Source organism: Malania oleifera, chromosome 12 (assembly GCF_029873635.1).
Source record: "Malania oleifera isolate guangnan ecotype guangnan chromosome 12, ASM2987363v1, whole genome shotgun sequence".
In the NCBI taxonomy this organism is placed as follows: domain Eukaryota; kingdom Viridiplantae; phylum Streptophyta; class Magnoliopsida; order Santalales; family Ximeniaceae; genus Malania; species Malania oleifera.
In genome coordinates this window covers 76,403,841-76,548,019 of record NC_080428.1, presented here as the reverse complement: position 1 = coordinate 76,548,019, position 144,179 = coordinate 76,403,841, and the positions used below count along the sequence as shown (strand labels likewise).

The 144,179-nt window shown below is 36.1% G+C and overlaps 5 protein-coding genes across 20 annotated transcripts; 1 reads left to right on the top strand and 4 right to left on the bottom strand.

Annotated features, from left to right (window-relative positions):
* Positions 1 to 43,338: 43,338 nt before the first annotated feature.
* LOC131144953 (AMSH-like ubiquitin thioesterase 2) lies at positions 43,339 to 58,658 on the bottom strand. Of its 11 annotated transcripts, none has more exons than XM_058093940.1 (12): positions 58,459 to 58,656; positions 58,258 to 58,299; positions 57,314 to 57,386; positions 56,346 to 56,383; positions 55,983 to 56,247; positions 55,671 to 55,760; positions 53,870 to 53,932; positions 53,683 to 53,757; positions 51,957 to 52,019; positions 44,017 to 44,069; positions 43,648 to 43,847; positions 43,339 to 43,528 (listed from the first exon to the last, which is right to left on the bottom strand). In XM_058093940.1, the coding sequence occupies exons 1-11, from the start codon at positions 58,554 to 58,556 to the stop codon at positions 43,673 to 43,675; spliced, it is 1,035 nt and encodes a 344-aa protein (XP_057949923.1). In that variant the 5' UTR covers positions 58,557 to 58,656; the 3' UTR covers positions 43,339 to 43,528; positions 43,648 to 43,672. The 11 variants fall into 11 exon arrangements, 9 of the variants coding, with proteins under 9 accessions (XP_057949923.1, XP_057949924.1, XP_057949922.1 ...); XR_009133935.1 differs by lacking the exon at positions 43,339 to 43,528 and adding an exon at positions 47,209 to 47,359 and having other exon boundaries at positions 43,772 to 43,847; XR_009133936.1 differs by lacking the exon at positions 43,339 to 43,528 and adding an exon at positions 47,209 to 47,359 and having other exon boundaries at positions 43,772 to 43,847; positions 53,683 to 53,751.
* Positions 58,659 to 75,498: 16,840 nt separating this feature from the next.
* Positions 75,499 to 76,308, bottom strand: LOC131144016 (uncharacterized). The gene has a single exon (XM_058092359.1). The coding sequence runs from the start codon at positions 76,306 to 76,308 to the stop codon at positions 75,499 to 75,501; it is 810 nt and encodes a 269-aa protein (XP_057948342.1).
* A 1,703-nt stretch (positions 76,309 to 78,011) lies between these two features.
* Positions 78,012 to 78,715, bottom strand: LOC131145157 (histone H3.2-like). Its single transcript, XM_058094260.1, has one exon. It carries the CDS (start codon positions 78,649 to 78,651, stop codon positions 78,241 to 78,243), a length of 411 nt encoding a protein of 136 aa, XP_057950243.1. The 5' UTR covers positions 78,652 to 78,715; the 3' UTR covers positions 78,012 to 78,240.
* A 5,159-nt stretch (positions 78,716 to 83,874) lies between these two features.
* LOC131144896 (carbonic anhydrase 2-like) lies at positions 83,875 to 125,784 on the top strand. Of its 6 annotated transcripts, XM_058093835.1 has the most exons (12): positions 84,019 to 84,243; positions 85,362 to 85,436; positions 96,719 to 96,780; positions 97,137 to 97,283; positions 98,919 to 98,967; positions 100,330 to 100,446; positions 100,755 to 100,808; positions 101,435 to 101,520; positions 103,075 to 103,180; positions 103,285 to 103,443; positions 108,291 to 108,356; positions 113,058 to 113,081. In XM_058093835.1, exons 2-12 carry the CDS (start codon positions 85,380 to 85,382, stop codon positions 113,064 to 113,066), a joined length of 912 nt encoding a protein of 303 aa, XP_057949818.1. In that variant the 5' UTR covers positions 84,019 to 84,243; positions 85,362 to 85,379; the 3' UTR covers positions 113,067 to 113,081. The 6 variants fall into 6 exon arrangements, with proteins under 6 accessions (XP_057949816.1, XP_057949817.1, XP_057949818.1 ...); XM_058093833.1 differs by lacking the exon at positions 113,058 to 113,081 and having other exon boundaries at positions 83,875 to 84,243; positions 108,291 to 108,511; XM_058093834.1 differs by lacking the exon at positions 113,058 to 113,081 and having other exon boundaries at positions 83,952 to 84,243; positions 85,346 to 85,436; positions 108,291 to 108,511.
* A 2,097-nt stretch (positions 125,785 to 127,881) lies between these two features.
* LOC131144015 (transcription factor WER-like) lies at positions 127,882 to 129,431 on the bottom strand. Its single transcript, XM_058092358.1, has 3 exons — positions 129,287 to 129,431; positions 129,040 to 129,169; positions 127,882 to 128,371 (listed from the first exon to the last, which is right to left on the bottom strand). The coding sequence occupies exons 1-3, from the start codon at positions 129,429 to 129,431 to the stop codon at positions 127,882 to 127,884; spliced, it is 765 nt and encodes a 254-aa protein (XP_057948341.1).
* Positions 129,432 to 144,179: the final 14,748 nt, after the last annotated feature.

Sequence of the window (144,179 nt, the reverse complement as noted above, 5' to 3'; positions counted from 1 at the left end):
CATACTTAACACATGTCTAACCCATCCCATTCTTTAATTTTAAAAAAATTATAATTTCACCCCTCTCCTCACACTTTTACAAATTCCATTTTCTTCCCTAAAATTTTCCTATAAATAGGAAGTTCTCAACTTTCATTTTTCACAAAAAAAAAAAAAAAATTTAAAAGAAAAGAAGGATTAGTGAGTGAAAGAATTAGTGGTGGAGTGAGAATTTTTATTATAATTAAATTCTCACTCACCCACTTTTTCCGATCTCATTTTTTAAAAATATTCGTTGTGTTCGTAGCAAAAAGTAAAGGAAGAAGTAAGTAAATTTAATTAAGTTAGACTTTTATTAAAATTCATACCCGAATTTATTTGTAAGTGAATTCGATTATTTTAGATTTTTATATAAAATTTTTACCCGAATTTATTTGTATGTAAATTTTGATTATGCTAGTTATTTTTATAAAATTCTCCCAAATTTTTGTTTACGTATGTTTAATTATACAAATTTTATTTTTAATATACTTACGTTTAGTTTTTGAGTGAATAAATGTTCTAAATTTTTTGGGTATTTTATAGCATTAATTCTTATTCAAGAAAATATTTTTAACACCAAAATTATGTGGCATGAGTTTATTTATACATTGCATATTTTACGAAAATATAAGTAAAGATTACATGAGTTAATTTTTTTTTATGTTACGTATTTCACGAAAATATATGTAAAAATGAGATTTTCATGATTTTTTTTAATTATAAAAATTATATAATAAAAATATTTTTAAACCCCTTATAGCTCAGACGATATAGAAAATTACGAATATTCGGTGTCTCAACTTAAAATTTAAAAGGATCAAAGTGTACTCACACTGTTTATAGAGTGATTTTATATGATAGTGGATTTCTCCTGAGTGCATATTTGAGTCGGACCAGGGTTTAATAGGGAAAATCTCACTTAATGATGATGTACGTTGATTTAATTTGACCGACCAACCGGCTAAGTCCAGTTTTCGGACCGCACAATCCAGTCATGAGGGTAAATATGACTTACGATTAACAAACATAAGAGTATTTTTACAGTATATGTCTATACATATTTAATTACGTGTACATAATTATTGATGATTTGAAGGTAAAGTATAAGTTTATATGAACATTACCATTATTATGCATAAAAGATGATCTAAAGAAAACGTATAAGGAAAAGTATATATATGTATATAATAAAATATTATACTTACAATTTTAAAGCTAAAAGTTTAATTTAACAGTTATAGTATATGATTATAAAATTTTACTGTTGTAGTCGATGACAAAAGTTTTTATACAGAAATTTTAAATTTATATTTATTTTAAAAGTATTTTTGAAGTTATAATATTAAATATTATTTTACGAAATTATAAAAGCTCATTTTGACCACACAATGATAATAATCTTATTTACTTACTGAACGTTGTCTCACCCCAATCATTATTTTACATTTCAGATTATTTTGAGAAACGTACCAGATATCTGAAGTAACAAGTACATAAGTGGAAGTAGAAAGAGTAGAGTAGAATAAAAATTTAGTAAAATACAATTTAGAATATGTTTGTGTATTTTAAAATTTTAGAAATTTATATTTTAATAATTGAGACATATATTTGTAATAAAGTTAATTAATACTTTGATAATAAAAATAATTTAAATTTGTTTGGGTCTTTTAAAAAATTTATATGTAAGAACCCACTCGAATTCGGGTTCTTACAATTGGTATCAGAGAATAGGATATAGGTTTTGCATACTCTAACATATAGATTTTACCAGAGTTTGGGCATAAAATATGATTTGGGTAGGATTGGGTAATTTAGATATTTATTTTAGTTTATTCTACGTTAATAATAGATTTGTGATTTTAAAATAACATTTGATCATTATTTAATAATGAATCCTAGAGATAGTAACATTGGAGGAAATGAAATTAACGTGAAAGCTCCCAAGGACAGGTAACAATCTTATATTCTCTAATAAAAGTGGTAGTATTATTGAAGACACGTTAATTAAGTTAAATATATTATTTATGTTTGTAGAAACACGTACACATATTGATGACTCATAATTAATTGTTAGATCATATGTAATAATTTAAATTTTACACATATATAAATATAATAATATAATAATATCTGAGATTTATTTATTTTCGCTATTATTATTTTCATTAAAAATATAAGAAGTAGCACATTAGACCCTACTAGATTTGGAGGTACTACACATACAAATAGATATGAATAAACAGTTTATTCTGAAATATGAATTTACCCAAAATTTCTTTGTATGTGCAAGTTAGATATAAATATGTATTTTTACATTGTATATTCAATTCTTATCAAAACAATCAAGCTTAATTTAGGAATATATATTTTGATGGAATTTTAATTTTGTATAAATTTATAAAAGTTAATACAACTTGTGCTCGGCAATCTATGCTGGCAAAATTGGCCGCTAGCCAATCTATGCCAAATATAACATCAAATCCGTGCATGTCCAGCACTATCAAATCGGCAGACACAATATTTCCTTGAATATCAACTGGACAATCCCGAAACACCCTACTACATCTCACTACCGACCCAGTCAGTGTAAATACCAACAATTCAACTTCTAATGACTGTGTTTCAGCCCCACATAGTTTAACACGTCCCGAAGACACGAACGAGTGTGTAGCTCTTGAATCAAATAATGCAATAACTTTAAAAGAAAGCATAATCACCATACCTGTCACCACGTCACTTGCCGTCTCAACGTCGCCCGGCGTCATAGTGAACACCCTAACTGGAGCCGTATTCCTCTGCTGGCCCCCACGTGGCACCTGATAACCTCCTCGATATGGTCTAGGAGCTGGAACTGCATCTGGTGGGGTAGGGTAGGGCAGTCTCGCACCATATGTCCCGATCTACCGCAGCGATAGCACACCAGAGCTGCATCTGGTGGGGTACGACAATCTCGCACTATATGCCCCGATATACCGCAGCGATAGCACACTACACCCCCAGCTTGACACTCTCCCCAGTGCCTCCTACCACAAGTCTGACAGACTGGAGGACCCTGCCCTGCCTGCACCTTGCGTCCTCCCTTCTCCTGCCTCCGTCCTCCGCCATGATTACCTCTCCTCCACTGGTCCGGTCTATGACCTTGCTGGTAGCCGGTAGATGCAGATCTCTTCCTATGTCCCTACTCCTCTGCATCAAAACGCTCACCAATATCTGCCAAGGCCACCCTGTTGACTAACTCAGCAAATTCCTGGATCCGCAGCACCACCACCTATTTGAATATGCTTCACCTCAAGTCTCTTTCAAACTGTCTTGCCTTCTTCACCTCATCAGGAACAATATACAGGGCGAAACGAGAGAGCTCGATAAAACGTGCTACATACTACTGGACGGATAGCTATCCCTGCTTCAGAGTCAGGAACTCTTTTACTTTAGCCTCCCTGACAGTAGCTGGAAAATACGTATCAAAGAATAAATCTTTAAAACGGTCCCATGTCATGGCTATCGGAGTCACCCTCTGCTGCTCCAATAGTCTCACCGCAGTCCACCACCTCTCGGCCTCTCCTGTCAGTCTATAGGTGGCAAAGAGGACCCTTTATTCCCCAGTACACTGTAGTACAGTCAAGATTTTCTCAGTCTTCTGCATCCAGTTCTCAGCGGCTACAGGATTAACTCCGCCTGAGAACGCTGGAGGATTCATCTTCGTGAAATTTTCTATGGTGCACCCATGGCCTGCAGATGGACCACTTTGTTCCCTCGAACTCCTAGCAATCTCAGCTATAACCTGCTGAGCTACGCTACGTAATACCGCGTCAGAGTCGGTCCCAACTGCACCTGATGGTCCTGCTCCATCACTGCCACTCGCATGGGCACTATTTCCTTCTGGATCCATCCTGGAAAATAACAGTTGCAATTCAGTAATCCCATCCTCATAATTTACCCACCTATCCTCACCACTTATCTCAACATTTCTAACTCATTTCTAATCCCCAGTCCTACATTCTAGGAACACAACCCGACAATAGCTTACTATGGTTTTCCTGAAATCGTCACCCCAGGAAAAACACAAAAACTATCACGGAAGTTCTGCCTCTAGACTATAGAACAAAACCTCAAATCTTTTCCTAAACTCTAGTATTGTTCCTGCTATACTTTAAAGTCTACATAACCTAGCAACCTAGGCTCTGATACCAAGCTGTCACGACCTACTTATTTTTCACACATTTTTTTTAATAATAATATCATCATAAAATTAATACTACACGTCTCACATTCCAGCTCAGCAGGTCACAATCCACCTGGACCTGTGGGTACCAGGGATACATCAGAGCATACAGCAGAAGCCTACACAGCAGAAAACATATAATTATATACATCTCATCATAACATGCATTATAACATACTAGAGTACTACAATCACTATTTCTCAATATATACATCTCAAAAATAAAATTTAGGGACCCTTCTCACAAAAACCTAACCGTCCCTACAAAAAACTTACCCTTCCAAAGAGGGCAAACACTGCTCTAGATTAGCGAGGCTTTTCCTGCTTTCCTATCAGAGGCTCCTGAAAAATGTATAAGATTTAGGAGTGAGACACCTCTCAGTAAGGGAAATAAACTAATACTAGTGTGTGGCAACATGAGTATACCGTGTTCTGCATATACCATACATAACATATTCAATACTGTTTATCAAATTTGGGAAAACATATGTATATCAAAACACGGCAAAACATACTGCATTTTCATAAACATTTCTCATCTCATATCATAATAATAATAACATAACAACCATCCTGGTAGGTTAGCTGGCTGTTGTCATGTATTACCCCCACATGACTAGGTTGTGTGGCCCGAAGGCGGGACCTGACAATGGTTGGCCGACCACTGCCAAGTCAAATAGTAGTCTGTAGGTCCGATGAGTCTACCCAGACTGGTCTGTACACCAGGGGCGATAACAGCACACTTCTTGAAAATAACCACATCGACCATCCAATCTCACACCACTCTGTACAGCGACGTTAACACAGATATCATGATCACGAAGACCATGGACACATAGTAACGGTACCGTGCAAGTGTTAGCCTAAACCAAGTCAACCAGGTTCTAATATTATATAACATATACTAAAACCGTGATACATAGATGTCTCATATCATTCATTTTAACATTAATCATATTGTTGGCCTTACAAGGCTTAAAATCTTGTTATCTTGTTTTAATGTTAACAAACAAGTGAAATTTAATGTATTTGTGTAAGTAATGATATTTCAGGGTTCATATATGTGAAAGTAAGGTCAAAGTACCCACAAGGATCAAATATGATGGAAGCAAGGTCAAAGTGTTCACAAGGATCAAATGAAGCTTAAATGAGCCAAGACATGAATTACTTGTTGAAGAACATGAGGACATGAATAAGTTGTTGAAAGCCAAAACATACTAAAGTAAAAAGATCTAAGTAAAGGCAAAGTAAGAAAGCTTAAAAAATATAGAAGCTTGAAGAAAAGATGGATTCAATCCAAGGATAAAGCATGAAGACTCAAGAACTTAGAATATTAATATTTTAGAAGTCTCATGTAAGTGCTTTAATGTTTAAAATATCGTTTGAAATATTTTGAAACTCTTAGGTTAACTTTTTAGACCTAGATACTTTTTAAAATACTTGAATAATATTTTTATAAGGTCAAAAATTATTTTAAAAAGGTTAGAATCATTTTTGGAATAAAGAGCACCAAAAAGAGTTTTTTCCCAAATGCTGTCAGTTTTTATACAGCCGCATTGAGGTAAATTTTTATCTATCAAAAACTCATTATTTTAAAGAGTGGTAAACATGAAAGTTGTAGTATTTTCTCTTAGATTTCTTTTGACACCAAGAACATTTAATTTGAAGTTAAAAAAAAAAATTTATGGCCAAAACACTGAAACGGGGTCACTGCTATCAGACATTTAAAAACCGTTCAACGGGAAAATTTTTAAAATTCTAATGTTTTAAATTATAGCTGTTTGAACCTTAAATATTCTAATAAATAGGGAAATTCTTTAAGGAAACTTTTGCAAGTTTGAAAGCCTATAAATACATGGTTTTGCAAAACAAAAATAAATGCTAAGAATTGAAAAATCTGTTTTGAGGAGCTGAAAGTACTCTTATTCTTCCTAAGTTCTCGTGCTCACTCATTGAAAAATTCTTTTGCTGAGAATTCTGATGTGCTGATCCTTCTTTCTTTGAATTCCTACTGCTAATCCTCTTCTAAGAAGGATATTGGTGAATTCTACACTTGAGCTTCATTCTATTTCCTATTGATATTTTACATTTAAGTATATAGTGCTGAAATTGTACTAACTTGCCCTTTAAGAGAGTATACTTGTACGCAGATTTTATCTTATGTTTCTTGTAGTTCATTGACGTTCCAAGGTGTTTGGATTGTTGGCTAAGCAAGGGGATATTGCTTAGAGAGGCGGACTCTAGCCTATGTAAGGAGTGATCGAATAAGGGAATATCGTTTGGAGAAGGCAGGCTCTAGCCTTAACCAAGGAATGTTGTAATCGGTTTTGTTCCACCCGTCAATGGAACAGGTTTAGTGAATCCTTTGGTGGTTTGCCAAAGGCGAGGACGTAGGCTGGGTATAATCCGAACCCCGTAAAAATCTCCGTCTCATTCTCTCTTTCCCTATTCTTTATTTTCAGTACATATTTAAATTACGTGGATGATTTAAATTGAAAATCAAATATATTACGCATATTTGGAAATCAAGTAAACTTACAGATTAATTTTGATTTGGGTTTAGGAAACCGAAAGGGAGTACGTTGGTGAAACCATATATTGAGGAAACCATACGGGAGTACGTTTCTTGGTTAAACACTCAAAGATAAATTAACTGAAAGTTTATTTGAGTTTTGAATATTTGGAAAGAGTGATTGAATATTGTATTGAACATCATATTAAGCAAATCCATATATACGGGGCTTGATTAAAATTTATATCTAGGGCTGACTACAAAAGCTTTATTATGTTTGTGAAAGGATTGTTGAATATTAAATTACATTCTTCACAAGGTTTTCAAATTCATAATCACGGGGCTTATATAAACAAACAAACAATCTCAAGATCTTATATTACCAAAGTGTTGAATACCTTATATCTTGGTTTGGTTGTTTGATGTTTAACTTGTACTTGGCAAATAAATTGATTGTTTGGTTTGAAGATTGTGTTTAATTGATTGATTGTTTAATTGTGTTATTGATTGGATAAAAGAACTAAGTTCTTGTGTGATTGGTGAAATTAAACAAACAAGTTAAAGAATTGGTTAAGTGTTTAAAGAAGTTAAGGAATCTTAAAAGAAGTCAAAAGAAATTTTTAAAAGCCAATTCACCCCCCTCTTGGGAAAGTATTCCTAATTTCACATATCATTTGCATATACGTGTATCATGAAAATCATCGGCCCATACGCCGGTATTACACATTTTATCATAGCTCGGCCCATGCGCCAGCTACACATAGCACAGCCCGTACGCTGAAAAATTATAATCGTATAGCGCAGCCCGTACACCGGCAAATCACATCACATAGCACAGCCCATACGCCGGCAAATCACATCACATAGCACGGCCCATATGCCGGCAAATCACAATCACATAGCATGGTCTGTACGCCGACCAATCACATAAAAATCTCAGCCCGTACTCTGATTTCCCATAATAAAAATCCGTATCATCCACATTCCCATAAAAACAATATTTCACAAAATTTTTACTCATGCCACACAATAGATTTTCACTTATTAAATCATACGATCATTTTCATAGTATTTTGCAATTATAGAACATATATATAAACATATACATTTTCCATAAATCAAATGCTAAGTATATATATAAGCATTTTCTCAAAACAGAACTAGCTTAGTTTATCCTCTTACCTGATTCCTAAACAGCTCCTAAGAAAATCTTCCTCGCACCCGCAAGGTTCCTAACTCAACACCCTGAAAATGAAAATTCACAGAATTAAACTCTAGTATTTCAACATGTATAAAACTTCTTATAACTACCCTTAAGTCAAATTCGGCTTAAAAGCCTTATCTCAACTCAGGGATGATTTCCTACGTTCCCAATCAATACCCTTGGAAACGAAAACTCCCAATATTAAACTTTAATATTTTAACGCGTGTAACATTTTTCTCAACTGTCACAAATCCAAAAATTGAGTATTAAGCCTTACCCTGGATTTGGGATGGTTTCCACCTTACTTTCACCGATGATCCGCTCTAGGAGATTCGGAGAAAACTCACCCAGGAGCGTCGTGATGACTTCAGATCATCGATCCGGCTTAAAAATTGCCCAAAAAAGAAGAGAGAGAGAAAGAGAGTGAGCCGAAGGGGGGGGGGAGAGAGAGTGTGTTAGCTTCTTTAAGAAGCTTAAATATCCGGATTTCCCCATATTTATAGAACCTCAGATTTCGTCGACAAGCTCGACCTTCGTCGACGAGTCCTTCACAAATTCCGTTGATGAAATCCACTCCTTGTCGACGAAATTCAGTCAGCTCAAAAACCCCCTCGGTATTTTCTCATCGACGAGGCCTTGTGTTTGTCGACGAAATTCTTAAAGCCTTCTTTGACGAAACCTTGTGTTCGTCGACGAAGCTCGGCAGCTTCCTTCTGTTCCTTTTTCCAATTTCCCATTCTTTATTATTTAAATTCCACTTAAAATTTGGGTCGTTACAAAACCACTTGGGCATAGTGGGGACTCGAACCCGCGCTCATTTAGTGTAACGACCCGAATTTAAAATGGAATTTAAATGATAAAGAAAGGGGAATGGGAAAAAGAAACAGAAGGAAGGTGCCAAGCTTCATCGACGAACACAGGGTTTCATCGACGAAGGCTTTAAGAATTTCATCGACGAACACAGGGTTTTGTCAACGAGAAAATCCCGAGAAGGGGAAATGAATTGACTGAATTTCATCGACAAATGACTGAATTTTGTCGACGAAATTAACGAGAATTCGTCGACGAAGGTCGGGCTTGTTGATGAATCCTGCTATTCTATAAATATGGGAAATCCAAAATTTAAGCTTCTTAAGGAAGCTAACACTCTCTCTCTCTCTTCCCTTCGGTCCTCTCTCCTTCTTTCGTCAATTTTAGGTCAGATCTTCGCCGGTCGATAATCCAAAGTCACAATGACGCTCCTGGCGGAGTTCTCTCCGAATCTATTGGAGCGGATCATCGGTGAAAGCAAGGTGAAAACCATCCCAAATCCAGGGTAAGGTTTTATACTCAATTTTTGGATTTGTGATAGTTGAGAAAAGTGTTTTATGCATTAAAATATTAAAGTTTAATACTGGGAGTTTCGTTTCCAGAGGTGTTGATTAAAAAACGTTGGGAATCATCCCTAAGTTGAGGTGAGGCTTTTAAGCCGAATTTGACTAAATGATAGTTAAAAGAAATGTTATATACGTTGAAATACTAAAGTTTAATTCTGAGTTTTCATTTTCAGGGTGTTGAGTTAGGAACCCTACGGGTGCGGGGAAGACTTTCTTAGGGACTGTTTAGGAACCAAGTAAGGGGAAAACTAAGCTAGTTTCTGTTTTTGAGAAGATGCTTATATATATATATATATACTTATCATTTGATTTATGAAAAATGTATATGTTTGTATATATATATATATATATATATATATGTTTTATATTTGCAAAATACTGTAAAAATGATCATATGTTGAATATGTGGAAAATCTGTTGTGTGGTGTTGGAAGTCTCAACCCGGAGTATATAGTCTAGAGGGGGGGTGAATAGACTCTTTTTTCGGAATACGTATTTTTCTTTGAAATAAAAATTTTTGGCAAGATACAAGAAATTATATCGCAATATAAATATAAATCATGCACAAGATATAAAATAAAGAGTGTAAGGGAGAGAAAGAACAACACCGGTATTTTTACGTGGTTCAGCGCCAAGCCTACGTCCACGCCTTAGCACCAAGCCAAGAATTCCACAATCCACTAAAGATACTCCTTCACCTGCGGAGAAGCCTTACAACTCGATAAAATATCCCTACACTTGGGAACAAATCCCTACCGCGCTCACCAAGAGCCTTCGCTTCGGTTCACAAAGAACCTTACAACAATGGTTCACAAAGAACCTTACAAGAGATTGGAAATACAATTTAATGCTCCTTAAATGAGCCAATATGAAACACAACCAAATCCACACTCTATTCTCTCAAGGAATGAATCTTACAAGATAAGTGAGCAAGAGAGGATTGAGCACTTGTGAAAAATAACTAAAATGCAAAGTGCAAAGTGCTTAGGTTTTGGATAAAATGATATTTTTCACAAATATGATCAACAATGCTCAAAACCATCTTAATACAAGTCTAAAAGCTTGTATTTATAGCTCAAGAACCTTAGGAGCCGTTAACTAGCCATTGGGGGGAAGAAAAAATATTTTATTTGGCCAACTAGCCATTTTCCGCCCGTTGGGCCGCTTCTGCCTAGAATTTGTCGACGAAATCTGAATTTTGTCGACGAGGTCCCCGAATCAGAAAAAGTCACCAAAATGAAAGTTGTGGAATTTTGTCTTAGCTTTCCAAGGACACTAAGATCGTCCCATTTGGACTTTTCTAGAAAATTTTATACCCAAAATACCGGAAGGTATTCAGGACTCAAGATTGCACTACGGTAGTGACGATTGCTTTGTTTTTTCTTGTCAAAAAGCATTTTAATGACTTAAAATATTCTTGAACAAAAGTATATGAAATATATTGAGTCTAATGAAGATTAAAACTTGTCCAAGTGGGTTTCCCCATAAATATAAGATATCTTGTTTTATGAAAACATATTTGAAAACTTGTTTCGATATCTTATATGCTTAGTATGTCCTTTATTGAATATACTTGACTTTCTTTGAACCTTTAGGACATTAAACTTGTTTTAACACAATCGGGACTAAGTATAAAAATGTTCTTAAAATTAGGATGTTAAAAACTTGTCCCTTTGAAAACATATTTGATTTTTAGGATTCATTTGACAAACTCTTGTTTTAACTTAGAAAGCCATGAAAGGTGAGTTTGTGTTTATGTCTTTAGTGCGATCCTTTAAACTCATGTGTCCTAGTATGCATGTGCTTTGCTAAACTCTTGCTCAGAAATCATGCAAGAAACACACTCAAAAGAATTACAAAACGTACTACCTCACACAACCCTTATTACAAATAATTCTCCAATTAAGCTTCCTTTGGTTGTGCTTGGGTCATTCCGAGTACGTGTCCATTTGATCTTTCCTTCTTAACGTCTACTCGGTCCGATCTTTGCCTTCAATCCAATAATTCATGTACGAGTACCTATAGTAAACATGATATGCAAAGATAGGAAAACACTAGGAACAACATATAGGTTAATATCATCAAAACACATTAAACAATGATAGTGTAGCCACTAAGACTAACATTCTCCCCATTTTTGATGATGCCTAACCTATTACTAATTTACTTAATTTTTGCATTTATATTTATACTAATCATGACTTGATATGTAAAGATAAGCATACCTAAAACCACTAATGGGTTGTTATCATCAAAACAATGCAATTAAACTCACATAGCATCTAAAGCTAACATGTGGCATAAGTAAAAATGTTGTGAAATACTGTTTTCTGGGAATGTGGATGATACGGATTTTTATGATGGAAAATTGGCGTACAAGCCGAGATTTTTATGTGATTTGCCGGCGTACGGGCCGTACTATGTGATGTGATTTGCCGGCGTACGGGCCGTGCTATGTGATGTGATTTGCCGGCGTACGGGCTGTGCTATATGATGTGATTTGCTGGCGTACGGGCCATGCTATGAGATGTGATTTGCCAGCGTACGGGCCGTGCTATGTGATTATAGTTTGCTAGCGTACGGGCTGTGCTATGTGTAGCTGGCGTACGGGCCGAGCTATGATAAAATGTGTAATATTGGCGTATGGGCCGATGATTTTCATGATACACGTATATATGTGAAAGGATATGATTGATGTGAAAATAAATGATATGAGGTATTTATGTATCTCGGTTTCAGTATATGTATATGATATCAGAAACTGGTTGGCTTGGTTTAGGCTAGCACTTGCACGGTACCGTTGCTATGTGTCCATGGTCTTCGTGATCATGATATCTGTGTTAACGCCGCTGTACGGAGTGGTGTGAGATTGGATGGTCGATGTGGTTATTTTCAAGAAGTGTGCTATTATCGCCCCTGGTGTACGGACCAGTCTAGGTAGACCCATCGGACCTACAGACTAGACTATTAACTTGGCAATGGTCGGCCAACCATTGTTAGGTCCCCCCTTCGGGCCACACAACCCAGTCATGTGGGGGTAATACATGACAACAGTTAGCTAACCTACCAGGGATTGTTTTATATTATTATTATGATATGAGATGAGATATGGTTATGAAATGTAGTATGTTCTGCCATGATTTGATATATACATGTTTTTCCCAAATTTGATAAACAGTACTGAATGTGTTATATATGATATATGTTGAACATGAAATACTCATGTTGCCACACACTAGCATTAGTTTATTTCCCTTACTGAGAGGTGTCTCACCCCTAAATTTCATTAACTTTTCAGAAGCCCCAGATAGGAGAGCGGGAAAAGCCCCTCTGATATAGAGCAGTTATCTGCCCTTATTGGAAAGGTAAGTCTTGGTTGGGACAGTTAGATTTTTGTGGGAATTGTCCATAGATTTATTTTTGGGATGTATATACTCAAAGATGGTGTTTGTAGTACTCTGGTATATGTTATGCACATTATGATGAGATGTATATGATTTTATACTTTCTGTTGCGTAGACTTCTGCTGTATGTTCTGATGTATCCTTGGTAACCACGGGTTCAGGTGGATTGTGACCTGCTGAGCTGGAATGCGAGATGTGTGATGCTGATTTTATTCATAGAAAAAAATATATATGTGAAAGTGAGCAGGTCGTGACATTTAGAGTCTGTTTGGATCAGAAAGGAAAATAAGAAGGAAACTTATTTTTACTTATTATTTGATTTTCTAAATCCTATAAAAAATGAAAATTATTTTAATATGACTCAAAATTAAGAAAAACTAAATATTAATGATGTATGAAATCAAAATTTTGTTCATAAATTTGGTATATATTTTTTATTTTCTTTCTCATTTTTTTTTCTTTTTTTAAAAAAGAAGGGTGATACCTCCATTTATTTATTAATATATCCTCACTTTTGGTAGGGGAATAGCGTGATTACAAGACAAGCAATGAGAGATAACATATAGAAAAAAAATTTAAAAGTCTCCCAAAAATAACACCAACAAGCAACCAAAACAGGACTATAAATCCAAATAAATCAAAATAAGGACCTACTAACCAATAAAACATATCACGCATCAAACCAAACAAAAGAAAAAACAAAAACAAAACATATATCAAAACAAAAAAAGAAAACCAACTAAACCTACCTCATATAAGTCGTGTCCATCTTATCTAGTTTATACAAACCATTGATAATTCTAAGAAATTGACTATTATTTGTAAATAAACTATTCCTCCCTATAACACATTGTCGAGTCAATGCATCTGCCACTTTATTCCATTCTCTATGCAAATGATTTATAGAAAATCTACTCCCTCCAATTTTCTCCCTTTCCTTGATAACCAACATTAAAATAAAGATTCCTTTATATTTTTCTTTCTTTTGCTTAAGTGTATTCTTGACCCGTCCAAATCTTATTGTGCCTTATTTTTGTTCAAGGGTCTGTATCAAAATAATATAAAATAAAATAATAATTTTAGGGAAGGTTTTATTCAAAATTTCAAATATGGAAAAAGAGTAAAAGAGAAATATGAAAACAGGAATCACTTTTTTTTCCCTTTTTATTTTTTTGTAACTTATGTCAATAGGCTTCCCGCTTCCCAATTGACCCCAAATAATAATAATAATAATAATAATGCAGTGATCTCTTGACTCATGAGTTATGACCATAAGAAAGAACCTACAAGTAATGCAAAAAATGCTTTTTTTTTTTTTTTGCCCTATTGACAAGCCGCTCCATTGATGAGAAAATTTTGTAATAAAATTTTTTTCCCAAGTAAAATATTAAAACACTTAAACTCACACAATTGACAAGTATTATTTGGCGCAAATCTTGTTAATAACTTGGGGATTTACATCATTTGAATGGATCCGAATATTAATCTCATATCTTGTAATTGATTGACTTTAAATTTTATGAGAGGAAGAACTATCCCTTGTTAGTTTTTTGAGTCCGATTTCTATTTTGATGTTGGCAAACACAAGTGTCTCATGTGTATGTCTAGTATTTTGAACATATTTACAATTCAAAATGTACACACAGAAGAGAAAAATGGAAGCGAGAAAGGACTTCAAGCTCACATCATACTAGCATATCCCATAAAGAGAAGAGTAAAGAAGAAAGAATACATTTGTTTATTTCAATTGTAATTGCATTTGGTTTTCATATTTTGGTTTGTAATAAATGTATATATCCTGCATGATATGACTTAATACTCGATAGGCCTTAGACTGATTTTAGGTCTCCATAAACACTTCATGGAAAATCTCCTATAATCTAAAAGTATACCATTTATAACAAGGGGTGAATTCTAATAAAAATTAGGGCCTAAATTGAGCTTTGAAAGGGCTTCGGCCGACTAAATATAGGGTGTTAAAAATGTCTCGATCAATCGAACTGATAAAAAGTCAATTCCTTGACTTGGCTCAGGTGACCGACCTATATGTTGCAACATCCCGGTGCGCGCGCGGGTGCCCTGAGGTGGCAACATAAAAATCATGGTTTAAATTTTTGGGAAAAATGGTGTAATGGAGTCGTCACTAACCTTTTAGTGTGGTTAGAATACTAGATTACTATCCAATTAAGGGTAGATTCGGTCTACGTTACCAAAACTGGGGTCGAGAGTTTGATTACGCGAGAGGAATGTACGAGCACCCCCTACGTGCCCGTTCTTACGAACGGTATCTAATTAATTTAAAATTATCCCTAATTTAATTTAATAGATCTTTAAAATTACTCACTTTTAGTGAATTTTTGAAATACACAAAAATATATATATGATATATTATATTCCCTCAGAATCGGGGTACGTGAAGTTTAAAAAGCTCGTACCTTTTTTAATTGCAATCATAGGGATAAAAGAAAAAAAAATCAAGAAAATATTTTAGAAAAATACACTCCCAAATTTTGAAATCGTATAGAATTTTTAGTAGAAAAATACTAGTATGGGAGGTTTCAATACATGATAATAGGATAATAAACTAAGCTATTAAGCTACCATAATACACATAATAATAATAAGAATACATATCTACTAAAATATTACAAATACCAAAATAAGTAATAAAATATCATATACCATATATATTAAGATACTAAAAAAAGGTAATACCATAAATATTAGAATACTTAAAAAAAATACACTAAATAAGCAATACTAAATATAATCATAATAATAATATATAATATAGAATGAAGTACTAAAAATGACATAATACTAAAATATGACCATATTCTTAATATAACCATATAATCTAATAATACTAAATATAACAATGTACTTAATAAGACAGTATACTCATATACAACATGTAACTATATAACAAGATACACTATAAGAATATTCGCTATAATAATAATAATAATAATAATATAACAATATGACAATATAATAATATAATAATATATCAATATATATGAACATATACAATAATGATAATAATAACTTGCTTCTAACAATAATAATGATAATAAGGGTAAGATACATAACGTAATAGTTACCTTTATATTAACACGCGATTCACATATGGAAGTCATTACCAAGACTAAGGGAACAATTCAAACTTATGATCAAAACATAGAAACTAACTAACTCTAAATTTAGTGGGTCATTATACAAAGGTAAGCGAACAGTGAAATTATGGAAATAATTTAAAGTTAATACTAATATGTAAATATTCAATGGGAAATTATGGAAATAAATCAAATCAAGGATTGATGTACAACCCTAAAAATTACCATGCTACATATGAAATAAATACTAAATATGAATAATAATAACCCTACATGTAAACATTAATTATGACAAAAACCCTAAATTCTAATATTGGATATAACCATAATGTGAACATTACGTATAACATACCATAAAAAGCCCTAAATATATAAATATCAAACACTAATGCCCTTAAGTAAATAAGTACAATAATAACAATTATTCTAAATACATAGATATTAAACATGCAATAATAACAAAAACGACCCTAAATATAACATTAAAATAGCTATAACAATAATAAAAACCTAAAATATGAATATTAAACATATAACCACATATTATAACATTAAGGATCCCACAATAATATTAATTCAACGAATACAAAAGGTTAAACTTTAAATATCAAAACAAATTCCAACTATAAAAATTTTACAACAATAATAATAAAACAATTAACCTATATACCAAATATACAAAAAAAAAAATTTACCATGAATATTAAATATAAAAACCCTGCAAGATGAGTGGTAATCATTTAATATATGTATATATATATATATATATAAATACTATATACAACCTAAGCTGGGGTATCCTACCTGCATATACAATAAAAACCCTGACTTTAGATTAAATCAAAACAAGAATATAATCAAAATAGAAAAGAGAAAGAAAGGAACAAAAAAAAACTATACGTGCACGTGTGTGTGTGCGCAGGCGCGCTTGTGGTCATGAATATAAGGAACTCATGAAACTCACCAGAACACTGTGATGGTGCCGCGTGTGGCTAGAAAGGTAAGAGCTGTGGCGGCTGGCCGTGAACGGTGGTTAACCTCGGACGTGGGCGACGGAGGAGGACGGTTGAGTGTTTGTCGATTAGGATGACTGGAGAAGGTGGTGACGGTGATGGAGCAGGAGAATTGAGAGAGAGAGAGAGAGAGAGTCGTGGTTTGCTGCAGAGGAGCAGAGGGTGATCTGATGTTGCTGTTGCTGGCCGTGGAGCTTAGGCTGCGGTTGTGTTGCAGAGGGAGGTTTGGAGTTGCTGTGGAATAGCAGCTTTTGCAAGTTGGCAGTTCGAGTGGTCTGCTGGTGCCGTCGGACGTTGCTGAAGATGGCCGTGGAGGACTGTCGTGGATCGGGTTGATGTAGATAGCAGCTTGTTGGGGTTTTGCAGATCAAGTAATTGATGGATAAAATAAATAAACAAACACATACCAATATTGACATCGGAGTTACGTGGTTCGGCCAAATTCCGGCCTACGTCCACGGGAGCGAGAGGTTACTATTTACTCGGAAAGATACAGAGGAGGAGGAGGATACAATCACTCAACTCTCACTCAACTCTCTCATGCACGCTGCACCACACTCACAGCTCTCTTATTTCTTATTTCTTATCTCACATATACAACTCCACACACAGCACATATATATACACACAACGGGAGCAAAAAACTTCAACGGGCGGTGGCAAATGTCAACATGTCCGGCAGAGCAGGTGGAGCAGCAAAGGTTGACGGAGAAGCAGCCGGCGCCGTAGATGTTGAAGGAGCAGCAGCCGTCTGCTTTGACTGGGTATGGATCCATCAATTCTCCCCCTCCATACACATAGGAGGAGAATAATATGTTAATCTTCAATTGACGTCCATCCCAGCTATATCCCTACATAGCTGGAGCTTCTCATAAGTTACCCCTTTTGTTAACATGTCTGCCGGATTCTCTTTAGCATGAATTTTGACTAGCTTCAACAGTTGTTGTTCCATCACTTCGCGTATCCAATGATAGCGAATGTCAATATGTTTTGTTCGGGAATGGTACATTGAATTCTTGCTCAAGTCCAGTGCACTCTGACTATCACAATGTACCTTGTATTCTTCCTATTTGACTCCTAACTCTTGAAGAAACCGTTTTAACCACAACATCTCCTTCCCAGCTTCTGCTGCGGCAATATATTCTGCTTCTGTTGTGGATAGGGCAACACACTTTTGCAATTTTGATTGCCATGATACAGCTCCCCCTGCAAAGGTGAACAAAAAACCTGATGTGGACTTTCTTCCATCAAGATCACCAGCCATGTCTGCATCAGTGTAACCCTCCAAGATTGGTTCAGCTTCCCCGAAACATAAGCATAATCCCGATGTACCTTTCAAGTACTTGAGAATCCATTTCATAGCTTCCCAATGGTCTTTCCCTGGATTTGAAAGAAACCTGCTCACAACACCTACAGCGTGGGCAATGTTTGGTCTTGTACATACCATTGCGTACATCAAGCTTCCAACTGCTGATGAATATGGGACTATTGACATTTCTTCCCTAGATGAGTGAGCCAACTTCTTGCTTAGCTTGAAATGATTGGCCAGTGGAGTACTTACTGGCTTGGCACTTTCCATGTTGAACTTTTTGATTACCCGTTCAATATACTTCTCCTGTGATAACCATAACTTTCTGGCTTTCCTGTCACGACTGATCCTGATGCCTAGGATCTGCTGAGCTGGGCCTAATTCCTTCATTTCAAAAGACTTAGACAACTCCATCTTTAGCTTGTTGATCTTGCTTGCATCCTGACCAATGATCAACATGTCATCAACATAGAGTAGTAGCATGACAAGACTACCATCCGGAAATATCTGAACATATGCACACTGATCTGCTGCAGTTCTTTTGTATCCGTGACTCACCATGAAAGAGTCAAATTTTCTATACCACTGTCTCGGTGCTTGCTTAAGACCGTAGAGACTTTTCTTCAACCTGCAGACTAGATGTTCTTTCCCTGGAACTTCAAATCCTTCTGGTTGCTCCATGTAGATGTCTTCTTCCAAGTCTCCATGTAAGAAGGCTGTCTTTACATCCATTTGTTCAAGCTCTAGATTTAACTTGGCTACTAATCCGAGTATGACTCGAATTGTTGTCATTTTCACTACTGGCGAAAATATCTCGTCAAAGTCAACACCTTTCTTCTGTTCGAAACCTTTGACGACTAATCTGGCTTTGTGCGTCACAATTTGTCCACTGCCATCTTTCTTAAGCTTGAACACCCATTTGTTCCTTAGTGCTCTCTTCCCTTTGGGAAGTCTTACCAGCTCATACGTTTGATTTTTATGTAAAGAATTTACCTCTGCTTTCATAGCTTCTATCCATTTGGCTTTGTCGGTATGAGACTGGACCTCTTAGAAACTTTCTGGCTCCCCCTCATCAGTGAGTAAAAGATATTCTGATTCTGGATATCTTCTCGACGGAATCAGAATACGACCTCTTTCAGATCTTCTGGGCTCAGCTTCTTCCGGAGGAGGATATACCTCATCATCTGACTGATGTGATGATTCTACAATTTCTGGTGAAGGGGGTTGTTGCCCCCCCTGCTCAACACCTTCTACATTTGTTTTCAAAGGATCATCCTGCAATTCTCCATGGTTTGTGGGAGAATATGATGGTGTAGGATCTGTTACAATGACAGGAGCACCGGAACTAGGCTGGTTAGACTTTGTTTGTGGTTCAAAGTCCTCAAACACCTGGTTTTCATGGAAAACCACATCTCTCGATCTGATGACCTGCTTCCTCTCTGGATCCCATAATCTGTAGCCGAATTCATCATCTCCATAGCCAATAAAGATACATGGAATGGACTTCACGTCGAGCTTTTGCCTCTGCTCATTAGATATATATGCAAAAGCTTTGCACCCAAACACTCTTAGATGAGTGTAAGAAACTTTTCTTCTGGTCCATTCTTTCTCTGGAATTTCAAAGTTAAGTGGTGCTGACGGTGATCTGTTAATAAGGTAACATGCGGCACGAATAGCTTTCCCCCAGAATGGCTTAGGTAATTTAGCCATACTGAGCATGCTTCTAACTCTCTCCATAATGGTCCGATTCATTCTCTCAGCTACACCATTATGTTGTGGGGTACGTGGGACCGTCTTTTCATGCCTAATACCACGTTCAGTACAGTATGCTTTGAACTCGTTGGAAGTATATTCGCCTCCATTGTCTGTCCGGAGGCACTTCAATTTCTTCCCTGTTTGCCTTTCCACCATAGCATGAAATTCCTTGAAATATTTAAAAACCTGGTCCTTTGTTTTCAGAAAATATACCCACACCTTCCTTGAAGCGTCATCAATAAAGGTAACAAAATACCTGTTGCCGCCGATTGATTCTACTTCAATGGGTCCGCATACATCAGAATGTACCAAACTCAATGGCTTTGACCTTCTCTTCATAGAGGAACTAAATGAAACTCTATGCTGTTTCCCAAATAAGCAGTGATCACATGGGTTTAAGGCAATACCTTTTGTGATTTTTATAAATGCCTTCTTCGCCAGTGTAAGGAGTCCTTTTTCTCCCACGTGTCCGAGTCTCTTGTGCCATAGGTTTGGTGATGCTTCATCTTCCACTGCATTGATGGCATCAGTACAAATCTTTACCTGCGTTTTGTACAATGTGCAGCAAATGCGTCCTCGTGCTATTGTCAAATTACCTTTTGATAATTTCCAAGCACCTTTCCCAAAGTAGCTTTCGTAGCCCTGTTTATCAAAGGCTGCCCCAGAAATAAGGTTTAGCCGAAGGTCTGGGACATGTCGCACATCCTTTAGTGTTATGGTGCAACCAATATTGGTCACAATCTGCATATCTCCGATTCCCACGATCTGAGAAGAACTAGTGTTCCCCATATTTACTGTACCAAAATCTCCAGATTTATACATCGTGAAGAATTCTTTGTGGGGAGTGGCATGGTAGGAGGCTGCTGTGTCTACCACCCATTCAGTGTCGTGGTTCCCAATATGACAGCATGCATCTTCATCAATTGAGAAAACTGATATATCTTGAGTTAAGGTGACCGAGTTCTCACCTTCCTCCTTCTTTTGTTGCTGGCGGCTTTGACCATGATCCCGTCGAAATTTTCGACAATCTTTCTTCATGTGGCCTTCAATGCCATAATAGTAGCAAGAGATTTTCCCTCTCTGCCAATTTTTACCATCACTGAATCTGCTGCGATCCTGGGATCTTCCTCTAGATTTGCTTCTACCTCTGCCTCTACCTCGACTTCTGGTACTGGTACTTTCTTGAGGTCGGCCTCTGGTTTCAGTAACAAAGGCTTGTGACTGATCTGCACCTGTTTCTTTTCTCCTGGCCTCTTCATTGAATAAGGCATCTTTTACCATCGCCATGGTAAGTTTGCCGTCAGGAGCTGAATTGCTGAGAGTAATAACCAATGTCTCCCAGCTGTCTGGTAAGGAGCTAAGAAGCAGCAATGCTTCTGCTTCATCGCCAAGATCCATCTTCACAGATGAAAGCTGATTTACTAGATTTTGGAACTCACTAGTATGCTCAGCTATAGAGGTCCCCCTTTTTAACTTCAGATTAACAAGCCGTCTCATTAACATAGCTTTGTTGCGAGCGGTCTTGGCCTGGTACATGTTTTCCAGCTTCTCCCAAAGACTATAAGCATCAGTCTCTTGTGCGACGTGATGATATACCTTGTGGTCAATCCATTGTCTGATTTGACCAATGGTCTTCCTATTCATTCTTCTCCAATCGTCATCTTTGATGGAATCTGGTTTCATACCTTTATAATCCAAAGGGTCTGCCAAATCCTTACAATTAAGGAGATCCTCCATCCGAGACCTCCACAGAGTGTAATTGGAGGCTGTGAGCTTGATCATAGTACCCGAGTCTGATTCCTCCATTGATTTTAAGCACTAACTTGCTTGTACAAAAAAATCGGGGCAGAATCTCAAGAAACCGAATATACGGTTGCATCCGGAACGGTCAAAAACCCTGGAAATGGCTTAAGTTGTTTGAAAAACGGACTTGAAATGGCCTTTAAAGGCCTGGTCAAACTTCGGTCAAAATTGGTCAACGTGTGCTGACGTGGCGTTGACCGGTTTGCTGACTGGGCGCCACGTGAAACTGACGCGGAGCGGGTCCCGGTGACGTGGCCGCTGACGTGGTCGGCGACGTGGCGCTGACGCGTCAGGCTGACTGGACGCTGATGCGGCGCGGGTCCCGGCAACGTGGCGCTGACGTGGCGTCGTCTTCAACCTTCCGCCGTCCGGCCGTGCTCTCACCGGCGCGTGGAGGCGCGTGGATTGTTCTGCCGAGGTGTCGCCGGCGCGTGGAGGCGCGTGAGACCACTCCCGAGCTTCTGCCGGCGCGTGGAAGCGCGTGTGGGCGCGTGGAAACGTCCCCTGGACGTTGGAGGCGCGTGCGGCCTACTCTGATGCTCTTTGGAGCTCCGGTTGACACTGTTGGTTTCGTCTTGATGAGAGGACTTCGGTGGTAGCCTCAAAATTAAATTTTGAGCTACTGGACAGAGGCTCAAAATCTGGGAATTTTCTCCGATCTGGAATTCTACTCCAACAACCGCTCTGATACCACTTTGTTGGGGTTTTGCAGATCAAGTAATTGATGGATAAAATAAATAAACAAACACATACCAATATTGACACCGGAGTTACGTGGTTCGGCCAAATTCCGGCCTACGTCCACGAGAGCGAGAGGTTACTATTTACTCGGAAAGATACAGAGGAGGAGGAGGATACAATCACTCAACTCTCACTCAACTCTCTCATGCACGCTGCACCACACTCATAGCTCTCTTATTTCTTATTTCTTATCTCACATATACAACTCCACACACAGCACATATATATACACACAGCGGGAGCAAAAAACTTCAATGGGCGGTGGCAAACGTCAACATGTCCGGCAGAGCAGGTGGAGCAGCAAAGGTTGACGGAGAAGCAGCCGGCGCCGTAGATGTTGAAGGAGCAGCAGCCGTCTGCTTTGACTGGGTATGGATCCATCACAGCTGTGCTGGCCTTCGGTGGTGCTGGTTTGTGGAGGATGGTGGTGGATGGGAGAACAATAAAACGAGAGAATGGTGGCTATGGGAGAGTTGAAGGAGATGGGAGAGGGATGGCTGCCGTGAAGGGGGGCTGCGCAGCCGTCGTTGCCGAGAATGGTCGTGGAGGGCTGCGGCTAGGCGTGGTTGCAGGCAAGGTCGGAGAGGCTATGGAGACAGTGAGGTCTGCTGTGTAAAGAGATAGGGAGCATGAGAAGATAAGGCTAGGTTTTTTTTTTTTTGTTGAATGGTTCCCCCCGCCCCGGCTGTCTGCTGCCCTGTGAGCCCTTTCCCTTTATAAAAATTTTGAAAAAGACCTCTACGTGCCGCCCCCTTCTTTTCTTTTTTTCTTTTTTCTTTTTCTTTATTTTTTTTTATTTTATATTTTTACGGTAATAATAATAATAATAATGATAATAAAAAATACTAAAAATAATAATAATAATAATAATAATAATATTTGGTCCGGGCAAAAATAGGGTGTTTACACCATATTTGAACTAAAATTCCACGGTTGACCGAACCTTGAATGCCGACACTTTTTACCAGCGCTAGCCGCCCAAACTTATAGTTCAAAATCATTTCAGGCGACCGAATTGTGAGGCACAACAAACCAAACCAATGAACCGGGCGCCCGAACCAACAAAGCTTGGGAAATCGCCTTAACTTCAACCAACCGATTTCACCCATAGTCACCCGAACTCAATACAGACTTTGTGTCTATTCGGGCGACTGCCCCTAAGGATCGGGCGACCGAACCTCTCAGGCTGGATTATTTTTTCAGCCCTAAACACCCTTATTTTTTAATTAAATATTTTTAAAAATACCGAGCATGTCCTTAATGGTCACTTTTTCATAAAAACTATAAATACCCCTTCATTTGCTTAGATTAGCAACTTTGACTAGCCTAAATTTTCTCTCAAATTCTTTGTTAATCAAAGTTCTCCCAAATCATTTTTATTGCTAAAATTATTATTTTAGGATAAAATATTTTAAGCAAAACTCTCCAACTCTCTTTCACTCTTTTATTTCAAAATTATTCTTAAAGAGTATATTTATTTTGGACATTTATGTTAACTTGATAGGTCGTACCCAATTTTGATTATGACAAATACTCTTGATACTGATGGTTGTACTAAGTCTTGCATGCAAGTTCACTGTACACGTGTTGAAAGACATATCATGATGGCGTGCCATGTTTGTACCGAAAAATGAAGAATTGTGTGTTGTATTTATATTCATTATTTCATTTCTTCATTCTGGGATATAAATTTAATTATGGATTGTGCACTCCTATGATTTATAATAATTTGCATCATGCATGATAGGTAGGTATGCTCAAATCGATGCTAGTTGGACTTTAGGTACCTACACGGACCACAGAAATACCTTAGGGAACACCCTTCAGTCGACCAACACCGAATTTTTTCGGTATCCTTAAAACGAAAAAATACCTCAAAATGACCCTAGAACACTCACATATGTATAGCTAAGTGAATAGGGTGTTTGTATGATCAAATAGGATTGAAATGCACAATATATGCATGTTCGGTCGACCGTACTCCATAGTACAAAATTCCCCCGGTCGACCAAACCAGGACCGAGTCAACAGGTTGACCACAGCCTGGTCGACTAAACTCTTATAGTTCATTTGACTCCGGTCGACCGAACTCCCCAGGAGTCAACATTTTGACCACCTGGTCGACCAAACCTAAAATACATACCAACTACCTAGTCGACTGGGTTCCCACGTGCGGGAACTCAACAATTTGGTCGACTGATCGACTCAGCTCAAATAGTCCCAGTCAACTGAACCTCGCAAGAAGGAAAAATTGTCTTTGACATTATAAGTCTGGTTAATTAAACATGTAGTTCATTTTAGTTCCGATCCGAACCTCGCAAAAAGGCTTTGGACTTAAAATTCTGGTCGACCGAGCTCACAGTTCATTTTAGTCTAGCTCGATCGAACCCCAAGAATTTGGGTCGACTGAACTTGTCTTGGTCGACCGGTGCTTTCGGGTTGCCCCTCATTTTTACCGCAGTTAATATTTTTTAAAAGGAATTAATTTATTTAAATAATATCAAAACTTTTATAATTACTCCATTTGTGTCCTTAACGATCATATTTTTGGGGAAGTCTATATATACCCCCTCATTTGGAATAATTAGCAAGGAAATTAGAAAGATCATTAAGGCCAAAATTCTCTCAAATCCAAAAATCATTTTATAGCCAATACTACTTCAAAATACTCACATACTCCACACTCTTGATCTCTTTAAGCATTGTGAGTATCTCTAAGGCTATTGTGCTTAATCTCTCCAATTAGAACTCTCACTTATATTATTGCTTGATTGATTTTATTTTAGAGTTTATCATTAAAGTTCTTCCACCGATTTCATTTGATAAATCTTGTGTGGGAAGACTTTGAGGATTGTGGTTCTTGCATTGTCATTGCAAGATACCTAAACCTATTTTTTGGTGTGCAAAAATCCTTTTCAAAAGCTAGTCTTTCAAACAACTCCACTGTGCTTTGTATATTGAAATATCCTATTGAGTTCGTTTGATTTAACTTGCTTAACATATTTGAAACCTTGATCTGATTTTTTGTTATTCACATATTGTGTTTCAAATCTTGCTTGGATATACGCTCTAGATATGGACTGATTATCATACTTGATTGAGTATTTAGCACGCATTAGGGTACTGAGCATATTTACATATCATTTGTGCTTGTAATATTGACTGACCTGTATTGGTACACACATTTGCTTGTCTAGAAGCGTATTTTCGTGTACAAACTTTATAAACATTGGTTGTATTCCAGGTGCGGGCCTGAAGAGGGAGACTAGCCTTGTGGAATAGTCCCGGATTGGCTTAGATCCGGTTAGGAAAGCTAGGTGCGCCATCCTGTTAAGGCGTGTTGATTAAGGTCAGCCCCTTAAATTGATCTGGTTTGTATAGGTGTCGTTCCACCCGTTTAAGTGAGCATTATAGTGGTAATCCTTGTGCTGGTCTAGTCAAGGCGAGGACATAGGCACAGTTAGCCGAACCCCAATAACATATCATGCGTGTTCTTTATATTTCCGCACTTTACCTTTACTGGACGTGTATGTCTATTTTTTGATTGTGTAGACTAACCCTAGGTCGTATTACACTGTTGGTAAAACTAGTTAACCTTGTCAATAAATTTTAAATACCCAATTCACCCCCCCCCCTCTTGGGATTGCACCAAAGCTAACAATTTATTTTTATATTCACATGCACTTACTCTCACTTAGGTTTTATCTTGTAAATCATTTTTGAGAGAGCCTTAAGATTTATTCAGGATATTTTTCTTGATAAAATTTTTTTGGAAGAAATCATTTATTGTACAAATATTTTTCTTGAGCCTAAATTCCTAATTCTCCAAAAATTTTTATTAGCAAAAATTTTTGGTGGAGAACATAATAATCATTTTGATATTTTCATATGTTTTACTTGTGCAATAATTATTTAGATTAACACCCTTACTCTACTGAGCATAATGCATATCATTAGAGAGTGCATGTATTGAGCTTAAATGTATACATTTATGCTTGTATTTTTCAAAAGCATTTTTATGTACAAAAATGATTTTATTGTACCAGCTGGATTCAGCCTGTTAATTGAACTGGGAAATCTCAGCCCCGTAAATGAGACCAATTTGGTTCAGCCCGAAAATTGAACTAGAGAGTCTTTGCCCCGTAAGGGAGACAAGTTGTGCTCAGCCTTGTAATTGAGCTGGGGTTTACCTCACCCCGTAAGGAGAGGTTGTAAAGGTTTCTGCTCCGCCCGTTTAAGTGAGCATGGATAGTGTAATCCTTGGGAGGTATACCCAAGACAGGGATGTAGGCAGTATTGGCTGAACCTCAATAACAAATCTGTATGTCACTCTCTCTCTATCTTATTTAAATTCCTGCACTTTAATTTCAACATGTGCATGAATGTTTATTTAATGACATAATTATTTGCATACACATATTTGATTTAAATAAGATATACCACACACGTGTATGTTTTCTTTCATTGTTAAAATTATTTTACATGCACGCGTGTACATTGAATGTGATATGACATGTGGTGAATCAGCAAAAGTTTAAATTAGCCAAAATGTTTTAAAATCCAATTCACCCCTCTCCTCTTGGGATCACACCATTTCCAACAATTGGTATCAGAGCCTAGTTGCAATAAACTTAACCGCTATTTGCATAAAGATTGCAACGACTTGTTTTTCGGTGTGTCCTTGTTGTGAGGGGTAACCCTTGGCAAATCCTCCACTGTTTTTCATTGTATAGATTTTACCATTTGATTACTGAAAATTATTTTTGTAAAATCAATTGATTGGAGGTTTTGGAAAGTGTTCTGCATAGGAAATCATATCCCCTTGAAAAATGTTTTTAAAATGCATTATATCCCATCATGTGTGCCATGCATATTATAGTAATTCGGATAATTATAGAAATTAAATAATAAATAAAGGAGAGAGAAAAAGAAATTTCAAAGGAGACTCAGCATGGTCTCATCGATGAACAGTCTTCTTGGGCTCCTCGACATGGACGCGTGTCCCATCAACGAGAACTTATCGAGAGGGCTGATTTCAGGACCTCAAACTCATCGACAAAGGTTAGGTGTTCGTTGATGAGCCCCCTTCTTGGACTCGTTGACAAGGTGTTGTGGCTCATCGACGAGGCCACGTGGCAAGAGGTCTATAAATAGTTGAAAATGACGTTTCAGCGAGAAAGTTCATTTTCTCTCAGTTTTTTCTCTCTCCTACTCGGTTTATCTTCCCTTCTCTCTAGATTTCTCACCCCATTACTATCCGGTTCGACGATTAGAAGCCACCACATTGATCTTGGGGAGTTTCTCTACAAGTCTGTTAGAACATATTGTATATTGGAGCAACTTGGGTACCATCCCAAAATCAGGGTAAGTAGATTATTTGGGTATTTTCAGTTTTATCGGGCTTATTTGAGTTTAGATTTTGAGTTATATGGGAATATATTGAAATTTCACGAAATAAAACTAAGATGTTATATTTTCAAGGTTGAGGTGTTTTGGGACCCTACAGTCATGGGTTGAGGACCCCAGCGGATATCTTTCCAGGAGTTCAGGTATATTATAATTTAGGAAATTATGAATAGGCAAGTTCAGGAAATATGAGTGTGATGATTTTATGGGAAAATTTAGTGTTTTATTGGGGAATATGTTTATATGCATTATTACAGGATTTTGAGGTTGGTACACCGATGGCGTGAGAGTTGAATTGGAGGCAAGTCTCCCAATCAGATAGGTAAGGGAAATATGCTATGCTAGGAATTTTAAAAATTTTATCAGTAGTATATATGCGTTCCGAGGTGAATTCTATAGGGTATAAATTATTTTTATTATAAAAAAATACAGATTTTATTACAAGGATTTTTGTTTATTTAATCGTGTGGCATGAGTTAATATTAGATCAGTTCAGTATTTATACAATTTTTCATAATATCATGATTTACAATGTTTTTGCATAAAAACATGTTTTACTAGTTTTTACAGAATTATAAATTACAGTGTATATGTAACGCCCCAACTTGGGTCTGTCAGGAAGCACTGCATCTCTCCTCTTCCACCTGGACCAGACAATAGGGGCGGGTCTTATAGGACTAATGACTGGCCTCATAGACCAACAAGGGTCCTGAGAAAACTTCCCAGAAAGTCACCCATCCCAAGATTACTCCAAGTCAAGCACACTTAACCGTGGAGTTCTTATGGGAAGGCTCTCGAAAAGAAAGGTACACCTTGTTGATATGGGTAGTAACATCTAATCCTTTTAAGCCTTTCTTCCATAAGATGTCACATTCTCCCCCACTTACAGAACGCAACGTCCTCGTTGCGAACCCACATATCCAAACCCAGGTGAAGTGAATCTCATCACACTTCCAACTAGGTAATTGCTCTAATACCATTTTGTAACACCTCACCTGGGTCTACCAAGGAGCACTGCGTCTCTCCTCCTCCACCTAGACCAAACAATAGGGGCAGGCCTTATCGGTCTAATGACTGGCCCCACAAACCAACACGAGTCCTTTTCGGTGTGTTTTGTCCTCACTCACACACTTCCTAAGAAAACTTTCTAGAATGTCACCCATCCCAAAATTACTCCAAGTCAAGCTCGCTTAACCGTGGAGTTATTATGGGAAGGCTCCCGAAAAGAAATGTGCACCTTGTTGATATGGGTAGTAACATCTAATCATTTTGAGCCTTTCTTCCATGGGATATCATAGTATATATAGATAGATATATTTTGCAGACAGATTGTAACGCCCCGAACCCTTAAACCCGGGTCCGGTGCATCATACCTAATAATATTCTGATGAATCATAATCCATAACCTACGCAATGGAAAACATAAACATAACCTCCATATAAAAAAATACCAGAGTTTGTTAATTCTAAGTATAATCCATAATAAATCACCCATCACCTGCATTTCCATATATACATATCTTCAAAACATAACCAACACTTTCAGTATTCACAAACACCAGTATGTTTCATAACCATCCATTACTCAGAAGACTTAAAACATAAAATATCTACATCCCAAAATATTGTCAAAATTATACCCTTTATCTCAAAAGTTCTATAACAACTCGAGCTCTCTAAGCTCGATCTCGTGGAGGTCTTGAAAAAGATAGTTCATATTCGGGTAAGACACATTTGAGTAAGGGAAGAAACAATATATTAAAATAGTGTGTGGCCAACATGAGATTATACAACACATAATATTTAACATTTGAAAATTATTGACATAATTTCTAAAATCATTTTTCTAATTCTATTCAAACACATGCAAGATATTTCACCCACGAGATTACCTAAGGATTGGGGTGATTACCCGCCCATACAAGTAGCACCCCTCTGCTCTTATATCTAAGCAACCCAAAGGTCACAACTAAAGCATATCAGGGCACTCACCGTACTCACTAAGCCCTCAAGTGATAAATTCATCTCGTACTCACATAGTTCATATAAAAGTTTACCGGCGAAGGCTCCCAAGAATAGGGAAATCTACTCCCCTATATAGGTAATTTCCCTCTGCCTTGGCACATTATGTAGCCTACTGCTACACTTGATACAACCGGGGCACCCACCTTACTCAGCAAGCCCTCGGGCGAAGAGTTTGCCTCGCCCAAATGTAACATGTTCTACTAGCATAAATGCTAATAATACCATAATACATTCTTCTGTCTGTCTTTATTTTGTAATTCATATCTATTCATGTTCTCAACTTTGACATTTCATAGCGTTTCACTTTACATGACTCTTTCCCATTTTGCATTGTTCACGTATTACATTTCATTTCCATTTTATTTTCATTTTCATTTCAATTCATAAAATACTTGACATCTTTTCAGTTGTGGTTGTTTAGTCTTGGCATCTTTTTAGTTGTGGTTTTTTAGTCTCGGCATCTTTTCGGCTGTGGTTGTTTAGTCTCGGTATCTTTTCAGCCGTAGTTGTTTAGTCTCGACATCTTTTTAGTTGTGGTTGGTTACCTTCGGCATCCTTTCAGCCGTGGTTGTTTCCACGATTGCATTATCATTCACATGCAGCATATTTCATATATCATTTTCATACTCAATTCATTTTTTGGTATATCTTGCATCTCGTATATATAACATAATTCCACACATAATTCTATTTTACTCATGCCACACAATTTAGCAGTAAAATTCATACATATGTTTCCTGTAAAATACGCCAACCAACAATTAATGTTTATATACCGAAAATATCTTTCATTCCTTACATAATTACCCTGAAAATATTTTTCCACTTTCATCAGTTCATTTTTGCATATACATATCTAATAAACAGCCCTAAACTCAAAAAAAATATAATTTAAATGGTTGGCATTTTAAACTCATACTGAAATATATACACGTATATATAACACAATTTATTTTTCATTAAATTCATAAAAATTCTGATTTAATATATATTCTTCCCCTTACCTGATTTCTTGAACTACTCCAATAGGGACCCCGAAAAGATGCCTACAGCGCTCACCCGGACCCTGATTCAGAAACCCTAGTTCCATTAAATTATTCCTAAATAAAATACTATTTAAATATTTTCTAGAGACATAATTTCCAAATAAATAGTTATACCCACAAATATAACCAATTTGCCGAATTTCCCAAATCTCACTTTTGCTTTGGAGTGGGACCTAAAAAACCCCAACTGGAAGTTTACCTACGTCAAAATGATGACAATCACGACTAGGACCATGTGGTAGTGTCCGATTGTCGATTTAACAACATATTTAAAGAGACCTATCTCCTGAAACTATCTCCTAAAGCTTAAGCTTCAGGAGAGTTATCCTATCTCTATATATTATATATTATAATCATATATTATATTATATTAATATATATTAATATGTTATGTTATATAAATTAATTAATGATTATCATTAATTAATTAATTTATTTATTTATTTAATTATTTAATTTAATTTTAAATGTTAAATTTTATTTATTTATTTATTTATTATTTTATTTTATTTAATTATTTTATTTTTTTCCTTCATATTATTTCTCTTTATTTATTTATTTAATTCATCAATTTAATAATGTTTAACTAATTAATTGGTTAATAATTTTAATTAATTAATTAATTTTATTTATTATTTTTCCCTAATTATTTTAATCATTTTAATTTTTCGGATCTTTACACAGATATTTATCAGACAAATATTTTATAGATGTTATACAGACAGATAATTTATAGATATTATACAGATAGATATTTATCAAACAGATATTATACAGACAAATATTTTTCAGACAGATATTATACAATATTTACAGAATACCATGATTCCTAGAATTTCTAAAAAAACTATGACACTCAAATATTACAGTTTATACAGTTCAAATATTTTAGATCAGATAATATAGATATTTCAGCTCAGATAATATAGTGTATTCAGATTAGCTTATAGTGTTATGGTTATTTTGGAATCATGATGAAATAGCAAGATAATTATATATATTAGTATTATACAGTATCAGATCCCTGATGAATTATTTCAGACAGATTCAGTCAGCAGAGCACGATACCGTTGCTATTACAGATCAGAGTGCAACCACACATCTTAGATAGTGTGTGGAAGGTTTCCGTCAGCCATGCCTGGAGGGATTGCAGGCTCCCTATAAGTTTGGGTTGAGATGGCCGGTTTGATGAGGTAGATATCAGTACCGTGCTTACGAGAGGTTATAAATTGGTCGGGCTGAGGATGGGTAGAGTTACAATTGACTTGCCTGGTAGGACAATCAGAGTTAAGTTCCATCTACAGGCCGCACAATCCTATCATGAGGGGTTAAATCATGATGTACAATTTCTCAGGGTATTTTTCACAGTTTCGTATATGTATTCAGATTTACAGAATATGAGTAGACATATTACAATACTAGAAGTATGAATAAGTAGAAACTCAGATATTACAGATGTATTTTAAACCATAATAAATATGAAATGTACTGTATATTGTCTTATCAGCTTTCACTATTTCACTTACTTATCAGTATAGTATTTATGTAGCTCTTTTGACACGCACTAGTAATAGCATATTTCCTCTTACTGAGCGTTGTCTCACTGATTTAGTATTTCCAGGTGATCTAGTTAGGCGAGTGGATCAGGCTCGCAGATAGATAGGGTGATTACTCTACCTTATTTGTAGGGTAAGTATATATAGGACATGGTATTTTTAAGTAGATGATACTGGGGTGATGTGTATATATGTATGTATGGCTTGGGAAGAATTACTGAGTTCTGGTATTGTAAATGTGGATGTACAGTTTATGTGTTCTGCTGCGTAGGTATGTACATGATCAGGGATTCCTCAGTTCTCACTTGGAGTCTGAGATGTTATAGTAGATAATACAAGGGTATCAGAGTAATTTTAATTATTATTATTAAAAAAATGGTATAGATTTTCGAGTCGTTACACATATTTTATCTACTGATATTCTTGCAAAGATTATGTTTTGTAGTAGTGTTAAGGAAATTTAGGAACAATGAGAGGTATGAAAAACCAAGAGAAAGGGGTACACCAATCCAAGGATTCCGAGCTTACACGACTAAGAAGGAGTAAACTGAAACGGTATATGTATTCTTCCTTCTGTTTTTTTTGGTTAATTCATGCCATGATTCATAATGCATATGTTGTATTGAATTGTTTATGGATCATGATATTCTTGTATGCCATCTTATGAGAAGCTAAATAGGAACATTTTTAATACTCATAAGATGTTAGGGTAAAATATATATAAGGGGGGTCATAATGCTTTAAATGCTTAAATAGTGTTTTGTGCTTAAAATTCTAAATTTTAATGTACACTATTATCATACTGAGAACCATAAGAGAAGCATGCCAATATGTGATTTTAAATTGATAATGTCCAATCCAATTGCTTAAATCATATATATCATGATTGGTTAAATTTTGAAAATATTGGCCATAGTATGCTTGAAGTAAATCCCCTACAAATGGACAAAGATATATTCATTTGATAAAATGCTTCTCAATGTTGTATATATGCTTAAACTTCAAAAAATTTTAAATACAACATACCTTGTCCATCACACAAATTTGAGGTTTAGGGAATTAATACTGTATATATCAAATTATCCTAAACTCATCCTTGAGCTCAAACAATAAAAACTTTTATGATAAATTAAATATAAAGATTTCATAAGCTCATCCCCATTTTAGAAAATACTAGTCATGCCAAATACTGTTAATTGAACATAAATTCTTGGCTACATAACTGAGGGGGAGCAGAGAATTTATTTTGAACTGCAGATTACTATCCATATATTGTGAGATGTTTAAATTCCTTGATGGATAGTCAATGGTAATCATGGCACTAAATGCTCACAATCCATCTTTCACTCAAAGATTAATTACATTTGATGGATGGATTATGTTCCTAATATAATATGTTGTTGAGCTAAATGCAAATATCCAGTTGTGCTAAATGAATATACTTTCTAATGAATGGATAATTTTTTTATTATTATCTGTTTTGAACTGAATGCAACTATCCATTGCTTGTAAAATGAATATTATTTAATGGATAGTCTATAGATATTGTTTAATGAAATGCATGCTTGCACCGAATGTCTCTTACATGGCTGATGTAGTAATGTGAATTGCATGCTAGTAGTGAATATAGGTTCTCACATGCTTAACCTGAATGGTATCTGCATGATGCAAATTATTATAAATTGCTTACTTGAATCTATCAGGTTTTAGTATATGATTTTTTTTTTAGAAATGTCCAATTTACAGATGGCACGCTCTCGAAATTTCGATAGACTTTCCCAACACAATCAAGTCCGTAAATCATACACTAAGACTGTTAAGATGACTGCATGCTTTAATATTTTTTTTGAATGAGTGAATGTAAACTGAAAATTTTATCTTCATCATTTGTCTACAGTGCATGCAATATAATTAGTTAGGTTTGTACATGTTAAATCCCATATGTTTTGTGCTAAATTGAAAAACATGTACAAGATCTAAAATTCTTTTGAGTTTTTCCTAGAATGCTTTAAATTAGGCAAAATCTTTAAGTTTAGGAAACTCTAGTTCATGGACACCATTTGATCCGAATCTTTGGGATTTGTGTTTTCATTTAGGATCCAAATGGTAAAGCATCATCCTTGTAATCAAACGTCACATGTTTTGATGATGGTCCATTAACTAGGAAATTTGCATGACTTAGGGGGAGTTTTTCATTTTGCACACACTCATTGGTATTGTGAGTTGTGTCATCCTTATATTGATCTCCTATTGCATACCTGTTGAGTATAGCCTCGATTGGCTATCGTGCCTTAAATTAAAATGCAATAAGTCATGCTTGTATGTGCTAAAATGCCTATATTTTCTACATGTTGAATTCATTTAAAAGGATAAACATATGATGAATGTTTTAAATGACTATCATTTTTAAGCTAAAATTCAAGTAAGCATGTATGCAAATATACAGGGGGAGCATAAGCCCCACTTTTAGGAAAAACGAATAAGAACTTAATGTCTAAAATTTCTTGCATGCTAAGTACTATTAAGAAGAATGAACATGTGATGGATGTGCTTGAATGAAATTCATCCTTGAACGTTAATGCACTTATGTATGCCTGAGACTATACCGGGGAGTTTAAGCCTCATCCTTGCGAAGAGGATTAAAGTCACCTGACCCGTGGACTCACATTATTATTGTTTTTACTTTTTGAGTCCGATGTTTCCTTAAGTACCCTAAACATTATATCTTGCATTTATTGAATCAATATTTGATATGGATTGTTCTTGGGGCATATGAACACCATGCATGGTTTAGTGTTTGACTTTTAAAACATGTGTGTTTAGAAATGGTTTTACTGGTAAAATCAAATGGTTTAACTTATATCCAGTAAAATTTGTTTAAGAATAAAAAATAGTACTTATATTGTTTTCTCTCTAAAGGACTGTTTTACAATTAAAATTAGTATAAATAGTTGACTGAATCTAAGCATGAACTCAAATTGATAGGGGGAGCATCTAAAATTAATTGTCCATCTTGTTATGCTCACCAACATTTTTAGGCTTAGATATGTTTTGAAATTTTTTGTGGCTTGTGTACTTTAAAGCATGAGGCTTTTATTGAAAATTTTAAGTGAAAATATACTGCTTGCCACGGTTATTTGCTTTGCCATATGATCCCTGTTTTTAAATTTATTTAGTATCTTTGGATCTATATGTTTGCATTTTTCTAGTTATATTATGAGTTATGCTCAAATGCTTAACCAGGAAAGTGAGGCTTGCTTGAACTTCATATTAAAGTTTCTTTTTCAGCGAGCATTACCCCTAATATTTATCGAAAATCATAAGGGGACATATATATACATACATATATTAAAGGCAAGATATGAACTTATGTAGATCATTTTTTTGTCTTGTTTGTGTGTTGAAATGTCTTCATGACTTGTGCTATTCTGTGTTAAAATCTTGAGTCATGAAATTTTATTTTTAAAAGGGTGTTACATAACTGGTTCATTGACTTTACATGAAATGCATGTAAACTAATTAGGTCATTTTTATGCTCAAACCTATTTTTTATATATGTCACATGTTTTTAAATTCCAATTTTGGGGGGTCTTATGTTGTGCTTAAATTGAAATAATTTGGGTATATTTTCTAGTCTGGTCATGTTTTACATGTCCTTTTATTTTTTTTAATGACCATTTATACTATTGTGTGCTAAATGGCTATATTTTTCAAATAGTTTAAATTTTTATTTATGCCCAAATCTTGTGCCAAACAGGGGAGAGTTTTCTAAGAAAAAGTAAAATTTATTTTAAAAGAGGGAGTTCTCTTTTAAGCTAAGTCTGTTTTAAATACTCAAAATGTTTTCTACTTAACTTAACCTTTTTTTACTGATGCCAAAAGGGAGAGAATTTTATGAGTAAAATGTTTATGACCAAAAATGGGGAAGTTTTTAAGGGCAAAAACATAGGGGCAAATATTTGAGCACGTGCCTTAATGCTAATATTTGATGCATAATCATTTGTGATGTCTTCTTCCATGAATATGCTTGAACCGTATTGTTTATTTATTTATTATGCATATTGTTAGGGGAAGCTTTTTCCGGGTTAACCCATTTTTCTCTTATGTGTTTATCATCATCAAAAGGGCGGAGATTATTGGCTTTTTGAGTCTGATATCTGTTTTGATATTAACAAACACAAGTGTCTCATGTGTGTGCCTAGTGTTTTGAACAGGTTTACAATTCAGAATGCACACTTAAAAAAGGAACATGGAAGCCAAAAAGGACTTAAAGCTCACATCATACTAACATATTCCATGAAGAGAAGAGTAAAGAAGAAAGAAGACATTTGTTCATTTTAATTGTAATTGTATTTGGTTTTCATATTTTGGTCTGTAATAAATGCATACATCCTGCATGACACAACTTAATGCCCCGATAGGCCTTTGACTGACTTTAGGTCCCTATAAACACTTTATAGAAAATCTCCTATAACTTAAAAGTATACCATTATTAACAAGGATAAATTCTAATAAAAATCAGGGCCTAAATTGAGCTTTGAAAGGGCTTTGGTCGACCGAACATAGGGCATTAAAAATGTCTTGGTCGACCGAACTAGTAAAAAGTCAATTCTTTGACTTGGCGTGGGCGACCGACCCATATTTGAACTAAAATTCCATGGTCGATCGAACCTTGAATGCTGACACTTTTTACCAGCCCGGCCGCCCGAACTTATAGTTCAAAACCATCCCGGGCAATCGAATTATGACGCACTGTTGACTTTGGCGTGATCCCAAGAGGGGGGGGGTGAATTGGGTTTTAAACCATTTTAGTTAATATAAACATTTACACCGATTCATGACAGTTCATATCTCATTCATAATACAAAAGTGTATGTAAATTAATAAAGTGATAAATGCAGACATGCACGTAGAACATATCTCATTTGAAATAGAGGTATGCATGCAATTAATTATAACTATAAATGAAAGCATACACATGTGGAAATTTAAGTGCATAAATAAATGATATAAGGGAGAGAGACACACACGATAATTATTATCGAGATTCAGCCAAGCCAGCCTATGTCCTTGCCATGGGCATACCCCCAAGGATTCTACTATCCCTGCTCACTTAAACGGGCGGAGAGAAGCCGTTTACAATCTTTCCTTACGGGGTAAGGTAAACCCCAACTCAACTGTTGACCTTATAGGTCATATCCCGTTTTGATTATGACACATACTTTGGTATTTAATGGTTGATGAGTTTGTATGCAGGACCAATTGGAAGTATCATATAGTGCACGCACATGGGCTTAAAGAAGACAAAGACCTAGAATGTTTATTCATTGTAATTTAATTAAGTTGTTATTCGGGTCTGTAATAATTAAAGCTCAATGGTCTGTAATAATTAATGCATTACCTGCATGGTAGGATAGATAAGCTCAAGACCATAAATGGACCGTAGGGCACCCTTCAGTCGACTGAAGGTCGACCAACGCCGGATTTTTTTCGGTGTCCTAAAAAAGACCTAGAATGACCCTAGAACCCACATGCATGCATAAAGAAATATGCTTATATGAATAGGGTTATTGTATAAGGGGATTTAAACCGAAATGCATTAAAAATGCATGTTTGGTCGACCAAAGTGGAATGTATAAAAGCATTCGATCGACCGAACCAGTTAGAGGTCAATAGTTTGACCACAACTCGGTTGATTGTACCTTGCCAAGTTAACACAACTTGGTCGACCTAACTCCCACACGGGTCAACGTCTGACTCCTCGGTCGACCTACCAAATTTATACGGGCAACGCTCTAGTCAATCAAACTCCCACGTGGGAGAATCCAACTACCCGGTCGACCGAACTACCTAGTTCAAAATCACCTAGTCAACTGAACCGTGCGAAATTGAAAAAATTGCCCTTGAGACCCTTAGTCCAGTCGACCGAACTCTTAGTTCATTTTTTGCACTGTCGACCAAACTTTGTCACTTGGTCAACCGAACCTTAAATCTGGTCAACTAGTGCTCTCAAGTTGGATAATTATTTTTACCACAGTTAAATTTTTTAAACAGGGTTAATTGTGCTAAAATATTTTAAAATAATACTAATAATACCCTATGTGTCCTGGACGGTTATAATTATGGGGTAGTCTATATATACCCCCTCATTTGAAAATATTAGTAGATAATTATCAATCTTGATTAGCAAAAACTCTTTGTTTATGCATTGTGATTGAAATCATTATTTTAACACAAATATCATATCCTTTACACTCTCATGTACTGATTGCATTATTGGCATTATTTTTTAGAGTAGACACTAAGGCTACGCTGAGCTTATCTTATTATATCATTCGGTAGTGTATTAATTACATTGGTACAAAATCTGCTTAGTTGAGAAGCATATTTGTTGTACACAAATTTTATTGAGAAATCTGTTGTATTCCAGGCGTGGCTTGAGGGGGCAGTAATCTAACTCGGTAAGGATTGGTTGTTCAAGGTTGAGGTCAGCCCTGTGTTAATTGACCTGGTTGTAAAGGTGCCGCTCCACCCGTTAAGTGATCTTATAGTGGTAACCCTTGTGCTTCTTAGCCAAGGCGGGGACGTAGGCAGTTTGCCGAACCTCGATAACATTTTTGGTGTCGTCTTCTTTACTACTTGATTATGCATGCTAGGTTAAATTTCTATTGCAGTTTAAATTCTGCTATATATTTACATTGATTTATTTTATATGCACTAAATTGACCTTAGGCTTGTATAATACTGATGTTAGTGGATTGACCTAGGGAATAAAATTTTTTAAAATACCAATTCACCCCCCCTCCTCTTGGGATTGCACCAAAGCTAACATCAATTACAAGACTTAGCCCAACTTGTCTCCTTTACATTTTGGAGACTCCTCAGTTGAATTTTCAAGTTAAATCGAATCGGTCTCACTTACGGGGCTGAGACTCCCCAATTCAATTAACGGACTAAACCCAACCAGTACAACAAAAATATTTTTGTACATAAAACATGTTTCTAAATACAAGCAAATATGTATATTAAAACTCTAAAATGCACACTCCAATGATATAAAATGATGCTCAGTGGGGTAAGGATGGTTTTCAAAATAGATATTTTCAATCTTTGTATAATGATGTATATGATAAAGTATTTCAAAGATTTGAACCCTAATGAAATATTTCTCCAAAAAACATTTATCAAAGGAATAGGCTGGAGAAACTCAAGGCTATGCTCTCAAAAATGTTTTTCAAAAATGCAAACTACGAGAGAGTTAAAAGCACTTGAATGAAATAAATGCCCAAATACAACATTCTCTTTCAAAAAGATTTGTCAAAAGAATAAAAGAAAAGAGAGTAGGAGAATTTAAAAATTTACCCCAAAGATGATTTTGCAATAAAAATATAAATGGAGTAACTTTAATTAAGAAAATGATTTGAGAGGTTTTTTTAAATAATCAAAGTTGCTAATCAAAGCATATGAAGGGGTATTTATAGATTTTCAAGAAAATATGACCGTTGGGGATATATTGGGAATTTTAAAAAGATTAATTAATTTAAACCCCTAATTACCATGGTAAAAGCACGACAACTCGACAGGTTCGGTCGCCCGAACACTCACAATGGCTCTCAGGCAATTTTCTAGTTCGGTCGATTGTGATCAATGGCCGGTCGGTTAAGCCATGCAATTTCCCAGGGCTTCGTGGTTTCGGTCGCCCGGTGAGTGGTTCGGTCTGTTGGTCTTTTAAGTTCGGTCAATCGAGGCATTTTTGAACTACAAGTTTGGTCACCCGAGGATAACAGAAATGTCAAGTTCTATGAGTCGGTCAACCGAGAAAGATATGTTCATTTTACGATCGGTCGCCCGAGGCATAGTCAACAGGTTGACTTTTGGCCTACAGTGTGTTCGGTCGACCGAGATGTTTATAACTGAAATAGATCGGTCAACCAGGGCTATTAAATTAACCAAAAAATCCAACGTCGATTGACTTTGTAAGCCCTAATTTGACCCTAAAGTTTTATTAAAACCTTTGTAAGATTTTATCTTTTTATGAAAAGGTTCTGTACGAAGTGTAGGTGCCCTAAGGTCAGTCTACGGTCATCTGAGCATTTAATTCATATCATGCTGATGCATGTATTATTACAGACCAAAGATAAAAATTAAATGCAATACAATTCAAAACAAGTCTTCTTCTTTTTGCTCTTCTCTTTATGGAATACGCCAGTATGATGTGAGCTTTACATAATTTTTGGCTTCCATCTTCCTCTTTTGTGTGTATTCTGAATTGCAAACTTATTCAAAACACTATGCACACACATGAGACACTTGTGTTTGCCATCAAAATAGAGATCGGACTCAAAAAGACAACAGGTACTGCAAATCAAACCAATGAACCGAACGCCCAAACCTACAAAGGTTGGGAAATCACCTTAACTTAAACCAACCAGTCTCACCCACAGTTATCCGCACCCAATACAGGCTTTATGTCTGTTCGGGCGACCAACCCTAAGGACCAGGCTACTGAACCTTTCGGGTTGGGTTATTTTTTCAGCCCTAAACACGCTTATTTTTTAATTAAATATTTTTAAAAATACCGAACATGTCCCTAGCGATCACTTTTTCATAAAAACTATAAATACCCCTTTATTTGCTTATATTAGTAACTTTGATTAGCCTAAATTTTTCTCAAATCTTTTGTTAATCAAAATTCCTCCAAATCATTTTTATTGCTAAAATTATTCTTTTGGGACAAAATCTTTTAAGCAAAACTCTCCAACTCTCTTTCACTCTTACATTTCAAAATTATTCTTAAAGAAAGTATATTTATTTTGGGCATTTATTTTTATATTCACATGCACTTACTCTCACTTAGGTTTTATCTTGAAAATCATTTTTGATAGTAGCCTTAAGATTTCTTCCGGTTATTTTTCTTGATAAACATTTTTTTTAAAGAAATCATTTATTGCACAAATATTTTTCTTGAGCCTAAACTCCAATTCTCCAAACATTTTTACTAGCAAGAATTTTTTGTGGAGAACATAATAATCATTTTGATATTTTCATATGTTTTACTTGTACAATAATTATTTAGATTAACACCCTTACTCTACTAAACATAATGCATATCATTAAAGAGTCCATGTATTGAGCTTAATTGTGTATATTTTTGCTTGTATTTTTCAAAAGTATTTTTATATACAAAAATGATTTTATTGTACCGGCTAGGTTCGGCCCGTTAATTGAATTGGGGAGTCTCAGTCTCATAAGTGAAACCGATTCAGTTCAGCCCAAAAATTCAACTGGGGAGTCTTCGCCTCGTAAGGGAAACAAGTTGGGCTCAGCCTTGTAATTGAATTAGGGTTTACCTCGCCCCATAAGGAGAGGTTGTAAAGGCTTCTGCTCTGCTCGTTTAAGTGAGTAGGGATAGTGTAATCCTTGGGGGGTATACCCAAAGTGGAGACGTAGGCAGTATTGGCCAAATCTCGATAACAAATATGTGTGTCACATATTTGATTTAAATAAGATATACTACACACGTGTATGTTTGCTTTCATTGTTTAAATTATTTTACATACACGCATGTACATTGAATGAGATATGACACGTGGTGAATCAGTAAAAGTTTAAATTAGTCAAAATGTTTTAAAACCCAATTCACCCCCCTCTTGGGATCATATCATTTCCAACATCCCTTGCAAGAATTTCTTCTCGATTAAGACTATACAACAAAAGATAGAAAATTTTTCATATTGTTTCTTGATTCTTGGAATCTTCATTGAGCACTTTAGGATGAGCAAAATAGATACAACCTTTTAATTTTTATTTTTATTTTTTGTAATTTCTAGTCATATTTTAATTTTTATAAGAAAATCCTAAATTTTGAAAATTTTGCATGTTATTTGAGGTTTTTTTAATTAAAAATTTGACCATAAATCAGAAAATTTAAGCCATTTTTCACTTTCGATGGATCTCCTTCTCTCTTTTTCAGTTGAAATTAGTGACCCATCTTATAAGTCCATCAAATTCAAGCTTAGAAAGTTTTATTAGACCTATTCTTCTTCTTCTTCTTCTTCTTCTTCTTCTTCTTCTTCTTTTTGTCTGCTTTATTAGGTTTCAATTTGGCCCATTATGTTGTTGCTTGAACGTCATTGCTTATCCAAGCTCATAATATATATATATTTCAAAATGGGCAAATCCAATTTGAGTGATTAAGATCATATCATAATACATTAATAGATAAATTATCTTAAATACATGTTCTATGCATATTGCACGCAATGATTTGAATAGTTGATACATCTCCAACGACAAACTATGTTTAATTATTAAATAAATCCTACATAAAACTTATCATATATAAACATCGTGATCAATTTAATTTTTATTCTAACTTATTCATAATCATCTATTTTTACAATTTCCAATCATCTCTTTCTAAAATTTATTATTTTTATTGCTTTTCCTTTAAATCAAATCAAAATTTCCACCAAAATCAGTAAATTCCTCAAATTTTCCCATCAAAATCAAAATCAAAATTAAAATTTAATTCCTTAGCACAAGAATTGAATTTGCCTTCTTCGGATCATATTGCCTGAAAAACAGCATTTCACAGCAAGCCCAAAACACAAAACACAAAATGAAACAATAACAATGCTGGAAACCACATTCACACCATTTTCTTTGTTCCTCCCAGTTATCCCCTTCAAATCTACTTACTCTCTGTTTGAAAGTATGGGTTCAGAGTTTGAATTTGTGTAAATTTAGGTCTATGCAAAATTGGATAAAATATAATATAAACTCAAATCTTAAAATCTACTCCCAAACACTATCTTAAGATATATACATCAACAGCAATCATCAAGAATAAACATTATCAAAAACGCATTTTCCATCTATAATACATCTAGCAGATCCCTAATTCAAATATATACACATACCTACATACATACATACATACATACATACAGACATACAAACAGAATTCGAGTCAGCTCCCTCATGGGTGCCCTTGTCAAGAAAAACGAATAGGCGCATCTGCAGATAGGAACCACTCCCTCATTATTGATGATGTTATTGACACTAATATGCACATCTGAATAAAAGTTCTCATATTTAAGGTCTACAAGATGCTGATACCAAGATCACATGTTCACCTGCCCTATCCTTCCACCTCTTACATCATCGCAAGTCGAAGATTTCAAATCTCAGATTTGGATTTACATAGACATTTGAGCAGTGATCATAAATGGGGCTCCCGTCAGCTGATCCTTCGTGCTGATGAAATCCCTTTTCTTCACAGTCTTTCAAGATATTCATACCACCTGGATCGGATAATCGGAATATACCAAAGCTCCTGAGAAGCATCAATTGCCTAAAGTAAGTTTTGTGCAACAAAGATACACTCAGCCAACCCCAAAAAACTTAATTAAGAAAATCTTAGTTTAGTTTTTATTTAGTACAGCACGGAAAAGTTTTGGAGTCTTCATGTGTATGGAATGAATTAAGTCAAAATAGTTGCATACTTAGAGGTATCAGTTGGAGCCATTACTACGGCGAAGGCCTCGGGAACCATTACCTGTGGCAAAGTATTAAGAAGGGGGGTAATAAAATGAGAGAGCTATCTGACTTGAGTAGACATGAATTAAAATAGCTACAATTTGCACCAAGTTTTCAGACTTTTCAAGCAATCCAATGCATCAGTTGGAAGTTAATTATAGAATCAAGACAAGATCCAACAAGGAAAAAGGGAAAGGTAGGCCATACCAATTCACAACTAGATTATAGGTCCATATGTGCACAAATGAATTAGACAGGTTTGCGTGCAAACATTTGAAAGAACTAAGCATGTAATCTGCAGGCATGTGACAACTCTTAATCAATGACAAAAGAATGCAATTGGCAAATAAGTTAGTTTTCCTAGACATGAAGGTGACTCCCCATCAAAGACAAAGACCCCATTTTGATAATATTCATTTGTAAAATGTATTAAAAAAACATTCTAATCAAAATTCTTTGTTTGCATACCACACGAGAGGATTCAAAAACAACAGGAGGTTTCTAAAGGTATTATACTAATCAATACTCCCTTCCCAAACAACACCAAAACTGGTGGCATTTAAGAAAACTGCTTTGACATCTAATTCCTCTCTTCCGCCCAGGTCCAACCATACGCACCCAATGTCACCAACTTGCACCACTGGGAAGAAGTCAGATTTGGCTCACTGAGTTTGTCTGTTTTTTTTTTCTTTTTTTTATGAGAACCCACTGAGCCTGTCCTTCCCCACCAATTTTTAAAAGAATGGCTTTTATTATTATTTTGAAAATGAATGTTATCAATTCTTAATAATGTATCCAAACAAGGTACTTATAATTAGAAACTGAAACCTAAAATCCCCTTGTTTTAGTAGTTCTGGTGATTTGCAAATACACTATCCAAACATGCCCTAAGCATTAAATAGGCATACTTTTAGAATTCCATGTTAATCCTGTTGTGCACAAAGTTTTGGGAGTGATTGTAACTTCCTAAGTTGAGAAAGTATCCAAAATGCCCTTGCAAGGATTTGCCCATCAAATGGGGTAAAAAATCAATCACTTTGTGAACAGTCAACCCTAATATCATGGGAAAAAAAAGGGCCTCTTTTGTAAGACATGAAGCCATAGTTGTCAAATCGAGATTCAAATCATGAATCAAAATTCCAATTTTGGGAATCAAGAAATGAGAATCAAGTCATAAGATTCAGTATAAATTTCTAAAATCAACTCTAAAAGATATGCATATATTGATATACAAACAACAAGCAAAATAGTAAAATACATTTAAATTTTGACAACAAAAAAATTCATATTTCATTTGTATGCTTCCCCTAAAAAAATGGAAAGTAAGAGAATGAGTTAGGAAATATTAATAAAAAATGAACTTTGTGTTTTTTAAGGGAAGGAATCAAGAAAAAAATAAAAAATAAAAAAGCTACATTTTTTTTTTAGTATTTATCAACAATTAAATAATAACAATATAGCACGCACATTCTTTCTCGGGTTAAAAGAAAAAAAAATTAACCAAAAAATGATAATAATTGAACAAACTACTGAAAAAACCAACTAAATCTTAACAACACAATGGAACAAGAGTACCTTTATAGCCTGTGAGTGTTTTGCTACTTCTTCTCAATGGTAGAACACTATACTCCTCCTAGGGTGAAGAATGATTTTGTGAAGACAACATGAGACCTAAAATTCTATTTTCTCCTCTTTTTTAGTACAAAACTGACATAGACAAGGAATGGTGAAGGTAATTGTGTAAAAATAAAAGCAATAAAAAAAGAAAAAAGTTTTGTTTTGGGGTTTTCAAACTAGCTGGGTTGTCAGGATAAGATAGGTCCAGAATCGTGTGAATCGATAGATTCGGATCAAATCAGTAGATTCACTCGGAGAATTGATAGATTCAGCAATGATTTAGTTGCGTTTTAGATTCGATAGTAAGATTTGAATCAATTTTGTGTAGAAGTGATTCGAATCATATGAATCAAATTGTGAATCACAAGATTCTAATAACTATGCGTGAACCGCTAACTAGAGCATTTGGTTTGACGAACAGAGAATACATAAATTCAAAAAGGCATTTTCACTGCCAAGGGGCCAGGTAGCCCCAACAGCAAGACATCAAATCTGATCCTATCCCTTCCACCTCCTAGTAGACCACCATTACCATCATTAATCTGGCCCATACTGCCATACTGTGTCTTAATTGAATGGTGCATCCCTTGTTTATGATCCAACTACCCATCAATGCTGGTGCCAATAGTCATAAAAAGTGAGAGAAAAGAACATAGAGCTTCTCATTTAGAGATGTGTAGAAAAATATAAACAAAGGGCAACTCCCTTCATTTGATCGGCTTCCTCCTCAATGCTGTCACCATGAAACATTAGTAATTAAACCAACTAAAAGCATCCTATTGCTGTTAGAACGGAGTTACAGAAGGCTAGTTGGTAGTGTTGTCATCGACCGAAGCATCAACAATCTCAGTAGAGAGAGAGAGAGAGAGAGAGAGAGAGAGAGAGTTCCCTAGGGAAGAGGCCAACAGTTGGAGCATTAGGTATCTGTATTGGAGGTCTCCAATTCAAACCATATGAATGGAAAGGATTGAATTTGGGATGGAGGAGGGGCTACTCCTGGTTGCATAGCTCAAGCCTAGTGGGCCTCCAAATGTACTGAGAAAGAGAGAGAGAGGGCAGAATGTAAATACAGCTTGGTCTATATTATGTGGCTATGTTAGATAAATGACTACAGGTTTGAGTAACATAAAACTCATCATCCTATTCTTGTTTCACCAGCATTCAGCCTCTCTGCCACCAATAAAACATCAAATCCTCAAGCACCAAACACTGGTATTCAGCCTATTTTGGCTCCATTAACTGCTGCCATTAGCTTTGAGACAACCTTTAATTTTGGTTTTTTTTTTTTCCTTTTGCCATTTGAAAATTAAAAATTTTACACATTTCTATGTTAATAAATATGAATTCATATCCATGCATCCGACAGTGCCTCTAAATTTCAGCTGCTATTATTTTTTCATGGAATAGATTTCGGAGTAAATCTAGAACTCCAGCATGAACTAAATGCAAAATGAATGTTTCAAAATAAGTACAATGGACTCATATAGTCCCAGTGCAATATCCCATCCAGGCAACTATTTGAAAGCTTAGATAAGACCCACCTCACCAAGCATTATTTTCACTTTTCACCTCCCTGATCTACAATGTCAGCCTGTCACTGTAAAACCAGCTGCCACAATTTACCAAAAAGCTATGCTCCAGGCTCAAGTCTCACACAGACATGCTGAAGATTAACAAAAGTACCAGTGGAGGCTGCAAATATCATTTAAAGAGTGTAAGCGGTGATGAGAGTGAGGATATGGGCATCTTCATCATAAGAAGAATGAAGCATTTCAATTTCTCTTAAAGTCTCATGGTATTTTCTCTCTCTCTAGAGTGCATGTCAATTTTTGGATCAAATCGCAGCAGGGAGGGGCTTGTTTGTTCAATGAACAAAGCTAATGGGCATAAGACTTTCGGTTTCAGGATATATTTCTTCTGTTACAACCAGCCAATTATTAGAAAATCCTGTCAATGCTTGTCAGACAGACAATTCCTTCAGGTGTATGTCGCGACGTCCCGGACCCGGCCCAGAGAACCAATCTCTGGTTTAAAAATGGGTTCGGCTTGCGAACTGGGAAAAATGAATGTGTATTTTGAAAATGTGAATTTTCGTGAAAAACGATGTGTGGTGGAGTCGCCACTAACCTTTTGAAGTGTGGTTAGAACACTTGATTACTACCCCGTTAGGGGTAGAATCGGTCTACGTCACCAAAGTTAGGTTCGGGAGTATGGTTACGCAAGGGGAAGGTATTAGCACCCCCTACACGCCCGTTCTTACGAATGGTACCAGATTAATAAAGAGTTTTCCCGAAATAAATGTAATAAGCCTTTAAAGATCACTCCCTTTCAAAAGTCAAAAACAAAATGAAAATACTATATAGGTATTCCCTCAGAACCGGGGCAATCTAGTACTCCGAAGAGTCAATGTTCTCGTTTGCAATCATCGGGAAGGAAAATCGAAAATAGGATACAAAATACGCTCCCGAGGATTTTGAAATCTATAGGTTTTTTTTTTTAAGTATCAAAAATACTATTTCGGGAGGTTTTTGAGATTGGTTCGGGATTGGAATGAATTTTTCTTATGCCTAAAAAGATATTTTTGTGATTTTTCCTAAGTGTGAAAATGATTTTTGATATTTTTCCCAAACTTTCAAAATAACACAAATGAAATCAATTGAAACCAAAATGTGAAAATACTTTTGGAATTTTTGAAAATTTCATGATTTTTGTGAATTTTATGGATACAACAATAATATGCAAGCGAAATGGAGAAAACTGGGGTGAACCAGTTTGGGAATGGTGAGCCGGTCAAACGTTGACCAGTGTGGGGGGGAAAAACCAGTTTAAGGTCTTGGTCGAGACCAATGATTTTCCGGAATTTTCCAATGTCCTTCCGAATACAACAGAATTTTAGACAACAATCACGAAAGTCATGGTTTTAAAGATATGCCTTTAGAATGTATTTTTGAAAATCTTGAATGTAGGGAAACAAATCTAACCTTTGCCAAACATGTTAGAAACTTTCTTGGATTTTCTTCAAAAATTTTCAAAGGTAAATAAGTTTCAAAGCTTTAAAAATTTTTGAATTTTCTTTGAAATTTTTTTTTTTGAATTTTTGTGTCTTTTATGAAATTTTTTTTTGTTTTTTGTTTTTTTATGAGTTAAAAGGAAGCTATTTAAAGTAAAGAAAAGTGAAATAAAGTCAAATAAACCAACAGAGGCCGATTAGGGAAAGGGGGACGGAAATGTAACATAGGAAGAGAAAGTTCATTGGTCTTACCTATCGTCTTTTTCTCCTTCGGTCTTCTTCTCCTGTCTGTGAATCCGCAAGGTTAGTCTACAGCGCCTTCCCGAGGGTTGTTCTTGAGTTCTGATTTGAGGCACTAGGGAGTACCTTCTTCAAATGGAGTGACCCGGTACCGGTAGGAAAAGGGATCAATCGATCGCTTGATCTTCTTTCGTTTTCCTCTGCTCCGGTCTTCTTTTCCTGCTGATGAGTCTACTAGGGCCGCTCTACAACGTCTTCCCGAGAGTTGTTCTTGAGCTCTGATTTGAGGCACTACGGGGTGCCTTCTTCAAATGGGGTGACTCAACACCGATAGGAACAGGATTAGTCGACCTCTTGATTTTTACTCAAAAAAAAAAGACTAACTTCACAAACTCGTGATAGAAAACTTCAATATTTGAAATCTTCTCCTTACCACCACTAAGAGCTCCCCTTTGTGCTTGAAATGAGAGGGCTATTTATAGGCTTAGCTTGGGGCAAGCATAGGAAAGAAGACATAGGGGAGTCATGATGGGGGGAACCAAGTATGGGAGGAAGAATGATGAAGGGAAATTAGCATGGGAAGAATGATAAAAGGAGGAAAACATGACATGTGGTGAGTGATGATGGAGGGGAACCAAGTATGGGATGAAGAATAATGAAGGGAATATAGTATGGGAAGATTGGTAAAGGGAAGAAACATGACATGTGGTGAGTGATGATGGAGGGAACAAAGTATGGGATAAAGAATAATGAAGAGAATATAGCATGGGAAGATTGATAAATGGAGGAAACATGACATGTGGTGAGTGATGATGGGGGACAAAGTATGGGATGAAGAATTATGAAGGGAATATAGTATGGGAAGATTGGTAAAGGGAAGAAACATGACATGTGGTGAATGATGATGGAGGGAACAAAGTATGGGATGAAGAATTATGAAGGGAATATAGTATGGGAAGATTGGTAAAGGGAAGAAACATGACATGTGGTGAGTGATGATGGGGGGACAAAGTATGGGATGAAGAATTATGAAGGGAATATAGTATGGGAAGATTGATAAAGGGAGGAAACATGACATGTGGTGAGTATGATGGGGGAACAAAGTATGCTTGCATTTGACAAATTAAAATAAATAAATATATAATAATAATAATAATAATAATAATAATAATAATAATAATAATAATATGAGGGTTCTAGAAGCTGTGTGGAGCCCATTGGAGATGTGTGGGTCCCACGCGCCATGTGGGGTCCACAAGCCGTTTGAGGGTTACAAAAGCCCGAGCTAGCAAGGCGCCGGATATGTGGATCCGAACTAGCATACCAGAGGGGGTAACGTGCACCGGATGTAGGAATCCGAGCTAGCGTACTAGGAGAAGTGGGGCCCACAAACCGTGTGGGGCCCAATTGAGATATGTGGGGCCCACAAGCCATGTGGGACCTAAAAAGATGTGTGGGGTCCACAAGCCATTTAAGGGTTATAGGAACCCGAGCCAGTAGACACAAGCATGCCAAAAGAGGTAACGTGCATCGGATGTAGGAATCCGAGCTAACGTACCAGAGCAGGGTAACGTGCATCGGATGTAGGAATCCGAGCTAGCGTACCAGAGGGGGTAACGTGCACCGGATGTAGGAATCCGAGCTAGCGTACCAAAGAGGGTAACGTGCATCGGATGTAGGAATCCAAGCTAGCGTACCAGGAGAAGTGGGGTCCACAAACCGTGTGGGGCCCAATTTGAGATATGTGGGGCCCACAAGCCATGTGGGACCTAAAAAGATGTGTGGGGTCCACAAGCCATTTAAGGGATATAGGAACCCGAGCCAGTAGACACAAGCATGCCGAAAGAGGTAACGTGCATCGGATGTAGGAATCCGAGCTAGCGTACTAGAGCGGGTAACGTGCATCGGATGTAGGAATCCGAGCTAGCGTACCAAAGGGGGGTAACGTGCACCGGATGTAGGAATCCGAGCTAGCGTACCAAAGAGGGTAACGTGCATCGGATGTAGGAATCCAAGCTAGCGTACCAGGAGAAGTGAGGTCCACAAACCGTGTGGGGCCCAATTTGAGATATGTGGGGCCCACAAGCCATGTGGGACCTAAAAAGATGTGTGGGGTCCACAAGCCATTTAAGGGTTATAGGGACCCGAGCTAGCAGGCACAAGCATGCCAAAGAGGGTAACGTGCATCGGATGTAGGAATCCGAGCTAGCGTACTAGAGCGGGTAACGTGCATCGGATGTAGGAATCCGAGCTAGCGTACCAAAGGGGGTAACGTGCACCGGATGTAGGAATCCGAGCTAGCGTACCAAAGAGGGTAACGTGCATCGGATGTAGGAATCCAAGCTAGCGTACCAGGAGAAGTGAGGTCCACAAACCGTGTGGGGCCCAATTTGAGATATGTGGGGCCCACAAGCCATGTGGGACCTAAAAAGATGTGTGGGGTCCACAAGCCATTTAAGGGTTATAGGGACCCGAGCTAGCAGGCACAAGCATGCCAAAAGAGGTAACGTGCATCGAATGTAGGAATCCGAGCTAGCGTACCAGGAGAAGTGGGGTCCACAAACCATGTGGAAAGGTTTTGACATGAGGTCTCCTCGGAAAGGCCTGGTTAAAATTGGGGTGTCGACAGTGTATTCTCTATACAGTTTGGCTAAAGTCTACATGTTTTCCACGTGTAATGAACTGAAACTTCTATTTTTAGAAGCAAGGCTTCACTTATCATTTTGCTCCATTATATATTCATCCAATTTTTAATTAGGTAAAAGGGGCTAAAGGCTAATGACCAACACCAACCACTGGAACCAACATGAGGTTTCCCAGAAGGTTAGAAAGGAGAAATAAATTATGTAAGTTGTATTTACAACAAAGGGCCCATACAATAAAATGCATACTATTTCCGTAACAACTAAATGGTAAGGACCAAACTGCATTTGCTCAATAGTAGATCAACATGCCGAATTAAAAATGTTACTTTCTAAAGTTCCTAGATTGGAAATTTTACATCTTAAAAATTAAGGATGAAGGGCATCCAAACTTCACCTGATATGAATAGTGTGTGTGCAGATCTACTGATGACATGAAACAACTTTGAGAAGGATGCGTCTGCAAATAGAAATGAGATATTAATATTATGTGTCAAATTAATAGAGAACCACAAAATATCCACGACAACGAATAGAGATCATCTACATGGAAGAAGAAGAAGAGGAGGAGGAGGAAGAAAAAGCTGAGCAAAAACAGGTGCATAAGCCAAGATATTCACTTTGAAAAATAGATGCAGAAAAATTTGGTAACAGTTGTAGAGTGAGTCGTAGGTCTCATGCTGCCTAAATACCTAAAAAATGCATATCATCAAAGGGGTTGTTTATCTGGTTGCCTAGGCACTTTAAGTGGTCAGACTAAATTTCTATCAAGGCCACATACTATAGCATACAATTGTGCACATATTATGCCCCTAAAAGTTGAAAACTAAATGAGTATAAGCCATTGGTTTTACCTATGTGGTTTAACTATATGGACAAATTCAATAGAACAAGCCACAATTAATCAATGATTAATTCCACAAGGAAAAATAATACTATGACGTCACTATCTATCAATTTTAGAGCATCAAATTATTTCCTATCATGTCTCTCAAATTTCCAGAACACCTCGATACATTGGAATCTCAAATAAACATTCTCTGCATCTTTAATACTTTTTTCCTTATTATTTTATCATCAAAATTTTCTTCAACTTCCAACATAAGATTTCTCTAAATGCACAAATGGAGATGTAATCTTTCAGATTTTACTTATTCACAACCTTCATGTCTATAGATCAAGTTGGTATAACTTGGTTATGGCTGGGGATCAGGTCTGTTCTGTAGAACTTTGTCACCTCATTTCACTCGAGTTAAATGTTCTGTCTCCCAATTTTTACTGCAAATTATCACAAAAAGTAACTGGAAAAATAACATGAAGGCACGAAATATGCTTTGCCACCCAGATTACTCAATCAATTAAAAATAAGTTGAGAGACAATGCAGTCCTGGGAAAGGATTAGATGCAATAATGAGCCCATTTTTGTAAATCCATCAGTTAAAGCTTGATATACATTGTTTGCCTACTACCTAGCTGCTGGTTACCAGGCTAGCATTGCTGCCCGTGTTTATTGGGTGGTGGTTAAAAATTATTGTATTTCCCATAACGGGTGTTATGTATTGTTGGCTGTAGGTGGGTGGCGGCCGCGGGGGGGGGGGGCGGCTAGCAGCTTAAGCTTTTAGCTAAAAGTGGTAATCCAACAGCATCCTCTATAATGATAGTAATGGTTGTGGTTTTGCACAGAAAAGCCATCAACCTAAACAGTTGTAGCCTAGTGGTTTATTGTAAGGCACTTGAAGACACTTCAGAAAACCAAGAGTGCCTTGTTCATTAATGAATTCTGAAAATCATAGAAGAAGTTGCTCTGCTGTTGACTTGTTTAAACAATCTCAAATGTTTCAACAGCTATATAAGAACAGCGGCAGAAGGCCCAAAAAAAAAAAAACCCCCACTATGAGACAGGCTGTAATATAGAAACAATGAAAAGTAATAAGGGCTTGGCTCAAGAAGCATGCATTTACCACCCCATATATTAACGTGCATGAACAAAGAAGAAAAGGGAAGAGAAAGGAAAAAGGCAAAAAGGGTCAACTGTCCATTTAGAAAATGTCTTTGGAGCTAGGTTTAAAATAATGTTGACAATAGAAAGAAAGAGTTGTTGAAAAAGGAACAAAAAAACATACATGAATCCATCCAACAGGGAAAAGGGACTGTTCATTTTGTATGGCAAAGATCTCTTCCTCGTGCACAGCCTGACACTTGTAATTCAGTATAATTAAGTCAGCAGCTTGCATTACCAAGATTAAACACTGTAAAATACAATTTGCAAAGAAAACCTCAAACCGAGCAAATAGAGCCCCAGAAACTTACAGAGTTGGAAGTTGACTCCTGTTTGGGTATTATCAAAGTGGTTACATAGAAAGTTCCCTCTTTCTGGATACAAGAAGGAGAGGCAAAAAAAACAGTTAATATTTTGCTAGGCAGTTGGGAAATTCACTTTTTAGCATTGTGGATCAAAGTTGAGTTTGTCCAGACTCCATGAAGGAGTTTTTTGTTTTGAAGGGGGTGTAGCCGAAAAGTGTACGATTTGGAGGGACTCCTTTGTTTGCTGCTGTTTGGCAAGGGACACATTTGGTTCAGAAGAGTTATAGTATTTTGAGGAATGATTTCCTCCCTCTCCATCTGTTATGGGAAGTTTGGTTTATCAGCTTCACTTAGTCTCCTACTGTGGTTGATTTTGCAAGAATTCTGTTAGCTTACATCCAATACTATTGGAAGGCTTAGTTTTATAAAATAAAATAAAATAAAATAAAAAATTATTGCTGATTTTTTTTTGCATTTATTTGTATTCTTCTTGTTCCCTTAATATGTATTTTTTTATTGTTTTAATAAACACCTGAGAAATTAATATGGAAGAAGACAGATAATTAATAAAAGCTTTAAGAAAAAAACTAGAAAAGGTAAAATAAGAGTTAAGAGAAAACACATGCTACAACAAGCTGCATCACAGACCATCCTGTCCAGCTGGCATCCCAATTAGTACAATGAGAAATCCAGGGATTACAGGGATGAACATATGCAACAATTATAAATAGTAAAGCTGGTTGCAGTCCCCAAGAAAATAGTAGGCAAGTGATGTCAGTTTCTGGAAAGATTGAAAGTATATGACCAATCAAATAACTAAGATCACCTGACCAACATGAGAAGCAACACACATCAACAAAAGGGCAGGGTAGAGTATGAGTTGGTTTGAGCATTGACAATAACAAGGATTAATGACAATGCAAAGCAAGTTCCAGGCCATATTTTGTTATTCTGTCATCTGATGCCACCCTTAAAAATAATGAATAAGCACTACAATGTGTTACTAACTCATGCTTTTATAACTCATACTTAAATATGTTTATTCCCTGTTTAATAGTTTACAGAATTTGGTTTTTTTAAAATGGTTTCATAATCATTAATAGGTGGATGAACTTCTGAAATTGTTAATCTACACCTAACAAGACAAAACAAAACCCAATTCATCAGATCAGCAAATCGTGTTTTCAGTTTCAAGTTTAAGTAAGTCCCCTCCTCCCACCTCCTGATGCATACACAACTCATAAAATATATATATTATGTTGTATTGAATATTTTCAAAAAATTAAAAAAGACAATTAATTACATTTAAGAAGGAATGCAGGTGCTTGCAGACCTATACTCCAATAACAAGTCAAAAACACAAAACTAAGAGCATTCGATTTTGAAGGCAGTCAACATGTTTGTGAGTCAACCTCAAAAGATTTCAAGGAACCTGAACCAAGTCAAACAACCCAGGTGGCCAGATAGTCGCAATTGATTAAAAACTCAAGTCTAATCTGGTGATTCAATATAAATCATAATATGTGAATTTAAGATTGGATGATGCATCCCCTAAAAAAAGATTGGTAGCTTTAAACATCTCCCAATGATGTGCGCGCATGTGTTAAGAGTGTGTATCGGTTGATGCAGACGGACAAGCCGCCTAGATGAGGAGAGACACAGGCAATCAGCCAATGCCTCGTGCTAGTTTCAATAATACTTGCAAAAGACTGCCATAAGGAGTACTCAAAAGCTGGCATGTTGTTTTGCACTAATAACACAGCATTGTTGTTACTCTAGACTGTATGGACAAGAAAAAGAGCCTTACAAGAAAAGCACCAAGAATGCCACATGTCTCCAAATCTTTTTTAGTGTTATCTCTAGCAAGTTCAAGAAAATCCTCCATCAACCGTCCTGACTGAGGGAAAAAAAATAAAACAATCATTAGTCAAGTAGATGCATAAAAGTCTATATAATCCAATTCTTAAGGCATGCGAAAGGAACTGTAAAACCAAAAAAAAAATAGGTAAGCTATAAAAATATTACCTCTGTGACAATATTGTTCAATAACTGACATTGCAGTATGAAAATGGAAAAAAGGAAAAAGAATCATACAGTTCTTGGGTTCTTAAGCTCTTACAATATGCACATCATGCAGGACCCTAGATCCCGATGGCTCGTTGCATAAATTTGAACGTCCCTGTTTTGAATCAGCAACATTGATATGGGAAACATGCGCATCTTGAGGTACACTCTCCACACAGGAGATTAGAGGGGACGGAAAATGTGTAACCGGAAGCACAGTTGGACAGCATTTGCTCCTAACCATAGAAGGCTCTAAATCAAATAAATACGAGAATGCCTCCCCACTCTCTTCATTGATGTTGCCAGAACCATAACACGACCTAACAAATAATATATTGATATGGCATGTTACCAGAACAAAATTAGTAGAAAAGTCAACTTTACCTACAGTAAATTCAAGCAAGGAGAATGATAATACCTCTGATATCCCTTTTCTGCTACACCGCAGCAATCAACCTGTGTAGAACATTAAAGTAGATAAGAAATTTTAATATTAATTTCTAAAGATAGATGTGGAATTGTAAAAAAATTGGATTTAAAAAATTTAATGGAAGTTCTATCTCTTTGTACTCTTAACTTCCAGTACAGCAACTAAACCAAAGAGCCAAAAAGGATTCACATCATCCCAATGCATTAAATACACATGTACAGCTGAAGGTAAAATTTGGTTGTTCAAGCCTTTGAACATAGATAAGTAATAATAATGGAAATCAGGAGTGTGAACTAGGAATGTGGACCATCACATGCAGAATTCACATGTTCACATACTGCCTTTCACTCGCAGAATTTTTTCTTAGTAAATCCATTCAATCAAAATTGGAAGGGCAGAACAGTTCTCAGATTGTAAATCATGAACAACTATTGGCCCCAATATTTCCTTTCTTCAATAAATTCCTGGTTTATCTGAAGATCATATTGAAAAATAAAATTATTGCAGTAATACTTCTTATCAAACACCATTTATAGCACGCAAGCACCAATTTCACCTTCATATTCAAACTTGACATTAGATAGAGTGATTCTTTAAAAATAAAATGGCAAAATTTCAATGACTATATAGTGAAATGATCCAATCTTAGCATACTATTTCCAAGATAGCCAACAGCAGACAAGCACCAACAGGATGGCATCCATGGTTTATGAACAAGTGATTTTTATTAAAAACACCAAATTCAAGAGTTCAACACTTGATATATCTGTTGGACATTATCAATTACATATTTTAGAGATACAATCAATACCAAGTTACAGCAAAATTACAACAGCAGCAGCAGCAAGAAGAAGAAGGATGTGGGTCAGCGCCAAACTTGTAAATACAGAAAGAAAAGAAAGAGAAAATGGAATTGAAAGATGGAATACCTGCATGGGCTACACAGGTATCTGTACCTTTTCATGATGAAGCTCGTCTTTTGTTGAAAATTTAGAGTAACTCTGATACTGAGAAATGACTTCAACATGTCTGTGAATCCAGTTAAACGAATATTCCAAGTCAAATAAATCCAGCTACTTTTCAGCATACAATATTATCTCATACACAACTTTAATTCATCTGTTATTCGTATTGCAGCTTCCGTGGAGTTGGTCATGACTCATAGGAGAAAGGTCATTTTTATCATTTTAATCCATGTTCTCAGGTCCGCTTTAACAACCAGAACAATAAGTCGTGATGGTGGCACCTTGAGTAACAAAGAAAATCATTGTATAGTGAAGCTTAGATGTGCCAGATAACATTTTTCTTGATAAACCCATTTGTAATCAGTGGAGAGTACGAACCTAAGTTCAAGACCAAATCCTCTTGCATGGTTCCATCATTTTCAATTTGTTGGTACTTAAGTGACCGACAAACAATCAAACAGGGACTCATAAACCAGAAGCGTGATCTAGCTAAACTCACTCACAAGTCAGATAAAATTTGACTTCCCTCCATTTTCTCAAACCATGCATTTGGGACCATGGATTTTGGATTTGTACAAATTTAGACAAAACATAATATATAATTATATTGAGCTTATTCCAAACCCATACAAATAAAAATCCATCCACCCAAGCACTACTGAAGTGAATTATCAGATTTTGAGCGCAAGAAAACAATAGCCCATCAAAATTTAAAGGAAAGTATGAAATCAACACAGGAAAAACCCATAAGCAATATTTATCTAAATAAATTGAAATTTGCCCTCATCATCAGATAAATTATCAACACCTTACGATTTTTTTTAGAAGTGGATGAATTTCAAGCGAACGAATACCAGGTAATCCAGCAAGAGTATAACGGAACAAAATCGAAAGCGTTTAAAAGGAAGGGTTCAATTGAATTAAAGCTACAACACCTGTGGAGGGTTGTGCACAAACCAGCCATGTTCCCTTCATCCCTTTGCGATTTTGCCGAATCGAAAACAATAAATAATAATAATAATAATAATAATAATAAAAAGAATAAAATAAATAATTTATGACAAAATGAGGAAAGATAAAAAAGAAATTATTAAAGAAAAAAAAATTACTGACGAAGAGACTGATTGATGAGCTACTCGTGAATTGGTTGGCGGAATTGAGATGCTCCATAATCCATCGTATCCGCTCGCGTAATTTTCACAAACTCTGCCGTCTCCACTCCCGTGCTCCCCATTTTCTCTTTCCCACTTCTCGTGGTCTGCAGTTTTTCTTTTTCTATTTTCGTTCCACTAACAAAATCTTTTCCTCTATCACAGGAAAAGCATACACATCGGAGTTTAATTGAGGGTTGAAAGGAGGAAATATCATATGACTCCTATTCCTTTTAAATTTTCTTGTGTTTAATTGGTAAATAATGTTTGAGCACGCGAATTTCATGTCAAATTTAATTTTTTTGTTTGTCGAATGGAATACGAGGTTGGTGTTGCTGTTACAGTTTGTAATTATAATTACGTTTATGATTTGAGATATGTGATTAATAAAGGATAAATTACATTATATATCTTCAAATTTTTATTAAATTGCATTTCACTTATTGATTCTTTAATTTTAACTTCCATCTTAAGGGTTCATTTAGGTCGAGATAGAATCTACTAGCTTACATAGCAAAAAAAAAAAAAATCAATTAAATGGGCAACCGTATCATGTATATATTCTATACCCCCTTCCTTCTTCAAGTATATATTCCACTTTTCACCATTAATGAACACATCATCATCCTCTTAATTTGGGATTTGTATGGTTGGGCAAGTTGATTTTTGTATTCGTCCTAGGTCAAGCACCTATACAATGAAAATTATAGAAGATTATGGGTTTGCCAAATGTTGGTTGTCAAGATTCTTATTAGTGGTGATGAATTAATAAGGATGTGTTGGGATATAAATTTCGTCCAAAATCAAATAACACAAACACAAATAATATATAAAATTTATATAATTCGGCCAATTTAACCTACATCCACGAGAGAAAAGTAACTTTATATATATATACAATGAAGGAGGAGGAGGATTACAGTACACTCAACTCACTCACTTTAATACACACTCACTGTGCACTCACAATTATTGTGTCTTCACTCTCACTCTCTCTGTATATACACAATGAAAGGGAAGTGCTCCTTTTATAGGAGAAGATCACCGCAGCCCAATTCCCTCCAAAAAACAATTTCCTTTCTTTTTCAAATAGGGGGGGTGGAATTCTAACCATTGAAAAATTGCAGCCAATTTTGACATTGGCTTCTTCCTTTTATTAAATGAGGCGGGCCCCAACAAAGCTCCCCCGCCCTGACTCATGCAGAGAGTTCCACCAAACCTGTTGCAATTCTACAAACTTCGAGCTTTGACTTGGACATTGTCTTAGTCATCATGTCTGATGCATTGTCATCAGTATGGATCTTCTCTATGCTTAGCTGCTTTGAATCTAACGCCTCACGAATCCAATGATATCGAACATTAATATGCTTCGACTTTGAATGAAAACTTGGATTCTTGCTAAGATGAATAACACTTTGACTATCATAGTAGAGAACATACTTTTCTTGCTTGAGGCCAAGTTCCTCTAGAAACTTTTTCATCCATAGAAGCTTTTTTCTTGCTTCAGTGATGGCGATGTACTATGCCTCAGTAGTGGACAATGCAACACATTTTTGTAACTTTGATTTTCATGACACTGCTCCCCCTGAAAATGTCATTTATGCAGTTATTAAATGATTAATGCTTTCTGGTATGCAAAATGTACTATATATTTATAATAGCATTGAATATTCATGTTGCCACACAACTGTATTTAATTTATTTCCCCTTACTAAGAGGTATCCCACCCCCCAACTTAAATAAATTTTCAGGAAACCCAGATAGACCAGCGGACCGAAGTCGCCACTGAAGCAGTAGTTGTTACCCCGCTAGGAGGGTAAGTTTTGAGTTAGGATCAGGAGATTTTTATTATGGGATCCTAGATATATTTTTGAATGTTTTGGGGATTGTATATAAATACAATATTATTGTAAATTGTAGTTAACTCTGGTATTATGTACTATATGGTTTAGTGGATGTAATTTATTTTACTACTACTTAGGTTTTCGCTGTGTACTTTAGGTGTGTCCCCATTACCCACAGGTTCGGGTTGACTTTATTAAATATGATTAATTATATGGTAAGTTAACCAGGTCATTACAGTTTGGTATCAGAGCCTAGGATACTAGGTTCTATAGACTCTAGAATGCAGTAGTAATAATACCAAAGTAAAGGGTAAAGGAATTTGAGGTCTGGTTTTGTAATCTAGATGCATGACTTCCGTGATGGTTTGTGTGATCTTCCTGGGGTGATGATTTCTGGAAAGCCAAGTTAAACTATCGTCGGGTTGGGCATCGAGGTTACAGTATTGAACCTTAAATTAGGATCAAGAGTGATGAATTAATTAAGGAAATATTGTACTAGTTTGATGATATGTTATAGTGATAGGGTTCTAAGTTAAGTTATTTGTTTCTTTAGGATGGACCCTGGAGACAGTAGTGCCCATGCTAGTGGAAACGAAGGAGCTGGGCCCTTAGGCGTTGCGGGCGGTGATTCAGATGCAGTTTTACGTAGCGTGGCATAGCAGGTTATGGCTAAAATTGCCAAAAATTCCAAGGAGCTGGGTGGTTCATCTGCAGGCCATGGCAGCTCGATTGAGAAATTCGTTAAGATGAATCCTCCGACTTTCTCAAGAGAAACTGACCCTACTATCACTGAAAACTAGGTGCAGGAGATGGAAAAAATATTTGTAGTGTTCAGAGGACCAGAGAGTGCTGTTCGCTACATATAAACTGACTGGAAAGGCTGAGAGATGGTGGATGGCAGTGAAACTCTTAGAGTAGTAGAGGATAGTACCTATGAATATGACATGGGAGCGATTTAAGGAAATATCCTTCGATAGGTATTTTCCAGCCCCGTCCAGGGAAGTTAAGATAGAGAAGTTCCTGAATCTGAAGTAGGGAGAGCAGACAATGCAGCAGTACGCAGTGAGGTTCATTAAACTATCTCGTTTTGCCCCGTACATTATTCCAGATGAGGTGAAAAAGGTACCAAAGTTTGAAAGATGTATGAGGAGAGAAATATATAAGTAGGTGTCAATATTGAAGTTTCAGGATTTTGTTGAGTCGGTGGATAGAGCCATTATAGCATAAATTAGAGAGCAGTTGGAGGCTGAAGAGCAGAGATAAAGGAAGAGATCTACGTCATCTGGTTCCCAGTAGGGGTCTAGTTGCGATTCGTGGAAGAGAGGTGGTAACTATAGAGACTAGATGCAGGAGACGGGGAATTGCGGTTTATAGGGTATGCAGCCACTCCTAGCTTGCCCGACTTATGGGAAAAGACACCCGGGGGAGTGTCGTGCTGGGCGAGGTATTTGCTACCGGTGTAGGGAGCCAGGACATGTGATGAGAGATTATCACGCTTCGATTGGTGCTACTCCCACTCCTAGACATGCTCAAGTAGGCTATCAAGCACCACGTCGAGGCTAGCAGAGGAACATGGCTCTAACTAGGATTTTTGCTCTGACGCCGGGTGATGCTAAGGCAGTCAGCGATGTGGTGACAGGTATGGTTAGTATGTTTTTATTTAAAATCATTACATTATTTGATTCATGTGCCACACACTCGTTTATGTGTTCAGGGTGTGTTAAATTATGTGAGGCAGACACACAAACATTAGATGTTGAATTGTTAATGACTACACCGACTAGGTCAGTAGTGAGGTGTCGTAGGATACTTTGTGGTTGTCTAGTTGATGTTTAGGGGAGGATTCTATCTACTGATTTAATAGTGTTAGATATGCATGGGTTTGATGTCATATTCGACATGGATTGGCTAGTAGCTAATTTTTCTAGTATTGATTGCCGTTCGAGAGAAGTGATATTCAAACCGCCAGGAAAACCAAAATTCATATTTATAAGGTCACGAGTGCAATCTCTACCTCAAATAGTTTCAGCTATTCAAACAAGGAGACTGCTTTAGAAGGATTGTCAGGGATTCATGGCCTTTATCAAGGAAATGTCAAGGAATGAATTGAAGCTTACTAGTATGCCAATAGTGAAAGAATTTACAAATGTGTTTCCAGATAAATTACTGGGTTTGCCTTCTGATCGTAAGGTAGATTTTCCCATTGATTTGCTTCCAAGTACAGCGCTGATTTCTAAAGCACCGTACCGAATGGTGCCAGCAGAGTTGGTAGAATTAAAAGATCAATTGCAAGATTTACTTGATAAGGGTTTTATACGACCTAGTGTATCCCCATGGGGAGCTCCGGTATTATTTGTGAAGAAGAAGGATTGGTCTATGAAGATGTGCATAGATTATAGAGAGATTAATAAAGTGACCATCAAGAACAAGTATACTCTACCCCGTATAGATTATTTATTTGACCAGCTCCAGGGTACACGGGTGTACTCTAAGATTGATCTCAGATCATTAGGTGAAGGTGAGGGCAGAAGATGTATCGAAGATGGCCTTCAGGATCAGGTATGGACATTACAAGTTCCTTGTTATGCCATTTGGTCTGACGAATGCTCCTGCGATATTTATGGATTTGATGAATAGGATCTTTCATCCATTTTTAGACTAGTTTGTGTTGTTTTTATTGATGATGTACTGGTCTATTCAAGGAACTATGAGGAGCATAAAATACATTTGAGACAAGTTTTGCAGACACTCAAAGAAAAGAAGTTGTACGCCAAGTTTAGTAAATGTGAATTCTGACTAAAAAAAGTTGTGTTTTTAGGGCATGTTATTTCAGGGGATGGAATTTCTGTGGATCCCTGTAAAATTGATGTAGTAGTAAATTGGGCTAGACCGAGGAACGTCCAGGAGATTAGGAGTTTCTTGGGGTTAGCTGGTTTTTACCATCGTTTTGTTGAGGGATTCTTAGCTTTATCAGGGCCTCTGACACGACTGACTAGGAAGAGCGTCAGATTTGATTGGGACGACAGCTGTGAGTAGAGTTTTCAGGATGAAGTAAAGACTTGTCACAGAACCAGTGCTGATCATCCCATCAAGGGGTGAGGGTTATACTATCTGCAGTGATGCGTCCTTAAAGGGACTTGGTTGTGTACTGATGCAACATAGTAGAGTGGTAGCTTATGCTTTCAGACAGTTGAAAGAATATGAAAAGAACTACCCTACCCATAATCTTGAATTAGCTACAGTGATACATGCATTGAAGATTTGGAGGCATTATCTGTATGGTGAGCGAAGTGAAATTTTCTCTGGCCATAGGAGTTTGAAGTATTTCTTCACTCAAAAGGAACTTAATATGAGACAGAGAAGGTGGTTAGAACTTATTAAATATTTTGATTGTACCGTCAGTTTTCACCTAGGAAAAGCAAATGTGGTAGTTGATGCGTTGAGCAGGAAGTCTGCGAGACCAATGGTAGCAGCTATAGAGACCAGTTTACTGTGGGATCCTAGATATATTTTTGGATGTTTTGGGGATTGTATATAAACACGATATTATTTTGAATTGTAGTTAACTCTGGTATTATGCACTATATGGTTTGGTGAATGTAATTTATTTTACTGTTGCTTAGGTTTCCGCTGTGTACTTTAGGTGTGTCCCCGTTACCCACGGTGACTTTATTAAATATGATTAATTATATGGTAAGTTAAGGAGGTCATTATAGTCATGCTCTTCTTGTAGTTATGGCGGTGAATCTGGAATCAACTCAATTGGAAACCTGAGGACATGCTTTGGATTATCGGCCTTTTCACAATTGTCAATAGTTTGATCTTCAAAGAACACCATATATCTACTTCGGATAACTTTCCTATTCTTTGGATCCTATAATCTGTAGTGGAACTCATCAATACTATAATCGATGAAGACACACTCTTTTGTCTTTGCATCAACTTTGGCCTTTTTGTCAACCTGCTCATTTTCCACATAAATTTTTTTTTATAATAATATCATCATAAAATCAATGCCACACATCTCACATTTCAGTTCAGCAGGTCACAATCCACCTGAACCCGTGGGTACCAGGGATACATCAAAACATGCAGCAGAAGTCTATGCAGTAGAAAATGTACAATCATTTACATACCATCATATCATACATCACAATGTACCAGAGTTACTACAATCATTGTACTTCCATATATATATATATATATATATATATATATATATATATATCCCAAAAATGAAATCTAGGGACAAATCCCACAAAACCTAACTATCCCTACCAAAAACTTACCCTTCGCAGAGGGCAGATAAATAACACTAATTTTGCGGGGCTTTTCTTGCTCTCCTATCCGGGGCTCCTGAAAAGTTAATAAGATTTAGGGGTGAGACGCCTCTCAGTAAGGGAAATAAACTAATACCAGTGTGTGGCAACATTAGTAGTCTGTGCTCTACATATACCATACATAACATATTCAATACTGTATATCAAATCTGGGAAAACGTATGTATATCAAAACATGACAGAACATACTGCATTTTCATAAACATTTCTCATCTCATATCATAATAATAATATCATAAAACAATCTTGGTAGGTTAGCTGGCTGTTGTCATGTATTACCCCCACATGACTGGGTTGTGTGGCCCGAAGGCGGGACCTGACAATGGTTGGCCGACCACTGCCAAGTCGATAGTCTAGTCTGTAGGTCCGATGGGTCTGCTAGACCTGGTCCGTACACCAGGGGCGATAACAGCGCACTTCTTGAAAATAACCACATCGATCATCCAATCTCACACCACTCCGTACAGGAATGTTAACACAGATATCATGATCGCAAAGACCATGGACTCATAGCAATGGTACCGTGCAAGTGCTAGCCTAGATCAAGCCAACCAGGTTCTGATATCATATACATATACTAAAATCGTGATACATGAATATCTTATATCATTAATTATCAAATCAATCATATCATTTGCACATATACGTATATCATGAAAATCATTGGCCTGTATGCCGGTGTTACACATTTTATCATAGCTCGACCCATACGCCAGCAAATCATATAGCACAGCCCATACGCTGGCAAATCACATAGCTCAGCCCGTATGCCGGAAAATCACATAGCACAGCCCGTGCGCTGGCAAATCTCATCCACATAGCACGACCCGTACGCCAGCAAACATATCCACATAGCACGGCCCGTACGCCGGCAAATCACATATATATATATATATATCTATATATATATAAATATCTTGGCTCGTACGCCAGTTTTCCATCATAGAAATCCATATCATCCCCATTCCCAGAAAACAGTATTTCACAACATTTTTATACTCATGCCACACTAAACAAGTTTTCCACGTATTCAACATATCATCATTTAAACAGTATTTTCCAAATATAAATCATATATATAAATATATTTATTTTTCTTGAAACCAGATGTTAGATATATATTTACATGTATTTTATCAAGACAAAACTAACTTAGTTTATCCCCTTACCTGATTCCTGAAAACCCCCTAAGAAAACCTTCCCCGCACCCGCAGGGTTCCTAACTCGACACCCTGAAAAATGAAAAACCCCCAGTAATAAACTTTAGTATTTCTTCGTGTGTAACATTTCTTATAACTACCATTTAGTCAAATTCGACTTAAAAAGACTTACCTCAACTTAGGGATGATTCCCAACATCCTCAATCAACACCCCTGAAAATGAAAACTCCCAATATTAAACTTTAATATTTCAACGTGTATAACACTTCTCTCAACTGTCACAACTCCAAATATTGAGTAAAAGTTCTTACCCTGGATTTGGAATGAAATCCAACTTCGTTTCCCTGACGATCCGCCCCGGCAGACTTGTAGAGAACTCCACCAAGATCATCGTGGTAGCTTCGGATCGTCGATCCGGCAACTGGTGGGGCCGAAAACAAAGAGAGAAGGGAGAGAAAGTCGTAGAGAGAGAGAGAGAGAGAGAGAGGAGAGAGAGATTTCTTAAAAATGAAGAAATTCCTGGATTTTCCCAGTTTATAAACAGCAGAATTCGTCGACGAGTCCTTCACAAATTTCGTCGACGAAATCCACCCCTCGTCGACAAAATTCAGTTGGCTCAAAAACCCCTCTCGATATTTTCTCGTCGACGAGCCCCTGTGTTCGTCGACGAATTCTCTTAAGCCTTCGTCGACGAATCCCCTGTATTCGTTGACGAAGTCCTACTAATCCCCCCCCCTTTTTTTATTCATTTTTCCTCCCAAAGTTCAATGTCGTCGACGGCCTCCTTCTGTTTCCAGTCTCCATTTCCCTCTCTTTATTATTTAAATACCATTCTAAATTCAGGTCATTACACTTTTCATCCTGAGGAAAATGGAAAAAAGCTTTACAACCAAACACCTTTAAGTGTTTATAAGATACATCTTTCCCAGTCCAGATCCTTTTAGGAATGTCACCTCCCAAAGGAACTAAAGGAGAAAGGTTGATGAGGTTAACTGCTGTCATTAATGCCTCACCCCAAAAGGATTTTAGCAGCCTTGAATAAAAGAGCATGCAGATAATCTTGTTGCAGATGGTTTTGTTCATTCTTTTTGCAACGTCGTTTTGTTGAGGAGTCTTGGGAACTAACTTTTCAAGCCTGATATCATGGACTCTGCAATGCTCTTCAAATGGCCCAATGTATTCACCACCGTTGTTTGAAAGAAAACATTTGAGCTTTCTTCCTATTTGTCTTTCAACTTTGGCCTAAAACTTCTTGAACATATCTAACACCTGGTCTTTACTTTTCAAAGGATAAGTCCACACTTTTCTAGAGTGGTCATCAATGAATGTTACAAAATATAATGATCCACCAATACTTTTATCATTTATAAAACACACATTAGTATGAACCAGATCTAGAATATGCTTTCTCCTAAATGGGGGGTTCTTTCTAAATTCAACTCTATGTTGTTTACCAGCTAAACAATGAGTACAATCCTTTAAAGAATTACCTGAGAAATTTGGAAGGAGCTTTTTCCTTGCAAGAATATGGAGTCCTTTCTCGCTCATGTGGCCAAGTCTGTTGTGCCAGAACTCAGTGGTGACTTCATGTTCTGTAGCTTTCACATCTCCTGCACAGAGGTGCTTAGCTTGAGTGTAGTATAAGCTAGCATCCTTCTTTCCTTTGGCCACCACCTAATTCCCTTTCTTGAGCTTCCAAATTCCATTACCAAAATAGCTTTCATAACCCATGTCATCAAGTTGACCTGTGGAGATCAAGTTAAAGCAAATGTATGGTACATGCCGAACATCCTTCAGTAGTAGCTTGCGGCCAACATTTGTTTCTATCAACACGTCTCCTTTACCAGCAACTTTACATTTGTCTTCATTTCTCATCTTAATAAAATCATAATCACCACATTTATAAGATGAGAAGAAGTCTCTTCGTGTTGTTACATGGAATGATAATGCAAAGTCAATCGTCTATGTTGTGTCTTGGCAAGTGAGGTTAACACGTCCTTCCTCACACACCACGTAAGTTTCATCTTCATCAGAAGTCACAGCTGCGCTACTTTTGTCCTCCACTTTCTTGTCTTCATTGGTTTGTTTTGCCTTCCATTTCTAACAGTCCTTCTTTATATGTCCAAGCTTATTACAATAATAGCAGGTGAAGTTACTCCTTAATTTTGATCTACCTTTAGACTTGCTTCTGGACCTACCTGTAGGGACCCAAATTCGGAAAAGAAAATAAAATAAATAAATAAGAGAGTAATAAAGGAAAAGGGAAAAAGAGGAAATCGGTTTGGCACAGGACCAAACCATCGATGGTTTCAGGGAATCTCAGGAAAAATCGTCAACGGCTAAAACTACCAAAAGCAATTATTAGCCAAACCGTAGACGATTTTGTAAAGCATAGGGAAAGTTGTCGACGATTTTCCTCTAGGCTGGCCTTACTTAAGGGCTAAGCTAACTTCTTATTTCATAACTTAAAATTTCCCCATCTCTCTCTAAAGTAGCTTTTGGGACTCTCTCTCTATCAACTCTCACTCTCTTATGACGCTCTCTCTCCCATAGGCTCACCCGAAGTCCATCATCAATTACCGATCACCTCTCTCTTCTCTCTCGACTTGCCGGCTCATTTACAGTGGCGGGTTCAAAAGCTAGGGTTTTCCGTTTTCCGAATGTAATCGGCTTACTTTTAGGAACAAGTAAGGGGATTAAGAAAGTTATGTTAGGTTTTTACTGAAAGTGAACCGATTAAACTACTTGTATGCATATGTTATTTCGAAATCCAATCGTTCAAAAATGGACTTTATAAATATTGGAATATTTTACAGTGATTTTTGAATGATTCGAACTGTTGAAATTGTGGGTTGTGTTATCATACATGTATTTTGTGAAGGAATCAAAGAAAAAAGGGTGACCGTCTTCATTTTTCCATATGTATAGTCATATATGTATTTTCTAAGAAAATTAATCCATGGAGATGATCGAGCCCAAATTTTTCACCAAAGCATAATATGAAATGTTTTCTCGATTAGGATAAGTGACTATGATTTAATACTCAAATCGTGTGGCATGAGAATAATCCATTTGATTTTGTTTCATAATTGAATCTGAGTATTTTATAGTATCGTACTGTGGAAATATGATTTATATGATTTATATGATTTATATGTGATATGACGGCTGTATGCTGGGTTTTGATATGATAACAGGTTTTATATGAAATGACAATAGTGAGAATATATTATAGTTTTTATTACGTAAATTGAATGGTATGGTTTAAGATGTAATGACCCTGAAAATAGTTATCCAATATTAGTGGAATGATTCTAAAAAATAAATTAATTAATTAATTAAAATTAATTTAATTAATTATTATTATTAATTATATAATATAATATAATATATTAATATAATATAATATTATAATATTTTATATATATATATATATAGAAATGTAACATGAAGGACCCTTCAAGATTCAAATCAATTTCATACAACCCCCTCCTCTCACACTCTCAATTCTCCCTCTCTGTTTCAACTTTCTCTCTCCTCCACCAACCCTCTCTCTCTCCTCAATTCCTTCCCCGATTCTCGACCAATTTAAGAACAAGAAAGATGAACGTGGGATAGTGGTTAGAAATAAGGTAAGACTACTAGTAGCTCAAGAATATAATCAAGAAGAAGGAATTGACTTTGAGGAAACCTTTACACTTGTAGTTAGAATGGAAGTCATTCGAATGCTCTTAGCCTATGCTGCTTTTAAGGATTTCAAGTTATATCAAATGGATGTCAAAAGCACATTTTTAAATGGCTACATAAGTGAAGAAGTTTATGTAAAACAACCCCCAAGTTTTGAAGACCATAAATATCCAAATCATGTTTATAAACTAACAAAAGCCTTGTACAGTTTGAAGCAAGCTCCTAGAGCTTCATATGAAAGGCTAAGCAGTTTTCTACTAGAAAATGGATTTACTAGAGGTAATATTGACACAATACTCTTCATAAAAACTAAAAACGAGAATATACTCCTGGTCCAAGTATACGTAGATAATATCATTTTTGGAGCAACAAGTGAAGAGTTGTGCAATGAGTTTGCAAGTACCATGCAGAGTGAATTTGAGATGAGCATGATGGGTAAACTAATTTTTTTCCTAGGACTTCAGACAAAACAAGCAAAAGATGGAATTTTCATAAATCAATCAAAGTACATTAGAGATCTGCTCAAAAGGTTTAACATGGAAGATGGAAAAATACTAAGGACACCTATGAGTTCCTTGTTGACAATATAGCCCTCTCTCAGTGAAAAAGAATGTTTTCTCTTCATCAACTCGATGCATTGGGATTTGATTGTATCCCGAGTAGGCATTCATGAAGCTAAGAAGTTCATGCCTGGAGGTCGAATCCACCAGCTGATCAATTCAAAGAAGGGGGGAGTTATCCTTCGGACATGCCTTATTTAGGTCTGTGAAATCTATGCAGGTGCGCCATTTTTCGTTTGGTTTCCTTGCTAGAACCACTCCGGATAGTTAACCTCCTTGACGAACTTGGCTTGCACTAGCTTCGTCACCTCTTCATCAATTACCTTGATTCACTCCATCGCGAAGCTCCTTTTCTTCTGTTTCACAGGTCGGTGGTTGGGGTCAACTTGTAACCTGTGCTCTATGATTGTTGGGTCAATACCCGACATATCTTCAACTGACTAAGAATTTGCCCAGCAATTCGCTTAGTTTTGCTCTTAAGGTGTCAGGTAGGCAGCTCCCAATCTGCACGCACCTCTCCTGGTTTCCTTTTAAGGGTACGCGTGTGATGTCTTCATCCACTGTGCTGATTTGAGGGTATTCCCCCCTCACCTCTAGGTCTTCTACAATTAAGGTCTCCCAGGCTTCCATATTCCCTTTTAGGACCATTACGTAACAGTTCCGAGCTGCTGCTTGGTCTCCCTTGACCACCCCAGTCCCGTGCAGGGTAGGAAATTTCATCTTGAGGTGGTATATTGATGTTACGGCCCGGACCGCATTAAGCAAGAGCTGGCCTAATATGATGTTATATACTGATGGCCGGTCGACCACCAGGAATTTTGTCAGGGAAGTAACTTGTTGTGGGGTCATTTCCATTATTACCGGTAGTGTGATTGTTCCCATAGGATGAACAACGTCCCCACCGAAACCGACCAGGGGGGTTGAGATTTATTTGAGTCATTCCTTGTCAATCTTCATTCCTTCGAGCACCAACCAGAACATAACGTTGGCCAAGCTCCAGTTATGTAACAACCTCAAATTCTACGTCATTTTTTTTTCACATATATATACATATACTGTTCTGATACCCCTTTTATGTAATCTCAGGCCCTAAAGAGGCAATAGGGTGTTCCTGTACATAATGACCAAACCTACGCAGCGGAAACATAAATCATACACTCATACATATCATACAATAATACCATAAATCAGTATTTTCAGACCATAGCTATATAATACATCTCTCCCTAGTTTCAACTACCCTAAAATAAAAAATTCTTACACAAGCTCACCCTACAACCAGGGTAAAACGAGTAATCTCTATCTACAAGCTTGATCTACTCGCCTAGCTGGTCCACCTAAAAAATGTTAAGGTAATAGGGTAAGATGACGCTCAGTAAGTAGAAATATGCTATTACTAGTGTGTGGCGACCAAGTTGTATAGTCATATTATTTAAAACTGTATAATATGGCAAATCAGTAAAACACATTTATCTCATTTATAGTAGCTTAAAATATAACTATATCAGCTGAACTTTCTATCATTCATACTGCTAATAACATACTATATTTAACAAATGTTGTAAAATTGTTTACATATACATCACTATGCTCTTTCCCTGGGACTCTGTTTGTCATGATTTGACCCTTCATGACAGGCTTGTGTGGCCCTTAGGCGGGACTGAACTCTGGTCGGCCCTCTAGGTAAGTCACTATACTTTACACTACCTCAGTCCGGCCAAACTGCATTCACTCCTAGGCGCAGGACTGGCTGCTACCTTGTCAAACCGGCCCCCTGGAGAGCTGCATCCTCTCCAAGCATGGTTTGACGGTACTCACACACTATCTGAGATATGTGGTTGCACTTTATCTGTATATGGCAATGATACCGTGCTCTGTAAACTGTATCTGTCTGTAATATTTCCACAGGGATCTGATACTATATAAGTACATATGTATATATATATATATATATATATATATATATATATATATATATATTTGTTGTTTTCATCATGTTTCCAAAATAACCATAACACTATAATTATGTACTGTAAATACTATTCATATTGATTTGAATAAACATCTGTATACAGTTATACATACATCTATCTATGTAATCATCTGAATAAAACTACAAATATACATATATCTGTCTATATAAAATCTATGAATATCCGACTATATCTGTATATACTGTGTAACTTGTTCTACTGAAAAATTGTATAACCTTCTATTCCAGGTAATATCTACTCAGGCCACACATACTTTAAAACTCATATTCTGTAAACTACATAATAACTGACATACATGAATATACGTAAAATCTCTAATAACATAATTAAATTTCCTACCATAGCATATTTCTCTTACCTAATCTCTGAAAAGTCCCTACTGTACTCTAGCCCTATATCCGCAGGGTTCTCCACTCAACACCCTAAAAGCGACATTCTCCGGAACAAAACAGCAATATTTTTCTACATACAACATTTCTTATAACTGTAGAGAAAGTATATCCTGAATAAAACACCTTACCCAGAATTTGGGATGAATTTCAAATCACCTCCACCAACGATCATGTAACGACCCGAAAAATGATGGAATTTAAATAATAAAGAGAGAGGGAAAATGGAAACAAAAACGGAAAGAGGCAACAAGCTTCGTCAATGAACACCTCGCGTTCGTCGACGACATTGTATTTTGGATGTAATAACCCGAAAGTAATACACAGGGCCTCGTCGACGAACTCCTCACGTTCGTTGACGATATTGCATTTTGGATGGAATAACCCGAAAATAATACACAGGGCCTCTTCGACGAACACTGAGAGTTTGTCGACGAGTGCATAAGGGGACCTCGTCAATGAGAAGATACCGAGAAGGGTTTTTGAGACAGTCTGAAATTCGTCGATGAGGAAGGAAGTTCATCAACGAAATTATTGAAGGACTCGTTGATGAGGTGACATGTCACGTCGATGAATTCAGCTCTATAAATAGTGAAAACCTGGATTTTAGACGAATTTTCAGCGCAGAAGGGTTTTTCTCTCTCTCAAAACGTCATTCCCTCCTTCTCTCTTCGATTCCGGCCCCGTTTCACGCCGATGCTCCTGACAAAGTTCTCTGCAAGTCTACTAGAGCTAATCGTTGGTGGAGTTGGTTTGGATTTCGTCCTAATCTCAGGGTAAGGCATTTTATTCAGTATTTGTCTTTCCCTCAGTTATAAGAAATACTATACACGAAGAAATACTGATGTTTTGTTCTAGGGGATGTGTCTTTCAGGGTGTGAGTGGAGAACCCTGCGGGAATAGGGCTAGAGTACAGTAGAGACTTTTTAAAGATAAGGTAAGGGAAATATGTTATGCAAGGAATTTTTATAATATTAACAGAGATTTTATACATATGTATGTACCAGCTTATTACCCAGTTTTACAGAATATGAGTTTTAAATATTTGTGTGGCCTAAGTAGATAATTATTTGATGAAGAACTTATACAATTTCTACAATATATCATACTATACAGAATACACAGATATAGACAGTATAGTACAGTTTTATTCAGATTAGTATGTTACAGTTTTAAACAGATCAGTATATTACAGAATTTCATCCGAAATAGTATATTGTAGTTTACTCAGATCAATATATCACAACTTTATTCAAAACAGTATATACAGTATTTATAGTTTGTCATGTTTCCTATTACCATAACATACAAAGTATACAGATAGAATATATAAACAGAGTATACAGACAGATATATAGAGATAGCATCAAGATGCTACTAATACAGAATATAAAAATTATAGAGTTTACAGTACATAAAGATAGCGTTATGGTAATTTTGGAAAACATGATGAAAACAGTAAAAGAATATATATGTATATATATAGTATCACATCCCTGAGGAATGTTTACAGAAAAATACAAATAAAGAATATAGAGCACGATATCGTTGCTAGATATAGATAAAGTGCAACCACATATCTCAGATAGTGTGTGGGTACCGTCAGCCGTGCTCAGAGAGTATGCAGCTCCTCAGTTCGTTGGGTTGAGGGGGTCGATTTGACGAGATAGTAGCCAGTCTCGAGCTTAGGAGTGGATGTAGTTTAGTCGGACTGAGATAGTGTAGAGTATATTGACTTATCTGGAGGGCCAACCAGATTAAGTCCCGCCTACGGGTCGCACAACCCTTTCATGAGGGGTCAAATCATGACATACAGAGTTTCAGGGATAAAGCACAGATATGTATATGTATACAGTTTTATAGTATCTAATGAGTATAGTATGATATTAGTAGTATGAAAAGTATAAAATACAAATGATATAGTTATATTTTAAATTGTGAAAAGAAAGATATGCTTTACAGTTTTACTATTGTGTTATAGTTCAGTTGTTATTTAAACAGTATTCCTAACTTAGTTGTCACACACTAGTAATAGCATATTTCCACTTACTGAGCATGGACTCACCCCATGATTTTAACATTTTTCAGGTGAGCCAGTTGGGTGAGCAGATCAGGCTCGCGGATAGAGAGTATATTGATTACCCTGGTTTAGAGGGTAAGTTTATGACAGGATTTTGTATTTTTTTTGGGGGGTAGACGATACTAGAGGAAGTTAGTGTATATGGGTATCGATACTGGAGGAAGTTAGTGTATATGGGTATGGTCTGTATTTATAGAATTCTAGTATTGTATAGTACATGTGGTTGTATGACTTGTGTTTCCGCTGTTTAAGTATGGTTATGTAAATATATATATATATATATATATATATATATATATATATATATATCTATATAAATGATGATGTAAATTTTGAGGTTGTCACAGATCCGCTCCGGCAGACTTGCAGAGAATTTTTCCAGAAGCGTCTTGGTGACCTCAGATTAACGATCCAGCTTGAAACGGAGTCGAAATCGAAGAAAGAAGGGGAGGGGTGCATTTTAGAGAGAGAGAGAGAATGATTTGCGTGGAAAATCCATCAAAATCCGAGTTTTCACTATTTATAAATCCGGCTTCGTCGACGAACCCTCTCTCCTCGTCAATGAATTTCAGACATCCAAAAACCCCCTCTCAATATTTTCCCATCGACGAGATGTGCCTTCGTCGACGAAACACTCAAGAATCCTCATCAATGAAACCCCTGTGTTCATCGACGAGGCGCTAAAAAATTCCTCAAGTTATTACACATTATCTATCAATACACGTCATACTTTGTAATTTGCCGCTAGTAGGGAAAGTACTAGGGCGTCGTCGTGTGGTTGTTTCACTCCTTCTTTGTTTTTGCTGTCAAAGATGATAACCTCATCTTGTTTATTCCTTTTGCTGCTTGGTTCCCCCTTCTCTGTTGAGAGTATCTGCTTAGCATATCTTTTGCGAGCACTTTCGCTGTCTCCGCCACTAGCGGATCCTCCAAATATCACTACGATTTTTCCTATGATCTTTTCTTTCTTCTCATCCCCATTTTTTCTGTTCTCGAGATTCCCCTTGTCGATCTTCCTTCTTTATGAATCTCGACAAGTATCCCCTTTTGATCAAGGCTTCAATCTCGTTCTTCAGCTGAATACACTCCTCTGTATCGTGCCCATGATCCCTATAGAATTGACAGAACTTGGACATGTTGCATTTGTATGAAGTGGTTCGCATAGGTTCAGGCCATGAAACATAGTCCTTCTTCCTTATGTGCATCAACACATCGGACCGCGGTGTGTTTAGAGGTATATAGATGGAGAACTTACTTGACTGCCCTCTTGACTCAGAGTTGGCGAGCAGCGTACTGGTCTCTTGTCTCTTTTTTGGTCTAAAAGGTTCTCCCATCTCCCGACTACTACCTTTCCTTTTGAGCTCGATGTGATTTCCCCTGGTGTCCATCATTTCTTCCAAGGTGATGTACTTGTGTGCTCGAGCCATCAATTTTCCCATATCAGCCGACAGCTTCTTCCCTAGAGAGTACAGGAAGTTTCCGGGTTGCAGGGCCGTGGTCAAAGCTACCAAAGCTACCCCCATGTTTAGGTTGCAGATCTCTAGGGTTGCGGTGTTGAAGCGGTGCATGAACTTCTTCAGTGTCTCCCTTTCTCCTTGGACCATGCTCATTAGCTGGGCTGATGTTCTAACGATTCTTCGACTACTGCAAGTGGCCGGTGAACAACTGTTCCATCTCCGAGAATGAACCAATTGATATAGGTTGCAAGGTCCGATACCAATCCCTGGCACTACTTTTAAGAGTTGCTGTAAAAGCTTGTCACATGATGGTGTCAGGAGCATCTTGCAACTGCATCAACATCCTAAAGGTGTCCAAATGGTCGATTGGATCGAATAGACCCTCGTACCTTTCAAAAGTTGGCATCTTGAATTTGCTTGGTAGTGGAACCTCCATCACTTCTTTGGTGAATGGCAGCTTTGAAGATCTTAGAGATGCTTACCCGTAGAAGGGGTTGGTCTTGCCTTCTTTCATCATTTTCTCTATTTGTCTATTTTCTTAATCCTTTCTTCTAATTCCATGGACCTTTGTTGGTTGACACCTACGTTATTCGCGTCTTCTACCTTGTTGGTGAGGTAGGCTTTATCCTCACTCTCCTTTGGCTTATCAGCTTTCTTGGTTGCGTCGGGGCTCACCTGTTGTTGATGGGAGACATGCCCTTCCTGACTATTCTATTGTAAGAGTAGGTTGAACATATCCTCCATTTTCTTTTGAAAAATAAGGAATTCTTCCCTGGTGACCCCCGATGGTTGTGCGGATGTCTGGCGGCAGGACTGGAGCTAGAATTGCATGTGGTTAGCATTATTTGAATGTCGGAGATCAAGAGCATGATGATCACCTCTCATAAGCAAGTTCCCACAGATAACGTCAACTGTTGCAGGATAAAATCAGCAAGACTGCTCTTTCGACTTTCGTAGACCTGAAAAAGGAAAGGAAGAAAGGCTTGGAGGACCCGGGGTGTACTCCGGGAGATCACTCCAATGCCTACGTAAGGGAAATGTTTCAGAGAAACTAAATGCAACAGTAAGAATGGGTGTTGAATGACTTACCTTGGTCTCTTCCCTGCATCCCTTCTTATAGTGGTTAGGGTTGACCCTTGAGTTGATTTGTCCTTATGGTGTAGGGGCGTGAATCGCTCCCGAGTCATAAAGTGTCCGCGTATGTTATTCCGCCCATTTAAGGTGTCGGAATGGATCTTTCCTCCTCTTTACTAGGTTGGAGTTGATTGCTCATGTCAAAAGGTCTGACTTGAGAGGTGACGGCTAGGTGTTGACTCCCTATTATTAGCTGACATGTTTTGGGCACATCATATAGAAATCCAAGGTCAAATCATCACAATTTAAGCTATTCATTGAAACTTATTTATGATGTAATTAACCCTAAAAATACTATGTTTTAAGTTTATTCTATTAATTGATTAATTTTTTATTATTAAAATTATCTTAAAAAGTTATAAATTATCAAATATATATAAAAAAAACACACAATTTAAGAATTCATAAAGGCTAAAATGATCCCACATAAACATCTATCACATGTTCCAATAAAAACAAAATCATAGGGTTCGCTGCTCAAGAAATTTACCCTCATGAAATGATCTAAAGATTTATAGAAAGGTTCAATTATAACCTCAAATTCTACACTCAAATAGTTTTTCAACAAGAAATAATTTGAGACTTTGACATTATGGATATTCCATTTTTGTCAACAAATAACAAAAAAAGAAATATTTGTTACTTAATTTGATCTCAATTCATTTACTTTACTTAATCCACATGTTAACTATTGAACAAAACTGAAAACAAAGTTCTAATCTAACAAAATTTAACTGAACAATTTCTGTTACAAACAAAAACAAATCATTCAACTTCAGTCTTAACACAACATGCCAATAATTTTTGCGTTTTTATTAGTTTTAATTAATTTCTACACTATATATTATTTAATATATATTATCAAAATATAAGTACAAAACACATTTGAGATGATGCATATCCACTTGTTTTAATTTTTGAAGTTGTAAATTGCATTCTTTTGGGGGGAATTGGAAGAGCTTTTGATTATGATATTCAACAATGTTTGTGTGCGCTCATGATTTCTTTCACAACACCATACGATAATTAGGAACAATTAGGCATCCAAACAGCACAGATCCTTCGCACCCTTACCCAAAAAGAAACCTAAAATCCCCAAACGGCCAAAAAACATAAAACATATTAAACCCTCTCTCCGCGGATTCTCCTCGCAAGCTGAATATCCTTCGGCATGATGGTGACTCTCTTGGCGTGAATCGCGCAGAGATTGGAGTCCTCAAAAACACCTACCAAGTATGCCTCGGCAGCTTCCTGGAGAGCCGCCACAGCGCCGCTCTGGAACCGCAGATCGGTCTTGAAGTCCTGAGCGATCTCGCGCACTAACCTCTGAAACGGGAGCTTCCGGATCAAAAGCTCCGTGCTCTTCTGGTACTTGCGGATCTCGCGAAGCGCCACGGTCCCCGGCCTGAACCGGTGGGGCTTCTTCACTCCGCCGGTCGCCGGTGCCGACTTCCGAGCAGCCTTCGTCGCCAGCTGCTTCCGAGGAGCCTTCCCTCCCGTCGATTTGCGAGCTGTCTGCTTCGTCCTCGCCATTATGAGAGAGAGAGAGAGATTGGAAGATTCAAGATCGGTGCTGTCGCGGTGTTGGCTTGGTGAGGTGCATTTGTAGGGGAAGAGGACGCGGGAAGTCATGAAAGTTTAGGGTCTTTAAAATATACGGAAATTTTATTCGTACACACTCTTGGGCATGTGTACAAAAACTCGTATCTTGGGCCGTTGGATCTTCGCATAATTAGAGATTATGGGAGCGTATGATGCAAACTCTCGAGAAGTGTGTATTGGCGGGAGGGCCTATTATTTGTGTTTGGCAAACTCTGGCCGTTGAGTAGGAGAGGTATGGACGATTGGGATTGATGGTAGGGGTAAGCAACAAAAATAGGACAACGGATTTAGTTTTCTTTCTTCATTCTAGCAGCAATGTTTTTTTTTTTTTAAAAAAAAAAACATATATATTAATGGAAGATAATTAAAAAAAAAATAGCTCCAAAATCATTTCAATTAATTTAATTTAATAAATAAATTTAGGGAGCATTAGAATCTTAATCCGCTAGACTATAAGGAAAATTTAAGTTTCTTAGACACACTTAATTCACTTTTTTGTGTACTTATTAGTTAATTTTTAATCAATTTATAAGCAAATAATAAATTTATATATATATATATATATATATAGAATAATTTAGTATGTGCTTAACCTAATTGTTCAAAAAATTAAAAAAAAATGATATTATTTTAATAATTTAAACTGTTATTAACTCTTAAATTCTTTACATATATCAATTTTGCTACGTTTTAACTCTTTAGAATGTAAATTAGATTAGAGGTGGAGAGCAAGTAAAAAGTGAACAAGAAAAATGAATTCCTATTCTTATTACCCTTTTCTTTTATAGACTTCTTTAACGAGTTAAAACTCTTTAAAACATATATTACCTTGGTAATGACATAAAGTGAATTTCAAATTAAAATAAACAATTTGATTTATGTAATTCAGTTTCATTCCGAAGAGTAGAGATGATTCATGTGAGTTTTGTAGAAGCAAATTAATTTGACTTGATTCTTTATTTGTAAAGTTAAAACTAAAACATTCCATCATATTGGAGCTCTTATATTTCTAATTTTGAGAAAGAATTTCAGCCTAGCGTAGGCCTCGAAAAATAAAAACATAGACTATAATTTATATGGGATTAAGAATTTTATTTGAAAAAAAAAATAGAAGAATAAGAGAAAAAAAATTCCACCATATTTTTTTTGTTTTCATTTAATATTATTAAAAATACAAATTGGATCAACTATGATTAAAAGTTAAGAAAAAATAATTATATATCAATGACATATAAAATTAAACATTTTTTAATTTATACATTTTACTTTGTTTCTCATTTATTATGACCAAACATAAAAAGCTAAGCGCCCACTTTGTATTGGAAAATATTTTTATTTTTCATTTCAATTTTTCAATAAATTACAAAAGTTAAGCAAGTTTTTCATTTTTACAACATTTAGTTTTAATGATATTTACTTGTGAAAATAGTTAAATTTTTTTTATTTTGAACTTTCAATTAATTATTAAAAATGCCTTGCTATTTTTATTTTTCCAAATTTATATAAAAAAGTTAAAAATGTATTTTTATTATTTTTCTAGATTTCTAATTCTTGCATTGAAAATGAGAGTATGAAATTTATTTTTTGGACCATAATTTGTGTGGATAATGTATTGAGTTTCTTTCAAATTACATGAATTTGTTTAAAATTCCCGATCCCAAATACTACCTTACATGATTTTTTTTTTTAAATTAAATAAGTTATCATTCTTGTAATTATTGTGAAATTTATAATATATATATATATATATATATATATATATATATGTAGACACCCCATTTTTTCCCAAACCCAATATAACAAAAAATTTTTTATTATTGATATTACCATTATTTTTATTATTTTTATTATTATTACTATTATCACTATTTATTACTCTTTTATTATTATTATTATTATTATCTTTAACTGTAAATATAATTATTATTATTACTATTTTACTATGATTATTTTTATTATTATTATTTTATTATTGTTAGTATTATTTTTAGTATTTTCATTATTGTTATTGTTATTATTATTGTTTTATTGTTGTTACTTTATTATTACTATTTTCATTATTTTTATCATTCTTATTATTACCTTACTATGATTATTTTTGCTATTTCCATCTTTATTAGATTATTATTATTACATTATTATTATTATTATTACCATATTAGTATTAAGTATAAAAAAGGAGATAAAAAAAATGGAAAAAAAAAAAACAAAAAAGGAGAGGAGTTAGGTTTTCCAAAATTTTTTATAAAAGGAGGGGGCTCGCAATTAAAGGGGGGAAGCGGAGAACAGAAAAAAAGAAAAACCTTTGCTGATATCTCTCGCCCTCTCTCTGATTCTGGCGGTGCCCCACGGCCAACCTCACTCAGCAGCCGCCTCCCCGCAAGCCTTCCAGTTCCAGCCATACACCCAGAGACGACCCTTGCTCCCAACCTCACACCCGCACCAGACCACCTCTCCACACTGCAACATAAACCCACGAGTCACCTCACGTTGCTGCAACCACCTCACGACCGCCATCTCCTTCATCCTCTCCATTCCCCTACTGCTCTACCATCCTCCTCCACAAGCAGCAACCGCAGGAGCCATCTCCTCATTGCTCCGTCCTCACCCAGCAGTTGCCGGAATCACAGCACTCCACGGCTGTAGCAGACGAGACACCCGCCATTGTCATCACTCAGCCCGCACCCTCACCGCCTCTCTCACGTCGGCGAGCATCACAACAACCGCAGCCACCACCGAAGCCACCCTCCGGCAACACCTGCTCTGCTCCGCCTCCAGCCACCGCGAGCACCAACAGCACGGCCCCGAACCATAGTCAGCACCAACAGATCCCCTGCTCCGGCCAAGACGCCAGCACAGGCAGCCACGACAACTCCCCATCAATTCAGCGCTGCTGCAGAACCCTTCTCTGCTCCGACCCAGACGCAGCGGCGGCCCCATTCCCTGTTTCTCCCAGCCGAGACTGTCCCCGGCTCCACTGCTGCTACACCGGCACCCAACTCCGGCGGTACCCCCCTCTCTGTAAGGCTTTCTGTATGTGATCCTCTGCATGCCAGCCACAGCACACACACGTGCACGAGCCCTGTTTATTTTGGTTTTACTGTTTTTCTACTATCATCCTCTTGTTCAGTTTTGTTTTTTCTCATTTATTAAGGTAAATATTAATTCCTTTGTTCTCTGTTTTGTAGGATTCTTGCTAGGGGCTTATTTCAATGTTCAAAGATTGAATCTTGTGGTCATGATTTTATTGTATATATTAAATAAGTTAATTTTATGATACTTGTTAATGTTTATTTATTCATTCATTTATTCTTAAACATTAGACATGGTTGTAGAATCTTTATTGTGAAAATTCATTTTTTTAAGTTTAAAATCTTGTCACATTAATCATATTGATATAGAAGTTTTAAAGTTATAATATGATTTGGTATCTAAATGTTGTATTTATTTAAGTATATAATATTCAAGTTGCACACTTAATATTAGGGCCGTGGTTGTTGTCATTAAAATATTAATGTTCATGTTATGAGGTGTACGTTGTTCGTAATATTTGATACTCGTTTCTAGGGTTTTCGTTTCTTTGTGCCCATTATGTGTTTAATATTCTTATTATCATAGTACTTATTTTTTAAAGGGCATTATCGTTTGTTTAGGTACACATGTAGGGTTATTATTATTCATATTTAGTGTTAAATAATGAATATGGTTATCTTTTATTGTAGTATTTTCATTATTGTGATGATGTTTTGGTATGTTGTTTGCTATCATGTTTATATCGTTCCTATGTCCATCTTATATATATTGTGGTATTTATAGGTTATTATGTGTATCTTTATGTATAGTTCATTAAGTTTAGCTTTATGTTTATATTATTCTTATGATGGTATGTATATCTTAGTTTGTAATTATTAGCTCTTTTCTGCCATGTTATTTTAGTTCATTATTAGTTTATCTTTATTATGGCATTTTAGTACTATTATTAGTTTATCATCCTGGTTATTGATATTATTATTGTCAGTATTATTAGTTTATTATTATGGTGTTATTTTTCTTTAGTTTATTATTAGTTTATCTTTATTATGTCATGTTACTATTTCATTAGTTTCTCTTTATTATAATATGTTTAGTATAATAGTATGTATAACTTTTTGAGAATTTTTAGTATTTTAATATACGTAGTATTAACTTACTACAGTGTGTATTATTACGTGTTATGTTACTTATTGTTATTATTTTAGTATTATTATATTGTTTTTCTATTATTAAATATTTTTAATTTTTTTATTTATTTATCCCTATGATTTTAATGCTAGGGTATGAGCTTCGGGCTTCACTTACCTTAAACTCTGAGGGAATATATATGTATATATTACATTTATTTATTTTTCATGTGTATTTATAAATTCATAAAAGGAGTAATTTAAAGACTTTTTAAATTAACTTAGGAATAATTCTAAATTAATTAAATACCGTTCGTAAGAACGGGCGCGTAGGGGGTGCTCGTACATTCCCCTCGCGTAACCGAACTCCCGGCCCATTCTACCCCTAACGGGGTAGTAATCATGTGTTCTAACCACACTAAAGGTTAGTGGCGACTCCGATATTCTTATTTTTAATTAAAAATTAAAATTGATTTTTATTTCGCCACCCGGGGCACCCGCGCTCCGGGACGTTGCGACAATATATATAATTATTTTTTCACATTTAAATGACCTCTTTATTTTCTACCTTTTCAATATGAATCTTCAAAAACTAAAAAAAAATAAACTATTTTTTTTTTATAATTCCTTGAAGATAAAAAATAAAAATAAAAAATCACAACTAAATGAGCCCTAATTTTTTCATTTTTAATATATTTTTCAAGTTCTGAAAAGAGACCTTCAAACTCATGGGGCACCAAAATATACCATGACTTTGGACTGAAAACCGTAGTAGTATGTTTGGGAGAGGTTTTAGATGTAAATTTGTACGAATATGGAAGAGAGGTAACATAAAATTGTATTAAATTTTCTTCGAACCCATTCAAATCAAAATTTAAACTCTAAAGTCTATGCTCTCAAATGTAATATAAAAAGACCGGGATAAAAGGGGGATTTGAAAAATAGAAAAATGCATATAAGCCTAGCTTGGTGGCCTGCAATGATTGTGATAAGGGAGGAATCTCCAACAAGCAATTCTCATCTATAGAAAAGAAGTCCCTCTTAATTCCCCTTTCGCTTTCTTTATCCAATAGATGCGACCGCACAGCTCCATCTCTCACAGTATTCCTTCTTCAGTTCTTCCCTTCCCTTTCAATTTCATTTCATTGATTAATTTCTTGCTCTTGCTCTGTGCTTGCCAATTGCAATTGAAGCTTTGCTTTCATGCGTTCCTTTCTCAATATGACTTTAGTCCCACTGCCACATCCAAAAAATTAACTATACAAATCAACTCTCCAATTAGTTCTCCCACTCTCCTCAATGATTCTCGACTTTTGATTAGCTGCCTTCAGTAGAAGTCAAGCCCCCTCATTCCCCCAATTAGGTACTCTCTCTCTCTCTCTCTCTCTCTCTCTCCCAATGTGTTCATTTCACACAATTAGATTTGATGAGATAAAATTGTGATGAATTTATTATAGTAGTTTAATTTGTCGGTTTTAATTCTAAGGGTTTGTGAAAAACAGTTTTTATTTTTTATTTTACTTTATTTTAAAATTATAAACAATTAAAGTAGGTCCTTTTTCATCTATACAATATTTGTAAGAAATAAATAAATAAAAATAAAAATTTCCGATATTTTTTTCTTGTGGAAATAGTTTTATTTTATTTTTAAATAATTATGACATGACACTTTATTTTTTAATTTTTTGTTCTATATGGAAAAATTGAAAAATAAAAATGATCTTTTTTGTTATTTTCTAAATTTGTAGTCCTTGCTTTGTAAATTGCATCTATGATCTCGAATATTATCTTATAAAAAATCATTTATCTTTTTTATAATTATCTTAGAAATCTATAAATGGAAAATAAAAAATTATTTTGTACCTTTTCAATACAAGTCTTTAAAAACTGAAAAAAAAAATCTATAATTATAATATTTTTTGAAAAACTAAAAGTAGAAAAAAAATATTTCCATAAATAAACAAGCTTTAAGATTTTATATTTTTAATAGCATAATCTCGCTCCTTGCCTTTGTGAGTTGGCCAAAACAATTATTAACTAGTGGGAGCCCAATAATGCTACTATTACACTACAATAATTAATTTGAATGATGTGACTTGCTCTGGTAACATCATATTTCATATTTAGATTAATTAGGATATTGATATAAGCTCAATTATTGTATAATTTTTATTTCATTCTACCTCAACTCAAACTTTAAATTTTGATCAAAGAATTGAACCATTACTCTTATATTTTATTCTCAAAATTTAAACTTCAAAATTTATCATAAGGGTATTAATTATTTTTAATTTTTATAAGCATGTCTTGATCCAAAAAATATTATTAGTATAGTAATTGCAACACTGTCCAACATCCATATTTTTATAATGCAAAGTTATTAGCAAAAAGCACCCATCCCAATTGGCCAATTCCCAAAAGCCTCAATTTGCGTGATTTCTTTCTTTTTGAAATGTACATTTCAGTTCACTTTATGCGCAGATTTGGAGCCTCCGAAGAATGATGACTGGAAAATTTAAAAAGTGCATGATGCTATGCTGTGTGAAAAAGCGCTCGGTAAGCTCATCATTATTGTTATTATTATTATTTTCTAAAATTTTATTGAGAGATCCATTCACTTGAAACAATGCAGGGGAAAATTTAATTCTATTGTGGTTGAAATTTTGATGTTTGTATTTCAAATTTGAATAGAATATACTATAAAATCATATTAATTTTGTTGGATTGCCATTCAATTTCAAAAAGATTACTATAAGGGGGCTTAAATTTTAGATGAATTTAAGCAAAGCTTGGGTTTAATCATGTTCGAAAATTACTTATCCTCTACTTAATTTTCTGATTTGGAGCAATTCTCACAGAAAAATTTAGAAATCTTCCTCCCACTAGTGAGTTTCTAGAACTCTCCCTTGAACACGAATCGTACCCATTCGAGGAATTTCACATGATCAATTCCGATTCTGATGCCATTTGCTAGCACTCGGAGAATTTTCATGCAAGTTTGGTATCATGGTTGAGTACTAATTTGAACTAAAAGTTTAAATTATTAAGTTTTAGACTCAGCAATGTAGACAAACTACTCGTCCTTCACTTAATTTTCTATGTAAGCAACTCGCACAAGTGAAATTTTCAACACTTAATGGTCATCATGTCTCGGGCATGTCGAGTGATCAACAACCAGATAATTGTCCACCCAAAATTCATAAGTACGCGCATAAGGGCAAGGTACCTCACATTTTGAATTAAGGGATAAGATAATTAGATTGCTGTAGAAGAAATTTGAGATTTTCACATAGGAATATGTATTTAGCCGAAGATTGAAACTCATAAATAATTTTTGACAATATAGTGGAGATTTTTTTGAAGTTGGAAGGATGCAAGTACTATTAAATCGCAAATATTATTAAACGTTTTTTTTGTTTTCTAAACTCAACTGAAATAATTTAAGAGTGAGTTTGATCATTTTTTTTACACCATCTTCTCCTCTTTAAAAGTAAAAGTTAGGTTCAATGTGTTCAGTAATTAGTTTTTTCAGTTTTTAAGTTTTTGAGGAGCTCTTAAAAAATTACAGATTTGAAACTTTCAAAAGTTAAGAGCTAACCCCAAATCTACTTAAATCAATATCTAAAACACGAAAAAACTGCACTGCCACACACGGCCTTATTTTTCCTTGCCTGGTCTTTTTCCCTCTTTATATTTCCTCACCCAAAAGCAGCATTGAGCTGAAATTAATTCTCCCTGCCTCATATGGCTTCCTCCCCTGATGCATACTCCACTTATGATTTTTCTTCTTGGTGGAGACAACTCAAACGAAAGGAATATTACAGTCAATCAAATATTGGATCTTCTTTATTGCTTCTCAAATAAAATACCCAATTTGCAAACACAAACCCAAAACCATTGGCTCAATAACACATATACTTATTAATATCCTTAATCAGCTTTTCAAATTGTCCAAGGAGGATTCATCTACCCCCGCTATGACTTTAATTAAATTTTAATTGTCATTAATTAATTCTTTCCAAGTTTCAAACTTCTTGTTGACTCGGGGGATTCTACTCATTCATTTTCAGCATGCTTGATTTCTTATCTTTAGGTTTATTAAAATGAAAAAAAAAAAAATGAGAGCATGAAATTTGATTTAGTTCATTCTCTAAGTTACGCGCGTGCCCACAAACGTATATAAATAATCCTTTTATTATTATTAGCATTGAATAGAGACGAGAAATATAAATAACTCAAATTTAAAAGTTAAAATATATGATATTATTAATTTATGTGTACCTCTTAGGAGTTTGGAGCATCATATTGTGTATGATAGCTCTTTTTATATCATAATATTTAATCTATAGGAAATTGGGTCTATTTAAGATTAACTTGAATTTAAACTCTTTTACAAAATTTTTTAATTCAAAAAGGTACAATTTTTCACTTCAAAATTTTTTGTTGGAATTATAATTTTTTCAATTGTATCAAATGATAATTTTATTCTTATTTCTCATTAGACCAAAAAAATGAACACAAAAAGGCAAAAATTGCTATTGCAATGAAAAAAAAAATAGGGGCATATAGACGACACTTTTTTAAGTATCTATATAATGTAAATTAGAATTTGTTCTGCTAGAATACCACTTTACATAAAAGTGTTAGGTTGTGGGTCAACAATGTATATTAAGTTTTAACACTCCCCGCACGTGTAGCCCGAAAACATGTTAAGAGATAAACACACAATACATTTTTAAATATCATAGAGGGCAATGAAGTTAGAACTCAGGATCTCCTGATGATGTTAGATTACTACTTTACCTAAAAACTTTGTAAGACCGCCTAATTTCCAATTCTGATACCATATTAGATTACCACTTTGTATAAAAATTAAAACTTTTAAGTCACATTCCATTGTTAACATAAATGGAAATATGCCTTAAATTTGTAAAATCACACCATGAAAGTATTTTTGATGATCTAAAACTTTAGTGGTTTGGGTCTTTTAACACTCTTGATCAAATTCAAAATCTAGGGGCATTTTGTAAGAAAATAAACTTAGAATTTCTTGTAATATTTCGTGCACTCCTACTACAAAATTTTTATTTTATTTTTATTTTTATTTTTCTTTTGTGATTATAGTCTTTTATTGGTAACATTAATTATGCAAGGGAGCAAAATGCTCACTTGGGGGTGGTCCTCCCGGACCGGTCACAATGTGGTCTCCAATCCATGGTTTCGAAGTCAAAAGTCAACGACTGCACTACGAGGTTGCTGATAATAATTAATATAATAATATTCAGTTATTCACTGTCTCAGTAAAAATGAAAAATGATGTTTACCCAAAATTTTTCATTTTTTGTGATCTCAAGAGTTCGTTTGGATCAAGAAGGAAAATAAGGAAATTTTTTCATTTTTTCTTATAATTTTATTTTTTTTAAAATATTATCAAAAATAAAAAATTTATTTTAATATGATTAAATTTTTTAAAAAAAAAACTAAATATTAATGATATATAATATCAAATTTTTATTTATAAATTTAATATATTTTATTTTATTTTTATTTTCTTTAATAATCAAACATGAAAATAAGGATTTTAAGATATTTTTCTTTCCTTCTTGTAACATTTTCTAAGTTTCAAACGGGGTCCAAATGAATTTCTCATTTTTCATTTGTTTGGGACGTCATTTAAAACTAATAATTATCAATTTTTCCACCGAAAGGACCACCAGCTAAGTGGGTCAGTTGGACCAACTTTGTTCGTCTTATTTTCACAAAATTATTAAATTAGGCAATTAAAACTTAGTAAATCTTAGATAAATAATTATTAATTTAAAATAATTTTATAAATTAAAAATTACTTGTTTAATTTGATCTTTTGCAAAAGTTGTTATCTTTTATTTGGGAGATGTCTTACAATTAAACTTGTATGAATTTATATAAAATATAATACAAAAAAAATTATATTAAATTTTGTCTAAGTCTACACAAATCCAAATCCAAACTCATGTTCTCAAAGACAGCATTACTCTTTATTTGTGAGAGACTTTAGATTTAGATAAAATTTCATATAAATTTATCTTATATTTTATCCAATTCTATACTCTAAAATGCTGTGTAAAAAGGATCTAAAATTCAAGAATATAATTACTTATCTGAATTATGACTTGGCTAGTTTGTCTAACCAAATAATTTCTCACTCTTTAGTCTCTTCCCTTCCTTTTATTTATTGATTAAACGTGGAAAAAAGGTAAGAAGTTGTGCTCCTGCATTAAACGTGTATTAGGAAAATTTTGAACTTAAAATATTTATTCAGGTTTCAATTACATGAGACACTTTTATAAGATAAAACCATGAGGGCAATCGATTAGAGTGGACAATACCTCATTGAAATTAGCAAAACTACTACATTTTGTATCAAACCCAAATTATTTCTTTTTCCACGAAAAAAAGTTTCACTAAAATATAAAATTTTTTATTAGGTTGCATTTGAGTTAAGATTTTTTTTTTTTTGAGAAAAAAAAATTGCTTTACTATAATTAAAAGTTAAAGAAGTAAATATTAATAATGTATAAATTAAATTTTTATTTATTAAATTTTTATATTATATTTACTTTTTTTACTTTCCTTCATAATTAAGTATGAGTGGGTAAAGCATTATATATATTTCAAGTCCTGAAAAGGACCTATATGTTTTATATTTGGGAAATAAGCTGTAAGACATGATGAATTTTTTATTTTATTTCATTTTTATCTGATTTTCTTTTTGGTATGTGGTGTGGCAAAAACATTTTTATTAATATGGCATAGCTTGGCTATCTCAAATTATTTTAAAAGAGATTAATGAAAATGAGCTAGATTGTTGCCAAATTTATTTGATTCTCTTATGAAAAAGGAGTATTTATTGAATAGAGAAAAAAATTGATGTCAAATATTTGGTAAAAAAGGTCGTAACATTCTTCAGACGTTTGAATAATAATAAACGTGTTAAGAAATGTAAATAATGCATGCACAATTTTACAATATTGGGAAAAAAATAATATTTATGGAATAGAATAATCTAATAGAAAAAAAATAACTTTTACATTTTAAAGTTTATATAAGAATTTATATATAAAAAAATAGGAAAAATATATGCGACAAAGAAATATAACTCACCCTAAATTCACAGTGTTTTTCAAATTTCAACTCGACACATTTGTAAAATGTTAAAGCTCGTCAAAACTCACATGATAACATGTGAATCATGTGTATAATCATGCTGTCTTCAAATCAATATCGGAACACAAGAACTGAAAAAAAAAAAAAACTAATTTCTTAAGTAATAGACTCGAAAAATAATAATAACTTTTTAAGTATATTCAAAAGGTATATGACATGACAAATAAATATCCTAACTTTTTAAGTTTAGAACACAATAAAATATTATTAGTAGGTGGACATGGATCCTGTACATTATGTACTTCAGACACGTTTCAAAATATATGAATAGAAACGTGATTTTAAAAAATTAAAAATTAAATTTCTAAGATAGATAGTGCTCCAAACCCACGAGAAGGAGAAAAGAAATACCGAAAGAAAATATTACGTTTATAGACCTACCTCAATCCTAAATCATGTGCTTAGTATCATGCAAGAAGCCAAAAATAAAAATGAATTAAACTTTCTTACTGGTAATTTCTTAAGCCAATGAAGGGCTAAATTAAGCCCAAACCATGTGATTTTGTCTACTAATTGCTATAGTAAAATTAATCGTACTTATCCTATACTTAAAATAACCAATGTAATACAAAAAAATATATTATAAATAATGAGTTTTTAACGCAATAATAAAATTTGCACATTCCACATGGTATACTTTTATTATTTACCCATCCCAATCTTACCTTACCAAACGTGGCCTAACCAAAATGCAAGGGATGAAATAATTCGCTGCTTTCCCACCGAATTCATTTGACTTCCATCCCACAACATCCGCCGCCTACGCCGCTCCTGTTCCATTAATTTTTTTTAAATTATTTTTCATCCATATTTATTTTATCCCCACCCACAAAATTTGAATATCACTAATTATAAAATATTATATCAATAAATTCAATTGAAGTCATAAAGGGCCATTACTTTTGATTTTCACAAGTTAATATCTCACTTACATACAGAAAAGATATATATTTTTTTTAATGACAGGAAACTTCATCCACCACCTCGCCACTTTGTGACTCAATAGAGCGGCACCAAACCCAGGGTGTGAAGTTGTGACCGCCCGTCTATTGACGCACCTCTGATAATTTACTGAGGTAACCTCTTAAGGGAGAATCAAACCTGTGACCGTAGGGTTGCCAAAGTCACAAACCGCCCTTACCACTTGGGCCAACCTAGCTAGGCACTTTTATACAAAAAATATTAATATAATGTTTTTAATATATATTATACAATATTAAGATTGCATTCGAAAAATATAGATTTCGGATCTTAAATTCACGTACAACAACAATAACAACAAAACCAAACCTTAAGTCACACTAGGTGGTGTGACGCCCCAAACCTGCCACATGAGCCCGAGGTGTTATTTCCCTATACTATAGTCTCTCATAAAGCATTCATCCAATAAAAGCAACGGAAATCATTTAAATAATCTCACATACATTACCATAGTTCTATACTATCACACACATAAACATAAGTATCTCCATATAATGTTCTTACAAAGCATACAAGTTCCATCTCTCAAAACCACTAACTATAATTACAATAACTAAACCCTTCCCCGTAGTTCTCTAAGATCGGTCCCCTGCAGGTCTTGTAAAATTTGATCATTCATTGGGGTGAGACAACTCTCAATAAGAAAGAATAAATTATCACCAATGTGTGGCTAACATGAGTTTTCGTATATACAAAATATAACTGTTACTTTAACTTTAAGAAGAATGCATTTATAACCTGTAACTCACGCATGTATCAATAAATAATATTCTTTCCATTTCATTCATAACATAATTCTATCATTATACATAGAAGAGCCTTTCTATCTGTCAATTATGTATCATCATGAATTCATTTGCCTACCTCGTGCTGGCCAGTATATCAGGGGGTACAAACCCGTGCTGGCCTGTATACTGGGGGGTTTCATAGCTTCAGTACCGAGCTTTCACATGTTCCGTACATTTCCATAATTATTTATTACTTTATATGCATTCTTTTTACAGTTCTAGAAAATAGTATAAAACTATAACACTTCAGTATCACATCATAAAATCACGTCATAGTTAAATAAAGGACTTGATCTCATGCCACACAGTTTGAATGTCGTATCATAAGGTAATAATTTGACCGTAGGAAAACAACAATACACACTCATTACAGTTGATAAAAATCAGGGTTTGATTATCTCCACAACTTAATTTAACAAAAATAAATTTCGTATAGAAACAGAGATAATCAACCCTACTCACTTTGGTTTTTCCAAGTATACGTATAAAAATCTAAAAACCATCATTTCTATATGCCTGAATTATTCTGAAAATCATTCATAATATTCTTGTAATCACATACTCAGTTTTAAACTGATCAAATTGTAAAATAAATTGATATAATCTGATATCCTTGCCTATACTCAACTTTAACCGGTTGAAATTTGAAATAACAACTAACATAATATTATTAGGATCATAAACTCTAGATTAATCGGTTAGAATTTGAAAACAAACTGACTTAATTTATTCCCCTTACCTGATCTTGAAAATATGCCTAAAACGATTAGGAATACGGAACCCTGGCTTCCTTAACTCGTCGCGGGAAGTAAGTCGGCGAGCCGAGAGAGGAGAGAGAGATAATCGAAGTGTGAGAGCGGACTCCGGATGGCCTTAGGAGAGAGAGAGAGAAACACATGAGGGATGAGAGAGAGAGAGAGAAACACACGAGGGATGAGAGAGAGAGAGAGAGAGAGAGAGAGAGAGAGAGAGAGAGAGAGAGAGAGAGAGAGAAAGAGAGCAATTCGGAGCCCTAGGAGAGAGAATGAAATTTTCTATAAAAAAAAATAAGCTCACTTCTATTTATAGGCAAACTTCCCCGCATGAAACCGTTGACGGTTCTCTAAGACTTCTTTAAATCGTCGACGGTTTGGCCCTGTAATCCCTTTATAAAAGCTCTCGATAGTTTAAACCATTGATGATTTTCTGAGATAGCCTCAAACCGTCGATGGTTTGGTGCTGAACCAAACCATCTCCATTCTTTTTCTTTCTTTTCCTTCTCTTTTATTTATTTTCCTTTTCTTTTATTTATTTTCCTTTATTTCCTATGTTCGGATCTCTACATTATCCCCTCCTTATAAAAAATTTGTTTTCTAAATTTGCTATAGATAGCTCCAAGTAAAATTCATCGTGAATCTGGCAGGTTTAGGTCACACTTGTAAACATTTGCTAACTAACATAACCCAATGGATTGAACACCTTGCCCCTAAAATTCTAACATTTCTCCCCTTCCTACAATTCCAATACTCACTTCCAAATTCAACTTTAAATTAAGGTATCCTAAACTTCCGCTATACCACATCACCCCACTAGAGATTTTGGAACTCCAAGATCGAACATAACCGTTTTATAAAAACATTCTTACACGTAATAATATAGGATCAATATCCCACAACTTTGATTTTCAATCAAGATCTCTCAAAACTAATATATATATATATATATATATATATATATATATATATATATATATTGCCTTACAAATGTATGCTCGAAAAATGATGAAACCCATTTGAAAAATCTAACTATGCAAAGATATTGCTTCCTAAGTATCAGTGTCTTAAAATCCAGAAGTTTTGATCACCATACTATCCCCATAAATAAACAATCAAAGATACCATTCATTGCAATCTATTAAAATAAAGAAGCATTACCTATTTCCCTATCTCGAACATCTCCTGCATCTCCCGGAGTAAGCATGTAAACCCGCGTCGGGGCAATGTTCCTTTGATAATCGCCTTGGGGTGCCGGATTGTTCCCTTGGTACTGATTAGGAGGGGGTGTATTGTTTGGCGGCCCATGACAGTCTTGTGCCAAGTGGCTAGGCCTATCGCACTGGTAGCAGTTAGCACTTCCAGCCCAGCATTCACCCCAATGACTTTTATTACACTTAGGACAAAAAGGATGTGATAGAGTACCCAAATTAACTCGATTCTCCACTTCTTGCCTTTGGCATACTTCACTATCATTTCTCTTCCACGGACCTTGACTCACATTAGGGTGAAAATCTGGAGACACGTGCCTCTTTCTCTGATCTGGTATCTCTGCACCTCTCAGTCAGCTCATTTCCATCACGGTGACTTTATCCACCAACTCTGAGAAGTGTTGAACCTAAAACCCCACCACTTATTCATAGACCTTCTGACTCAGACCCCTCTCAAATTTTCGCACCTTATTTGCCTCATCTAGTATCATATAGGGGGCAAATCAGGATAGCTCCACGAACATGGCCACACACTGTTGTACGGTGAAATTCCCCTAAGTCAAGCTAAGGAATTCCTCTGCTTTTGAATCTCTGGTGGACGCGGGAAAGTACTTATCAAAGAAAATTTCTTTAAAGTGGTTCCAGGTTAGTGCTGCAAGTATGATCCTTTGCTTCTCCAGTAGCTTTACAGCTAACCACCAGCGCTCGGTCTCTCCCGACATCTTAAAGGTGGCATAGAGGACTTTCTGCTCATTAGTGCAGCGTAGCACTGCCAGTATCTTCTCCATCTCCTGAATCTAGTTTCCTGCCACAATCGGATCAATTCCTTTTGCAAACGCTGGGGGATTCATCCAAATAAACTGCTCCATAGAGCAGCCCTAGTCTGCGGGTGACCCATCCTGACCCACAGTTAAGCGTGTTTGATTTGGAGTAATCTTGGGATGGGTGACCTTCTATAAAGTTTTCTCAAGAAGTGTGTGAATGATGACAAAACACACTGAAAAATATACATGTTGGTCTGTGGAGCCTGTCATTAGTCCGATAAGGCCCACCCCCCTGTTGTTTGATTTAGGTGGAGGAGGAGAGACACAGTGCTTCCTGACAGACCCAAGTTGGGGCATTACAAGTATGTAAAGAATACAAGCTTTCATAAATGCTCCGGTTGGTTGTGCTTTGGGTGTTCCATGTGTATGCCTTGGTTATGACCCTTTGCTCATTGCTTCTTTGATAAACGCCTGACCATTATGCTTACTTTGGTATTGTCATATTTATCTGAACTGGACTTGAGGAAAAGTATTAGCTAACCTAAGACCCACTGATGGGGTTTTATTATCAAAACAAGCTGAAAATAAGAACCTTAGCTACTAGGGCTAACGGTTACTTATTATTAGTATGCGTTTTAATTAACATGCATAAGATTTTGTTTCAACTTTCCATTGTAATCTATATAGCTAATATTTTTATCTTGGTTAATTATTATTATTTTTTTATCATAAGCAAGGTTGGCAAGCATATCATATGCAATTAAGTTTAAATTTTAAAAGTTTTAGTTAATTTAATAAGTTAATTTCATGAATTAGTGATAAAATATGTTTTAAAATATGATCGTTAATTGAAAATACGTCACCCTCAACCTATCCTAAAGAATTTTAGTTTTCATATAATCACAAAAAAAATTTATTAAAAATATTAATTAACTTCCAAAATTTTTATATATTTAAAAATCATAGGAATTAAAATTATCTTAAAATACTACGTATTAAAAAAGAATACATGTGGAAATTTTGATAGTCCCTTTACAATAATATCATTTAAATTTAGGGATTCGACAAATAAACACAATTCTTGTGAATAATATTAATTTTTTTTATAATTTATATGAATTTAAATAAAGTTTAACATAATTTTATGTTATATTTTATTTAAATTTAAGCATATTCAAATCTCAAAAATTAAAATCTATACTCTTGGAAACAATCGAATAAGCATTTTTCATATTTTTTATTTTAAAATAAAATCATTAATACAAGCAAAAGTCAAGTCAAATTTGTAACACATTTTAAAATTACCAAACCAAAATTCATCCCAATAAAGGAAAAAAAACAAAAAAGCTCACGCGCTGCATCATGTATGACGCGTGTAATAATAAGTTTACCCAAAAAAGCTATTCATTAACTATTTGCTTTTTGAAATTTGGGTTATTTATTAATGCCAAATTTGGGATTAACCATGGGTTAATTGTCCAAGCAAAGAAGTTTAACCATGGTTAGTTGATTCCGTATAAAGAATAGGCTTCGCTCCATATCCATGACCAGTGGTGTGCCCTCGTAAAGCAGCGATCGGGCAGTTCGTTTATTCTCTCCAAAACTCAGAATCAGAAAAATCTCAGCAAAAAAGGTCCGTACGCACCTCTCCTTTTCCTGCTACTGTTCGACTGTTCATGGCTTTTTCCAGTTCGTCTCCATTCGCATATAGCTAGTTGCTGATTTTTTTCTTGTTCTTCTCTGGTTCTTTACTTGTTATAATTGTTTTTTGTTTATTGTTTTCCTCTGATTTTTTGGCTTATTTCGGTTTCTTCCTCCTCCATTGGAGGAGAAAACTTCTTGTTTTTCTGTGATTTTTTTTTCCGAATTATCCTTTTGTTGATCTAACTCCCCCAGTTGTTCATGATTTCCGTGCTATTTCTGATGATTAAAAAACCTTAGTTTTGACCTTGTCGATGCTGCATCTTAAACTTGCAATCGTTAATTTACGGAAATGATCTAATCAGCTGCTCAAGCTTGCGTTGAATTCACCAATAAGATCGGCTTACTATTGTCGATCAAAATCATAATTGCAAAATCTGTGCTACCTGTATCGATCTCTTCTTGTTTTTGATTTATCGAGTTCCGAACTCGCAGGGCGTAGACATGGCGAATGATTCGTACGACGACGCCATTGCAGGTCTGGCGAAGCTTCTCAGGTACCAAAATCTCTCTCTCTCTCTTCCCCTCCCCTCCATTATTGTCGACGATTTAAATACGCAATCCTCTCAAATCTCTCGCCGTTGATCGCATGTTTACTGGTTTACTGTTGTCCTCTTCGGTCATTTGACGCGGTAGCCGCGTGGTCATTGTGCATCGCCATCGCATTACCAAAAGTTGCATTCATGATGCAAGAACTGCTTTACAAAAACAAATTTGCAGTCTATTCCGTGTGGTTGATTCCAAGTGGGGCCGGATAAGAGGGAGCTTCTATCACTCCCAATTTCCTGGGCGGGCCCCGCGTGGACGCAGCTGGTTGGTTGCTGACGGTCTGTTATTTACTTTATGATTGCAGCGAGAAGGCTGGCCTCGAGGCGGTCGCCGCCGCAAAGATTAAGCAGATAACGGCGGAGCTGGAGTCAGTAACCGCGAACGGCGACACATTCGATCCGGTTCAGAGGATGCAAACCGGGTTCCTTCGCTTCAAGAAAGAAAACTTCGAGTATGGTTCACGTTTTTCCCGAGTACATTTTTTTTTCACAAGTGAAATTAATTCAGTTTAATTTAATTTTTTATTTTTTAAATACGAGAAAAGACAGCTGGCTCTCCGGAAACTTCGTAGTCATCATTTGGTATTATCCACTTCTGGAAATTGGAAATTTATTATTATGCCTTTTAATTTTTTTGGTTTGTTGATATTAAGGTGACGAATTGTTCGGCTAAAAAATATCATTAATCGAATCGATCCAAGATTTTATATTAAATAAGCTCAAAATCGATCTAACTAAATTTCAATTAAATCAGTTAGTTGATATAACTGATTTAATATTGTAATATATAAAAATATAAATAATATATAAAATATATAAATTTTAGTATATATAATATATAAAATATTTTAATATATATAATTATTTATTATTAATTTATATTATTCGGTTAGTTCGATTAATCAAATTAACTGAACTCAAAAATCGAATTGAAAATCGAAGATTGAAATTTAACAAAAATAAAAATCAAATCAAATTGAATCGAACAAATTTTTAGCTCAACCGAACTGATCAAATTCATTCGGTTATTTTGTTTTTTCCCTTTTCTTTTAGTTCCATTGATTGAAGGTTTTATTTAACAAAAAAAAAAAACTAAGATAAAAATATATTTTTAATGTATTTTTCTATATTAAATGTTATTATAAAAACTATTTTAATATGATTAAAAATTGACAAAAATTAGGTGGTAATGTATAAAATAAATTTTTATTCATTAATTATTATATGTTATTTTTTTCAATAATGAAATATAAAAAATTTTATTTTATTTTTCTTTTCATCTTCATAATATTTTTTTTTAACTTTCAAATGCGTCTTTTGATTGTTTCTAGTTTTGTACTTAAATGGAACTTAATTTTGACCAATATTTAATTTAAATCTAAGATTCAAAATTTCAAAATTTTAAATAGAGTATAAACTTAGATATTAGACGATCACATAAGATTGGGAATAAGTTAAAATTGGACAAAAGACAATGACCTCCTCTATTTTGAAAATTTCAAAGACCTCTTGAAGTTTTTCAAGAAGATACAAATTTTTCTTTGTATTTTATCAAAAGACAAGTCTTTTGAGAAAAGATTTGTGTTTTTTTGAAAAATTTTAAGAGATGTCCATAACACTTTTGAAATATCATAAAAGACTAATGAAATTTTTAAAACTTCAAATAAGATTTTTGTCTATTTGTCAAATTTCAAAGCAGGTTTATGTCTTTTATTCTAAAATACTTTATTCATCACCAAATATATTTTGTAAGAGGTAATTTGTTGAAGTTGTTTGAGCATGAACTAATCATAAAATGTCAAATCAATGGTAATAAGATTTTACAGTGATTTTGTTCATGTTGTGTTTGAGAATAAATTTTGAGCCTTAAATTTTAATATTGATGAATTTTAAAAAAATTAATATAATTATATTAAATAAATAAATAAATACTACATGAGTCAAAGACTAATAAGGGTGACGCAATTTGCAAAACTTAAACTTGGCATCATTCTTAGCCATCACCTTAATTTGGAAAGTAAGGATAAAGTTATTTGAATGGCCCGTATGCATTTTTAATTGTTGGTTCATGGCATACTTTTTTGCAGCAAGAATCCTGCTTTGTACAGTGAACTTGCCAAAGGCCAGAGCCCCAAGGTCAGTACACCTCTTTCAACAATTGTCGTTTGAGCTTTTTGCAACTCAACACACCCAGGTGTATTCGCATTATATTTATGACTTCCTTGTTTCTTGGACTCTGCTTTGTACGATATGTATGGTACACTGAACTTGAAAGTAGTAATTATTGAGAAATTTTGAGGTTACACCCTTATAATTTATTTGACATCTAAAAATGGAATGCTATAAAATTGATCTATCAAACAATTTTATAAAATTGACCTTTACAATTTATTTAATTCATTTTCTTTTAGCATATCAAACACTGGATTATTATGTACATACGGTATTATTTGAAACATAAATTCTCTTTCCTATGTCTTGAGAAATAAAAGTTGAATACCATGTTCTTAATTAGACATTAAGATTTGAAATTTGGAGCCACGCTTTTTTAAAATTAAAATTAAATTCAAATTTTAAATGAAGAGAGATAGAAGCATGAGGTTATTACTCCGATAAATTTCAAAACTTCTAGTGAACTCAAAAATGATAATCAATAATTGAGGTGTTTGGAATATGCATAATTTTTTAAATCATTCCAAACTCCCCCTTTTAAGGAAGAGAATGGAGAAAATAGAAAAAAGGTAGGCAATGAGATCAAAAAATTAAGGACCATTATAAATTTATAAGAGCGAAACAAAAAAAACCATGTTGTTAAGGATTGGTAGGATTAAAAAAATTAAGGGGTACAAAAAGCCATGTTCTGTTAGGAATTAAGAACAAATTGCCAAAACTTGTGAGAAACAAAATAGACAAAGAATACACGCCAAAGAAAAATCAATAACACACACAAGACAATATTTACGTGGTTCAGTAATTTTGCTTACGTCCATGGAGTTGCAGGGATTTTACTATTATCAGGAAGAAAATATAGAGAGTGCCGTGGTACTATGCTCTCCCTCTCGCTATCTGGCGAAGTGTGACCACATAACCCTAATCACCAAAAAACAATCATTTTATATCGCTCCATGGCCTAAACCTTAGGATAGAAATCTCTCATTAAAAAAAGGTCAGGTCATCATCCAAATTTAACGCAACTAGACTTCACAAAAGCCCAACATGTTTAGTTTGGATATAAAGTAAATTATCACTTTACCTGCTTAGACATTGTGAAAATAAAATTACTCATATATTTTTCTTCTTTATATTGGTGAAAACTACTCATGACTTGCTCACCTCGATTAAGAAAAAGGTAAGTGGATTATGATAGTAAATATGCATATACATACATGAGATGCCTACCAAATTAAGATTGAAGTTAGTATATAATTAGTCGTGGACAAAACTTCAATAAGAAATTCTAACTCTAATTTCTATTTTTTTTAATAAATGTGGGTGCAGTTTATGGTATTTGCTTGCTCAGACTCTCGAGTTTGTCCCTCGCATGTCCTGAATTTTCAGCCAGGCGAGGCTTTCATGGTCCGAAATATTGCCAACATGGTGCCACCCTATGACAAGGTTTTCCCAACAAAGCTTTGTCTCTCTCTCTCTCTCTCTCTCTCTTTTGGGTACTCTCAAAGATCTCAACACCAAAATGCTAATTTTGTGTTTGAGAATATAGATTTCAAGAGTAGATTTGAATTTGCAGTAATTAAATAATATTTGAATTTAAAACTTCTAAACATGGGATGAGTGTGTTGAAAAATCAGTTCTTTTCCTTTGACAATAGTGGACATAATCATTTTTCTTTTCAAATTATAATGTTTGAATGAAAAGATTAATTACTTTGTCAATTGTCTTAACTTCCGCTATGTGCTTTATTTCAGACGAAGTACTCTGGAGCAGGGGCAGCCATCGAATATGCAGTGTTGCATCTAAAGGTAACCTTACCCACGAGCAGGTCCTTTGATAATTACTTTTCCCATGGTACTGTTGGTAGAGTGTTTAATCTTTTCTTCTTTTCTCTTTCTCCCCCCAAAATAAAGGGGGTCGGGGAGACTCTGATGGGGGCCATGTGACGAGTTCCAGTTAAGGCATTCCCTACACCTTCCCTCTCTGTCTACACATTTGACCAGCTAGTATACTCATTGATCATTGCTCACCAAACACCAAAGGGATGCTTTTCATTTTTTTCCCCCTTTTTTAAATCATCTTTTTTTAAGCAAGGAATTTCCATTAATGATTAGCCTTTCTTGCTAGCCAATTGCAATAATGGACTTGAATCATGTCAATAGATGCCTAGACTTCGGACCTAAGCTTAAATTTGTATAATTTTGAATAGTTAGGACAAAATAAATAAATAAGTAAATAAGTGAAGCAATAACTTTTTTTTTTTTTTTATAAACTTGTATGCGTAAATAAAGTCAATACCCTAAAAAAATATAATAAAAGGGAGAAGAAAGTGATGTGCAATATCACCCCCCTCCCCCCCATTCTTATCTTTTGTTTTATTCTTTTGTGATTATCTGGACTTGGAAAATATATATATAACATGCATATGCCTCAGGTGGAGAATATAGTGGTCATTGGGCACAGCTGTTGTGGTGGGATAAAGGGGCTCATGTCTATCCCAGATGATGGGACCACGGCTAGGTAAGTCTCCAGCACAACACTAGTGCAATTTGCACTCGTTGCTTTATAGGATCTATTAAAATTGGGACGCATAAACGACAACAGTTATATTATCTGCTGTTTAGAGTTTCCAGAATTAGTACTTTTCCCAACACATGAATCTATACTTTATCATTTCTTAGGGCTTTCATTAGGCTTTCCAATGATAATTTTGTTGCAGCACATACCTAACCAAGTACTTCAGCTTGAAGGTACTTTATATTATATAACGAAGCAAGCAAGCTTGGGCCACTTACCCACCAAGTTGCTAGGCCTAGGTCTATTTTGGATGAGAGCCCATCAAACAAAAATAGTTGAATTCTACACTCAATGCCCCAATCACTCAAAAATCGAATTCAACAAGTAGTAATGGAATCTGAAAGGGATTTTGGAGTCACCCCCACCATACACAAAAAAGATGCAAGTGAGAGAGGTGGTTGGAGTGAAGGGGGAGTATTTCTTATTTGCCACAGCATATGGTTGCGCCACATGACAGCCACACAAAAGGCACTACAGGTTGAATATATGGGAAGGTATTCCTACCAACTGAAAAAAAATGAGAATGCCCCATGCCAGTCAAAAGGTAGCTAGGCTCAGCCAGCTAATGGGAGCCCAACAAACAAAAACTTGAATTTGACACCCAACCCACAAAAGTTTTCAAGGGTCCAATTACCAACCAAAAGTTCAGTCCCACAATATCTAAAAATGACAACCCTCCACTCATAGAGGTAAGTTAATTCAGGTTCAATTTTTACCCAAGTGTCATGCATAGCCACTGGCGACTCAATGAAAAAATATTTGTATTTTTTTTTTCCCCAAAAAAAACTAGGAATAAAATTCAGTTTTTATTTGTTTTTTTCTTTGGAGGGGGCAGGGTTAAATTTTGCGGGAAGAGCATGTACAAGAACGAAGAAGGGGCAGGGGGCGGGGGGGTGGGGGGAAGGAATTCGGGGAGTTTTTATTTTTAAGGAGGGGAATGGAATTGAACAGTTTCTTATATTCCCTTCCTCCTAAATCCTAAAATATAAACTTCTAATATTATGTTTGAAGTCGCTTGAATTTAAATTTAAATAAAAATTTTGAAATTTATGTTTCCAAACGCAGTGTTAGAGAATTTTTTATAAAAGTTGAGATTAAATTTTATGATTTTCATTATGTTGATTTTTATTTTAATAAATAATACAAATAAGGAGAGAGTTTTCATTTTTTTTTTTTTTTTAAGAATCAAAATATTACATAAAAATCTGTATACTCTAATGAAAAATCTTGCATGCAATGCATTCGTCATATGTGATTTAGAGTTAAGGATCCAGTTGGGCAAAAGTTATTGAATTCTTCTAACCGAAGAAAGGAAAGATTGGAACTCATTAGTGGATTCTGGACAAGGACCAAACCAACGTTGCATAATAGCAGTTGCTTTTATTTCATGAATAAACATTAATGAAGCATTTCATTGAACTCCCTGTATATGTATTTGTATTACTTAGAAGTCAATATTACTAACATTTTGCCTCTTTCTTTGTATTGAACTTGCAGTGATTTCATAGAACAATGGGTCAAAATTTGCATGCCCGCCAAGACGAAAGTGACAGAAGAATGCAACAGCTTAACTTTCGCGGAGCAGTGCACGAACTGTGAGAAGGTGAGCTACGAAACCAGTCTCTTTCTAATCAAAGTTCACAGCAATATTAGGAGAGCTTGATAAATAATCAATCAAAAAACATATATTTTTTGAAATAAATGCAGGAAGCTGTGAATATATCATTGGGGAATCTATTGACGTACCCATTTGTGAGGGATGCTGTGGTGAAGAAGACATTGTCGTTGAAGGGCGGACACTACAATTTTATTAATGGATCATTCGAGCTCTGGAATCTTGACTTTGGCCTTTCACCCTCTGTTTCAGTATGACCATTAATCTCATTTGTATCTCACCCCTGTTGTTTCTTTTTTCGCATGCATTGAGGTTCTCTTACAGTATTGCACTAGTTATATGCGTATATGTATCATGTCCTCCATCAAAAGGTCATAAGCTCATGTGGAGAGAGAGAGAGAGAGAGAGAGAGAGAGAGAGGGGGGGGGGGGGGGGGGACATCCTTCTTCGCTTGATCTTGCTGGAATAATATAATTTCTACTTTAAATATGAATTTCTCTTATGTGAATTTGTATCTTATACTCTCTAAACTGTCTTTTTATTTTTTCGAGACTACATAACATATATGGCGTGCTTCTTTGGTGGGTTGATGTGGATCATTCTTAGTGTAAATGGACAAATCAAATTAAGTTATTATTTTTCATACTTAAAAAAAAAAAGAAAAAAAAGAGGCCGACACCTCCTAAACTTTATTAAAAAACCCCTCACTTATGGCGGAGGAATACCGTGGTTCCAATCTTGAGACTTTGGGACATTAAAAACAAACACCAAGACCCTAAAATAACCTTAACCAACATAAACAAAACCAATGACTAGCAACCAATCAAAAACTAAACAACTATAAAGTAGAAAACAAACAAAACTCCGAAAGATAAACACAAAACATTACAAGCGCAAAGAAGGAAATCCCAACAAATCCAATCGAATCATTCCCCTTACTTGTTATGGAAGATCATCCTGACAACTATATGATCGAGAAATACCAGATTCACCCTGTTTGACAAAGAAATCTGCACTTTTATTCGCCTCCCTGTAAATGTGATCCACTTTAAACTGTTTGTCTCTCAATGCTAGCATAAGCTCTCCCCACAAATCCCATAATTTCCAAACCGAGCCCTTCCCAGAATTTATCCACTGAACCAACAAAGTAAAGTCACATGCAATCTCCACTTGATCAAATCCGAGTTCTTTACATAATTAATCTATAAAATAATCGTCTTCAATTCAGGCATGTTATTTGTTCCATAACCTAATAATGAGGAAAAAGCTGCTTTAACTAAACTTTTTTCATCTCTTATTACGCCTCCACCACCACAATTACCTGGGTTACCTCTACAACTCCCATTCACATTCAACTTAACCCAACCTATCCCAGGTTTACACCATCTGACTACACGAGGAAGACAAACCCCCACATTTTTCACTTGAATATCCAAAGCACGAAGGACTGCAATATCCGTGCAAGAAGAAGGTGCACATTTATTTAACTTGTCTGAAATGGATCTCAACCAATATTTAATATCAAGCCACACAATTCTCACCGAATCATGAATTGATTCCATCCTGACTCTACATCGATGAGTCCAAAGTCTCCAAATGATGAGACTAGGTATAAGACCTACCAAAATGCCTAACTATGAGGCCTGTCTTGCACAACTAAACCAGACATTAACTCTACATTTCCAAGTACTCGTTGCCATACAACTAACACCCAACGCCACTGCTGCTTGTTTCCATACCTCCTGGGCAAAAGATCCAGTGCAAAACACATGGTCTAGAGATTCAATCTTGGCATTTGAGCAACAATCACATCAAAAGGCCATCTGAACACTTACTTCTTTAATACGAGTATCAACCGTAAGACAAGCGAACCAAGACTTCCACATACAAATTGACACCCTTTTGGGCAACATAGGATGCCAGATCCATTTTGCAACTGAGAATTCCTCTTTACGCTTCCTTATAATTTCCCAAGCACTTGTCGTGGTGAATTTCCCATCTGTTGAAGGTTCCCAAATTATTGTATCTAGACCCTCCTTGCAAGAAATAGCAGAGTTCATTACCTCCTCAGCCTAATCTTCATCCAACAGATCCACTAATAAATCAACATTCCACCCATCTCTATCCCAACAATCTCGTGTTCGAAACTTATGGTTACTGATTTCCTGAACCTTAGCACAAAGAGGACCAGAGGCTAACCATCAATCAAACCAGAAAGAAGCCGACCCTTCTTTAATTTGAACACGGACATGCTCTAAAACTTCAGGAATCACACGAGCAATCGATCTCCAAAATCTGGTTCCTTTATCTAGTTTCATTTCTCTCAAGTGGTGTTTCTTATACCAATACTTGGCTCTAAAGAATTGAGTCCACAGATTATTCATAGTTAACAATCTCCAGACAAACTTCATATGCAATGATTTTTTTACCTCCTTCAAATCCCTAATGCCCAAACCACCCTCACCAACAAGCTTACATATATTAGACCAGGAACACCAATTCCTCTTCCTTTTGTCATTTACTCCACTCCAGAAAAAAATTGATAACATAGAATTTATCTTTGTGAAGACAGTATTTGGAATGTCCAATACCGCCAATTGATGAACCGTCATTGATGACAATACATGCTTAATTAAAATTAGGCGACCCCCTTGAGAAAAAAGCTTAAATTTCCAACCCTCTATCTTTTTCCTCAATTTATCAACTAGGGGCTCTAAAATACGGGTCGTAAGATGACCCGATACCAAAGGAACACCCAAGTATGTAGCAGGGAAACCTCCTTCCGCAAAGCCTATCGTCCTTAACAAAATCTCTTCCGAGCATAATCAATTCTCTTTGAAAAAAAAATACTTGACTTTTCTTTATTTATCAATTGACCAGACAAATCCTCATATTTCTTCAAAGCCTTAATAAGCATTCGAATGAAACTTCTCTTACTATTGGCAAAAATAAGAATGTCATCCGCATAGAAAAGGTGAGATACCAAATTTGACCAAATTTGACTATTCGTCTTTTGCCATTGAATTCTTGGCTCACTCAATACGTGCATGGGAGCATATCTTTATAGGGTGAATGTCATGACTCGAGTATCGAAAACCGAATCATACCTGAACCATTCTTAGTTTAGGTTTTTCATAAGTTATTCTTCAAGTCAAAACCAAACGAAAAATGATTACTTGATCTTTTGTGTTTGATTTTGAGATTAAGTCTAGTTTTGAAATTTTTCTTTTCCATCCTTGATAAACATAGTGTCAATAACATATAATAGCTAAATGTAAGAATAACTGTGACGCCCTGATTTTTGTACAAATTTTTTTTTATAAACAATAATAAATATTCACTCATCATGAACAATATTCACAAATCGGCCACGTCAACAACCTTTTTACCACTCATATGACTCGACCCACATTGGGTACCGGGAAAAAAGTCATTTTATTTATATAATATAGTGACCCGAAGAATAATAGCATTTTAATAATAAAGAGGGAGAGAAAATAGATACAGAAATAGAAGGAGGTCGTAGACTCTACGTTCGTCGACGACATTGCATTTTGGAAAATAAAATAATTTCAAGGAAATTGCCAAGCTTTGTCGACGAACACAGGGTTTCGTAGGTCTAAAGGATTTCGTCGACGAATACAAGGCTTCGTCGACGAGAAAATACCGAGAGACGGTTCAGGCTGCTCTGAATTTTGTCGACGAATACAGGGTTTCGTCGACGAACTTACTGAAAGATTCGTCAACGAAGTGACGTGTCTCGTTGACGAATCTGGCCCTATAAATAGCTAAAAATCTGATTTTTATCACATTTTCACGCCCCTCTCTCTCTCTCCTCTCTCGCCCTACGTCGCTCTCTCCCTTCTCTCTTTGATTTTGGCCCCGCCAATTGCCGGATCGAAGATTTGAGGCTACCACGACGCTTCCGGCGAAGTTATCTACAAGTCTGCCGGAGCTGATCGTAGGGAAAACGAAGTTGGATTTCATTCCAAATTCAGGGTAAGGCCTTTTAGTACCTTTTTGGCCTTATGGCAGTTATAGGAAATAATATAGGCATAAAAATACTGATATTCTGTTCTAGTAAATATTGTTTTCAGGGTGTTTTGTAGGAGGCCTTGCGAGTGTTAGGCTAGTATCCCATAGGGGCTTTCCAATAGTCAGGTAAGGGAAATATGCTATGTTAGGTATTTTTAAAATATTATGCAGATTATTAAATGATGAAAATTATGTATTACAGTATCGTGTGGCTTTTGAATATGAATATAGTACAAATGTATGTTTTACAATATTTCAGTATTCTGATTTTACGATATTTCAGTACCATGATTTTATGAATCTTATTGCCATGATTACACGAATATCAGTATTATGATTATGCAGTTTCAGTATCATGATTATGTAGCTTTAGTGTTATGATTATACAATTCTCAATATTATGACATATGAATTACAGTATAGTTATGCAACATCATGGTTATTACGATTATTTCAGAATCATGGTAATTCAAATAGTTGTATATAGAAATACATTATATAGTATCAGACCCTATTGGACTTGCAGCTACAGAGCACGGTATCGTTGCTACAGACATTATGCTACTTTATAAGTGCAACCACCTATTTAGATAATACGTGGTAAGGTCAATCACCTAGGCCTTTGAAGAGGTTAGGCTCCCCATCCAGATATGGGTTGAGGTGGGCAGATCGACCGATGGAGTATAGTGATTTATTCCTAATTGGTCAGCCAAGGTAAATCCAGCCTATGGGCCACACAACCCTGTCATGAGGGGGTAAGTCATGACACACAGATAGCCATAGGGAACAATCAGTTATTATTACGTATATATAGATTTACAGAAACAGGGAACATACTTATTTATACTAGAAGAATTTTGAATAATAAACTCCAATACTGTCATGTTAAGCAATAGGGATAGGGGTGGTGGATTTTATCACTTATACTTTGTTTATATATTCAGTTATACATGTTTATTTGAGAATAGATTTCATGATATAGTAGCTCATTTGCCACACACTAGTAATAACATATTTCGTCTTACTGAGTGTTGGCTCATCCCAGTATTGAAATATTTTTTAGGTGATCCAGGTAGGCGAGCAGATCAAGCTCCCAGATAGAGGGGCTTCAGTAGTGCCCTGTCAGAGAGTGAGTATATTTTGGGAATAATTTTGTAAACCCTAGCTAGTAGAGGGTATTTTGGGGAACAAGTATATGTACATATTTTGGGAAACATGTAGTACTCTGGTATTATGTGGTATTGTATATATATGTTCTAATGATAATGTCTATGTAATTTATGCTTCTTGATGCTTAGGTTAATGTTTGGGTTTACCCCCAGCATGGTACTAGAGCATGTAAAATATTATTGTATAAAAAAAAAAATCAGTTAATTAGGCAGGTTGTTACAGTTTGGTATTAGAGCCTAGGTTTGCTAGGTTCTTTAAACTTTAGAATGCAGCAGAAGCAATACCAGGGTATAGGAAAAGGATTTGGGGATTGTTCTGTATCTGGGTACAGGACTGGATATTGAGTTAAAATCAAGGAAGGTAGTTAATTGTGAGTTGGTACAGGATAGGTCTGTATAGGAAGTCTACGGCCTCCTTCTGTTTCTGTTTCTATTTTCTCTCTCTCTTTATTATTAAAATGCTATTATTCTTCGGGTCACTACAATTTAGGCCGTATGAAATTCGTCGAAGAGGAAGTAAGGTTCGTCGACGATTCCTCGTCAATGAAATTACTTAAGGACTTGTCAACGAGATGACGTGGCTCGTCGACAAAGGCCACAGTATAAATAGTGTTTAACTCAGATTTTTACGCAGAAATTTCAGTTGAAACCCTTTCTCTCTCTCCTCTACGGCTCCTCCTCCTTCTCTCTTCTATTTTAGCCCCTTTAGTTGCCGGATCGACAATATGAGGCCACCACGACGCTCCTGACGAAGTTTTCTGCAAGTCTGCCGGAGTGGATCGTCGATGGAACGAAGTCGGAATTCATCTCAAATCCAGGGTAAGGTCTTTTATTTAGAATTTGACTTTCCAGTAGTTGTAGGAAATGCCGTAGACGTAGAAATAGTGACATTTTATTCTAGGACATATAGTTTTCAAGGTGTTGAGTGGAGAATCCTACGGGTGTAGGACCCGTCTCAGTAGGGGGATTTTTAGTAGAAATCAGGTAAGAGAAATATGCTATGTTAAGTAGTTCTAAAATGCTTTTCAGTATAAAATGTATATTTTTACCAGATTATTATTCACAGCAGGACTTTATACAGTTTATTAATTATGAATATTATGTATTAAATTACTGAGTGGCTTGAGAATATAAATATAGTACAGGAACATGTTTTACAATATTTTCAGAGTATGTTTTACAGAATATACAGCCAGTAGATATGTTTTATAGTAATTACAGAATACCATGATTATACAGTTTTCAGTACCATGATTATACAAATTTCAGTACCATGAGTATACTGAAAGTTCTGCAATGCACCGACGAGCAGAAAGTTCTCTATGCTACGTTTCGGCTGGCAGGAGAAGCTAAGAGGTGGTGGATGGCGGTGAGTCTGCTTGAGGAGCAGAGAGCTGATTCATCAGGGATCATGTCGGGCTGCTTTAAGGAGGTATTCTTTGAGAGATACTTTCGGGTTTCCGTCTGTGACCCAAAGGCAAACTAGTTCTCGATTCTGACTCAGGGGACCCTAATAGTGTAGAGTTACGCAACTAGATACATCAAGTTGTTTCGCTTTGCGCTGTGTACGATCTCAAACAAGTATGAGAAGACTCGGAGGTTCGAAAAGAGCCTGAGGAAGGACATCCGTAGGCTGGTGGGAATGATGCAGGTCCGGAATTTTTTTGTTCTAGTGGAGAAAGTCGTCGTAGTTGAGGCTGTTCTTTGGGAGGATGAGGTGGCACAGGATCAGAAGAAGAGGTCGGTGCCTTTTGGTTCGCAAACTGTTTCCCATCAGGGATGGTGGAAGAAAAGGAACTATGGTTTGGGTAATCTCCAGGGCACGGAACCGTGGGTCCACAGGAGAACAGATCTCACGAGCGTTGTATCAGGTGCACAAATGGCATGATGGTGAATACTAGTTGTTTAGGGGTAACTGTTACAACTGTGGTAAATCAAGCCACAAAGCCCAAAACTATCGTACGCAGATGACTGGTACATCTACACCGAGTCAGAATCGGGGACAAAACTAATTGCCTCTGGGAAACATAGCTCGGGCGAGGGTGTACTCGCTTACTCCAGCCGATGCAGAGCATGCTGGCAACGTGGTGACAGGTACCATGTTATTGCTTTCAAATAGAGCTGTTGTCTTATTTGATTCAGGAGCAACCCACTCCTTTATATCTTCAAATTTTGTGAAACTGTGTGGGGCTGGAACCCAAGTGATGGATAAGGGGTTGTTTGTGGTTACACTATCTGGGAGTGTGTTGATCTGTAGGAAGATGTTAGAGAACTGCCCAGTGGTAATTCAAGGAAGGTTGCTACCGGTGAATCTGGTAGTATACGACGTGTACGAGTTTGATATTACACTAGGAATGGATTGGTTATCTTCTAGTTTTGTAGTGTTTGACTATTGTAGGAAAGTGGTCGTGTTCAAACCTCCCGAGGAAACAGAATATCAGTTCATAGGATGGTGTGTGCCTTTGACGCCACAGATTCTGTTAACTATGCAAGCGAGAAGGTTACTCTTGAACGGTTGTTAGGGGTACCTAGCTTATGTGAATGAACCACCACGGGATGATCAGAAACTTGAAGATATCTGAGTGGTTAACAAAATTTTGGATGTATTCCTAGAAGACTTATCCGGTTTACCTCCTGATCGTGAGGTGGAGTTCGCTATTGAATTGCTGCCAAGCAAGGCAGCAATTTCTAAAGCTCCATACCGGATGGCTCTAGCTGAACTTAGAGAGTTAAAGGAGCAGTTGTAGGAACTACTGGATAAGGGCTTTATCAGACCTAGTGTTTCACCTTGGAGAGCTCCAGTATTGTTCGTGAAGAAAAAGGACGAGTCAATGAGAATATGCATTGATTACTGTGAGATAACCAAGGCAATAGTGAAGAACCGATACTCGTTGCCTCGTATAGATGATCTGTTTAACCAGCTGCAGGGAACGCAGGTCTTTTCGAAGATCGATTTACGGTCAGGGTATCATCAGGTGAAAGTTAGGACTAAGGATGTTGCGAAGGCTGCTTTCCGAACCAGATATGGTCACTACGAGTTCCTGGTCATGCCATTCAGGTTGACTAACTGTAGTGACCCGAAGAATAATAGCATTTAAATAATAAAGAGGGAGAGAAAATGGAAAGAGTAACAGACGGTGGTAGTAGACTTCGTCGACGACATCGTATTTCGAGATAATATAATAATTCAAGAAATTGCCAAACTTCGTCGACGAATACAGGGTTTCGTCAACGAAGGCCTTTAGGATTTTGTCGACGAATACAGGGTTTCGTCGATGAGAAAATACCGAGCGAGGAATGGGCCACTCTAAATTTCTTCAACGAATACAGGGTCTCGTCGATGAATTTAATGAAGGACTCGTCGATGAGGTGACGTGTCTCGTCGACGAATCTGACCCTATAAATAGCTAAAAATTTGATTTTTATTCACTCTCCACGCTCCTCTCTCTCTCTCTCTTCTCTCTTTGATTCTAACCTCATTAGTCGCCAGATAGACGATATGAGGCTACCACGACGCTCCTAGCGGAATTCTCTACAAGTCTGCTGGAGTGGATCATCGGTGGGATTAAGTGGGATTTCATCCCAAATTCAGGGTAAGGCCTTTTAGCCTATTTTTGGCTTCCTAACAATTATAGGAAATGATATAGGCAGAAAAATACTAATATTTTGTTCTGGAAAATATTATTTTTAGAGTATTTTATAGGAGGCCCTGCGGGTGTTAGTCTAATATACCATAGGGGCTTTCCAGTAGTCAGGTAAGGGAAATATGTTATGTTAGGTATTTTTTAAAATGTTATACAGTTTATTAAATTACGAAAATTATGTATTAAAGTATCGTGTGGCTTGTGAATAAGAATATAGTATGAAGATATGTTTTACGATATTTCAGCATCTTCATTTTACAATATTTCAGTACCATGATTTAAGAATCTTAGTACCATGATTATACGAATATCAGTATTATGATTATGCAGTTGCAGTGTTATGATTATACAGTTATCAGATTTACAATACAGTTTATGCAGCACCATGGTTATTACGATTATTTCAGAATCATGGTAATTCAAATAGTTGTATATAGAAATACATTATATAGTATCAGATCCTGTTAGACTTGTAGCTACAGAGTACGGTACCGTTGCTACAGATATTATGTTACTTTATGAGTGCAACCACCTATTTAAATAATATGTGGTAAGGTCGATCACCTAGGCCTTTGAAGAGGTTAGGCTCCCCATCCAGATATGGGTTGAGGTGGGCAGATCGACTGATGGAGTATAGTGATTTATTCCTAGTTGGCCAACCAAGGTAAATCCAGCCTATGGGCCACACAACCCTGTCATGAGGGGGTAAGTCATGACACACAGATAGCCACAGGGAACAATTTCAGTTATTATTACGTATGTATAGATTTACATAAATAGAGAACATACTTATTTATACTAGAAGAATTTTGAATAATAAACTCCAATACTGTCATGTTAAGCAATAGGGATAAGGGTGGTGGATTTTATCACTTATACTTTGTTTATATATATTCAGTTATACATGTTTATTTGAGAATAGATTTCATGATATAGTAGCTCATTTGCCACACACTAATAATAACATATTTCGTCTTACTGAGTGTTGGCTCATCCCAATGTTGAAATATTTTTCAGGTGATCTAGGTAGGCGAGCAGATCTGGCTCGCAGATAGAGGGGCTTCAGTGGTGCCTTGTTAAAGAGTGAGTATGTTATGGGAGTGTTTTTGTAAATCCCAACATGGTTGAGGGTATTTTTGGGGACACAGTGATATGTTTTTATTTTAGGAAACATGTAGTGCTCTGGTATTGTTTGGTATTGGTTTTGTATTGTGTATATATTTTCATATGGTTATGTCTATGTGATTTATGCTTATTGCTGCTTAGGTTAATAATTGGGTTTACCCCCCCCCCCGACATGGTATCAGAGCTTGTAGAATGTAATAGTATAAAAAATAAATAAATAAACAATATATGGTAATTAAGCATTTCGTTATAGTTTGGTATCAGAGCCTAGGTTTGCTAAGTTCTGTAGATATAGAGTGCAATAGAAGCAATACCAGAGTATAGGAAAAGGACTTGGGGTTTGTTCTGTGCCTGGGTACAAGATTTCCGTAGTGGTTTCTGTGTTTTTCCTGGGGTGATGATTTTAGGAAAACCGTAGTAAACTATTGTCGGGTCGTGTGTCTAGGTGACAAAACTGGATAATGGTTTAGGTCAGGGAAGGTAATTAATTTTGAGATGGTATAGGATAGGTCCGTATAGGAGAAAAAGTGCTTAAGTGTGTTTCTTGTTTTCAGGATGGACTCAGGAAGTAGTGGCACGAATGCTGGGGAGGACAAGCCAGGACCTTCCAGCATAGGTGGAGGAGATACAGATGTTGTACTGTGTAGTGTCGCTCAGCAGGTGATGGTTGAGATGGCCAGGAGCTCTGGGGAGCGTTGTTGTTCGATTAAGTAGTTTACGCGTATGAAGCCCCCATCTTTTGCCGGAGGTGATAACCCGATTGTAGCTGAGAATTGGGTCCAGGATATTGAAGAGACATTGGAAGTGCTTACATGTACGGACGAGCAGAAGGTAGCATTTGCCACATTTAAGTTGACTGGGGAGGTAAAGCACTGATGGAGAGCAGCGCGTCTGATAGAGGAGCAGAGGCCGATTCCAGTTCTAGTTCCAGTGACGCGGGACCGATTCAAGGATCTATTCTTTGAGCAGTATTTTCCTTCTATCATTTAGAGTGCGAAAGCGGTAGAGTTTCTGCATTTGGTACCGGGGCCGATGACTGTATCTCAGTACGTGGCTCGGTTTGTCGAGTTGTCGCGTTTTACTCCACATCTAGCACCTGATGAAGAGAAGAAGGCAAGGAAGTTTGAAGAGGGATTGAGGTAGAACTTGTTTAAGCAGGTGATTGGTTTCAAGGCTCAGACATTCACAGAGGTTGTAGACAGAGCTGCGATTATTGAGAGTGGCATTCAGATGGGTGTAGCAGCTCAGAGTCAAAGGAAGAGGCCTGCGCCTCAGGGTTTTCAGGCTGGCTCCAGTAGGGGTCAATGGAGAGGTGGTTGCGATAAGGGAGACCAGAGGCAAATAGCAGGACCTCGTGGGAACCAGGGTGCACTAGCATACCCGGTGTGTCAGACATGCAAGAGACATCATTTGGGAGAGTGCCGGGTAGGCAAGGGTGTATGTTATCGTTGTGGGAGACCCAGTCACGTGATCCGTGAGTGCCTAGGCCAGCAGGACCAGGTCCCAGCTCCTAGGCCCTATCAGGGAGGACATCAGGCTGCTCAGGGACGATATCAGGCACCTCGGGGTGGCCAGCAGAGAAATGTAGCTCTAGCGTGAGTTTATGCCCTGACACCAGGTGATGCAGAGGCTGCTACGGATGTGGTGACAGGTACATTTACTGTTTTATAACATCCAGTTATTGTTCTTTTTGACTCGGGTGCTACTCATTCTTTCATTTCCGCATCTTATGTTAAATTATCTGAGAATGAGACCCAATCATTAGATATAGCACTGTTGATAGCTACGCCATCGGGATCAATGATCAGATGTCGGAGGATACTTAGAGGTTATTCGATAGAAATTCAGGGGAAGGTGCTATCAGCAGATCTTATTGTGTTTGAGATGTGTGGGTTCAACATAATACTGGGCATGGACTGGTTGGCTGCCAATCATGCCAGCATTGATTGTTTCCAGAAAGAAGTAATTTTCAGATCTCTTGGAGAGCAGGAATTCAGATTCGTTGGCTCACGGGTACATGCTCCAACATAGCTACTATCTGCCGTACAGGCAGGCAGATTACTCCTGGATGGAGGTCAGGGGTTTATAGCATATGTGAAAGAAGTATCTGAAAACGAATTGAAGATTGACAGCACTCCAGTAGTACGAGAATTTCTAGATGTTTTTTTAAAGGAGCTACCAGGGTTGCCTCATATGCGTGAGGTAGATTTTCCTATAAATTTACCTCTAGGGACTGTGCCAATCTCTAGGGTCCCGTATCGTATGACTCCAGTTGAATTGGGAGAATTAAAGGTGCAGTTGCAAGATTTGTTGAATAAGGGGTTTATACGACCCAGTGTATCGCCATAGGGAGCTCCAGTGTTGTTCGTAAAGAAGAAAGACGGGTCCATGAGGATGTGCATTGATTACAGGGAGATAAACAAGGTTACTATTAAGAATAAATATCCTCTACCCTGTATAGACGATTTGTTTGATCAGCTCCAAGGTACACGGGTATATTCCAAGATTGACCTCAGATTTGGGTATCATCATGTGAGAGTGAAAGCAAAGGACGTCACGAAGACAGCCTTCAGGACCAGGTACGAGAACTATGAATTTCTTGTTATACCTTTTGGTTTGACGAATGCCCTGACCATGTTCATGGACTTGATGAAAAGAATTTTTCACCAGTATCTAGATCAGTTTGTAGTATTTTTCATTAATGATATACTGGTGTACTCGAGAAGTTTTGAGGAGCATGAGGTGCATTTGAGGCTGGTGTTGCAGACTCTTAGGGAGGAGAAGCTTTATGCTAAGTTTAGCAAGTGTGAATTCTGGCTTGAGAAGGTGACATTTCTTGGCCATGTGATCTCAGGAGACAGTATAACAGTGGATCCCAACAAGATTGACGCGGTGGTAAATTGGTTTAGGCCGAGAAATGTGCTAGAAGTCAGGAGCTTCTTAGGACTGGCAGGTTATTACCGTCATTTTGTTTAGGGGTTTTCAGCCTTGTCAAGTCCTCTCACGCGATTGACTAGGAAAAATGCCAAATTTGTGTGGGATGAAGAATGCGAGCAGAGCTTCCAGGAATTAAAGCAGCGGCTCGTCACTACACCAGTTCTAACGATTCCATCGGGAGGCGATGATTATGTTATCTACAGTGACGCGTCCTTGAAAGGCTCAGTTGTGTGCTGATGCAGCATCGTAGGGTGGTGGCGTATGCGTCCAGACAACTGAAATAATATGAAAAGAACTACCTTACTCACGATCTAGAATTGGCTGCGGTGGTACATGCACTGAAGAATTGGAGGCATTACCTTTATGGTGAGAGGTGTGAGATATTTTCTAATCATAAAAGCCTAAAATACATCTTTACACGGAAAGAGCTGAACATGCGACAGAGGAGGTAGTTGGAACGCATTAAGGATTACGACTACACCATCAGTTACCACCCAAGTAAAGTAAATGTGGTGGCTGATGCTCTAAGCTGTAAATCAGGAGACACAACACAGTTAGTAGCGATAGTTCAGCATCCGATTCAGATGGACTTAGAGAGACTTGGTGTGGAATTAGTGAAGTATGATCCTCAGGCACTTATGCCCAGTTTAGTTGTACAGCCCACATTATATGAGAAGATTAAAGCTGCTTAGAGAGATGATCCAGAGTTAGTGGAGGTGATAGCTAGAGAACAGGATGGTTAGGGGGAGGAGTTCAGTATTTCTGATGATGAGACTCTGAGATTTTGCACCAAATTGTGTGTGCCTGCAGATGATAGCATTAGGAGGATGATTTTAGAGGAGGCACACAGGTCTCTATACACAGTTCATCCTGGCAATATGAAAATGTATAGGGATCTGCGAGATTATTTCTGGTGGAGTGGTATGAAGAGGGAGATAGCAGATTTGTACGGCAGTGTTTGACGTTCCAGTAGGTTAAAGCTAAGCACTAGAGGTCAGTTGGTCAGTTGCAGCCACTTTTCATTCCCGAGTGGAAGTGGGACCATATATCCATGGATTTTTTTACTGGGCTTCCACCAGCATTGCATGGTCAGAATGCCATCTGGGTGATAGTTGATAGATTGACGAAGACAATGCATTTTCTGCCTATTAAGATCAGTTACCCTATGAACAGGTTAGCAGAGATTTACATATAGGAGATTGTTCGATCCCATGGAGTGCCGGTAACCATAGTCTCGAATCGTGATCCACGTTTTACATCATGGTTCTTGAGGAGTTTACAGGAGGCACTAGGGACTCAGCTAGCATTTAGCACAGCTTTTCACCCTCAGACCAATGGTCAGACTGAGAGAACCTTTAAGGTATTAGAAGATATGTTTCGTGCCTATGTGCTAGACTTTGGAGGTAGCTGGATTCAGTTTTTGCCGCTAGTTGAATTTGCTTATAATAACAGTTATCAGGCTAGCATCGGCATGACACCCTATGAGGCATTATATGGTAGGAGATGTAGATCTCCTCTTTTCTGTGATGAAGTAGGTGAAAGGCGGGTTTTGGGTCCAGAGATAATTCAGCAAGCATGTGATAAAGTTGGACTTATTCGTGATAGGATCAGTGCAGCGCAGAGTCGGCAGAAAAGTTATGCAGATACTCGCCGCCGGGAACTGGAATTCGGAGTAGGTGATCATGTATTTCTGAGAATAACTCCACTGAAGGGGATCTTGAGATTTGGGAAGAAGGGCAAGTTGAGCCCTAGGTTTATTGGCCCTTTTGAGATACTTGAAAAGATTGGGTTAGTAGCCTATCGGCTGGCTTTACCGCCATCTCTATTTTGAGTTCATGACGTATGTCATGTTTCTATGTTAAGGAAATACGTCCCAGATCCTTCCCATATCATTAGTCATGCGGAATTGGAAGTCAGTGAGGCTTTAGCATACGAAAAAACTCCAGTACATATCTTAGATAGGAAAGAACAAGAATTGCGCAGTAAAAGGATACCACTAGTGAAAGTTCTTTGGAGGAATCATGCGATTGAAAAAGTCTCATGGGAGCTTGAAAATGAAATCAGACGGAAATATCCCTATTTATTTGATGAATCATAGTATTGAAGTATATGCTAAGATAGTAATTTTATTTTGTTGAGTTTAGTGTAATTGTAATGTACAGTATAGGTTAGGTAGTATTTTGGTTTTGGGAGAAATTTTCTTTTATGGTTGTAATCTCCCAGAACTACCCATGTAACCATGGTATTCATCCGCCATAAGTGAGGGCAGGTAATAAAATAAATAGACCCTTTTCTTTACTGAATGATGGAAGTATAGATAGAGACACAGATAGTAAATTTAGAGGACGAAATTTTATAAGGAGGGGAGAATGTAGTGACCCGAAGAATAATAACATTTAAATAATAAAGAGGGAGAGAAAATGGAAACAGTAACAGAAGGTGGCAGTAGACTTCGTCGACGACATCGTATTTTGGGATAATATAATAATTCAAGAAATTGCCAAGCTTCGTCGACGAATATAGGGTTTCGTCGACAAGAAAATACCAAGCGAGGAATGGGCTGCTCTGAATTTCGTCGACGAATACAGTGTCTCGTCGACAAATTTAATGAAGGACTCGTCGACGAGGTGACGTGTCTCGTCGATGAATCTGGCCCTATAAATAGCTAAAAATCCGATTTTTATTCACTCTTCGCACTCCTTTCTCTCTCCTCTCTCTCTCTCCTACGTCTCTCTTCAAATCTGGCTCCGTTAGTCGCCGGATCAACGATTTGAGGCTACCACGACGTTGGTGGAGTTCTCTGCAAGTCTGCTGGAGCGGATTGTCGGTGGGATTGAGTGGGATTTCATCCCAAATTTAGGGTAAGGCCTTTTAGCCTATTTTTGGCTTCTTGGCAGTTATAGGAATGATATAAGTGGAAAAATACTGATATTTTGTTCTGAAAAATATTGTTTTCAGGGTGTTTTGTAGGAGGCCCTGCGGGTGTTAGTCTAGTATACCATAGGGGCTTTCCAGTAGTCAGGTAAGGGAAATATGCTATGCTAGGTATTTTTTAAAATGTTATACAGTTTATTAAATTATGAAAATTATGTATTAAAGTATTGTGTGGCTTATGAATAAGAATATAGTACGACGATATGTTTTACGATATTTTAGCATCTTGATTTTATGATATTTCAGTACCATGATTTTATGAATCTCAGTACCATGATTATACGAATATCAGTATTATGATTATGCAGTTGCAGTGTTATGATTATACAGTTCTCAGATTTATAGTACAATTTATGCAGCATCATGGTTAGTACAATTATTTCAGAATCATGGTAAATCAGATAGTTGTATATAGAAATACAATATATGGTATCATACCCTAATGGACTATGCAACTACAGAGTATGGTACCGTTGCTACAGATATTATGTTACTTTATGAGTGCAACCACTTATTTAGATAATACGTGGTAAGGTCGATTACCTAGGCCCTTGAAGAGGTTAGGCTCCCCATCCAGATATGGGTTGAGGTGGCCAGATCGACCGATGGAGTATAGTGATTTACTCCCGGTTGGTCAGTCAAGGTAAATCCAGCCTACGGGCCACACAACCCTGTCATGAGGGGGTAAGTCATGACACACAGATATCCACAGGGAACAGTTTCAATTTCTATTACGTACGTACGGATTTACATAAATAGGAACCATACTTATGTACACTAGAAGTACTTTGAATTATAACCTATAATATTATTATGTTAAGCAACATGGAAAGGGGTGGTGTATTTTATTACTTGTACTGTACTTTTGTATCCAATTATTCATGATTATATGAAAACAAATTTTCATAGTATAGTAGCTCATTTTCCACATACTAGTAATTGTATATTTCGTCTTACTGGGCGTTGGCTCATCCCAGTGTTGAAATATTTTTCAAGTGATCCAGGTAGGCGAGCAGATCAGGCTCGCAGATAGAGGGGCTTCAGTGGTGCCCTGTTAGAGAGTGAGTATGTTATGGGAGTGTTTTTGTAAATCCCAACATGGTTTAGGGTATTTTTGGGGACACAGTGATATGTTTATATTTTAGGAAAGATGTAGTACTCTAGTATTGTTTGGTATTAGTTTTGTATTGTTTATATATTTTCATATGGTTATGTCTATGTGATTTATGCTTTTTGCTGCTTAGGTTAATGATTGGGTTTACCCCCCTCCCCCCCCGGCATGGTATCAGAGCATGTAGAATGTAATAGTATAAAAAAAAATAAACAATATATGGTAATTAAGCAGGTCGTTACACTAACGCTTCGGCGGTATTTATGGACCAAATGAATAGGATTTTCCATGAATATCTAGACCAGTTCATAGTGGTATTTATTGACGATATTCTAGTATACTCTAGGAGTCCAAAAGAGCATGAAAACCATCTGAAGTTGGAACTACAGGTACTATGGGAAAAGAAATGTGAGTTCTAGTTGAAACAGGTTGCATTTCTTGGCCATGTCGTGTCAATAGGTGGTATCTCAGTCGATTCAGGTAAGATAGAAGTAGTGAATTGGCTAGGTACTACCAACGGTTTGTAGAAGGATTCTCTAGATTATCTGGCCCTTTAACACGATTGACGAGGAAGGATATGAGACTCGATTTGACCGACGAGTGCGAGCAGAGTTTCTAGGAGTTGAAACACCGACTGATCACTACTTCGGTTTTAACCATTTGATCTGGGGACGGTGGTTTTGTGATTTATAGCGACGCATTGCTGAAGGATTTGAGATGTGTGCTGATGCAATAGGGGAGGTAATTGCTTATGCTTCTCGGCAACTCAAGGAATACAAAAAGAATTACCCCACGCATTATCTAGAGTTGGCGGCAGTTGTATATGCACTAAAGATTTGGAGACACTACTTGTATGGTGAATAGTGTGAGATCTTCACAGACCACAAAAGCCTCAAATACTTTTTCACGTAGAAGGAGTTGAACATGATATAGAGGAGGTGGCTGAACTGATCAAGGACTACGATTGCACCATTTGCTATCATCCGGGGAAGGCTAACGTGGTAGCTGATGCGTTGAGTTGGAAGCCAAAGCATGCAACAGTAGCTATAGTGACAACTCAGCATCATATCAAACAAGATTTTAAAAGCCTTGGTGTGGAGTTGGTGGATGGTAATCATCAAACTTTCATTGCTAACTTGGTGATCCAGCCGACATTATTAAAGAAGATTAAATCTGCGCAAGCTAATGATGAGAAGTTAGTCGAGGTTGTAGAGAAGGTGCAGCAGTTGGTTGCAGATTTTAACATCTCCGATGGAGGTGTATTGAGGTTTGGAAATAGACTGTGTGTTCCAAATGACGAGGGGATAAGGAGGACAATTTTGGAAAAGGCACATCGTTCTTTGTATACGGTACATCCAAGTAGCACGAAGATGTATCGGGATTTGTGCGAATCTTTTTTATGGAGTGGCATGAAAATGGAGATTTCTTGATTTGTGGAGCAATGCTTAACGTGTCAGCAGGTAAAGGCTGAACATCAGAGGTCGGCAGGGCCATTACAGTCATTGAGCATCCCGAAATAGAAATGGGAGCACATCTCCATGGACTTTATCATCGAGTTACCACCAGCACTACACTGGCAGAATGTAATCTGGGTGATTGTGAATAGGTTGACTAAATCTTCTCACTTTGTACCGATGAGGGTTAGCTACTCTTTAAGTAGGCTAGCAGACCCATACGTGCAGGAGATAGTCAGAATGCATGGGGTACCGGTGTGCATCGTTTCAAATCGAGACCCGAGATTCACTTCTTGATTCTGGAATAGCTTACAGGAAGCACTGGGGACGAAGCTTACTTTTAGTACAATGTTCTACCCCCCAGACTGATGGACAGTCAAAAAGGATGATACAGATCTTAGACGATATGTTATGGGCTTGCGTGTTAGACTTCAACGGTAGTTGGATTTGGTTCCTATCATTAGTGGAGTTTGCCTATAACAATAGCTTCCAAGCTAGTATTGGTATGGCACCGTTCGAGGCATTGTATGGTCGGAGGTGTCGGTCTCCTCTGTACTGGGATGATGTGGCAGGTATTGGGTCTTGAACTCGTACAACAGGCTTATGAGAAAGTCAAATTGATCAGTGATAGAATTAAATCAGCTCAAAGTCGGCAAAAGAGTTATGCGGATGTTCGCTGACGAGAGTTGGAATTCGAGGTAGGAGGTAAGATATTTCTGAGAATCGCTCTGATGAAATGGGTGATGAGATTCGGGAAGAAGGGCAAGCTGAGCCCGAGGTATGTTGGACCATTCGAGATACTTGAACGAATGGGTCCAGTAGCCTACAGGATTGCACTACGTCCAACGCTCTCTCGGATCCACGATGTATTTCATGTATTTATGTTAAGAAGGTATGGGCCGGATCCATCACATGTGATTAGTTACGAATCCTTAGAGATTGGGGATGCTTTGGCATATGAGGAGATACCTGTTCAGATTTTGGACCAGAAAGTTTAGAAGCTGCGTACCAAGGAGATACCGTTAGTGAAAGTATTGTGGCGGAATCACGCGGTTGTGGAAGCTTCTTGGGAATTGGAGACGAAAATATACCAGAAATATTCGCATTTGTTTTGAGGAGTAATGTTTACAGGATCGGTTTATGTAAATATTTGATGTTTTGTTGTTTAGAGTGTTAATGTGTGGTTAGTCTCTGGGAGGTTTTTGTGATAAATGTGAACTCCCGAGGCCCTGTGTATGTAACCACAGTATTCTTCCACCATAAGTGAGGGTATGTAATATATTTGGGACGGGAGTGCTATGTGGGTGGCCGCCAGCTCTTCCTAAAGTTGAGTGTGCGTTTGGGTAATTTATGACGAGTTAGCTTGTGAGAGATTGCAAATTTCGAGGATGAAATTTTGTAAGGAGGGGAGGTTGTAAGAATCCAAACCAAGAATTTTGAATTAAATAATAAGAAAAGGAAAGAAATTTTAAAAAGGAAAATCAGTAGGGCTCGTCAACGAGACTCCTTTTCTAGTCGACGAAGTCCCGTTTACAACTCAGCAAAGAAATTCAGAGGTTCGTCGATGAGGGGATGCCGAGAGATTTTGGGAATTCTGAAATCTCAGGCTCGTAGACGAGGCCACTCTGTCGTCGACAAACTCCCTTCTTATGCTCGTCGATGAGGATGTCGTCTCGTCTCAACCAAGTTATAAATATCTATTCATTGCTTAGTTGAGAAGAAAACTAAGATTCTCTCTCTCTCTCTCTCTCTCTCTCTCTCTCTCTCTCTCTCTCTCTCTCTCTCTCTCTCTCTCTAAGATTGCAGGTCATCTATTACCCGAATCGACGATCCGACATTACCACGTGGATCAGGAGGAGAATCTCTACGATTATAATGGATCGAAATTTCGTTTTGAGGATTTTTCGATTTTGATCCAAAATCGAGGTAAGAGTCTGATTTCACTTTTGTTTCAGTAGATATTTAGAGTTTGGGATTATATTGAAGTATTGTTCTTCTATTCTTAGGTTTTGGGAACTCGGTTCTCTGTTTTGGAGCCGTTTAGTTCTTGCTTTGGTTTTCGGGGAAAGGTAAGGGGTTTCTGTTTATATCAGTTATTTTTGTAATCTGAATCGATAAAACTATGATTTATGATTCTGCGGATGTTTTGACTACTTATTTGGGAAAATCTATCGGATGAAATTACGAGATTTTTGGGTTTGTAGTTTTTGGAAAAATTGTGGGTTTCGGGTATCATCTCTGTTTCTATTGAAAAATTATATATTTGGTTAAACTGTAATATAGAGATGACCATACCTTTGATTATTTTAATTTTATTTTTTGGAATACCTTATATGAAATTGTTTGTTTACCCAAATAAGTGTAGAATGAGCTTATATATATATTGAATGATATGTTTTGTGGAAAAGTGTGCTGGTTAACTACCGTAGGCTATGAATAATGTATTTTGTGGAAAAGCATGTCGGTTAACTATCGTAGGGTATGTGTAATTGAAATGAGATATAGGAACGTGAGTTCCAAAATGTTCAAGGTTTTGTGAAAATGCCGAATCGGGATAAAACCAAAGGCTTAGGATAATCGAAGCGTGTCGATTAACAACCGAAGGTTGAGATATGAGGCGTGTTGGAATAATACCATAGACAGCGACATGTGGCTTGAGGCCGAGGGTGTGCAATACCACCTATGATTCCGATTGGTCACCGAAGGGTATGAGTTTGTACCATGTTTGCATCGGTTGAACGCTGTAGGGCTTAAGCTATGCTAGGTTACCGGGGGCGCCATGTCGTGTGGCTGGCTTAGGCCGAAGATGTGACGACACTAGACCACGGTGTTTTATGAGATGTATACTGGAACTGTTTGTGAAAATACTGGAATTGTAAAATGTTTAGGTTTTACTGTTGAAAGAACACTCATGTGCTACACACTGATATAACATGTTTCTCCCTTATTGAGAGGTGTCTCACCCCTATCATACAAATATTTTTCAGGTCCTTCGAGTAGCCGACACTAGTGTCCTAGCTTTTCGGGAGCGTGGTTATTGATTAGCTATCTAAGTATTTGTGTAAGTATTGTACTATGGCCGAGTTGTTGTTTTGGGTTATGTGGACACCCAAGGATTATGTTTTGTATTATGAAACTAGATCCTAATGTTGTATAGACTCTGGTATAGTTTTATGGATGTATTAGGTTGGATTTTCCGCCGTGTATATACTGTGTATGTGATGATGGATAGGGTATACGTGAACCCTATGGGATTGGACCCTTATATTATATAGTATCATGGACTATTGTATGACACAAGGACAGGTTAGGTTACTAAATAACACCCTGAGACCCATTTCCGGGTTCGGGGCGTGACAGCCGAGATGTGATACGACGACTATATGTCGAGATGTGATATGACGACTATAAGTCGAGATGTGATATGCCCGAATTTTGATATGTCGATTTTATACCGAGACAGTATATGACAGATATTTTATAGAATTATGAACAACTTATGTTTTATACAGTTTTATGAAAGTGAATTCATGACTACAGTTTTTATTACGTAAATTTCCATTTATGATTTAAGAACCCTAAGAATCAGATGTGATATTATGAGCACGGTACTGTAACTATGTTTTGGCCAGTGAGTGCAATCACACAGGGATGGAAGTGTGATGCGGGATCGTCAATTTGTGGCCTAGCTACAGTACTACTCCCGATGTTGTTTCGGGGGACCCCTCCCGATGTAGTTCCGGGTGACCCTCCCGATGCAGTTCCGGGTATAGGGAAGGCACAATCGTACTTACTACCTTTTTTCTAACTTAATTATGGTCGTCTAACCATATGCTTCGTCCAGCCTTTGGGCCACACAATCCATCATGGGGGGAAGCATGTCGATGGAAAATCATGACGATGCTACTTCAGCAGTACAAAGTGTTTTTTTTTATGCTTATATGGGCAAATTTACTAAAAATGACTATATTGAGCCAATAGTATATTATTTAGAAATTATGCATTTTCAATATTACAGATCAGTATAGTTTTAAAATGTCATTTCAGATACAGTTAAATAATGGAAGTTTTATATTTAGAGAAAAATTCATGTTAGCCACACATTGATGATAGTCTAATCTGCCTTACTGAGAAGTGTCTCACCCCATTATCCATCTCATTTTTCAGGTCCTATAGGGAACCGTGTCTAACTTACCCCGGGGCTGGGATTAGATGATTGATAGTAGTAGTCGAAGCTGGTGAGACACCAATTATCATATTTTGTTATTTTGGGTTGTATTATGTTGATAGGTAGTGTTATATATGTATCTGATGACAGTTAGAACTCTGGCAATGTGATTGAGATGTTTTCCTTCCGCTATATGATTTTATTTTCAGTTATGACAGGACCACCCGATTTTTCCCTTGTTAGGGCGGGTGGAGGTATTATGGTACAAGAAAGTTTATTTTAGTACTTTTATTTTAACTAGAACTCTGGGGCCCACTCTCGGGTTCAGGGCACTACAGTGACGACTTACTTACAAAAAAATCAAATTTATCATGAAACCCAACATGTTCAACCAAATCTCCATTTTGCTTGGGAAAAGATGGCTTGTAAGACTTTGGGGTTGTTTGGTATCGTTGTTTTTTTTTTTTTTTTTTTTTCTATTTTATGTTTTTATTTTTGCACAATGAGGGAACATATAAAAAATGCATTTGTTTATGTTATCAATTTTTTGTTTTCATTATCAATTTTAAATTGTTCGCGAAAAATTAAGAAAAAAAATACATAATTTTCAATTGTTTTGACAACTTGTTAGAAATTTTAATATTCAAAGATAGTTATTTTGGATTAAATCATTCATTTTATACACTTTTAAATTTAAATTAAAATAAAATAATCATATGATTTTAAATACAATTCAAATAAAAATATGCATAAATTTCAAAAAATAATAATAATAAATCCAATTATTATTTATCTTTACCATTTTTCAATTGTCATGTCGAATAAATTTTTAATTGTAAAGTAAAATTTGAAAGTATAACGATTAAGTAAAATCATTAAAATATTTTTTTATTTTAATAATAATATTTTTTTAATGTATATTATTTTGAAATTTTACTATTTTAATCATATTTTTATAATATTATTTGATTTAAAGAAGAAAATAAGCGTTTTTAATTAAGTTTTAAATTTTTTTAGATTTATAAATATTAACCAACAAAATGGGTTGCTAGTTTCTAAATTTTAGCTTATGTTTATAGTCTCTAGTCTTTCGTTGACAATGATACAAATGACCCTTGAATTTTCATTATATCTCTACCTGTATCCATAGACATTTTTGCCAAGCTACTTGCATCCAATCAATTCCTTCCTCTTTGTGACAAGTTCATGTTAGTTCCCCCACCACTTTGCTAGTAGAGAGGATGTTAATTAAGGATAAGGAAAATTATTGAGTGTCATGAGCCCATGACATCAAGGGACTACATAGCAAAGTTAATACAATATAGAACCCACACTCCTTCAACCATTCTGATATTGCCATTTGGGTCCACAATGGTCACAAATCCATAGAAGATTAATATCATTACTCTATGGATCAACAAATCTTATCTTAAGCCAACTAGAATGCATCCCTGATGAAGAACCTAATTCAAGATTGAGTTTAGAGACTTCCCTTATTTTTATTTATGTTTACCATTTTAAACCATATCTAAGTTTGTCATAGAAAACACACACACATACATATGCATGCCTTTGAATTGTATGAACTTTCCTTGTCTTTATTTAATTCTAATATATAACCTAATAATAACACATAGGATTTTTTTATTTTTTTTGAAAAACATATACGAAAAGCTTTTCTGTCCTTAAGCTTGTTAGCCTAAAATATTATATACTCTCATAGGCCACTAACTAATTTTCTACATCAACAAAAACTAATTTTCTATATCAAGCAGGAACCATGGGTACAAGATCACCTTCAAACCTTCATGTCTTAGATGTGTTACAATTAAATGACAAATAACAGTTAAATTATAGACAAATGAATGATCAAATCAGCATTGTTTCACATGATTAAAATTGTCACAACTCTCATTACATTAGAGTCAACAACTCTCATTTTATATCCACTTCATAGTTAAAGTATTGAAGATGTCGACATATAATTTACATACTTAACAATTTTCTTAAAGAAAACAAGAAATTATGTGTCGAAATCGTCAACACCATGACTACAAAGTGGGAATACAAAAAAAGGTGGATCGGGAAATGACTTCCAAGAGCAATGCACAACTAATGCCATAAGAGATCATCATGAAGAGGGCTTTCTTCAATAAAATTCAAGAAGCCTGGGCTATGAAGGTTTAAGTGGCAAGGGTAAAATTCGAAGGGTTCGTAGCTATCCTTTTCCAGCAGTGACAGTATTTGTGTCTCCTCATGATAATTAGAGTTAACAATAGCATTGTTCATGGGCTCTTCAATATTGGCGATGCCTACTCCATCAATGTTGGCCTCAACTTTTGCAACGTTAGCACTATTGTGAAGATTACTAATGATAGACATATTATTGGAATGCAATGATAGCGGGAGGTGATGCACTGCTTTGTGTTCTTGGGTCTCTAGTCCTTTGTGATCTTCCTCTTGTTGAACCATTGCATTTGATGATCGCATTTTTCTATCAATTCCTTTTTTAATCCCAAGCTTCTTGGACAAATTGGTGTTCCAATGGTTCTTTATTTGATTGTCAGTTCGTCCTGGCACCCTTCCAGCTATTAGGGACCACCTACATACACATTCATTATATGAAAATTGTTCATTTTTTCATAAATTGCATGTATTATAGGAGAAATGATAAGGTATATCGAGTGTACATATATACCAGTACCAACATGATTCACCATGTATATGTATTTTAACTAAATTAGATAATTATAATATAGTTTTTTTACACATGGTGAAATCTTGTATGTTAATTCCGATGTATACATTCTAGATTCTAATATTTTCTTATTTTTGTAGACACACATGGGTTCAAAATCCTAGCTAATACAATGTTAAATAATTAATTGGTAAAGTCTTGACTCATGTTCAAAATGATGGTCTACTTAAATGGTTCTTAAAATGTACTCACAACATTAATTTATATTAATATAGCTATACAATTTAATTTGGGTTATACTCCACCCTACTGTAATAACGATAATGATAAAAATAAATAATTATTTTTTATTAATATCATTGTTGTTTTTTGCCCATGAGAGCAAGGCACACCTAGTTTGGAATACACGGAGGCAGCTCATTTCCAATCCCTTAGGCATTCTGGTACTCACTCCTAAACCAGACTCGAATAGTTTTGACCATTGAGCATAGGATGTGAGTGGATCCCTAGATCGAGAATGTATAATGAAAGGAGGAAGGGAGGAGCTAGTAGAGAGGGAGTGGAGCAGGTACCTATTACCAAGGAGATGATGAAGTCTGATAATGAGGTCATCTTCTTCTTCTGAAAAATCTCCACGCTTCACGTTGGGGCTTAGATAATTCACCCACCTCAGCCTGCAACTCTTCCCGCTCCTCCTTAGCCCTGAATCCACACACACACACACAAAATACCTAATTTTTTTGAGCATGTAACACCTCCATTTTAAAAAATGTGTACGTGTGCGGCACTGTGGCTGGGTGGGTGAGTGGGTGAGCAGACCTGTAATCATGGAAATGCGGTTCCAATGACCTCGGCCATGCAGGGTAACGTAATCCAGCAGAGCCCTATCTTCCTCCGGTGTCCACAGCCCTTTCTTATAAAAGCATTGCTTATTATTCTCCACCTGCGCCGCTTCTTTTTCCATGTTTACTAGCTTAGCTTTGTTGAGAGAGAGAGAGAGAGAGAGAGGATGAGGTGGGGATATATCGAGATGGATGTAAGATAGAAGAAGTATGGTACAGTAATATTGATATGTATATTCCAAAGGCCAGCTAGCTAGCTGAGTAGCTGTGTCCAAGTGTGATGTCTTTATATATGGAATGACGTGGTAGCTAGATAGCCAGCCAGCCTAGGCGTTCCTCCATCAGATCTAGCTATGGCTTCCAGATATCGTACGTGTGATACAAGTGAATTCATTTGCCCTGTCAATTCATAAAAATACCAACTCGATCTTACTGCTTATCTAAATAGTAGGTACATAGTTTAGTAGTGCATTTTGTATCACAGCCCACATGCAGGTGTGTCAATATGTGGATTGGCCCTGCTAGCTGCACGTACGTACATATATGGATCTTTGTGTCAATGCGTGGGTTGCAGAATGCAGATTGTACTAAGTAGTAAATATTTGAAAAACTTACCAATGAAGAATAGATCTAAAGATAGCTACAGGTCAAACCTAATTCTGCCCTTTTAATGAGGAATAATCATATTGTTCTGCAGCTGCATGCAGGCAGGCAGCAGTATGTTCTGCCGTACGTATGTATATTGTGAGTATAAATATTATATATATATATATATATATATATATATATATATATATATAGCATTAGTTGTTTATTTCAGAGCTCGGGCCACGACGGCGGCTGAAAAGCCGGCCACCATCCCTTCACCACCACATATATTTTAGCTCGCATCTGACGCAGGACCCCCACCTTCGCCCATCCCTTGCAGGCGCACCACCATCCGACCACCACCACCTCACGGGTTGTTCTCTTCCCTCATCACAAATACTCAATCCCTCTCATAACAGGTATTAATAAGCAAAAAAGACTTGTGCAAGTCTTCTTTCAACTCATCAATTACTTGATATTATATTATATTTTATTTCTTTTAAAAGGTCATATCATTAAAAAAGAAAAAATCAAGTGAAATGCCTAAATTCTCTAAACAAGACTACAAATAAAGATGAGGAAAAAACATTTTTTCACATTAAAGAAAATACAAGAGAACTCTTCCCAATCTAAAAACCGCCAACATACCTCCAAAACTGATGAGAACCTTGCAATCAAACAAGTAAGTCTTAAAAACAATTGAAATTGTAGTTAAATTGTGGATTTTTTGGGATTTAATTTAAGCGCAAACAAAAGTCAATAAGAAAGTCAGGGACAGACAGGAAGACTGCAGTTGGAATTTTATCGATATATAATAGATGTTATATGAACACTTTGACTTATATAAGAGAGGATTATAATTAATTATGAGTCCCAATAATACGAAAACATATTAGGTACATCAAGTGTATGTTTCAGATTTAATATGTGTCATGTATGCGTATTTTAACTAAATTAGATAGTGTTTTTATACATAACCAAATTATATTAGATCCAACATATGCACTTGATGTATCTACTACAAATAACATGGGTCTTATAGCTAGCACTATTTAATAAATTCAAGCATTAGTTATTGCATATAACATCTTCTGATTTGTGTATATACTAAATTTGGCACAGACCTTCCCTAATTTGTAAGTACTTTTCAATGGAGTAGTGTCTCGACTAGACATAGGGCCGAGTGGATTTCATATAATTTGTTCCACTCACCTTGGACATGGGTTAAACACAACTCCTCAACATTATAGTGCTACAAACAAATTAGCCAAGTTGCCCGTGAGCGGGTTAGGAATTCAATTTGATAAGAGTTTGTTTTGACTCATTTATTATCTAAATAAATTATTCCTATGCCCAATTTCAAATTTGTTGGCTAAAAGAGTAGAGCCTAAACAAAGTCAAGTTCAAATCATTTCAGCTCATAAGCAGCTTGACTATAGGCCCGTTTTTTAATCTCAAATTAGGCTTATTAAGAGACTTGATAATAAGCTCTTTAATACGATCAAATAAAGTTTGGAGTGAGTTAAGTGATTACTATAAGTTATCCAAGGCCAATCACAAAGCTAAGGCCTAAGAATCAAATAAGTTCAACAAGTTGCATGTTGTGAAAAACGTATGCACATCGGAATAAAATGATCTTACAAACGCAGCACTCAATGGTGAAATATACAGAACACAATCACGCAGCTTATAATAAAAGCAATAACAATGACACAAAGAATTATGTGATTCGGCAATGCCTACATCCACATGAGCAATCGCCAATGTGATTTTCACTATCTTGTGTCCAAAGACTTGAACGTTACATAGTTACAACATAAACCATGTATATATAAGTTTTCCAGAGGCTTTCCCTAGTGTCTTAATTCAAAATTTAAAAACAAACGTTAAATAATCGAACTAAACTGTCAACGGTTTGCAAAGATACCATCAACGGTTTAATACCAAGAGCAAAAAGTCGAAGTAATAGACTCATAACCGTCGAATGTTTCACTGCACTAGGCCAAATCGTTGACGGTTTCCTCCTACAAGACAGCATTCCTATTTTCTTCATATTTTCTCATTCTACATGTCTTCCACTCAATCATATTAGTCACATATTACAACACTAAACATTGCACATACACATATATAAAGCTTAAAGAAGCAAATAAATTAAAAAATGAACGAAGTCTGAGTTCAAGCCTAAGATCACGGATCAGTTGAGCTCGAGCTCAAGTATGAGCCAATAATTTAAATCTTGAAAACAAACTTGAACCTGAGTTTTTGAGCTCGAATCGAGCTGAGCTTGAGCTCAGGTTGAATTTAAATTCCTTTACCAAGTCAAGTCTAAGTCAAGTCTAAACATACTAAAACTTGACTCGGTCATTTGTAGCCCTATTAAAAAAAATGTAAACTCTCAAAAATTCAATTATTTATTTATGTGAATATCATATAATTTAATTTGAACAAGTCTTACAAATCTTATAGAAAATACTAAATCGAGTGAGAACGTTATCAATGCCATAACTCCCTTTTAATTAATAAAGGATTCGGAGGAGTAGTAACAATGTTATAAATAAAAATATGCAAACCAAAATGGATCAAACACTTACCGATAGGTGTGGCAAAACGAGTCAACAAGTCGAGTTTAGATTGTATCATAAACAGGTGAGACTTAAATGGATTGGGTTTGGGTTGACCTATGTAACGCCCCGAACCCCTCGCGGGCCCAAGGTGCTACTTTAGTGACATCTATGTACTTGATACCATCTCATAATATAAAATATGCAGTAGAATAAATAAAACATTCTCCACAATCTATTACTAGAGTCTAACCATCAATATACATCAAGGTCTTTCCATTCTCATATTACATATCAAACTAATAAGTCTACTTACTCGGTCCATACGACCATAATACAAGCCCTGAGGCGCACAACATAAACATCTCACATCTGAGTTATTGCAGACACTCACAAAAAGAAACTATACTAGTCTCCACCCCCTGGTTCTACTAAACTCGATCTCTGTGATTCCCTGAAAAGATATGTTGTATATGGGGTGAGACATCTCTCAGTAAGGAAGATTAAGTTAATGACAGTGTGTGGTCAACATGCGTTTTAGTGTATACAAAATCATACATCTCTCTCTTTTATTGAAAATAGTATGTATACTCACTTCTCGTTTCTCATAGTATAAAACAATACTAAAAATAATTACATCATTTACATAAATATACTAATATGCATAAAAGACTCCCCCTGGAACTATATGCCATGCATAAACCCCCATAGTTAGGGTTGTGCTGCCCAAAGGCTAAACTAAAACCTGGGGGATCAACCCATGCCAATTCACTCCCTGCTAACTACGTCTGCAGGCTTCTGTAACTCGCTTGTGGGTCCGATTACCTTACCACATCCTCGTACGTACTTCTAGGGAAGGTAACACCTCTACCTGGGTCAATTGGCTAGGACCACCCAATACCACTCTCGCAGTACAATGTGGGCGCACACAATCAAATGGTGAGACTCTCTCTAGCAACGGTACCGTGCTCATAATAATTGGGTCCTCAGAGTTCTTAGAGCATATCACGCAATTTAAGTAATTAAAATTGTACTTTAAACTCATTTCATATAAAATCTATCATTTTATGAACCCTGGCCTCGCGTCATTTACTAGAAACTTAGCCCTCGACCCTCTGTTACAACTCGGCTCTTAGCCACTAAATAAAACTTCGGCCATTGGCTTTCTGGTAAAACTCGGCCCTTGCGGCCATCATATGAATCCCTGCATTAATCAAACAGCTACAGTATGTTTCGTAAATAGTTCAGTATTACACAAACACTCCCATTTTTGGTATTTTCATATCTCTCAAAATAGTATTCCCTGCCACACAATTTTCCATATTTAAAAACATAGCCCGTAGGCAAGCAATAAGAACACTGTATAAATGGTTTGTAGCATCAAACCGAACTTTCCATCGTTCATTTCTACTCAAAATATCATATCATATATCTTAAGTTTGCAAATGGGACTTTTGAACGGTTGGTATTAGAAACCTCAACTGAAAACATAAATATAGTTACTCTATAAACATTTCCATTGGTTCAAAATCATAAAAGGCTGCATTAACATAATCCCCTTACCTATATTCGAAACAGAAACGAAATGAATCGAAAATCGAAAACCCTAGCTTTTGGAATTGGTGAAATTACGAGATCCTATGCGCCAAACGGAAAGAGATTGATCCGGGAGCACGTAGGACCCCGTAGGAACCTTTTGATGAAGAAATCCCGAAACCCTAACAGAGCTCAAAAGAGGGGTTTTTTTAGCACTACAAAGAAACAGGTTTTTAGTGACGAAAGTATTAGTGACAGTTTTAAAATCGTCACTAATAGTGTTGTATTAGTCACGGTTCTTCAAAATCGTCACTAATAGTGTACGCATTAGTGACGGTTTTAGCAACTGTCACTAATACTTTCGTTACTAAAAACTGTGCGGTAAATAATTTTTGAGCGAAATTTTTTCCAAGAAAATATTAGTGATGATTTTATGGTATTAGTGACGGATTAAATTCGTCACTAAAAGTCACTTATTAGTGACGATTAACCAACCATTACTACTAATATTTATGAATATATAAAAAATTTTAGTTAAGGTTATTAGGTTAGAGTATTAATGACGAATTCTAAATTCGTCACTATTGTCCTGTTATTAGTGACGGATTCGAGAACCGTCACTAATACTTCCTATTTTTAAAAAAATTAAAAATTTTAAGTTCAAAGTATTAGTGGCGAATTATTGAATTCGTCACTATTGGTCCCTTATTAGTGACAGATTTGAAAACGTCACTAATAATGCTTTTTTTTAAAACAAGTAAAAAAAATTTCAATTCAGAGTATTAGTGACGATGTTGTAAATTCATCACTAATAAGTGACCAATAGTGACGAATTTGTAGATTCATCACTAATACTTCTTTTTTAAAATAAAAATAAAAAAATTTTAAGTTCAGAGTATTAGTGACGAATTTACAAATTCGTCACCATTGGTCCCTTATTAGTGACGAGTTTCTAGATTCGTCACTAATAAGCCATTATTAGTGACGAATTATGGACTGTTACTAATGTTATGTCATTTTTAAAAAAAAATTAGACGGAGAGTAGTAGTGACGATTTTGAAACCTTCACTAATGCCAAAAACTCTTATCCCTTCTCGCAGGATATTTTTCCACACTTTCCCTTGCTCCTCGCTTTTCCCTTCTGCTCCAGTTGGCTCCTCCTCCTCCCCCTTCTACTCCCACGAACCTCTCTCCCAATCTCCCACTACTCTCGGCCTGGTACGTACTGTTCTCCAGACGTCTCAGGCTTCGTTGAAGCCCTAGCGGACTCGCGACCCCCGTCGAACCCCTTTCCCAATCTCCCACTATTCCTAGTCGACTGACGGCCTTCTCGCCAGACATTTTGGGTTTGGTCGGAGCCCTAGCCAACTCGCGACCCTTGTCGAACCCCTCTCCCAGTCTCTTGCTACTCCCAGGTATCTCTTGAGACCTATACGCCTATTTTGTATTCCAGAAATATTTTGCATTTTGTTGGTGCTTTGGGGTATCTATTTCTGTCTTGTTTCTGCTTTTGCTGCAGCGTTTATTATTTGTTGTTTTTGAATTTTTGTGCGTAAAATAGTAGGAAATCATTTCATTCAAATATGCTTTATTTGAGATTTTGTTTTGATTTTTGAAGTGTCCAAAATTGGAACACTTCGGAAGTAAAAAAAATTCACTTTGTTGGAATTGCTAGTGGTTTTGAACAATTGATTTCTACTCTACTTGTTACCTGCTGCTTGAGGTTTTGGATGGAAAGACAATTGATCTTCATTTTTCTTCTAAAATTCCATGTTTGATCCTAATACTCTTGAAATTGGCAGTAATAATTTATTAATGCATACGTTTCATATTGTGTACCAAATACTATAAAAAATTTTTGCTAAAATATGAAGCTGAAATGGACTTGATTGAATATCAAAGACTAGCTAGAAAGCATTTATATTATTTTCTAGCTTTGTTTTTCGTTCTGTTATGATGATTAAATAATTATTAACCATTGCTCGACACTGATAATTTGATCTAAGTATAGATGGATTAATTAAATTAATTGATTAAATTAATCTATCGCTATGGAGCGGGGACCACTTGCTCCCTTTGTTTCAAGTATAAATAAACTATGGACTGTAGGTACATTTCATCTACCCCATTTCTATCTTTCAACATTATTTATTTTATTTCAACATCAATTATCATATATATTAAGGGCATTATTAATTTAACCATTTTCCCCCTGCAATCCATGTCAAATCACCTGTGAAAAGAACATACCAAATTAAGATTAAACTACAGGTCAACAAATTAAGAGAGAGAGAGAGAGAGAGAGAGAGAGAGGTTTGGGCTTTTTGTCATTGAAAGGAAATCAGCGTGTTGGTGGTTGATACAGATTGTAATTGAGGTTTGAGTGAGATGATTGGACTCCAACATTGATCTTGTGTAGTAGAAACAATTATGACTTGTTTAGTTCACTTTGTTGATCTTGCGGAGATCAAGTGGGCATCATCACATCAAGTGGGCACTTTGTTGAAGCTTAAGAAGGTGATGTCCAACTCATGATGTGAATGAAATGCTAGTGTTTAAAACATTGCAAATAAATAATGACTTATTTTTCTTCAAAAATGAACTGAAGTTTGCAATATTTCATTTATTGGGATCATTGTCCAATGATATCAAATGAACTCAAATGTGCCAATATTTGTATTTAATATTTGGAGGGTAGAGGGATAGATGCACCATCTGTTATGAGTACCATCATTATTAGGTTGAATTTGAATTTGAGTAAATATGGATAAATTTTAATATAATTGTATATATTCAAATTGAAGGTAGTATGTATACTCACTTTTACTGAAAGTAGTATGTATACTCACTTCTCGTTTCTCATAGTATAAAATAGTATTGAAAATAATTACATCATTTACATAAATCTACTTATATGCATAAAAGACTCCCCTTGGAACTATACGCCATGTATAAACCCCCGTGGTCAGGATTGTGCTGGCCGAAGGCTGGACTAAAACCTGGCGGATCAACCCAGGACAAGTCACTCCCTGCTAACTACGTCTGCAGGCTTCTGCAACTAACTTGCGAGTCCGATTGCCTTACCACGTCCTGGTACGTACTTCTAGGGAAGGTAACACCTCTACCTAGGTCAATCGTCTAGGACCACCCAACACCACTCTCGCAATATAGTGTGGACGCACATGGTCAAATGGTGAGACTCTCCCTAGCTACGGTACCGTATTCATAACAACTGGGTCCTCGAGGTTCTTGGAGCATATCACGCAATTTAAGTAATTAAAACTATACTTTAAACTCATTTCACATAAATTCTGTCATTTTATAAACCCCGTCCTCGCGCCGTTTACTACAAACTCGGCCCTCGGCCCTGTGTTACAACTTGACTCTCAGCCACAAAATAAAACTTCGGCCCTTGGCCGTCTGGTAAAACTTGGCCCTCACGGCCATCCTATAAATCCCTGCATTAATCAAATAGTTCCAATATGTTTTGCAAACATTTCAGTATTACACAAACACTCCCATTTCTAGTATTTCCATATCTCTCAAAATAGTATTCTCTGCCACACAATTTTCCATATTCAAAAACATAGCTGGTAGGCAAGCAATAAGAACACCGTATAAATGGTTTGTAGGATCAAACCAAACTTTCCACTGTTCATTTCTACTCAAAATATCATATCATATATCCTAAGTTTGAAAACGAGACTTTTGAACAATTGTTTTTAGAAACCTCAACTGAAAACATAAGTCAGTCCATAAACATTTCCATATGTTCAAAATCATAAAAACACTGCATTAACATAATCTCCTTACCTATATTCGAAACAGAAACCAAAACGAACCGAAAACCAAAGACCCTAGCTTTTCAAATTAGTGAAACTACGAGATCCTATGCGCCAAACGGAGAGAGAGTGATCCAGGAGCCCGTAGGGACCTTTTGATGAAGAAATACTGAAACCCTAGCAGAGCTCAAAAAGAGGGGTTTTTGAGATTTCCAATAAAAAAAATGAGTTCACTTCTATTTATAGGTGGGTAGCTAGCCTAGGAGAAAATTGGCGCTGGTTTCCCCTATTCCCACAAAACCATCGCTAGTTTTGTGGTTGACTGGCCCAATTGACCCAAAATCGTAGTCAATTTTCCTCCAGATTAGAAAATCGTCGCCGGTTTTGGCCCCAACTTGCCCAATTCCTTCCTTTTCTTTTATCTTCCTTTATCACCCCCTTTTATATTCATTTTCCTTTATTTTTCGGGTTCTGGTTCCTACAACCTATTTATAAATGGGTGAGTAAATCACAAACCTCCCACCCAATTAATAAACTTATTATAAACTAGTACTCATTAAGTATTCGTTAAGAAATATATGTATATATATATATATATATATATATATAATATATTTATTTTAATTTTTTCTTTAAAATTTCACTAAATATGAGTTAAATCATTTTTTTTTTAAAAATAACACACATTTATTCTTTTCTCATTAATATCTTAAAATTTGTGAGTTAATAACACTTATTTATTATTTAATTTATTTTTCTATTTAAATATTTTTTAAAAAATTATTTAAATATTTAAAAAATAGTACTTATAACCAATTTATCATTTTTTCCTCCTAAATATTTTAAAACATGTAGTTATATAGCTTTTATCTTATTTCTATTTGTTTAAAAAATATATGATATATTTTTGAGTTTTTGAGTCTGATATCTGTTGTGATGCTAACAAAGCACTTGGATCTAATGTGTGTGCCTAACACTTGAATAGGTTTATGATTCAGCACACACATAAGGTAAAGGAGAAATAGAAGCCCGAATGACTCAAAGAATAAATTGTCCCGCGTATTCCATGAGGACAAAAGAGTAAAGATGAAGAAGACGACTTATATTTATAATTTGTAATGCATTTTGTTTTATATTTGGTCTGTAATAATGCATGGCATGCATGATGTAAATAAACAACTCAGAACGACTGTAGATTGACCCTAGGAACCAACACTTTTCGTAAAAAAAATCTCTTTCTTAATAACTAATTGGTTAGGGTCAAAAGTTAGGGATAAAACCTTTGGTCGACCGACATTGGATTTTTTGGGCTTAATTAAAAAGTCTAGGCCATAATGACCATAGGAACCAATACCTTAAACTAAAAAGCCATAAGGTTGTTCACACAAGATTGAAAAAGCACAGGGGCCAAACAGGACATAAATACTCCTTTTTGAATAGCCTCGAATGACCGACCTGAGGGAATTATAAATGCTTCGGTCGACCGAATCTATCAAAAGCCAATTCTTTGACTTGACTCGGGCTACCGACCCAAATTTGAACTAATCATCCATGGTCGACCGAACCTTGAAGCTGACCTTTTCTACCTGCCTCAACCGACCGAATTAGTAGTTCAAATTTACCTCGTTCGACCGAAGTTCAAGACTCAGAAAACCGAACCTCTCACCAGGCAACCGAAACAACGTAGCCTTGGAAAATTGCCTTGGCTCGGCCGACCAATATTGTGCTCAGCCAATCGAACCCAACTAAAATTTCAAAAGCTTCTGTGTCTGTTCGGGCGACCGAACCTCTCGAGTTCACATATTTTCACCGCGGTAATCAAGGTTAAATTTTAATTAAATATTTTCAAAAATCCCTAATATGTCCCTAACAGTCAAATCTTCCAAGGTCTATTTATACCCCCTCATTACTCAAATTTAAATAGGAGCTTAGATTAGAAAATCCTCCCAAATATTTTTTAGCCTTAAATTTTTTATACTCTCTTATACATATTCCATTCAATTTTTATTAAGAGACCATTCACTTTGGGCATTGATTTTTTCATATCAAAAACATCTACTCTCTCATATATTTCATTTCAAAATTCTTTGAAAGTTGATTTTAAGTTTTCTCTCCATTAGTTTTATTGATAAGTTTTCTTGGAGAAAACTTGTCTTAGCTTGAGAATCTTGCACATCTATTACAAGATTCCAAAAGCTCACTTGTCTTTATTGTAAAAATATTTTTGAGCTTAAAACCCTAAATTTCCAAAAAAAAAAAAAAATTTCAAGAATATATCTGGGAGATATCATGTAACAACCTAGAAAATATTGATATTCAAATATTGAAAAGAGAGGAGAATGGAAACAAAAACAGAAGGAGGCAGTAGACTTCGTCAACGAACGCGAACATCGCATTTTGAAGATAATAATAATTTCAAGAGATTGCCAGAACTCGTCAACGAATACAGGGCTTCGTCGACGAGTGCATAAGGAAACTCATCAACGAGTACATAAGGAAATTCGTCGACGAATTCAGGGCATCGTCGACGAGAAAATACCGAGATGGGGTATGGAACAACCTGAATTTCGTCGATGAATACAGGGACTCATCAACGAGGTGACGTGTCTCGTCGATGAATCTAGTAGTATAAATGGAGGGAAACCAGGAAATTTCATCATTTTCGGTGCCCCTCTCTCTCTCCTCTCTCTCTCTCTCTCTACAACTCTCTCTCCCTTCTCTCTTCGATTTTGGCCCCACCAGTTACCGGATCGAAAATCTGAGGCTACCACGACGCTCTTAGCGAGATTCTCTACAAATTTTCCGGAGCGGATCGTCTGGAAAACGAAGTTGGATTTCATCCCAAATTCAGGGTAAGACCTTTTAGCCTATTTTTGGCCTTATGGTAGTTATAGGAAATGATGTGGGCAGAAAAATACTAATATTTTGTTTTGGGATATTGTGTTTTTAGGATGTTGAATTAAGAATCCTGAGGGTATAGAGTCAGAATTATATAAGGGCTTTTCAGAGTTAAGGTAAGGGAAATATGCTATACTAGGAGTTTTCATAATGCTATTATAGATTTTATCGACACACGTTTATGTTAGTTTACTATACAGTGTTTACAAATTATGAGTTTAAATACTTGTGTGGCCTAAGTAGACTTTCATGTGACAATGCAATTTGTATAGCTTTTATAATATATATATATATATATATATATATATATATCATACTATACTGAATGCATGAAAGAAGACAGTATATACAGTTCACATAGTTTTTCCTAGTGTATGGAGCTATACAGAATATGTAGATACAGATATATATTCACAAAAAATTTTACAAAGAATTATACATGCATACACAGTTTTTATACGAATAGTTTCATGAAACAAAGACATATATATATATATATATATATATATATATATATATATATACATATACATGTATATAGTATTATTTAGATCAGTATTTATATCACAGCTTTATACAGAACAGCATATACAGAGTTTCGTATGCCATGTTTCCTGTTACCATAACACACAGAGTATACAAATAGAGAATATAGACAGTGACATAGACATATATATATATACATAGAGGTAGCATCAAGATGCTACAGATACAGTATGCAGAGTTTATAGTATCTACAGTACAGAAAGATAGCATGAGGGTTGTAACGACCTGCTTAATTAACTAATTTTTTTTTTCCATATTATAATATTCTACATGCTTTGATACCATACTGAGGAAAAACCCATTCATAAACCTAAGCAACAAGAAGCGGAAATCATACAAACATAACCATAACCATTATATATAATACAAAACCAATACCACACAATATCAGAGTACTACATATTTCCAAAATATACATATATCACTGATTTCCCAAAATACCCTCATCTAGTTAAGGTAATACAAAAATGCTCCCAAAAATGATACTCACTCTCTGTCAGGGCACTACTGAAGTCCTTCTATTTGCGAGTCTGGTCTGCTCGCCTACCTGGATTGCCTGAAAAATATATCAACACTGGGATGAGCCAACGCTCAGTAAGGAGAAATATGTTATTACTAGTGTGTGGCAAATGAGCTACTATATATGTCATGAAATCTGTTTTCATATAAACAAAAATAGTTGAATACAAAGGACAGTACCAATAATAAAATACACCACCCCTTTTTCCCTATTGCTTAACATATCAATATTATGGTTATAATTCAAAATACTTCTAATGTATATAAGTAGGATCCCTGTTACTATAAATCTGTACATATGTAATAGTAACTGAAACTGTTCCCTGTGGCTATCTGTGTCATGACATGCCCCTCATGACGAGGTTGGGCGGCCCGTAGACTGGATTTACCTTGGCTGCCCAACTAGGAATAAATCACTGAATTCCGTCAGTCAACCTGCCCACCTCAACCCATATCTGGATGGGGAGCCTAACCTCTTCAAGGGCCTAGGTGGTCGACCTTACCACGTATTATCTAAAAAGGTGGTTGTACTAAATAAGTAACATAGTATCTGTAGCAACGGTACTGTGCTCTGTAGCTGCAAGTCCAATAGGGTCTGATATCATATAATACTTTTCTATACATATCTATCTGATTTACCATGATTCTGAAGTAATCATATTAATCATGATGCTGCATAACGTACTGAAATCTGAATAATCATAACATGGAACTGCATATTCGTAATACTGAAATTCGTATAATCATGGTACTGATATCGGTAAAATTATGGTACCGAAGTTCACATAATCATAGTACTTAAATCCGTAAAATCATGGTACTGAAATTCATATAAAAATCATGAAACTACAATTCGTAAAACATATTCCCGTACTACATACATATTCACAAGTCACACCATACTTTAATACATAATTTTTCGTAAATAAATACACTGTATAATATTTAGAAACTTCCTAGCATAGCATATTTCCCTTACCTAACTACTGGAAAGCCCCTAGGGAATATAAGCCTAACACCTACAAGGCCTCCAACAAAACACCCTGAATCCAACATATGCCATAACTAAACATCAGTATTTTTCCGTCTATATCATGTCCTATAACTGTCAGAAAGCCAAAAACTAGCTAAAAGGCCTTACCCTGAATTTGGGATGAAATCCAACTTCGTTTTCCTGACGATCCGCTCCGGCAGTCTTGTAGAGAACTCCGCCAGGAGCATTGTGGTAGCTTCGGATCATCGATCCGGCTATTGGTGGGGCCGAAAACGAAGAGAGAAGGGAGAGGGAGACGTAGAGAGAGAGAGGAGAGAGAGAGCTCGGTGAAAAATGGTAAAAAAATCTTGAGTTTCCACTATTTATAGAACCAGGTTCGTTGACGAGACCCTGTGTTCGTCGACGAAATTCAGAGCAGCCCAAACCGTCTCTCAGTATTTTCTCGTCGACGAAGTCCTGTGTTCATCGACGAAATTCTGAAGACCTTCGTCGACGAGACCCTGTGTTCGTCGACGAAGCTGGGCAATTTCCTGAATTTATGATTATTTAATATTATCTCCAAAATGTAATGTCGTCGACGAAGTCTACGGCCTCCTTCTGTTTCTGGTTCTATTTCTCTCCCTCTTATTATTACTAAAATGCTATTATTATTCGGGTCACTACAAGGGTAATTTTGGAAACATGGCAAAAACAGTAAATGAGTATATATGTATATATGTATATATGTATATAGTATTAGATCCCTGTGGAAAGATTACAGACAGATACAGTACAGATATAAATTATAGAGCACGGTACCGTTGCTATATTCAAATAGAGTGCAACCACACAGCTCAGATAGTGTGTGGGTACCGTCTAACCATGCTTGGAGAGGATGCAACTCCCCAATATGCTGGGTAAGGGGGGGCGGTTAGACGAGGTAGAAGCCATTCCCGCGCCTAAGAGAGGATGCAGTTTGGCTAGGATAAGGTAGTGTAGAGTATATTGACTTATCTGGAGGGCCGATCAGATAGAGTCCCGCCTACGGGCCGCACAACCCTATCATGAGGGGTCAAATCATGACGTACAGGGTCTCAGGGATAAAGTATAGATATGTATATGTATACAGTATTACAATATATGATGAGTAAAGTATGATATTATCAGTATGAAAAGTAGAAAATACAGACGATACAGTATATTTTAAATTGAGAAAGAAAGATATGTTTTACAGATTATTTATTGCATTATAGTTTAATTGCTATTTTAAGTATTCTTAACTTAGTTGTCACACACTAGTAATAGCATATGTCCTCTTACTGAGCATCGACTCACCTCATTACTCTAACATTTTTCAGGTGAGCCAGTTAGGCGAACAGATCAGGCTCGCGGATAGAGAGAGAGTTTGATCACCCTGGTTTAGGGTGAGTTTTTGACATAATTGGGGGTACTTTTGAGTAGATG

Excerpts from the sequence above, each read along its gene's own strand:
- LOC131144953 (XM_058093939.1), bottom strand. The coding sequence starts at position 58,556 with ATGGGGAGCACGGGAGTGGAGACGGCAGAGTTTGTGAAAATTACGCGA. Across the intron at positions 53,758-53,869 it reads AGGAGTCAACTTCCAACTCT|TGTCAGGCTGTGCACGAGGA; the intron begins GTAAGTTTCTGG and ends CTGAATTACAAG. Across the intron at positions 43,848-44,016 it reads GCTCCAACTGATACCTCTAA|GAGCTTTGGTATATTCCGAT; the intron begins GTATGCAACTAT and ends GATGCTTCTCAG.
- LOC131144016 (XM_058092359.1), bottom strand. The coding sequence starts at position 76,308 with ATGCTCCTGACACCATCATGTGACAAGCTTTTACAGCAACTCTTAAAA.
- LOC131145157 (XM_058094260.1), bottom strand. The coding sequence starts at position 78,651 with ATGGCGAGGACGAAGCAGACAGCTCGCAAATCGACGGGAGGGAAGGCT.
- LOC131144896 (XM_058093833.1), top strand. The coding sequence starts at position 85,380 with ATGATGACTGGAAAATTTAAAAAGTGCATGATGCTATGCTGTGTGAAA. Across the intron at positions 101,521-103,074 it reads GATGATGGGACCACGGCTAG|TGATTTCATAGAACAATGGG; the intron begins GTAAGTCTCCAG and ends TTGAACTTGCAG. Across the intron at positions 103,181-103,284 it reads AGTGCACGAACTGTGAGAAG|GAAGCTGTGAATATATCATT; the intron begins GTGAGCTACGAA and ends AAATAAATGCAG.
- LOC131144015 (XM_058092358.1), bottom strand. The coding sequence starts at position 129,431 with ATGGAAAAAGAAGCGGCGCAGGTGGAGAATAATAAGCAATGCTTTTAT. Across the intron at positions 129,170-129,286 it reads CCGCATTTCCATGATTACAG|GGCTAAGGAGGAGCGGGAAG; the intron begins GTCTGCTCACCC and ends GTGTGGATTCAG. Across the intron at positions 128,372-129,039 it reads CATCATCTCCTTGGTAATAG|GTGGTCCCTAATAGCTGGAA; the intron begins GTACCTGCTCCA and ends ATGTGTATGTAG.